The 144,179-nt window shown below is 41.9% G+C and overlaps 4 protein-coding genes, 13 non-coding genes and 1 pseudogene across 20 annotated transcripts in view; 12 read left to right on the forward strand and 6 right to left on the reverse strand.

The window, feature by feature from the left end:
- The first annotated feature begins 7,609 nt into the window (after positions 1-7,609).
- trnat-agu (transfer RNA threonine (anticodon AGU)) lies at positions 7,610-7,683 on the forward strand. Its single transcript has one exon. It is a non-coding gene; the product is annotated as a tRNA-Thr (tRNA).
- A 9,084-nt stretch (positions 7,684-16,767) lies between these two features.
- Positions 16,768-16,841, reverse strand: trnat-agu (transfer RNA threonine (anticodon AGU)). The gene has a single exon. It is a non-coding gene; the product is annotated as a tRNA-Thr (tRNA).
- A 6,537-nt stretch (positions 16,842-23,378) lies between these two features.
- Positions 23,379-23,452, reverse strand: trnat-agu (transfer RNA threonine (anticodon AGU)). The gene has a single exon. It is a non-coding gene; the product is annotated as a tRNA-Thr (tRNA).
- Positions 23,453-31,299: 7,847 nt separating this feature from the next.
- Positions 31,300-31,371, reverse strand: trnaq-uug (transfer RNA glutamine (anticodon UUG)). The gene has a single exon. It is a non-coding gene; the product is annotated as a tRNA-Gln (tRNA).
- Positions 31,372-35,548: 4,177 nt separating this feature from the next.
- trnat-agu (transfer RNA threonine (anticodon AGU)) lies at positions 35,549-35,622 on the reverse strand. The gene has a single exon. It is a non-coding gene; the product is annotated as a tRNA-Thr (tRNA).
- Positions 35,623-40,393: 4,771 nt separating this feature from the next.
- LOC133454818 (E3 ubiquitin-protein ligase TRIM39-like) lies at positions 40,394-42,320 on the forward strand. Its single transcript, XM_061733544.1, has one exon. It carries the CDS (start codon positions 40,398-40,400, stop codon positions 42,039-42,041), a length of 1,644 nt encoding a protein of 547 aa, XP_061589528.1. The 5' UTR covers positions 40,394-40,397; the 3' UTR covers positions 42,042-42,320.
- Positions 42,321-45,773: 3,453 nt separating this feature from the next.
- On the forward strand, positions 45,774-45,847 carry trnat-agu (transfer RNA threonine (anticodon AGU)). Its single transcript has one exon. It is a non-coding gene; the product is annotated as a tRNA-Thr (tRNA).
- A 1,139-nt stretch (positions 45,848-46,986) lies between these two features.
- Positions 46,987-47,060, forward strand: trnat-agu (transfer RNA threonine (anticodon AGU)). Its single transcript has one exon. It is a non-coding gene; the product is annotated as a tRNA-Thr (tRNA).
- A 7,491-nt stretch (positions 47,061-54,551) lies between these two features.
- On the forward strand, positions 54,552-54,625 carry trnat-agu (transfer RNA threonine (anticodon AGU)). The gene has a single exon. It is a non-coding gene; the product is annotated as a tRNA-Thr (tRNA).
- A 2,763-nt stretch (positions 54,626-57,388) lies between these two features.
- On the forward strand, positions 57,389-57,462 carry trnat-agu (transfer RNA threonine (anticodon AGU)). Its single transcript has one exon. It is a non-coding gene; the product is annotated as a tRNA-Thr (tRNA).
- Positions 57,463-58,580: 1,118 nt separating this feature from the next.
- Positions 58,581-58,654, forward strand: trnat-agu (transfer RNA threonine (anticodon AGU)). Its single transcript has one exon. It is a non-coding gene; the product is annotated as a tRNA-Thr (tRNA).
- A 10,234-nt stretch (positions 58,655-68,888) lies between these two features.
- On the forward strand, positions 68,889-68,962 carry trnat-agu (transfer RNA threonine (anticodon AGU)). Its single transcript has one exon. It is a non-coding gene; the product is annotated as a tRNA-Thr (tRNA).
- Positions 68,963-70,079: 1,117 nt separating this feature from the next.
- On the forward strand, positions 70,080-70,153 carry trnat-agu (transfer RNA threonine (anticodon AGU)). The gene has a single exon. It is a non-coding gene; the product is annotated as a tRNA-Thr (tRNA).
- Positions 70,154-72,918: 2,765 nt separating this feature from the next.
- On the forward strand, positions 72,919-72,992 carry trnat-agu (transfer RNA threonine (anticodon AGU)). Its single transcript has one exon. It is a non-coding gene; the product is annotated as a tRNA-Thr (tRNA).
- An 11,269-nt stretch (positions 72,993-84,261) lies between these two features.
- Positions 84,262-87,866, reverse strand: LOC133454485 (disks large-associated protein 5-like; annotated as a pseudogene).
- A 16,522-nt stretch (positions 87,867-104,388) lies between these two features.
- On the forward strand, positions 104,389-126,359 carry fer (fer (fps/fes related) tyrosine kinase). 2 transcript variants are annotated; one of them, XM_061734602.1, is made up of 20 exons: positions 104,389-104,525; positions 114,957-115,081; positions 115,182-115,313; positions 116,463-116,636; positions 116,719-116,818; positions 116,904-117,087; positions 117,306-117,443; positions 117,523-117,642; positions 118,443-118,565; positions 118,646-118,847; positions 119,048-119,146; positions 120,710-120,916; positions 121,042-121,164; positions 121,237-121,293; positions 121,391-121,509; positions 123,210-123,304; positions 123,394-123,517; positions 124,430-124,584; positions 124,720-124,842; positions 124,951-126,359. In XM_061734602.1, exons 2-20 carry the CDS (start codon positions 115,013-115,015, stop codon positions 125,085-125,087), a joined length of 2,481 nt encoding a protein of 826 aa, XP_061590586.1. In that variant the 5' UTR covers positions 104,389-104,525; positions 114,957-115,012; the 3' UTR covers positions 125,088-126,359. The 2 variants fall into 2 exon arrangements, with proteins under 2 accessions (XP_061590586.1, XP_061590587.1); XM_061734603.1 differs by having other exon boundaries at positions 120,713-120,916.
- Positions 126,360-129,474: 3,115 nt separating this feature from the next.
- Positions 129,475-136,464, reverse strand: cdc26 (cell division cycle 26 homolog). 3 transcript variants are annotated; one of them, XM_061734606.1, is made up of 3 exons: positions 136,360-136,464; positions 130,132-130,243; positions 129,475-129,695 (listed from the first exon to the last, which is right to left on the reverse strand). In XM_061734606.1, the coding sequence occupies exons 2-3, from the start codon at positions 130,210-130,212 to the stop codon at positions 129,501-129,503; spliced, it is 276 nt and encodes a 91-aa protein (XP_061590590.1). In that variant the 5' UTR covers positions 130,213-130,243; positions 136,360-136,464; the 3' UTR covers positions 129,475-129,500. The 3 variants fall into 3 exon arrangements, with proteins under 3 accessions (XP_061590590.1, XP_061590589.1, XP_061590588.1); XM_061734605.1 differs by lacking the exon at positions 136,360-136,464 and adding an exon at positions 133,062-133,186; XM_061734604.1 differs by lacking the exon at positions 136,360-136,464 and adding an exon at positions 132,752-132,873.
- Positions 136,421-144,179, forward strand: part of prpf4 (PRP4 pre-mRNA processing factor 4 homolog (yeast)) — a 21,783-nt gene continuing 14,024 nt past the window's right edge. Inside the window, exons 1-3 of the mRNA XM_061733545.1 lie at positions 136,421-136,549; positions 138,854-139,049; positions 142,819-143,005. Coding sequence (XP_061589529.1) covers positions 138,878-139,049; positions 142,819-143,005 — 359 coding nt within the window. The 5' untranslated portion in view covers positions 136,421-136,549; positions 138,854-138,877. The remainder of the gene's footprint in view (positions 136,550-138,853; positions 139,050-142,818; positions 143,006-144,179) is intronic.

Here is a 144,179-nt window from a genome sequence, read left to right on the forward strand (position 1 = left end):
CACTCGTGCCACAAGGTGGGGTACTCCTCCAATTCTTCTTGACCAAATGTGTATTTCTTTACGTGGTGTGTCTGACAGTCAGTTACTTTCCAAGTTTGACCTCACTTAAAAAGATCTCTACTTGGTTTGGGAGACTGTGCATGTAATTCAAGATGTTGTAAACCAGGCCTGGATCAAACATGCACATACGTACATACATACATACGAAAAAGAAACACTCACCATGAAGGCCGGTTAGCTCAGAACGTCAGATTCTGGTGCTAATAACACCAAGGTCATGGGGTCAGTCCCCATACTGGCCAAACTGTTTACCACTAAAACTCGGGTTATCGTTGAAAGTTTCAGATTATAAAAATTGTGTTTTGACCTGTCCAGGGATCTGTCTCTCACCTGAAAATTAGCTGGGATAGGCTCCAGCAGACCCCCGTGACCCTGCAAAGAATATAGCGGGTAAAGATAATGGATGGATGTACCATCAAGTACTTTCAGTACTAATCAGTTAGCTGGGCTAGAGCTGTGGTGGTTGAATGACACTCTCTGTATGCATGCTGTGAACTTGTCATCAGATTATTTATGATAAAATAATTTTGGATTGGATTAAAAACTATCTTTTCTAATAATTTGCTTAAGACAGGAAGTATGCTTATTGGACGGCTGTTAGCATCTGTGAAGTTAGATTTATTGTCCTTTGGTATTGGAATTATCTTAGACTCTTTCCAAATCCTTGGGCAAACCCCGCTAGTAAAACATCTATTAAAGATGTGACAAATGGGAGTTGATATGTAAGTGTTACCGGCCTCAGATCTAGGGGAACCTGGGCCAGTAGCAAGTTTGCTTCACAGTTCTGGATAACTGTGGAGCAGTGAAGAAGAACACACGTTTTCAGTTGTTCAGCTCAGTCGCCATTTTTATTATAACTATTCATGAAACGTGAACTGGACGTATTCATACAGAAACTGTGAGAAAAACGAAATGTACATGTTTCAGCATCGGGAAACAAAGAATAAAATAGTGTTTGTTTTAAACTACTGTAATAAACATGTAGTATCTGTATCTAAGGCATTGAATACACCAAAAAAATTAATAAAAGATCCCTAAAACCATATTAAAGGGTCTGGTCTAAGCCCCGGATGTTCTTCAATTAACTGGCATTGCCTTTGGTTTAATAAGCAAGGTGAAGGAGAAAAACTAATACATACAGTAAATCAATTAACCCTTCATTTGTCACACCCATCCAGCTGGATGGTTCATTAACCCCTTCTGAATGTGCCAACACAGTATTGGGTGGTTTTCACCAATTTTCACATACCTGTGGAGCAGTGAAGAAGAACACACGTTTTCAGTTGTTCAGCTCAGTCGCCATTTTTATTATGACGTAACCTGACCGATGCGGCTGAGCTGGGTCTTCCACACTGCACCAGGCATTATAGTGACACCTAGTGTCGCAAAAAAATCACAACATTCAAATTAAACGTAGACTGTTTATGTTGTAGCTTTGTTTTTAAAAAAATAAAATAATGGGGGGTGTCAACATTTACTCTGTTTTTAATTTAGGTTTTTAATTTAGGTCATTTTCCAACCCTTTACATAAGCTGCAGCAAGTCGTAGCAGTTTACCATCTAGGTTGTCTGTTCCAGCAGGTTTTTCAATTGGCAGAGATGGTAATAGTTTATTTATGTCAGGGACAGCAATCTGGACAAAGTCAAACTTAAGCCGGGCATACACTGTGCGATATTTTGAATCGTATGAGACAGCCCCATCTCACACTGCACGACTAGATCGCGGAGTTCAAAAGTTTAGAGCCCACGATTTATGTCCTCACACTATACGATCATTATCCTCCCGTCGGACCTCTGTGTACTGGAACTCGAGGCCGGTTTTGGGGCCAAACGTGCGTCCTGCCCACCCGATCAAAGGTTATGGGATCCTTTATTTTTTTATAATTTTATTTTTTTATATATATATATTTGAAAAATCCCAAAATATCTGTACCGTTTCTGATTGGGTGGGCACTGCGCATCATTTTTAGACATAACAATGAACGCATACCGCAAAAGTTGTGTCTCGCGGAGGAACCCGGCGTCCCAGCAAAATGAGAAGAGAAAAAAGAGTTGTTCCGAACAGTACAGCACAATGATAAAAACGAAATCACATTGTGAGCGATTTTTATTATTTCACTTTAGTTTATAATTCATAGATAGATAGATAGATGTACTTTATTAATCCCGAAGGAAATTTAAGAGTGGTCAACTGCTCACAGAATCAGTCACACACACAACTAGTATAATAAAACAAGTTAATAAATATCTAAAATAATAAAACTAATGACAGGAGGGAGAACCGACTTGGGGACAAAGGCAAGGACAGGAAAACCAACACACCGCAACGAAACAGCAACAATGAGGACAGAAGTGTTCCAGCACTTCTGCCTTGGAGAGATTCCCCCCACACCCACTTGACTCCTGCTACTCCTACTCCCCCTCCCGCCTCTTCCTCCCACACAGGGTGTTGTGCAGCCTGATGGCTCAGGGGACAAACGACTTTGTATGTCTCGTTGTTGAGGAGTTCAGTGATCGTAATCTGTTGCTGATGGTGCTCCTCTGCTGGTTGAACACATAGCTCAGTGGATGGTTGGCGTTGTTCATGATTGCCTTGAGTCTGGTGAGTGACCTCTGCTCCATTATCTCCTCAACAGAGTCCAGCTTCAGGCCCACCACTGAGCCTGCCTTCTTAATGAGCTTGTTCAGCCTCTGGATATTCCTTTTGCTGCCGCTGCCACCCCAGCAAGACACAGCATAAGACAGCACACTAGCCACTACAGAGATATAAAACATCTGTAGGAGCTTGGTGCAGATGTTAAATGATGCCAACCTCCGCAAGAAGTAAAGCCTGCTCTGGCCCTTCTTGTAGAGGTGATCAATGTTCTGAGTCCAGTCCAGTTTATTGTCCAGTATGAGTCCGAGGTATTTGTGGCAGGGCACTATCTCGACCTCCTCACCCTTGATGCAGACAGGGAGTGGGGCGGGGGGCTGGCGCCTGAAGTCCATCACAATCTCCTTAGTTTTGGAGGTGTTCAGGACCAGCTGGTTCTCCTGGCACCACCCCACAAAGTCGCTCACTAGCTCCCTGTATTCCCCCTCCTCGTTCTCCCTGATACATGCTACAACTGCTGTGTCGTCCGAGAACTTCTGAACTTCATCTTCATTGTGGCATCATATAACACTGTTTTAGTCATTTTTGTGCACTTTTCGGCTCATTATATTGTATTTTTCTACATATTTGGGAAGACGAGGTTGCGCCAACATTGTATGACGTCAGGTTTGTTTACATCAGGGGCCGCTGTTATTGGTCCAGCGAGATCACGTGACGCGTCCGAAGCGCTCCTCGACACAGGCGCCGCTGGAAATAGTCCCGCTATTAAAATAACGGTCTTGAAAATACTTCCCAAAAATCCGAGTTCAAACTTTTATCCTATGCTTAACATAAATAGCTCTTTTTTTTAAAGTGAAAAGAATTTACACGCAGGAGGTGGGAACGAGATGAAACGAAAAGGTGGGTGACCTGACGGCCTACAGCAGACAGCGCACACACTGAAGGCTGATTTATGGTTCCGCGTTACACCAACGCAGAGCCTATGGCGCAGGGTACGCGGCGACCCGCACCGTACGTGGATATGCTGTCTTTTTTTTGCTATTAAAACATGATTTGTAATGTGAATTTGCAACACTTAAACTGCAAATAATAGTTTTTGACGTGACATCAGAGATTGCGCATGCTCTCTGTGAAAGGATGAGGTAAATCGGGTCGTAGCTGCTTCAACTGTGCGATTCCTTCACGAGGAGCGACCAGGATTTCAAACATGCTTGATTTTCTTCCGACCTCACGATTCCTGATCGGGAGCTCGTCGTGAGGTGTTAATCTCTCGTCGTTACCCCACGTACACTGCACGAGGCACGAGCAACGATTGGGTCAAAATCGGGCCCGATCAAAAAAAAGTTGCACAAAATCGGCTCAAAACGAGCCGATAATCGCACAGTGTCTTCCCGGCTTTACAGTTCTTATGTGGTAACAGTGACCACTCAGATCCTACAGCTTTTTGCACGCGCTTAGGGCACTTCAACTCTAACAAATAAGCACTTTTACAGTATTGTCATCAACAAATCAATCGCTTGCATTCAACTCTCACGCACAACGTTCTATACCGATTCTACAAATTAAACCTTTTGCAATTTTTCCTTATTGTTTTTTAAATCCAGCAGGTGTGCCTGATGCGTTTTACTCCAACAAAGCCACCTTCCACGCCTGTGCTCCAGGAAGACTCTCACTGACACTGAGTCCAGTTGAATAAAGCTTTTGTTGCACATCATCAGCGGTTGTGCCAACGACAGTCCAGTCAGTGATCCAGTCAGAGTCAGACAGTATGCATCATCTTTTGCACTCAGTAGAATTACATGCAGCTCAACAAGCAGTATGCTAGTTATTGCATATTGGGCTGGCAGTGTGAACACAGCTATAGAGACCAATGCATGTGTTAAATCAATATCACTGAAAGTAATTGGAACTCATTCGTACAAGAAGAAAAGCTGGCGTTTGGTTTTTTTGGTGATGATAAAACTTTAAATACAGTGTCATCCACGACAACTTCTGTGTGCTAAAATGTAACGATTAGATAGCAAGATCATGTGTTATTGGATTGCTATTAGAGTCTTAAAATCAGTGGGAATAACTCATAAGAATGCTTGGTAAAATGTTTCTTCCTGAGCTGGAAGACATCTTCACATCAACTCAATGCATAATGTGTTGTTTTTGATAATACACAAGCTTGTTTTTTAACCTCTCATTCAGCACCCGGGTATTGTAGGTGTTGTTTTTTGAAGCTTTGCACATGTAAAATAAAGTGTTGAACGCAGCTCCCTGTCGGACCACTTTTTTTGGAACCACCATGAGTTGGAAATGTCTTCAAATTCCCTCACATGGTCTTTTTTGTTGTTAGATTGCCATTACAGTTATAATATTTTCATGGTCCTGTGGCAAAATAATTTCACTACTTCTGCTGTGCTTTTAAACAGCTGTGTGTGTCTGGTTTTCTGGTGTTTCTAATAACAAGAAAATAAATTCATCTTCACTCTAATGTGTGCTATTACGTGTGCTTCCTCTTCCACTATTCTTCGTGACGTCATCAAAGACATCACATTCTTTGATGACGTTCCAAGGCTCCATGAAAGAGCATTTGAACGCTACGCGTCTGAAGCTGGAGCTGATTTGCTGCAAACGAGGATGAATGTGCACATGTTCCCAAACGTAGCAACAGCGCCCTCTGCTGGTTCATGGCGGTATGGTCGTAAGCGGCAGCTGCGGCTTCACAACTGTCTTCTATACGCACTTACCGAGTGTACTGTCACGTTTGTGTTTGTTTCATCATAACTGAACAACACAAACATCCGTATGCTGTCCTTTGACGACCGAGTTACTCCTTCAAATAAATGGATGGCGCTCCTATAGTTTATTTCTTTAGTTCAGCCACTTATAGGCTCTGCAAAGCGATTTAGTCTTTTTCCTATTCACCCGTTCACAGCCTCTTATTTTAGACACTCACAATGTGACAACAACCCCCCGGTGAACATGTGGGAGTGAAGTGGGGCGTCTCTAATATGACGTAGGTTTGATATGACGTAGGTTGATATGGCGGTGGAATTCTTGCCTCCTTTGATCCTTTATGACGTCACCAGCAGTATATTTATCTGTAAATATTCCTCTGGACCGAGTCAGTTAGTTCTTCACCTTCAGCTTGGTATCTTCTCACTAAGGATGTGGTGGAAACAGTTCTCATTGATGTTGGTCGTGTTTCTTTTGGTTATTTGCTGGTATTTGGTGGTTTGTCCAGCGCAACATCAGTCCGTCTCCCTGTGTTTGAGTTTTATGTAAAAGTTCTGTCAAATTAGCTTTTTTTTTGGTTTCTTTTCTAGTTTTTTTGTCAATAGTCATTTAAAAAAGTACATGGCATAATTACTGCAACTGGTAGATTTAACAACAGCGGCTGGATATATATTTTTCCTTTTTTTATAAAGTCATTTAAAATATGATTTAAATTTTACATGAATTCAATCTTGTAATTATTATTTAGTATTGTTTCCCCCATAAGACCCACTTAAACACATGAATGGAAAACAGAATAAAAACATCTCACTGTACGACTTGGATCTGCTTCATTCTGGGTGAGATGTCAATAATGTTGTACACCTCATATATGACCTTATACTATATATACTATTATAATACCATATATACTTTTTTCTTTTCATTCATATCCATACATACTGTTTCATTTACCCATATCCACTACATATATAATACTGCTCTCCTGAGCTGGTGTGTTTTTATATTTAACTGCTAGAGTTAAGTCTGATTTCATTTACCCAAGCAAGTCTCTGTTTTACCTTTAATGGCTTTTTCTGGACTTGTTTTAAGGAAGCTTCACGAAGGGTTTTACAGGCATTTCCACAAATGTCAGCGTGGGTTTAGAAAGTGTATAAGAGCATAAAGCCCTGGCCTCTGAGCCAGAATAGAAACTGCTGAAGATCATCATTCCACTGTTAGCACATGATTGGACGTTTTCATCCTGCCATCATTGTCAGATGACTGTACACATCAATGATCAATACATGACTGTGACATCACTGTTGTCTGCGGCGGTTTCCAGACTTATCAGGTGAAATCACAGCTAAAAACCCTGTAAGATGTGTTTTATTACAGTCATCATTCTCTTATTCACTATTTTGTAATTTAAAGTAATTAAAAGTCTGCTTTCTTTATTTTCTATGACATCATCACTGTTATGAAGTAAAAACTAAACCAAAAAACCCAAATAATATGGTCATTAATTCCATTGAAGAATATATGATGTCATCAAGTTATGATGTCATTAATTCCATTGAAGCAAATGACATCATAGTCACCATAGACACCATTCAATTCATGGAATTGAATGGTTCAATTCCATTAACATTCCATTCCATCAACAAGCTTGTAACAGAGTTTATAAATAGAACTCCTTCTTACTAGTTCTCATCACATCTTTTGACAATGCCACGCAGACGCAGACAGAGCTCTCGCCCCGTCCGCAGGCGCCGGAGAGTCCGTAGGACCCGCGTCGCCCGCAGACGCAGGAGAGTTGTCCGACGCAGACGCTGAAGGTCAACAGATGATGGAGGGAATCCTGAATGAATGATTTAAAAAAGGAAACAAATACATAAAAATAAATAATGAAAAAAAAATAACGTAAAAAAAACAAACCCAAACCCTGATCTTAGTCCCATTATTGACCAACATGACCTTCCAGTACGTAAATATGTGTAGCAGGTATATAAGACGGTAGCTAAACTGAAGTGACCTGTAAAGAGTGAATGTGAGGTAGGACACTAGAACTTACTGTCTCAAGTCTCTTTAACCACAGAGGGACTAAAACTCTCAACCTTCTTATCCAAAGTCAGATCCTTGTCCTTTAGGACGTGTGGTCCACCAATGGCTTCTGTTTCTCATTCCAGCATGTCACACCTCTAAAGGTCTTACTGTTTTGATGTCTGAGACGAGGTAAGTGAGAGGTTGTGGAGGCCCTGTGGCTTAGTTGGTCAAAGCACCTGTCTAGTAAACAGGAGATCCTGGGTTCAAATCCCAGCAGAGCCTCTAGACTCATCTGTCTTTGGATGAGAAAAAGATGATAGATGTCTCATTCATTCATGATTCAGCCATGGTGGTGAAATGGAAAAATGACATGTAGCTTAAAAAAAAGAAAGGCACATTGAATGTTTCTTACCCAAAGTTAATTTGCACATTCAAGTTCTTCTAAGAGATGTGGACTGCTTGAGAGGGAGGTAATGTCTGGTTCTTCTCCTTTTAGTCACTTTAATGCTTTGCTGTTCTTCACTCGTGCCACAAGGTGGGGTACTCCTCCAATTCTTCTTGACCAAATGTGTATTTCTTTACGTGGTGTTTCTGACAGTCAGTTACTTTCCAAGTTTGACCTCACTTAAAAAGGTCTCTACTTGGTTTGGGAGACTGTGCATGTAATTCAAGATGTTGTAAACCAGGCCTGGATCAAACATGTACATACATACATACGTACATACGAAAAAGAAACACTCACCATGAAGGCCGGTTAGCTCAGAATGTCAGATTCTGGTGCTAATAACACCAAGGTCATGGGGTCAGTCCCCATACTGGCCAAACTGTTTACCACTAAAACTCGGGTTATCGTTGAAAGTTTCAGATTATAAAAATGGTGTTTTGACCTGTCCAGGGGTCTGTCTCTCACCTGAAAATGAGCTGGGATAGGCTCCAGCAGACCCCCGTGACCCTGCAAAGAATATAGCGGGTAAAGATAATGGATGGATATACCATCAAGTACTTTCAGTACTAATCAGTTAGCTGGGCTAGAGCTGTGGTGGTTGAATGACACTCTCTGTATGCATGCTGTGAACTTGTCATCAGATTATTTATGATCAAATAATTTTGGATTGGATTAAAAACTATCTTTTCTAATCATTTGCTTAAGACAGGAAGTATGCTTATTGGACGGCTGTTAGCATCTGTGAAGTTAGATTTATTGTCCTTTGGTATTGGAATTATCTTAGCCTCTTTCCAAATCCTTGATCAAACCCCGTTAGTAAAACATCTATTAAAGATGTGACAAATGGGAGTTGATATGTAAGCTGCAGCAAGTCGTAGCAGTTTACCATCTAGGTTGTCTGTTCCAGCAGGTTTTTCAATTGGCAGAGATAGTAATAGTTTATTTATGTCAGGGACAGCAATCTGGACAAAGTGAAACTTACAGTTCTTATGTGGTAACAGTGACCACTCAGATCCTACAGCTTTTTGCACGCCTTAGGGCACTTCAACTCTAACAAATAAGCGCTTTTACAGTATTGTCATCAACAAATCAATCACTTGCATTCAACTCTCACGCACAACGTTCTATACCGATTCTACAAATTAAACCCTTTGCAATTTTTCCTTATTGTTTTTTAAATCCAGCAGGTGTGCGTGATGCCTTTTACTCCAACAAAGCCACCTCCCACGCCTGTGCTCCAGGAAGACACTCACTGACACTGAGTCCAGTTGAATAAAGCTTTTGTTGCACATCATCAGCGGTTGTGCCAACGACAGTGCAGTCAGTGATCCAGTCAGATTTCACAGTTTCAAGCTTCCTCCTTCAGACCGGGATGCAATGAAGACGGCAGACATCTGAGAGCACCAGGGCAGATCTTGTAACAGACTCAGACAGTATGCATCATCTTTTGCACTCAGTAGAATTACATGCAGCTCAACAAGCAGTATGCTAGTTATTGCATATTGGGCTGGCAGTGTGAACACAGCTATAGAGACCAATGCATGTGTTAAATCAATATCACTGAAAGCAATTGGAACTCATTCGTACAAGAAGAAAAGCTGGCGTTTGTTTTTTTTGGTCATGACAAAACTTTAAATACAGTGTCATCCACGACAACTTCTGTGTGCTAAAATGTAACGATTAGATAGCAAGATCATGTGTTATTGGATTGGTATTAGAGTCTTAAAATCAATGGGAATAACTCATAAGAATGCTTGGTAAAATGTTTCTTCCTGAGCTGGAAGACATCTTCACATCAACTCAATGCATAATGTGTTGTTTTTGATAATACACAAGCTTGTTTTTTAACCTCTCATTCAGCACCCGGGTATTGTAGGTGGTGTTTTTTGAAGCTTTGCACATGTAAAATAAAGTGTTGAACGCAGCTCCCTGTCGGACCACTTTTTTTGGAACCAGCATGAGTTGGAAATGTCTTCAAATTCCCTCACATGGCCTTTTTTGTTGTTAGATTGCCATTACAGTTATAATATTTTCATGGTCCTGTGGCAAAATAATTTCACTACTTCTGCTGTGCTTTTAAACAGCTGTGTGTGTCTGGTTTTCTGGTGTTTATAATAACAAGAAAAGAAATACATCTTCACTCTAATGTGTGCTATTACGTGTGCTTCCTCTTCCACTATTCTTCGTGACGTCATCAAAGACATCACATTCTTTGATGACGTTCCAAGGCTCCATGAAAGAGCATTTGAACGCTACGCGTCTGAAGCTGGAGCTGATTTGCTGCAAACGAGGATGAATGTGCACATGTTCCCAAACGTAGCAACAGCGCCCTCTGCTGGTTCATGGCGGTATGGTCGTAAACGGCAGCTGCGGCTTCACAACTGTCTTCTATACGCACTTACCGAGTGTACTGTCACGTTTGTGTTTGTTTCATCATAACTGAACAACACAAACATCCGTATGCTGTCCTTTGACGACCGAGTTACTCCTTCAAATAAATGGATGGCGCTCCTATACTTTATTTCTTTAGTTCAGACACTTATAGGCTCTGCAAAGCGATTTAGTCTTTTTCCTATTCACCCGTTCACAGCCTCTTATTTTAGACACTCACAATGTGACAACAACCCCCCGGTGAACATGTGGGAGTGAAGTGTCTCATAAACACCGACACACGGCAGCTGCAGAGTTTCAGCTCCGCTAGAATCCACCAGCTCCACTTGTGAATGATCCACTGACTCTTGAACACACCGGTTTTACTCTCCGTCTCAGACATCGGGGATGTGGTTGAGAGAAGTGAACACTATATAAGAGCTATTTCAGGATTCAGCTTTCGCTAAAGTAGTCCGAAACGACAACTTAAAATAACGAAAATGAAACTTTATTACCTGTTTATTGGAGTGCCAGTAGAAAAACACTTTTTCAAAAATGCATTTGTTACTTATTTTCAAAAAAGAGACTTCATTATATCTGTTGCAATAGTAAATTGGATATATGACGTAGGTTTGATATGACGTAGGTTGATATGGCGGTGGAATTCTTGCCTCCTTTGATCCTTTATGACGTCACCAGCAGTATATTTATCTGTAAATATTCCTCTGGACCGAGTCAGTTAGTTATTCACCTTCAGCTTGGTATCTTCTCACTAAGGATGTGGTGGAAACAGTTCTCATTGAGGTTGCTCGTGTTTCTTTTGGTTATTTGCTGGTATTTGGTGGTTTGTCCAGCGCGACATCAGTCCGTCTCCCTGTGTTTGAGTTTTATGTAAAAGTCTGGTAAATTTAGCTTTTTTTTTCGTTTCTTTTTCTTCTTTATTGTCAATAATCATTTAAAAAAGTACATAGCATAATTACTGTAACTGGTCGATTTAACAACAGCGGCTGGATATATTTTTCCAGTTTTTCCTCCATCCAGTTTCATCTCATTTTTCCGAATATTCGTCAGTCCACGTCCTCCTCCGAGACGCCTCCGCACCAGGAACGGCGTGTCCAGGACCGCCGCGTTTTCCACTTCATCATCAATCGACGCTTCATTTTATTTTGCCTAATTTGTTGTCCAACCAAGCCTCATGTCATTTTTACACTTCACCATCAATCGACACTTCGTTTAATTTCGCCAATTTTCACAATGCAGGTTTTATATTACTTTTTCATTTCTGCGTCAATCCAGGTGTCCTCTCATTACTCATTTCCACTTCTCTTAATCCAGGCAGCAGTTGAATCCAGGTTTCATTTTGATTTTCAGATTCTTCATCAATTTACTTTTCATATTTTTCTTCCAGTTTCAGTTTGTCATCAATCCAGGTGTCGAATCCCGGTTTTATTTCATCTTTCCAGTTTGTAGTCAATTCAGGTCTTTTTTTCCAGATCTTCATTAATCCATGTTTCTTTTAATTTTCCCAGTTCTTCGTCAATCAATATTTCATCTATTTTTTCCAGTTTCTGGTCAATGTATGTTTCGTTTTGATTTTCCAATTATTTGTCAATAAGTTTTCCAGGCCTCACATCCATGTTTGTTTTCTTATTTTCAGATTCTTCGTCAATCCACGTTTTATCTTATCTTTCAAATTCTGTTTCATCATCAATCCAGGTATTGAATCCAGGTTTCGTCTTGTTTATTCGCTTCTCCATCAATGCAGGTTGATTCCTCATCAATTTTCTTGTGCTGGCCCCCCCCTTCTCCTCCCTTTTCTCTCTTTTGTCCATGTTGCAGCATCCTTTGCCGGACACCGGAACCTGCAGGTGGTCGTGGGTGGCTTGTAGCTTGCATTACGGAGCACAAGTCTTTCCCCGACCCTGCACCCCAACCTGGGACTTGCTGATTGGGCCGGAGCTTCGGGAGCTGCGTGCTGGCCTGCGGTCCCCACCCCTGGTCATCCCGTTGCTGCCCCCCCCTTCTCCTCCCCTTTCTCTCTTTTGTCCTGCAGGTGGCCATGGGTGGCTTGTAGCTTGCATTACGGAGCACAAGTCTTTTCCTGACCCTGCACCCCAACCTGGGACTTGCTGATTGGGCCGGAGCTTCGGGAGCTGTGTGCTGGCCTGCGGTCCCCACCCCCGGTCATCCCGTTGCTGCTTCCACCTGCCTGCTGTGCTGTTGCCGTCCCTGACCCACCAGTCTGGCCCTCGGCAGGAGGGTCCCCCCTGATGAGCCTGGTCCTGCTCAAGGTTTCTTCCCTCCTAAAGGGGAGTTTTTCCTTGCCACTGTTTGGCTTAAGGTTTTTCTCCCACTAGGGGAGTTTTTACCTGCCATTGTTTATGTAATAACTGCTCGGGGGTCATGTTCTGGGTATGGGTCTCTGTAAAGCGTCTAGAGACAACTCTGTTGTATTAGACGCTATATAAATAAAATTGAATTGAATTGAATTGAATCAATTTAAGTCCAGAAAAAGTCATTAAAGGTAAAACAGAGACTTGCTTGGGTAAATGAAATCAGACTTAACTCTAGCAGTTAAATATAAAAACTCACCAGCTCAGGAGAGCAGTATTATATATGTAGTGGATATGGGTAAATGAAACAGTATGTATGGATATGAATTAAAAGAAAATATATAGTATAAGGTCATATATGAGGTGTACAACATTATTGACATCTCACCCAGAATGAAGCAGATCCAAGTCGTACAGTGAGATGTTTTTTATTCTGTTTTCACTGTTTTGTACATTTTAACACAAGTTTGGACCATCATGCCCACATTTGTAGAAATCATAGAAATCATAGAAATCAACCAGCCGGTTGTAGGTGTTTCTTCAGCTTTAGCGACTTCCCTAGGCTCTTACTTGCCTCTAGACTGTTTTGATCCTATAGACCTCCCTGAGCTGACCTCACTCGTCAATAGAGCTAAGTCTACCACATGTATGTTAGACCCCATCCCGACTCGACTATTCAAACATATTTTTTCTCTTATTGGTACGACAATACTGGACCAAATTAACTTATCCCTACGTTTAGGATATGTACCACAGGTTTTCAAAGTCGCAGTAATTAAACCTTTACTTAAAAAACCTTCTCTTGACCCAGACACCTTAGCTAATTATAGACCAATTTCTAACCTTCCATTTGTGTCTAAAATTCTGGAAAAGGCAGTTTCAAGCCAGTTATGTGACTATTTGTATAGAAATGATCTGTTTGAAGTCTTTCAGTCAGGGTTCAGAATGCATCATAGCACAGAGACAGCACTGGTTCGAGTTACGAATGACCTCCTTATGGCCTCAGATAAGGGATTAGTGTCCATACTGGTTCTACTGGACCTCAGTGCTGCTTTTGACACTATAGATCATGGCATTTTACTGCACAGGTTAGAGCATGTTGTTGGGATTAAAGGGACAGCTCTATGTTGGTTTAAATCATACCTATCTGACAGTTTCCAGTTTGTTCATGTACATGAGGTTTCTTCAGAACAGTCAAGGGTCTGTTATGGTGTTCCGCAGGGTTCAGTGCTAGGGCCAATCTTGTTCAGTTTATACATGCAGCCGTTGGGAAGTATAATCCAGAATCACGGCATACAATTTCATTGTTATGCTGATGATACGCAGCTCTACTTGTCTATGAAGCCGGATGAAACAGAACCGTTAGTTAAACTTAAGGCATGTCTTAGGGACATCAAGGACTGGATGTCCAAAAATGTCCTGCTTCTAAATTCAGATAAAACAGAGGTTATCATTCTTGGTCCAGAGCATCTTAGGAAGGGATTAGATGGTGTTGTGATGGCTTCCAGTGCAACTGTGAGAAACCTTGGTGTTATTTTCGATCAGGATTTGTCGTTTAAACCATATGTCAATCAGGTTTGTAAAATAGCCTTTTTCCATCTCCGTAATATTGCAAAGATTAGGAAAATCCTCTCGCAGAGTGATGCAGAAAAACTAGTTCATGCGTTTGTATCTTCTAGACTAGATTACTGTAATGTGTTGTTAGCAGGATGTCCAAGGAATTTGCTGAATAGGCTCCAGCTGATCCAAAATGCAGCAGCACGAGTACTGACAGGAATTAGCAGGATAGACCACGTCTCTCCAGTGTTAGCGTCGCTCCATTGGTTACCCGTAAAATTCAGAATCCAATTTAAAATATTATTACTTGCGTATAAAGCCCAAAACGGCTTAGCTCCGCATTATTTGCAAGACCTGATAGTGCCTTATGTTCCTGTCAGAGCTCTCCGTTCTCAGAGTGCAGGTTTACTCGTAGTTCCTAGAGTATCTAAATGTAGATTTGGAGGGCGGGCGTTCTGCTATCAGGCACCACTACTATGGAACCAACTTCCAATCTGGGTTAAGGGGGCTGACACCACCTCCACCTTTAAAACTAAACTTAAAACATTTCTGTTTAGTAAAGCCTATAGTTAGTGTTTAGTAAACCTCTAGCTGGTGTTGGTAAATCTCTAGGTAGTGTAAACTGTAGTGTGTCAGAGTCGCTCCTGTAGTTTCTTGTGCTGGCCCCCCCTTCTCCTCCCTTTTCTCTCTTTTGTCCATGTTGCAGCATCCTTTGCCGGACACCGGAACCTGCAGGTGGTCGTGGATGGCTTGTAGCTTGCATTACGGAGCACAAGTCTTTCCCCGACCCTGCACCCCAACCTGGGACTTGCTGACTGGGCCGGAGCTTCGGGAGCTGCGTGCTGGCCTGCGGTCCCCACCCCTGGTCATCCCGTTGCTGCTTCCACCTGCCTGCTGTGCTGTTGCCGTCCCTGACCCACCAGTCTGGCCCTCGGCAGGAGGGTCCCCCCTTACGAGCCTGGTCCTGCTCAAGGTTTCTTCCCTCCTAAAGGGGAGTTTTTCCTTGCCACTGTTTGGCTTAAGGTTTTTCTCCCACTAGGGGAGTTTTTACCTGCCATTGTTTATGTAATAACTGCTCGGGGGTTCATTTTCTGGGTATGGGTCTCTGGAAAGCGTCTAGAGACAACTCTGTTGTATTAGACGCTATATAAATAAAATTGAATTGAATTGAATTAAGTTTCTTCTTAAGAAAAAACTTAAGAATAAATGGTATTCTTGAAATAAAAGTTCTCAAATTTGTTCTTGACTTTTTTCTTAACTTTAAGACAACCTTGACCTGTCTTAAATTTTCTTCTGTGAAAAGGTAAAACTCTAATATCACCTTTTTCAACACATTTTAGACAAGTTTAGACTAGTAGGTCATAGTTTGAGGATATACTTTATAATTAATTACACAAAGAGACTGTTTACTGTTTGTTAGCATGTTAGTTAGCGTGGTAGTTAATTATTAATTTTCCCCAATAGTATTTTTTCTCGCACATTAATCTCATCCATCATAACCTTGAGAAGTTCCTGCATCTCTTTTTCTCCTTCTCCATGTTTAGTGAGTGACTGACGGTTAAACTACCTGTATATATAATATTTGTATATGTATATATATATATATATATATATATATATATATATATATATATATATATATATATATATATATATATATATATATATATATATATATATATATATATATATATATGTTGTTTGTTGGCGCGTGCAATGCAATGACATATTTTAAGTTCTTAAGTAGGAAAAATAAGAAATTCATAAGAAATGACAGTTCTTAAGAAGGTTCTTAAGAAAATATTGAGGAATTGCACTTCAGAACTTTCTTATGAACTTCTTAATTTTAGAACTTAAAGGAGCTTGAGGCTCCTTTTAAGAAATGAGACTCTCTAGCGCCACCCTTCACCACGACGGCCGTCGGGGGTACTGCAGCCAACAGTGAAGCCGGCACGGGAGAACGGGGAGAACGTGCATGCAGCGTCATGTGACGTCACATCCGCAGCCCAGCGCGTGAAATTCGGGACCGGATTGCAGCGCATTTTGCAGCACACAGCCTGTTCAAGGCAACGGAGAGATACACTAGAGGAATCATTCTTTTGGGTTTGGAACGCTTCATCTGACATTATTACTAGAAAACTTAAAATGTATACAGATTTTTTTCATAAATCCTGCCACAATCCGGCCTCAAGCTCCTTTAAGACATTTCTTAAGATCGTTCTTGAGAACATATTGGTGAATCCGGCACCTGGGTTTACAACATCTTGAATAAAATGCACAGTCTCCCAAACCAAGTAGAGACCTTTTTAAGTGAGGTCAAACTTGGAAAGTAACTGACTGTCAGAAACACCACGTAAAGAAATACACATTTGGTCAAGAAGAATTGGAGGAGTACCCCACCTTGTGGCACGAGTGAAGAACAGCAAAGCATTAAAGTGACTAAAAGGAGAAGAACCAGACATTACCTCCCTCTCAAGCAGTCCACATCTCTTAGAAGAACTTTAAGACTGGAATGTGTGAATTAACTTTGGGTAAGAAACATTCAACATGCCTTTCTTTTTTTTAAGCTACATGTCATTTTTCCATTTCACCACCATGGCTGAATCATGAATGAATGAGACATCTATGATCTTTTTCTCATCCAAACACAGATGAGTCTAGAGGCTCTGCTGGGGTTTGAACCCAGGATCTCCTGTTTACTAGACAGGTGCTTTGACCAACTAAGCCACAGGGCCTCCACAACCTCTCACTTACCTCGTCTCAGACATCAAAACAGTAAGACCTTTAGAGGTGTGACATGCTGGAATGAGAAACAGAAGCCATTGGTGGACCACACGTCCTAAAGGACAAGGCATCTGACTTTGGATAAGAAGGTTGAGAGTTTTAGTCCCTCTGTGGTTAAAGAGACTTGAGACAGTAAGTTCTAGTGTCCTACCTCACATTCACTCTTTACAGGTCACTTCAGTTTAGCTACCGTCTTATATACCTGCTACACATATTTACGTACTGGAAGGTCATGTTAGTCAATAATGGGACTAAGATCAGGGTTTGGGCTTGTTTTTTGTTTTTTTTTACGTTATTTTTTTTTTCATGATTTATTTTTATGTATTTGTTTCCTTTTTTAAATCATTCATTCAGGATTCCCTCCATCATCTGTTGACCTTCAGCGTCTGCGTCGGACAACTCTCCTGCGTCTGCGGGCGACGCGGGTCCTACGGACTCTCCGGCGCCTGCGGACGGGGCGAGAGCTCTGTCTGCGTCTGCGTGGCATTGTCAAAAGATGTGATGAGAACTAGTAAGAAGGAGTTCTATTTATAAACTCTGTTACAAGCTTGTTGATGGAATGGAATGTTAATGGAATTGATGACATCATATCTTCTTCAATGGAATGAATGACATCATAACTTGATGACATCATATCTTCTTCAATGGAATTAATGACATCATAACTTGATGACATCATATCTTCTTCAATGGAATTAATGACATCATAACTTGATGACATCATATCTTCTTCAATGGAATTAATGACCATATTATTTGGGGTTTTTGGTTTAGTTTTTACTTCATAACAGTGATGATGTCATAGAAAAAAAAGAAAGCAGATTTTTAATTACTTTAAATTACAAAATAGTGAATAAGAGAATGATGACTGTAATAAAACACATCTTACAGGGTTTTTAGCTGTGATTTCACCTGATAAGTCTGGAAACCGCCGCAGACAACAGTGCTGTAAAACCCTTCGTGAAGCTTCCTTAAAACAAGTCCAGAAAAAGCCATTAAAGGTAAAACAGAGACTTGCTTGGGTAAATGAAATCAGACTTAACTCTAGCAGTTAAATATAAAAACACACCAGCTCAGGAGAGCAGTATTATATATGTAGTGGATATGGGTAAATGAAACAGTATGTATGGATATGAATGAAAAGAAAAAAGTATATATGGTATTATAATAGTATATATAGTATAAGGTCATATATGAGGTGTACAACATTATTGACATCTCACCCAGAATGAAGCAGATCCAAGTCGTACAGTGAGATGTTTTTATTCTGTTTTCCATTCATGTGTCCTCTGCCATTGTTGTAGGTTTTTAAAAATGATTATTGAAAATAACTGCAACAAAAAACAAACATAGTTATTAAAAATAAAAACATTAATGTACAGTATCCAGGGAGAAATGTCCAATTAAGATTATAACCAAAGCACAAAGGAGTTATAAATGAAGGTTTACTTTAGCCTCATGGATAGTGTTTGGCAGGGTATTATCTGTGGATCAGTGTGATGCAGGTGATACCCTCTGATTTTGAATTTAATTCTTAGATAAACTAGTTTCAACATCTGGGAGATAATTTGGGGTTCATGGTATTTGGCTGTGAATTATTCCTTGCTATTACAATGATCTCTTTTGTTATTTATTTAATTATTATTTTATTGTATATTATACATGTATTATTTTATGTTTATTCATATCATTCTGAATGGTACCTGGTCCTTTGGTATTTAGTTGTGATGTTACATTCATTCAATGGGATCCCTGGCCATTCACCTTTATTATCTCAGTGTCAAACATGCAATGCCCTTAGTCTTCCACTAGAGGGAAGCTCTTGATCCATTTTTGTTAAATTTGTTTCACTGGCCACCAGAGGGGCCCAGATCAATTCAAATGTAATGCTTTATTTCTCCTCCAGAGGTTAAAGTTAAAAAGTTAAAATAGAATGGAAAATCTGGACGAGAGGGAGGCAAAGCAAATTTCAATGCAGTAGTTTTATATCTGCACTAGAGAATCTAAGGTTTATCAGCTCAAGGTGAAACTGTGGGGAAATACATCCCAGGAGTCAGAGGAGGAATACGGGAGGCAGATTAGGTGGTTTTCTCAGGATGTTGTATCCAGAGATTGGATGCAGGAGAGAAGTGGAAGAGAGCCGAGAGGCCGGACCAAGTGGAGCTCCCAGCAAGGCAAGGCCAGGCAGGTTTACTGGTCAAGCCCATTTCAGTCAGTAAACGTTTGATGGAAAACATTGACATACAAGGTTTGTAACCCACTGAGATCAGGGTTTGGGTAGGAACTAAAATCAATGAAACCAAACATTTAAAGCATTGTTGTTTTTTTTGGGGTTTTTTCTTTTTTTTTACACAAAAATAGATCCTTAAAACTGAAAAATAAGGCCTGAAACATTGATACTTTGCTATTGATCCGTCCATCCTCATAACTTACTAGTAATTCTACAGGTAACTTTCAATATCAAGAAATGACATTAAGTTATAACACCAAGCTGGAACAAATCCAGAATAATATCACAGTCTGAAGATTCATGTGATTCTTCTACCTAACACTCCCAATTCATATCAATAATATATCTGGATATCAATATTTCCCCCAGGGTGCCAGAGTTTTTCAATCATAACTTCATGCCCCTACTTTAGAAAAAAACAAGATGATGTTACATGCTGGACTAACCTTTCACCCGCAACAATTAGACAAAGAACAACAGTTAAAATGCACAAACAAGACTGACTTTCCTGGGAAACTAATTCACAGCTGTCTACGTATGAATGCTGCAGAAGGTTATTATCACAGAGCAAAGACATTGCTAAGAAAACATTTAGAAATTCAGTAACTTATTGCAGTCACACTCATGAATAACGATCTATAATGACCCTCAATCAGAAGTGAAGATTATGAAAACTCTGATCTCTACTTTCAAGTGAGCCATAAAAAAAAGCACACAGCTAAAGGAGTTAAACAGAAAGACACATCTTCCTGTGATGCCTTGGGCAGTTATTAGCAGTAAATACTTCTGAACAAAAGCATGCAGGTGGCAAATATTCACGTCAAATAATGACATATATGTGCCAATTATGTAACAATGATATACACTACAAAGGTTTTAAGTCAGCGCTTCCAACCTGAAATCACCAAACTAATCTGTCCACAATAACACATTTCATCTTCCACCTGCAAACCACTGCAGCCGAAGCTAAACAAGTGGGTCTTATGGGGGAAACAATACTAAATAATAATTACAAGATTGAATTCATGTCAAATTTAAATCATATTTTAAATGACTTTATAAAAAAAGGAAAAAAATATATCCAGCCGCTGTTGTTAAATCTACCAGTTGCAGTAATTATACCATGTACTTTTTTAAATGACTATTGACAAAAAACAAGAAAAGAAACCAAAAAAAAAAGCTAATTTGACAGAACTTTTACATAAAACTCAAACACAGGGAGACGGACTGATGTTGCGCTGGACAAACCACCAAATACCAGCAAATAACCAAAAGAAACACGAGCAACCTCAATGAGAACTGTTTCCACCACATCCTTAGTGAGAAGATACCAAGCTGAAGGTGAATAACTAACTGACTCGGTCCAGAGGAATATTTACAGATAAATATACTGCTGGTGACGTCATAAAGGATCAGAGGAGGCAAGAATTCCACCGCCATATCAACCTACGTCATATCAAACCTACGTCATATCAGAGACGCCCCACTTCACTCCCACATGTTCACCGGGGGTTGTTGTCACATTGTGAGTGTCTAAAATAAGAGGCTGTGAACGGGTGAATAGGAAAAAGACTAAATCGCTTTGCAGAGCCTATAAGTGGCTGAACTAAAGAAATAAAGTATAGGAGCGCCATCCATTTATTTGAAGGAGTAACTCGGTCGTCAAAGGACAGCATACGGATGTTTGTGTTGTTCAGTTATGATGAAACAAACACAAACGTGACAGTACACTCGGTAAGTGCGTATAGAAGACAGTTGTGAAGCCGCAGCTGCCGCTTACGACCATACCGCCATGAACCAGCAGAGGGCGCTGTTGCTACGTTTGGGAACATGTGCACATTCATCCTCGTTTGCAGCAAATCAGCTCCAGCTTCAGACGCGTAGCGTTCAAATGCTCTTTCATGGAGCCTTGGAACGTCATCAAAGAATGTGATGTCTTTGATGACGTCACGAAGAATAGTGGAAGAGGAAGCACACGTAATAGCACACATTAGAGTGAAGCTGTTTAAAAGCACAGCAGAAGTAGTGGAATTATTTTGCCACAGGACCATGAAAATATTATAACTGTAATGGCAATCTAACAACAAAAAATGCCATGTGAGGGAATTTGAAGACATTTCCAACTCATGCTGGTTCCAAAAAAAGTGGTCCGACAGGGAGCTGCGTTCAACACTTTATTTTACATGTGCAAAGCTTCAAAAAACAACACCTACAATACCCGGGTGCTGAATGAGAGGTTAAAAAACAAGCTTGTGTATTATCAAAAACAACACATTATGCATTGAGTTGATGTGAAGATGTCTTCCAGCTCAGGAAGAAACATTTTACCAAGCATTCTTATGAGTTATTCCCACTGATTTTAAAACTCTAATACCAATCCAATAACACATGATCTTGCTATCTAATTGTTACATTTTAGCACACAGAAGTTGTCGTGGATGACACTGTATTTAAAGTTTTATCATCACCAAATAAAACCAAACGCCAGCTTTTCTTCTTGTACGAATGAGTTCCAATTGCTTTCAGTGATATTGATTTAACACATGCGTTGGTCTCTATAGCTGTGTTCACACTGCCCGCCCAATATGCAATAACTAGCATACTGCTTGTTGAGCTGCATGTAATTCTACTGAGTGTAAAAGATGATGCAGACTGTCTGACTCTGTTACAAGATCTGCCCTGGTGCTCTCAGATGTCTGCCGTCTTCATTGCATTCCGGTCTGAAGGAGGAAGCTTGAAACTGTGAAATCTGACTGGATCACTGACTGCACTGTCGTTGGCACAACAGCTGATGATGTGCAACAAAAGCTTTATTCAACTGGACTCAGTGTCAGTGAGTGTCTTCCTGGAGCACAGGCGTGGGAGGTGGCTTTGTTGGAGTAAAAGGCATCAGACACACCTGCTGGATTTAAAAAACAATAAGGAAAAATTGCAAAAGGTTTAATTTGTAGAATCGGTATAGAACGTTGTGCGTGAGAGTTGAATGCAAGCGATTGATTTGTTGATGACAATACTGTAAAAGCGCTTATTTGTTAGAGTTGAAGTGCCCTAAGCGCTTGCAAAAAGCTGTAGGATCTGAGTGGTCACTGTTACCACATAAGAACTGTAAGTTTGACTTTGTCCAGATTGCTGTCCCTGACATAAATAAACTATTACTATCTCTGCCAATTGAAAAACCTGCTGGAACAGACAACCTAGATGGTAAACTGCTACGACTTGCTGCAGCTTACATATCAACTCCCATTTGTCACATCTTTAATAGATGTTTTACTAACGGGGTTTGATCAAGGATTTGGAAAGAGGCTAAGATAATTCCAATACCAAAGGACAATAAATCTAACTTCACAGATGCTAACAGCCGTCCAATAAGCATACTTCCTGTCTTAAGCAATTATTAGAAAAGATAGTTTTTAATCCAATCCAAAATTATTTGATCATAAATAATCTGATCACAAGTTCACAGCATGCATACAGAGAGTGTCATTCAACCACCACAGCTCTAGCCCAGCTAACTGATTAGTACTGAAAGTACTTGATGGTATATCCATCCATTATCTTTACCCGCTATATTCTTTGCAGGGTCACGGGGGTCTGCTGGAGCCTATCCCAGCTCATTTTCAGGTGAGAGACAGACCCCTGGACAGGTCAAAATACAATTTTTATAATCTGAAACTTTCAACGATAACCCGAGTTTTAGTGGTAAACAGTTTGGCCAGTATGGGGACTGACCCCATGACCTTGGTGTTATTAGCACCAGAATCTGACGTTCTGAGCTAACCAGCCTTTGTGGTGAGTGTTTCTTTTTCGCATGTACGTCTGTACGTATGTACGTATGTATGTGCATGTTTGATCCAGGCCTGGTTTACAACATCTTGAGTTACATGCACAGTCTCCCAAACCAAGTAGAGATCTTTTTAAGTGAGGTCAAACTTGGAAAGTAACTGACTGTCAGAAACACGTAAAGAAATACACATTTGGTCAAGAAGAATTGGAGGAGTACCCCACCTTGTGGCACGAGTGAAGAACAGCAAAGCATTAAAGTGACTAAAAGGAGAAGAACCAGACATTACGTCCCTCTCAAGCAGTCCACATCTCTTAGAAGAACTTGAATGTGTGAATTAACTTTGGGTAAGAAACATTCAATGTGCCTTTCTTATTTTTAAGCTACATGTCATTTTTCCATTTCACCACCATGGCTGAATCATGAATGAATGAGACATCTATCATCTTTTTCTCATCCAAACACAGATGAGTCTAGAGGCTCTGCTGGGATGTGAACCCAGGATCTCCTGTTTACTAGACAGGTGCTTTGACCAACTAAGCCACAGGGCCTCCACAACCTCTCACTTACCTCGTCTCAGACATCAAAACAGTAAGACCTTTAGAGGTGTGACATGCTGGAATGAGAAACAGAAGCCATTGGTGGACCACACGTCCTAAAGGACAAGACATCTGACTTTGGATAAGAAGGTTGAGAGTTTTAGTCCCTCTGTGGTTAAAGAGACTTGAGACAGTAAGTTCTAGTGTCCTACCTCACATTCACTCTTTACAGGTCACTTCAGTTTAGCTACCGTCTTATATACCTGCTACACATATTTACGTACTGGAAGGTCATGTTAGTCAATAATGGGACTAAGATCAGGGTTTGGGTTTGTTTTTTTTGTTTTTTTACGTTATTTTTTTTTCATTATTTATTTTTATGTATTTTTTCCTTTTTTAAATCATCCATTCAGGATTCCCTCCATCATCTGTTGACCTTCAGCGTCTGCGTCGGACAACTCTCCTGCGTCTGCGGGCGACGCGGGTCCTACGGACTCTCCGGCGCCTGCGGACGGGGCGAGAGCTCTGTCTGCGTCTGCGTGGCATTGTCAAAAGATGTGATGAGAACTAGTAAGAAGGAGTTCTATTTATAAACTCTGTTACAAGCTTGTTGATGGAATGGAATGTTAATGGAATTGATGACATCATATCTTCTTCAATGGAATTAATGACATCATAACTTGATGACATCATATCTTCTTCAATGGAATTAATGACATCATAACTTGATGACATCATATATTCTTAAATGGAATTAATGACATCATAACTTGATGACATCATATCTTCTTCAATGGAATTAATGACCATATTATTTGGGGTTTTTTGGTTTAGTTTTGATGACTGATGAGAATGATGACTGTAATAAAACACATCTTACAGGGTTTTTAGCTGTGATTTCACCTGATAAGTCTGGAAACCGCCGCAGACAACAGTGATGTCACAGTCATGTATTGATCATTGATGTGTACAGTCACCTGACAATGATGGCAGGATGAAAACGTCCAATCATGTGCTAACAGTGGAATGATGATCTTCAGCAGTTTCTATTCTGGCTCAGAGGCCAGGGCTTTATGCTCTTATACACTTTCTAAACCCACGCTGACATTTGTGGAAATGCCTGTAAAACCCTTCGTGAAGCTTCCTTAAAACAAGTCCAGAAAAAGCCATTAAAGGTAAAACAGAGACTTGCTTGGGTAAATGAAATCAGACTTAACTCTAGCAGTTAAATATAAAAACACACCAGCTCAGGAGAGCAGTATTATATATGTAGTGGATATGGGTAAATGAAACAGTATGTATGGATATGAATTAAAAGAAAAAAGTATATATGGTATTATAATAGTATATATAGTATAAGGTCATATATGAGCTGTACAACATTATTGACATCTCACCCAGAATGAAGCAGATCCAAGTCGTACAGTGAGATGTTTTTTATTCTGTTTTCCATTCATGTGTCCTCTGCCATTGTTGTAGGTTTTTAAAAATGATTACTGAAAATAACTGCAACAAAAAACAAACATAGTTATTCAAAATAAAAACATTAATGTACAGTATCCAGGGAGAAATGTCCAATTAAGATTATAACCAAAGCACAAAGGAGTTATAAATGAAGGTGTGGAAGTCGTGAAAATAGACAAGCCGACAACTTCTCACGTTACGGACACAGAAGCGTGTGTCCCTTTATTAAATCCACCAGTTAACTGAAACTAAACGTTAAGAAGCTTGCACTTCCCATCACAGAACTAACTGACTCCAAAAACGTCACCGTACTTAGAGGGACCGTAACACATTAAACACATAGACCAAAACACTAGTAACAACATAACCTGAATAAACGCTGTATGGTAATGCTGTGACTAACATCTCTATGCAGGTGAATTATGTACACATCACTATGAATGATAAAGGCACTACACTTTGCTATTACAATTATCTCTTTTATTATTTATTTAATTATCATTTTATTGTATATTATACATTTATTATTTTATGTTTATTCATATCATTCTGAATGATACCTGGTCCTTTGGTATTTAGTTGTGATGTTACATTCATTCAATGGGATCCCTGGCCATTCACCTTTATTATCTCAGTGTCAAACATGCAATGCCCTTAGTCTTCCACTAGAGGGAAGCTCTTGATCAATTTTTGTTAAATTTGTTTCACTGGCCACCAGAGGGGCCCAGGTCAATTCAAATGTAATGCTTTATTTCTCCACCAGAGGTTAAAGTTAAAAGTTAAAATGTTAAAATAGAATGGAAAATCTCGCCGAGAGGGAGGCAAAGCAAATTTCAATGCAGTAGTTTTATATCTGCTCTAGAGAATCTAAGGTTTATCAGCTCAAGGTGAAACTGTGGGGAAATACATCCCAGGAGTCAGAGGAGGAATACGGGAGGCAAATTAGGTGGTTTTCTCAGGATGTTGTATCCAGAGATTGGATGCAGGAGAGAAGTGGAAGAGAGCCGAGAGGCCGGACCAACTGGAGCTCCCAGCAAGGCAAGGCCAGGCAGGTTTACTGGTCATGCCCATTTCAGTCAGTCTCTCCTAGTCAGTCTCTAGGCATCTAATGTTGAATGCATCAAGGCGCCTGACGTGGCGTCGGTAAACAGTCCAAGCTTCTGACCCATATAGCAGTGTAGACACACACACTGCCCTGTAGACAGCAACTTTCGTCTGTGTTCGTAGATGGTTATTTTCAAACACGCGAGAGCGCAGTCTGCCAAAGGAGTTGGAGGCTTGGTTGATGCGTGCTTGGATGTCATCATCTATTTGGCAGGAAGGGGTCAGCATGCTTCCGAGGTAGCAGAACTGCTGGACAGTCTTGAGGGGTGTGCCATAGATGTTAAATACGGGGGGTGGACGTCGGTCTTGTGTCATGATCTCTGTTTTGTGGATGTTAATCACAAGGCCAAGCGAGCCGTAAACAGAGGACATGGTGTCCAGGGCTTGTTGCATAGCAGCCGGGCTGTGGGCCAGGAGAGCACAATCGTCTGCATATTGAAGCTCATAGATGTTGCTAACCAGGGTCTTGGTCTTGGCCTGTAAGCGTCTCGTCTTACAACAGGCTACCATCAAGGCGGAACTTTTCACACCACCCTCTTCCTGGATGGATTTGTGGAAGAGGAGTGTGGCTGTCGTCAGGAAGAGATTGAAAATCACTGGGGCCAGCACACAGCCCTGCTTTACTCCAACGTTTACAGGGAAGGAGAGAGATTGCTGGCCGCCAACAAGCACAGATGCCTGCATGCCACTGTGGAACTGCTTCAGGATGCTGAGGAATTTGGGATGAAACCCAAACTTCTGCAGTATAGTCCAGAGGATCAAAGGCCTTAGTGAGGTCTATGAAGGTGATGTAGAGGTCCTTGTTCTGCTCCCTACATTTCTCCTGGACTTGACGTGCAGTTAAAATCATATCCAGTGTGCTTCGGTTCTTTCGGAAGCCACACTGGGTCTCCGGGAGGATGTCCTCTGTGATATGTGTTGTTAGGCGAAGCAGCATTAGTTTTGCAAGGATCTTGCCAGCAATAGAGAGCAAAGAGGTGCCAAGACTGTTACCACAGGATGACCTGTCTCCCTTCTTTTTATAAATGGTGATGATGTTGCTGTCTTTCCATTCCTGGGGAAGTGTCTCACTTTGCCAGATCTTGCAGATAAGATGGTAGAGCTGTCGCAGTAAGAGGTAACCTCCTTTCTTGAGGACCTTGTCGGGAAGTCCATCAGGGCCAGGGCTTTTCTTGTTTTTGAGACTCCTGACTGCGGAGAGAATCTCAGTGAACTTGGGTGGTTCATCAAGAGAGGGAACTGATGGAAGTTCTGGGAGAGCATTGAGGACAGAGGGATCCGAAGGATTTATTTTGTTCAGCAGGGAGTTGAAATGTTCGGCCCATCTTTCAAGGATCTGCTGTTTCTCCTTGAGCAGAACAGAACCGTCTGCGGATCTTACTGGCGCGATATTTTGCCTTTGTGGACCATACAGGGACTTAACAGCATCATAAAAAGCGAATGAGTTGTTATTGTCTGCATGCCTTTGGATTTCTGGGGCTTTTCTGAGCCACCACTCATTCTCCATGCTTCAAAGTTGTTTCTGAGTCTCACTGCGGATGGCTTTGTAGTGAGAGAGGAGAAATGGAGAGTGGGGGTTGGAGAGCAGTGCAGCATGGGCTTTACGCTTGGCTCCAAGAAGCTCCTGTATATCAGTGGAGCTATTGTCGAACCAGTCTTGATGTTGTTTTTGCGTGAAACCGATGGTCTCTGAGGCAGATTGATGTATTGCTGACTTCAGTTTTGCCCACTCGCTTTCAATATCAAGGACACTGTCATCCTCCTCCAGGGTGGCGAGCCTCTCTGCCAGCTTACTGCGGTAGCGGTCAACGCACTGTGAAGAGTCAAGAGCCCTGCAGTTGAGACGCTTCCGGGGCTGCTGTTTTTTGTGTGGTGGTCGAATTTTCAGCTTTAGACTGGATCTAATCAGCCAGTGATCAGTCCAGCATTCAGCCCCACGCATGGCCCGAGTTATACAGACATCATTCTGGTCCTGTTGCCGAGTGATGATGTAATCCAGTAAGTGCCAATGTTTTGACCGGGGGGGCATTCATGATGTGATGTACTTCTGTTTCAGCTGAAATATGGTGTTGGTTAGGATCAGCTGATGATCAGAGCACAGAGAAAGGAGTCGGAGACCATTGCTATTTATTTTCCCCGTCCCATGTCTTCCGATGACTTGTTTCCACAATTTGTCGTCAGTGCCTACACGGGCATTGAAATCGCCCATTAGGACAAGTTTGTCGGAGCCAGGGATTTTAGACAGTGTGGCATCAAAGGACTCATAGAAGGCATCTTTGGTGTTTTCGTCAGCATCCAATGTGGGGGCATAGGCACTGATTAAGGAAGCAAAGCAACCTTTCACCACGTCTCTCCAGTGTTAGCGTCGCTCCATTGGCTACCTGTAAAATTCAGAATTCAATTAAAAATTTTATTACTTGCATATAAAGCCCAAAACGGCTTAGCTCCGCAGTATTTACAAGATTTGATAGTGCCTTATGTTCCTGGCCGAGCTCTCCGCTCCCAGGGTGCAGGTTTACTCGTAGTTCCTAGAGTATCTAAATGTAGATTTGGAGGGCGGGCGTTCTGCTATCAGGCACCATTACTTTGGAACCAACTTCCAATCTGGGTTAAGGAGGCTGACACCACCTCCACCTTTAAAACTAAACTTAAAACCTTTCTGTTTAGTAAAGCCTATAGTTAGTGTTTAGTAAACCTCTAGCTGGTGTTGGTAAATCTCTAGGTAGTGTAAACTCTAGTGTGTTAGAGTCAGTAGTCATAGTCGCAGCTATAGAACAAAACTATAATAGTTAGTCTCAAATATAGCTTCGCGGTAGATATGCTGCTATAGGCTTATGCTGCAGGGGGGCACCGACATGATCCGCTGGGCGGTGCCTCTCACCCTTCTTCTCCTCTCCTTTTCCCTGCCTCTCTTCTCCATTACCATTTTTATTTATTATAAATATCTCATAGCTATCATTTTTGTCCATCGTTCCTGTAGTTTCTTGTGCCGGCCCCCCTTTTTTCTCTTTTGCGTATGTTTGCAGGCCGGAGCCTCGGGAGCTGCGTTCTGGCCTGTGTTCCCGGCCCTCCCCCCCCTCTGGTCATCCCATTGCTTCTTCCACCTGCCTACGTGGATGTCCGCTGTTGCTGCTTCCGCCTGCCTGCACCCCCCCCCTCTGGTCATCCCGCTGCTGCTTCCACATGACTGTTGTGTGCTGCTGACGCCCCCCCCCCCCTCTGGTCATCCCGCTGCTGCTTCCACCTGCCTGCTGTGTGCTGTCGACGTCCCTGACTCCCCCAGTCTGGCCTTCGGCAGGAGGGTCCCCCCTTATGAGCCTGGTCCTGCTCAAGGTTTCTTCCCTCCTAAAGGGGAGTTTTTCCTTGCCACTGTTTGGCTTAAGGCTTTTCTCCCACTATGGGAGTTTTTACCAGCCATTGTTTATATAATAATTGCTCGGGGGTTTATGTTTATGTTTATGTTTATGTTCATGTTCTGGATCTCTGGAAAGCGTCTAGAGACAACATCTGTTGTATTAGACGCTATATAAATAAAATTGAATTGAATTGAATTGAATAGGAGGATACGCCAAGTCATAAGCCGTTTGCTGATGCCTTGAGGGGACTCAGGGATGTTAGTGAGTAGCTTGCTTTTCACGGCAAAGCCAACTCTGCGGAGTCTACGTTCGCCCTCTGGGAGACCCTTCCAGAAGAAAGTGTAGCCTTCACCGACTTCTGTGAGTGAGTCTTCACCAGAAAACCGAGTGTCACTCAGTGCCGCAATGTCTATGTTATACCTCCTGAGTTCATGTGCAATGAGAGCAGTCCGTCTTCGAGGTCTCTCCGTCCCGTCCTGAGCATCAAGGAGGGTGCAGACATTCCAAGTAGCTCGAGACGACCTTCAGATGAGTGAGGTTGCAGGGCGCTGCCAGTTTCTCTGTTACCCAGAGTCTGCCTGTGTGCCCCCGAGCACAGTGGTTGGATCGCCCTTGGTCTGGAACCTCCCCTTCAACCATGGTTGGACCTACCAGGAGCCTGAGCTCCAGACGGCATCGCTCTCAGGTTCATTGGAACACGCAAGGTTCTCCACCATGACAAGGTGGCGATCCAAGGAGAACTATGGGGGGTGTATTACCATGCTGGGTAGAAAATACACAATGTACCACAAGGGAATCCAACTGATTACTTTAGAAAGACAGTACTGGATATGGTTAATAACTGAAGATTAGGCAGTCCTCTTGCACATTCAAACATTACTCGTTGTTGGCAGGATTCAAACCTGCGCGGGGAATCCCCAATGGATTTCAATTCAATTCAATTCAATTCAATTTTATTTATATAGCGTCTAATACAACAGAGTTGTCTCTAGACGCTTTCTAGTCCATCGCCTTAACCACTCGGCCACAACAACCTGCCAGCTGTGTGTGTGTGTGTGTGTGTGTGTGTGTGTGTGTGTGTGTGTGTGTGTGCGTGTGTGTGTGTGAATCTTCAGAACAAGACAATTTATTTGAAAATGGTTGGTTTTAATTTATCAGTTTGAGACATATTTTTTTCCTCATTTCTTAAAAACATTTTGATGCAATGCATTTTCATCAACAGTCAGTGCAGTATGTTCATAGTTCATACATCCACTTTCTTGTTTGCAAAAAGCTCTGGATAGATTTCAGTTAATCTCTCACAGGAATCTCATGTATGAGAGGAAGTCTTAAGTAGCAGAGGATGGTTTCCATCCATCGACCTCTGGGTTATGGGCCCAGCACGCTTCCGCTGCGCCACTCTGCTGTTTAACCAGGATGTGACTCCGCCACACAGTCCATGACTTTGGGGGACGGCGTCACTCCTTTCAAACCTTCTGACAGTGTCAAAAATCCTACAACTCTGTCAACTAACTAACCAGCTTAAATGACATCATGTGACCCAGCACAATTCTCTCAGATATGAATGAAGCAGATCTCTTCTAAGACTGATTTCTTTCTGATTATCTCTTAAAATCGATGAGATTTGTTTGGAACTGTGAAGGGAAACAACTGTTGTAAATGATCCTTCGTATTGATCAGTGACCATCATTAGCATCACTAGCTGAAAACAACTGTATAAACATCATTCAAGAACATACTCATGATATTAGATACATTCATCACATATTTAAGGGTTCTTAGGGACATTTTAGGGAAACTCCAGCCCCCTAAAGCAGGTCTAATGGTGTCCATGTTTCCATTTCCCCGTGTTGTTTTTTGAGGTGGAGCCTCGTGGATTGATACTACAACATCATGTGGGTAAAACCTTGATACCTGGTTGTGTGGAAGACTGACAGGTTCCACTGAGATTTGAACTCAGATTACTGGAGTCAAAGTCCAGAGTGCTAACCATTACACCATGGAACCCTGTTCAGCTTTTATTGTGGTTTTATTGTGGTCCTGAAACCAGAACATGAGTGAAAAGCAATATGCGCCTGAGCATCTGACAGAGTGCTGTCCATGGTGCTAGGAGTGTCTGGGTGTTTAGGGTACCAGGGCCCTGGTCCTCCAGGCCCAAGGGCTGGCTCTTTCACTCCAGTGGCCGGTCGGGGGGGAGGGGGGGGGGGGGGGGGGGGGCTTAAGAGCGGGTCCCCGGGTTTCGGACGGTGAGCCGGGTCTTTGGGTGGCTCCAGGTGAGCCGGGTTGTTGAGGTTGTTGAGTTGTTGTTGGGGTCTGGTGGTGGAAGCTCCTGAGGTGTGGTGCTGATGCTGCTGGGGTCTGGTGGTAATGCTGCTGGGGTCTGGTGGTGGAGCTAGTGACTGACATGTTTTGAAAACGGCGGGCAATACGAGAAAAATCCTGTAAAAAATCTTTCTAATATGTTTCTTTTTTTCCTGTAAAGTTGGACATTTTAAAGTGTAGGTAAATGGAGAATGACTGACTTTTGGTCAGTGGTGGAACTGCAATGAAATTCATTTCTGCATAAGACCCAATGCGAGAAAGAGATGGTCGACCTTCCTGTCCTGAGCACCAAGAAGAGGACTAGAGTGGTTTTCCAAGATCCAAATAATATTATTGCAAAGTCATACATGTTTCCGCCCAGTTTGGAACAGGGGACCTTTCGCGTGTTAGGCGAAAGTGATAACCACTACACTACGGAAACTTGCATGCTTTGAAAATGGCGGGCGTAATGAAAAAAAAAATCCTATCTTCCAATCATTCATGTAAGAAATAAATGTATGACTTCATATAAGTTGTCCTGTTGTGGTAAAATTAAAAATCATCCATGGGTATTGCCATGCTGATAGGCAATACCATGCCGACCCACAGAGACCCGGCCGGACCCCAGCCAGACTGGGGTTACCTAACCCTAACCCTAAGCGGGAGCTCCTGGACTGCACCCCGGCCACAGGGACCCCCATTACCTCCCAGCACCTCCAGGGACCCCACACACATCCCCGGGAAACACCACACCCATCCCCGCCAACCACCGCACTGCACCCCGGCCAGACCCCCACACCGGGAGCCTAAGCCCTCAACCCGGCGCTCCGGCCGAGCCCGGGGACCCGCACTTACGCACCCCTCCGACCGGCCACCCCTGAGTGATAGAGCCCAGCCCACGGGCCTGGAGGAGAGGCCCCTGGTACCCCCCGGGGACCTCGTGCCCGTGGTACCGCGGACAGCGCTCTGCAGCCCGTGTAGGGACTTAGAAACTTTTCCAACACATGCATCGTGTATGTGGTACCATGGACAGCACTCCGCAGCCCGAGAGGGACTTTGAATGCACCTCCTGCCCGTGGGCAGCACTCTGCAGCCCGCGGCCAGGGGACTCTCAACATTTTTCAAACATTTTTAAACACTTTTCATGCCCGTAGTGCCATGGACAGCGCCAGGACCAGCCGACAAAAGCTTGGATCGAGGGCTGACTTTCAATAGATCGCAGCGAGGTAGCTGCTCTGCTACGCACGAAACCCTGACCCAGAATCAGGTCGTCTGCAAGTGATTTAGCTCCACAAACATGCTTTGCGCAATGGGAGAGGGGCGACCATCCTTCGGGAAAAAGCTGTAGGATCTGAGTGGTCACTGTTACCACATAAGAACTGTAAGTTTGACTTTGTCCAGATTGCTGTCCCTGACATAAATAAACTATTACTATCTCTGCCAATTGAAAAACCTGCTGGAACAGACAAGCTAGATGGTAAACTGATACGACTTGCTGCAGCTTACATATCAACTCCGATTTGTCACATCTTTAATAGATGTTTTACTAACGGGGTTTGATCAAGAATTTGGAAAGAGGCTAAGATAATTCCAATACCAAAGGACAATAAATCTAACTTCACAGATGCTAACAGCCGTCCAATAAGCATACTTCCTGTCTTAAGCAAATTATTAGAAAAGATAGTTTTTAATCCAATCCAAAATTATTTGATCATAAACAGAGGTGTCAAGTAACGAAGTACAAATACTTGGTTACCTTACTTAAGTAGAAATTTTGGTTATCTATACTTCACAGGAGTAATTATTTTTCCGACGACTTTTTACTTTTACTCCTTACATTTTCACACAATTATCTGTACTTTTTACTTCTTACATTTTAAAAAAACAGCCTCGTTACTCTATTTCATTTCGGCCTTTAAATAAAAACTATCCAGTTAAATTGCTCCATCCGGATAGAGTGAATTTGGTTGTGGTTGTTTCAGATGTTCTTGTCCAGTTTTGTTCTTACATCCGTTCCCTCAGATTCCTGCAATTAAACTTGGATGTACATTCCAATAAAGGTTAGGATAAATGATAACATGAACATGAAGTTTGACTTTTTGCACCATTACAATACTTATAGGCAACTAGTCATCATATCTCCTGCTCTCTGAAACACATGTTAAAGGAGCCGTCTGTAAGAAATGGCCAAAACTGGTACTGCAGTCACTTTCAAAATATTGTTGAGCGGCGTGTACCCTCCCCCTCCTCCCCCCGACCAGAGGTTGCCAGGTAGGCTGCAGAATGCAGCAGGAACGTAGGCTGCCATGGCTGCGATAATTAGAGCCGAGCTGGCAACCCGGATGCCGAAACAATACTGACTTGGTGATTGGGAGAAAGGTGGAGGGTGGAGCTTCAGAAACAATACTGACTTGGTGATTGGGAGATAGGTGGAGGGTGGAGCTTCAGAAACAATACTGACTTGGTGATTGGGAAATAGGTGGAGGGTGGAGCTTCAGAAACAATACTGACTTGGTGATTGGGAGATAGGTGGAGGGTGGAGCTTCAGAAACAATACTGACTTGGTGATTGGGAGATAGGTGGAGGGTGGAGCTTCAGAAACAATACTGACTTGGTGATTGGGAGATAGGTGGAGGGTGGAGCTTCAGAAACAATACTGACTTGGTGATTGGGAGATAGGTGGAGGGTGGAGCTTCAGGCTAAAACAAAAAATGACAACATAAACATCAGTTGAGGGCTGCAACTCCTTTTTAAACTGGAATATCCTGGCTTGTGTGCTGTTGTCAGTGACATAAGTATTTGAAATTAACAGGATTTTTAAATGTCTGTTGACATATCGGGGTCATTTTATGATTCGTTTTATTATTGCTCTTACATACAGCTCCTTTAATGCTCAATAGTACACATATATGGTTCTTTAATATATTTGCATTATACTAAGATACATTCATTTTCAATGGCTTTTGTCCTTAATGGCTTTTTCCCCCTTACATTACTTTTACTTTTATACTTTAAGTAGTTTTGAAACCAGTACTTTTATACTTTTACTTGAGTAAAAAACTTGAGTTGATACTTCAACTTCTACAGGAGTATTTTTAAACTCTAGTATCTATACTTCTACCTGAGTAATGAATGTGAATACTTTTGACACCTCTGATCATAAATAATCTGATCACAAGTTCACAGCATGCATACAGAGAGTGTCATTCAACCACCACAGCTCTAGCCCAGCTAACTGATTAGTACTGAAAGTACTTGATGGTATATCCATCCATTATCTTTACCCGCTATATTCTTTGCAGGGTCACAGGGGTCTGCTGGAGCCTATCCCAGCTAATTTTCAGGTGAGAGACAGACCCCTGGACAGGTCAAAATACAATTTTTATAATCTGAAACTTTCAACGATAACCAGAGTTTTAGTGGTAAACAGTTTGGCCAGTATGGGGACTGACCCCATGACCTTGGGGTTATTAGCACCAGAATCTGACATTCTGAGCTAACCAGCCTTCATGGTGAGTGTTTCTTCTTCGTATGTTCGTATGTACGTATGTACGTATGTGCATGTTTGATCCAGGCCTGGTTTACAACATCTTGAATTACATGCACAGTCTCCCAAACCAAGTAGAGACCTTTTTAAGTGAGGTCAAGCTCGGAAAGTAACTGACTGTCAGAAACACGTAAAGAAATACACATTTGGTCAAGAAGAATTGGAGGAGTACCCCACCTTGTGGCACGAGTGAAGAACAGCAAAGCATTAAAGTGACTCAAAGGAGAAAAACCAGACATTACGTCCCTCTCAAGCAGTCCACATCTCTTAGAAGAACTTGAATGTGTGAATTAACTATCTATAATCTTTTTCTCATCCAAAGACAGATGAGTCTAGAGGCTCTGCTGGGATTTGAACCCAGGATCTCCTGTTTACTAGACAGGTGCTTTGACCAACTAAGCCACAGGGCCTCCACAACCTCTCACTTACCTCGTCTCAGACATCAAAACAGTAAGACCTTTAGAGGTGTGACATGCTGGAATGAGAAACAGAAGCCATTGGTGGACCACACGTCCTAAAGGACAAGGCATCTGACTTTGGATAAGAAGGTTGAGAGTTTTAGTCCCTCTGTGGTTAAAGAGACTTGAGACAGTAAGTTCTAGTGTCCTACCTCACATTCACTCTTTACAGGTCACTTCAGTTTAGCTACCGTCTTATATACCTGCTACACATATTTACGTACTGGAAGGTCATGTTAGTCAATAATGGGACTGAGATCAGGGTTTGTGTTTGTTTTTTGTTTGTTTTTTACGTTATTTTTTTTTCATTATTTATTTGTATGTATTTTTTTCCTTTTTTAAATGATTCATTCAGGATTCCCTCCATCATCTGTTGACCTTCAGCGTCTGCGTCGGACAACTCTCCTGCGTCTGCGGGCGATGCGGGTCCTACGGACTCTCCGGCGCCTGCGGACGGGGCGAGAGCTCTGTCTGCGTCTGCGTGGCATTGTCAAAAGATGTGATGAGAACTAGTAAGAAGGAGTTCTATTTATAAACTCTGTTACAAGCTTGTTGATGGAATGGAATGTTAATGGAATTGATGACATCATATATTCTTCAATGGAATTAATGACATCATAACTTGATGACATCATATATTCTTCAATGGAATGAATGACATCATAACTTGATGACATCATATATTCTTCAATGGAATGAATGACCATATTATTTGGGGTTTTTGGTTTAGTTTTTACTTCATAACAGTGATGATGTCATAGAAAAAAAAGAAAGCAGATTTTTAATTACTTTAAATTACAAAATAGTGAATAAGAGAATGATGACTGTAATAAAACACATCTTACAGGGTTTTTAGCTGTGATTTCACCTGATAAGTCTGGAAACCGCCGCAGACAACAGTGATGTCACAGTCATGTATTGATCATTGATGTGTACAGTCATCTGACAATGATGGCAGGATGAAAACGTCCAATCATGTGCTAACAGTGGAATGATGATCTTCAGCAGTTTCTATTCTGGCTCAGAGGCCAGGGCTTTATGCTCTTATACACTTTCTAAACCCACGCTGACATTTGTGGAAATGCCTGTAAAAGCCTTCGTGAAGCTTCCTTAAAACAAGTCCAGAAAAAGTCATTAAAGGTAAAACAGAGACTTGCTTGGGTAAATGAAATCAGACTTAACTCTAGCAGTTAAATATAAAAACACACCAGCTCAGGAGAGCAGTATTATATATGTAGTGGATATGGGTAAATGAAACAGTATGTATGGATATGAATGAAAAGAAAAAAGTATATATGGTATTATAATAGTATATATAGTATAAGGTCATATATGAGGTGTACAACATTATTGACATCTCACCCAGAATGAAGCAGATCCAAGTCGTACAGTGAGATGTTTTTTATTCTGTTTTCCATTCATGTGTCCTCTGCCATTGTTGTAGGTTTTTAAAAATGATTATTGAAAATAACTGCAACAAAAAACAAACATACTTATTAAAAATAAAAACATTAATGTACAGTATCCACGGAGAAATGTCCAATTAAGATTATAACCAAAGCACAAAGGAGTTATAAATGAAGGTTTACTTTAGCCTCATGGATAGTGTTTGGCAGGGTATTATCTGTGGATCAGTGTGATGCAGGTGATACCCTCTGATTTTGAATTTAATTCTTAGATAAACTAGTTTCAACATCTGGGAGATAATTTGGGGTTAATGGTATTTGGCTGTGAATTATTCCTTGCTATTCCAATTATCTATTTTATTATTTATTTAATTATTATTTTATTGTATATTATACATGTATTATTTTATGTTTATTAATATCATTCTGAATGGTACCTGGTCCTTTGGTATTTAGTTGTGATGTTACATTCATTCAATGGGATCCCTGGCCATTCACCTTTATTATCTCAGTGTCAAACATGCAATGCCCTTAGTCTTCCACTAGAGGGACGCAATAAATTCAGTTGGGCCACACCTTCAGCCCCCTCCACCTACCAGCCGTACGTTGTTGCTCCTGGCTCTGACCTCCAGGTCCTCACATTTAGCGGTCAGCAACATTTCAAAATCAACACGGATCACAGACAGCAGTTCACTGAGGTCATCAAAAAAGTCTGCAAAGTATTTGGGGGCCTTTAAACCTTCACAAACAGGACTCTGGATGAGGCCTGCAGCTGTACAGCCACGTATTCAAAAGACTGAAACCTTCAAGGTGTTAACTCTTGACATTGAAATGATGAATTGAATAAGTCTGCAACCCCTCAGGTCCCCCGGCCCTGCCTGTGATACGTCCTCCCTGTTTCAGGAGACAGGATTTACTCTTTGGTTTTGCACCGAGACAGTTCCAGGGAGGATTATCCCTCCATGATTTGTTATAATGCACAGACTTTGCTGTGTGTTCGCTTGCTCATAGTGTCCAGAAGCTATCGCAGGTAATCTCACATGGAAAGAAGGAAAAAATCAGGGGAAAATCAGCATAAAATCAATAACATAAGCAAATCAAGCAGAGAGCAAGCAGAGGAAGTGTCTGAACTGTAAAGCAGCAGGAATGAGGAGGAATATAGTTTTATTGTCCGTACCGCCCAGTCATGATCTGAACTTTGAACATGTTCCAGTTAATTTAAGATAAACAACATTGTAAAGGTGAATGTTTGAACAACGAGCTGCAGACGAAGCTTCACTTCGTCTTAGTCATCACATCAACTCTGCTGTTTGACAATAATCCTGTAAATCAGAGGAAGGAACCAGAACAGAGGGAGGAAGGAGGAAAGTTCAAGTGTGACGGAGCAGAAATCCAGTCCAGAAGATTCCTGTTCGTCTCTGAAAGAAGGTCCAAGCGAGTCCATCGGGTTTTCCTCCACAACACAGCGGAGTCTCTGAAACACTGGTGAGTCCAGAAGAAAACATTTACTGTGTTTCTGTCAGCGGGACGACAAAACTTCAACTCAGTTTAGTTTCAATGTTATTCTGGAAAACTCAATCTGACTTTGGTCAAAGAACAGGAACATTTAGAGGAAAATGATTCACATGAAATAGTTCATTATTCTGAAGTCGTGAGATTAATAATCTAATAATCTAAATTTGTGTTGAGGAAACGTTCCTCCTTTTACTGTCGGACGGGTGTTTTCTCTGAGGATTCATGACATTCTTTGTTCTGTTTCCTTCTCTCTCGTTGTTTTTCTCTTCTTCATTTCATTATTGCAGCTTTGATGTTTCACACTATGGGGTAAATCCACAAAAGGATTGCGCGGCTTTTGCAGCCACTAAACCGGTGCAGATGACACAAAAAGAGAGCGTGTAATTCACTAATTCACAAAGCACCCGCAAAGGGCGAATAGCACCACAAACTGCGCTGCCAAGCAAATAGTGGCAGTCTGCGCCGGTGCCATTTGCATGCATGTAAATTAGGTAATATTCATACATTCGGCGCAAAATTGCCCCCTTTCTATGCAAATAAGCCTCATTGCAAAAACCGTATACCGTCACAAAGGCCAGCGCTATTTGCCACACGCAAAAATAGTGGAGCAAATACCGTCTTTCAGAAGTGTATAAAACTGCGCGCAAACTCACTCCTCACTCCCCATCTCTCTGTTTCTCTCTCTCTCTTCAATATCATTCAAGCCTGTGTGATACTGAATGATATTAAGGGTGAAATCTACATTCAGACATGACTGTAGACAGTCAGATCAAGTGGGGTTGTGGACTTATCTCGGATTTAAAAATAAAAATAACAGGATCTCAGGATTCATCCATACAGTAAAAGGGCTGCTTTATTACAAACAATTCCACCATATAAACATATAAATCTAGAATGTGTGTGTTTAACAGCTTAATAATGTCATCACATATCACAACATATATCAGACTTATAATAAAATAGCGCTGATCGTGTCCCTGTGAAGCTCAGCGTCAGTCAGGACTCTCAGCTGCTGCTGCAGATGCAGCCGCGGTGAGTAGGCTTGCCACCCTTCCCTTGAAATACGGAATTGTTACGTAATTGGGAATTATAATTCATATAAAACAGTTTATTCCGTATTTCACAATCGTCCCATGCACGTCTGTCACATACGCACACACTAGTTAAGCCTAATTATGCCTAAATAATGGTCTGCGTTAAATCGACGCAGAGCCTACGCCGTAGGGTTACGGCGTAGGGTACGCGGCGACGCGCACTGTACAGTGCGCCAGCCGCGTAACCTACGCCGTATGCTCTGCGTCGATTTAACGCGGAACCATAAATCATCGTTGAGCAGCACGGAGGGAGGAGGGAGAAGGGGGAGCGGGCTCACGTCCCATCTTCGCACAGTGTCTTGATGATTTGTAATACAGGCTGAGCCTACCGTTAGTTCTTAAACTGTAAAAAAGCTGGGGGGGGGGGGGGGCAAAAGCATGAGTTTGAAAAGTGGGGAGGGACGTTTTATTTTCACTCGCTTTATTTTTTTATTTCTGCAGTTTTCATTAGGCACCAATGTGTGTGCTGAAATATGGAGAACCATGGAAACAGCTCCACTCACTTACTGAGACAAGGGCAAATTGCACTCAGCCGCAAAACTTTATGGGCGTGTTTGCCCTGGTATATCATTAGAGCAAAATCTTTTGTGAATAGGACCTTAAGGCGGGGCAAATTGCGGGCGCAAATGCGGCGCAATTCACAGCGCTATTTGCGGGCGCAAACTATTCTTTGTGGATTTACCCCTTTCACTTTTGTTTCCAGAGAACCAACATGTCTGCTGGCAGCAACCTGAGATCTGCAGATCAGTTCCTGTGCTCCATCTGTCTGGACGTGTTCACTGATCCAGTCAGCACACCATGTGGACACAACTTCTGTAAAACCTGCATCACTCATTTCTGGGATGATAATGTTCTCTACAAGTGTCCCATATGTCAGGAGATGTTCTACACCAGACCTCAGCTGAAAGTCAACACCTTATTCAGAGAGATGGTTTCTGAGTTCAGACGTGAAGCTCAACAGAAATCCAGCAGCAGCAGCTCAGAGCAACAAGCTGCAGAACCAGGAGAAGTTCCCTGTGACGTCTGCACTGGAACCAGACTGAAGGCCCTGAAGTCCTGCCTGGTGTGTCTGCTGTCCTACTGTGAGACTCACCTGGAGCCTCATCTGACAGCTCCACGTCTGAAAAGACATCAGCTGGTGGAGCCTGTGGAGAACCTGGAGGACAGGATTTGTACGAAGCACGATAAACCTCTGGAGCTGTTCTGTAAGACCGACCAGACATGTGTCTGCACGCTCTGCCCTGTTTTAGACCACAAGACTCATGAGTTTGTTCCTCTGAGAGAAGAATATGAAGGAAAGAAGGCAAAGCTGCAGAAGACAGAGGCTGAGATTCAGCAGATGATCCAGAAGAGACGACTGAAGATTCAGGAGATCAGAGCGTCTCTGAAGATCAGTAACGATGCTGCAGACAGAGAGAAAGCAGAAGGTGTTCAGGTCTTCACTGATCTGAAGGAGTCTGTTGAGAGACGTCTGAAGGAGTTCATGAAGGAGATGGAAGACAAACAGAAAACTACAGAGAAACAGGCTGAAGACTTCATCAAAGATCTGGAACAGGAAATCTGTGAGCTGAAGAAGAGGAGCTCTGAGGTGGAGCAGCTCTCACGCTCTGAAGATCACCTCCATCTCCTCCAAAGATTCTCATCCCTGGAAGATGCTCCACCCACCAAGAACTGGACAGAGGTCAGAGTTCATCCACCTTCATATGAGGGGACTGTGGTGAGAGCTGTGGAGCAGCTGGAGAAGAACCTCAGAGAGAAGATGAAGAAGCTGTTTGAAGCTGAGCTGAGGAGGATCCAGCAGTTTGAAGCTGATGTGACTCTTGATCCTGATACAGCACATCCTAGACTCATCCTGTCTGAAGATGGAAAACAAGTGTATCATGTTGATGTGAAGAAGAATCTCCCAGATAATCCAGAGAGATTCTCTACATGCATTAATGTTTTAGGAAAACAGAGATTCTCTTCAGGCAGATTTTACTTTGGGGTTCAGTTTAAAGGAAAGACTGAGTGGACTTTAGGAGTGGCCAGAGAGTCGGTCAACAGGAAGGGAAGCATCACACTGAGACCTCAGGATGGTTACTGGACTGTTTGTCTGAGAGATGTAAACGAGTACATTGCTGCTAATGATCCTTCAGTCCGTCTCCATCTCAGTTCTCCTCCTGAGAAGTTGGGGGTGTTTGTGGATTATGAGGAGGGTCTGGTCTCCTTTCATGATGTAGATGCTGCAGCACTTCTCTACTCCTTTACTGGCTGCTCCTTCAGGGAGAAACTACACCCGTTCTTCAGTCCTGGTCCTAATCATGGAGGTAAAAACTCTGCTCCTCTGATCATCTGTCCTGTCAATCAAACTGTCTGATCTTTGATGTAATGAATCTTCATCAACTCTGAATGTTCATTGTGTGTGTGTGTGTGTGTGTGTGTGTGTGTGTGTGTGTGTGTGTGTGTGTGTGTGTGTGTGTGTGTGTGTGTGTGTGTGTGTGTGTGTGTGTGTGGTTCAGGTAGGAGTGTATGATCACATGATGTGACTTCATTTCTCATTGCAACCAAATATTCAATTAGAATGATGTAATTTGGATCAATTTCTATCATTTATTGGATATAAATGATATCCAATATCAATATTTTATATAGATTATTATATTAATATTTAATAGAGCAGAGAGAGGACTTTATTTGTATCTTTATTATAATTGTTTATATTAATTTAAGGAGACAGAGAAGGATCTTACAGACCACAAATAAGATGCACCTACTTGTGTGGTTCAAGGGTCATCCACCATGAATTACACTTCAATTTGATCAAAAAAACGCTCTGGTCCAATTATTCTTTGATAATACGTTAATAAGTTTTGTTCTTGTAAGTTTCAGTTAAGTTGTATTTTTGTGTCTGTAATGTGTAATGTGGAGTTATTTCACCTTTTCTTTTAACATATTCTGAATAATACACTTGAATTTGGTTAAATATTGTTAAGTTACCATTTAAGATTTAGACAAATTATTCTTCAGGTTTAAACTGGAAAATAGAAAATGGGTCAATTTACCCCCCGATGCAGATCAACTTGCCCTAAACTGGGCAAGTTGAGCCACAAGACGACTTTTCCTTGAGAAGTCATATTTTCATTGCCCGTTGTCATGGAGACGTTATTATCATTTCCATTGACAGGATCCTGAAATTAAGGTAGATGTTTCTTTTTTTTGATGGTGATGATGATAAGCAATGTACAATGAAACGATAATAATTTGAAAAAAAAGTTTCTGTCTATCTCTCTCTGCTTTTCTTTCACAAATGTGGGAATGATGGTCGAAACTTGTGTTAAAATGTACAAAACAGTGAAGTTTATTTTGCCTCGCCGGCCAGCAAACTCTGATTGCTCAGCACGCCTAAAGCTCTGATCCTAGAACCAACCCTGGATCATATTATTACATTTGTATGTTGTACTTCTATCTTTTTCCTGTTTTTTGTTCCTCCTCTTTTTAAAGGAACGTTTGAGTTTTTCCAGTCAAATGTAACATCATGTGATCTAATTGTAACATCTGTCTAAAGTGTGAATGATCCTACAATATCTGATGATGGAACGAGTGAAAACTGCTGGATTGTTGAAGTTTTTCCTGAATAAAGCAGAACTCTGTAATCTGTGTTTGTCTCTGATGTTACAGTTTTGATTTTGAAAAGCTCCATTTAAAGTTGCTTTTAGAGTCAGCGAGTGTTGGTTTAATTTACCAAATGTAATCAGATTACAATGCTGATTCACTCTGTTAGATAGTTGGTCTTGCAGGGGTTAAAACTTGTATAAATATCAACTCTTTTGACCAGAAATTCATGTTAAATTAACAACTGTGATGGAAATTCTTAGCTGAGAGTAACCAGTCACCAGCAGAACATGTTTTTACTGATAAATCTTTATTCAGTATAAGAGCACACTGGGACTGGAGAAGTCACGATGTTGGACTTTTGTTTTCCGAGGCGACCTGAAGGCATCACTGAAGCTGCACCGTAATTACTGATCCCTGTCTGTGGAGCTAGAATAATGTCAATATTCACAAATGTACAGGACGTTTCACTGGTGCACAGTTTTCTGAATCCATTTATATCAATTTCTGCTGGTGTTAGATTATCATTTAAAGACTTTTAGTCAAATTTAACTGATCTTTTAGTGAAAAGTGTGATATAGATGAATAGATGAATTACTTTGATCATTTTTAAAGACTAGTAACTCAGAATGATTTGTAACAAGATACAATGGCAAACAATTGTAATTTAAAAATATGGATTATAAAGGAATGAATACAATAAAATAATAATTAAATAAATAATAAAAAAGATAATTGTAATAGCAAGGAATAATTCACAGCCAAATACCATGAACCCCAAATTAGCTCCCAGATGTTGAAACTAGTTTATCTAAGAATTAAATTCAAAATCAGAGGGTATCACCTGCATCACACTGATCCACAGATAATACCCTGCCAAACACTATCCATGAGGCTAAATTAAACCTTCATTTATAACTCCTTTGTGCTTTGGTTATAATCTTAATTGGACATTTCTCCCTGGATACTGTACATTAATGTTTTTATTTTTAATAACTATGTTTGTTTTTTGTTGCAGTTATTTTCAATAATCATTTTTAAAAACCTACAACAATGGCAGAGGACACATGAATGGAAAACAGAATAAAAAACATCTCACTGTACGACTTGGATCTGCTTCATTCTGGGTGAGATGTCAATAATGTTGTACACCTCATATATGACCTTATACTATATATACTATTATAATACCATATATACTTTTTTCTTTTCATTCATATCCATACATACTGTTTAATTGACCCATATCCACTACATATATAATACTGCTCTCCTGAGCTGGTGTGTTTTTATATTTAACTGCTAGAGTTAAGTCTGATTTCATTTACCCAAGCAAGTCTCTGTTTTACCTTTAATGGCTTTTTCTGGACTTGTTTTAAGGAAGCTTCACGAAGGGTTTTACAGGCATTTCCACAAATGTCAGCGTGGGTTTAGAAAGTGTATAAGAGCATAAAGCCCTGGCCTCTGAGCCAGAATAGAAACTGCTGAAGATCATCATTCCACTGTTAGCACATGATTGGACGTTTTCATCCTGCCATCATTGTCAGATGACTGTACACATCAATGATCAATACATGACTGTGACATCACTGTTGTCTGCGGCGGTTTCCAGACTTATCAGGTGAAATCACAGCTAAAAACCCTGTAAGATGTGTTTTATTACAGTCATCATTCTCGTATTCACTATTTTGTAATTTAAAGTAATTAAAAGTCTGCTTTCTTTTTTTCTATGACACCATCAGTTATGAAGTAAAAACTAAACCAAAAAACCCCAAATAATATGATCATTAATTCCATTGAAGAAGATATGATGTCATCAAGTTATGATGTCATTAATTCCATTGAAGAAGATATGATGTCATCAAGTTATGATGTCATTCATTCCATTTAAGAATATATGATGTCATCAATTCCATTAACATTCCATTCCATCAACAAGCTTGTAACAGAGTTTATAAATAGAACTCCTTCTTACTAGTTCTCATCACATCTTTTGACAATGCCACGCAGACGCAGACAGAGCTCTCGCCCCGTCCGCAGGCGCCGGAGAGTCCGTAGGACCCGCGTCGCCCGCAGACGCAGGAGAGTTGTCCGACGCAGACGCTGAAGGTCAACAGATGAAAAATACATAAAAATAAATCATGAAAAAAAAAAATAACGTAAAAAAAAACAAAAAAACAAACCCAAACCCTGATCTTAGTCCCATTATTGACTAACATGACCTTCCAGTACGTAAATATGTGTAGCAGGTATAAGACGGTAGCTAAACTGAAGTGACCTGTAAAGAGTGAATGTGAGGTAGGACACTAGAACTTACTGTCTCTAGTCTCTTTAACCACAGAGGGACTAAAACTCTCAACCTTCTTATCCAAAGTCAGATCCTTGTCCTTTAGGACGTGTGGTCCACCAATGGTTTCTGTTTCTCATTCCAGCATGTCACACCTCTAAAGGTCTTACTGTTTTGATGTCTGAGACGAGGTAAGTGAGAGGTTGTGGAGGCCCTGTGGCTTAGTTGGTCAAAGCACCTGTCTAGTAAACAGGAGATCCTGGGTTCAAATCCCAGCAGAGCCTCTAGACTCATCTGTCTTTGGATGAGAAAAAGATGATAGATGTTTCATTCATTCATGGTTCAACCATGGTGGTGAAATGAAAAAATGACATGTAGCTTAAACAAAATAAAGGCACATTGAATGTTTCTTACCCAAAGTTAATTCACACATTCAAGTTCTTCTAAGAGATGTGGACTGCTTGAGAGGGAGGTAATGTCTGGTTCTTCTCCTTTTAGTCACTTTAATGCTTTGCTGTTCTTCACTCGTGCCACAAGGTGGGGTACTCCTCCAATTCTTCTTGACCAAACGTGTATTTCTTTACGTGGTGTGTCCGACAGTCAGTTACTTTCCAAGTTTGACCTCGCTTAAAAAGGTCAAGGACAAGTTTCACAAATGCACAGAACAATTCACACGTGCGTAGGACAAGATATACAAATGTATTTTCTATGCGCACACAAATATAACCTGATTTACAAACGTTTTTTTGTCTGTGAGCTGCGCTGGATTTGCGTGGGACTTTTAAGACTTCCCTGACGTGATCAATCCAAAAATACGTTTTTTTTTAACACAGAAGGATCTGCAACCAATCAGATGTCTTCCTTTGTTTCAGCCAATCATAAGAGCGCACCCCACGTGGGGGTCGCAGAGCAGTGGATAAAACACGACTTACTCGTAAACCAATCAGATTAAAGGGGCGGATACACCTGCCGTTTGAACTGCGTTAGCGCCGTTCGGTTAGAAAAGTGATTCAATATATGGAGTTGGTGGAGTAAAGATAAATAAACAAGACAGCAAACAGGATGGAGAGGAGATCACTCTTCTGCTTTTCTTGTGATCTCGGTAAAGAAAACAGCGTGATCAGAGATGGTTTGTCGGGCCGTTCAACCAGAGCCGTCGGGAGAGCTCTTCGTTCTGCCGATGCAGCAACCGATGACAAAAATACATTTGTGTATCTTGTCCTATGCACGTGTGAATTGTCCTGTGCATTTGTGAAACGGTGTGTGCATTTGTGAAACGGTGTGTGCATTTGCGGATCGGTGTGTGCATTTGTGCATTTTGTCCTGTGCATTTGTGAAATGGTGTGTGCATTTGCGAATTATGAGACCGTTCTAGCTCCATACTGTTTTGATGTCTGAGACGAGGTAAGTGAGAGGTTGTGGAGGCCCTGTGGCTTAGTTGGTCAAAGCACCTGTCTAGTAAACAGGAGATCCTGGGTTCAAATCCCAGCAGAGCCTCTAGACTCATCTGTGTTTGGATGAGAAAAAGATGATAGACGTCTCATTCATCCATGGTGGTGAAATGGAAAAATGACATGTAGCTTCAAAATAAAGAAAGGCATATTGAAGGTTTCTTAACCAAAGTTAATTCACACATTCCAGTCTTAAAGTTCTTCTAAGAGAAGTGGACTGCTTGAGAGGGAGGTAATGTCTGGTTCTTCTCCTTTAAAGGGGACATATTATGGCATTTAATGTATATTTTAAATAGGCTTTGAATGTCTTAAAAACAATTTTAAGCTTGTTTTTTCTACATAAATCAGAAATTCAGCCTGTGGGCCGTGTCTATAGTTTTACCGCTTCTAACCCCTTTTTCTGTGCTCCATTCTAAGGGAAGGGGGGGGGTATGATAATGAGGCTCTGCGCTGATTGGCTGCTTGAATGACGTGTAGGAGGGGAGGAGACAAAGCGTTGCTCCGGGCAGCGGCTGCGTAGCAAAGCGTGTCCACGGTTCTGCGTTAAATCGACGTGTACCCTACGCCGTAGGCTCTGTGTTGGTGTAACGCGGAACCATAAATCAGCCTTTAGTTCCCTGAAGAGGGAACGGGTCACCTCGTCTTCACACTAATTCACACAGGAAGACTGAATTTAATTTTAAACCCCCTCTTTCCTGGTTTAAATCGTTGGACTCATATGTTTCAAAATTTCTGTGGAAAAATAAAACTCCACGTATTAGTTTAAAGACATTGCAAAAATCCAAAGAATATGGAGGTTTAGAGTTACCTAATTTTCAGTATTACTTCATAGCCAATAAATTACAGTATATTGTAAAATGGTCAAAAGATCATCCTTTAGATCAGGGGTCGGCAACCTTTTTGACATGGCGTGCCAGTGTGAAATTTTCTTGTCAATGAATGTGCCATAATCAACAGCAGGCTAAAACAAAGTTACATTAAGGTATGACACAAAATACAAAAACATTTCCAACACACCTGGAATTATATTCTATACAGGCCACATGCAAGCATATTTTACAAGCATCAGAACAGCTTGTCCTAAAAAAAGAGGAAAATTCTTGACGCGGACGAGTGAGAGCGCAACGCACCCAAACCCTCTAGGGGGGTCCGGGGGCATGCCCCCCCGGAAAATTTTGAAAAATAGACTCAAAATGGTGCATTCTGGTGGTCTCAAAGCTCCATAATCACATCTTTTATCAATGCAAGAATACACACAAAAAATCAGAATTTTTGCAAAGAATGATGCATTTTGATAACATAATAACACGTTCATCATCATGGGTAATTCTTCATGCATGAATAAATCTTGAAATCAAGATAATCATATCTTAAACTTCTACAATGGCCAGAATCCCCCTTTCACACCTAAATTAATTGACAAAACTACAAAAGACAAGCAGCTCCTTGTCTTTCAGAACTGTAGTGTGGAACTCTGAACAGGTCTGCTCAAAGTTCAGTGATGAGGAGCTCCACTGAACTATTTGTTATAATTTTGATTATTTAATTCTTTATTGATTTCATAAAATATTCAAATTTTTTGAGATTTTTTATTTGGGGTTTTCATTAGCTGTGGGCCATAATCATTAAAATTATAACAAATAAAGGCTTGAAATATCTCACTTTGCATGTAGTGGGAAATAATATATTTGTTTCACCTTTAGTTGAATTTATTGAAACTAATTAAGTTTAGCAATATATTCTAATTTTCCGACCTTCAGTTGTATATTATGACCAATAAATAAGAGCATAATAAATGTCCCGTATCACACCATATCAAGCTCAGGGGATGTTTCAGGTATGAGGAACTCTGCAACAGATGCCTGGCTCCTCTGAGACGTTATATTACGTTTGTGGAGGTTCCTGCAGCATGCTGCCTGACACACCTCTGGGAGACCTCTGTTTCCTCTTTAGGACCAGGTGGGGTGTCTGGAGCCTCTTTTAGGACGAGGTGGGGTGTCTGGAGCCTCTGGAGACATCTTGACTTGACTTTTTTTTTTGTTTAAAGCCGCGCGTGTCGGTGCAGTCAGCAGCAGTGAGAGGTAAAGGCTGATTTATGAGTCTGCGTCAGACCAACGCAGAACCTACGCCGTACGTTGCGGGTCGCCGCGTACTCTACGGCGTAGGCTCTGCGTCGATTTAACGCGGAACCATAAATGAGGCTTAACTAGGCAACGGAGCGCAAAGGGGTTCCGTATTGGTTCAATACGGAACGCAACTTTTAATTCCCAATTACGTAACAATTCCGTATTTCAAGGGGCGGGTGGCAAGCCCACACTCATCTCTGCACAGCCTACCTGCTGCAAAAAAGCAGTGCTGCTGCTTTTTTGTCCCGCTGCAAAAATGTGTTTTAAACTGAGCTGCCGCTCCTCTTCATTTCTGCTGCTGCCGCGTCCTGGCTGTCTGTCTGTGAAGGCTGATTTATGGTACTGCGTTAAATCGACGCAGAACCTACGCCGTAACCCTACTTTTTTATTTTTTTTTTCCCGTTCCGCGGAAACCGCGGACATTTTTTGCTGAGACCAACCGAGCGGGCCTTTTCCAGTGTGCCAATGATTATGCCGCCGCGTGCCAATCATGGCACGCGTGCCTGAGGTTGCCGACCCCTGCTTTAGATAGTCAATGGCTGGACTCAGAGCAAGTGTTTTGCAACGAACTAGAAATCTCAGAGTTACCATTCATTAGTCAAAGTATCAAACATCATCAATGTTTCAAAAGCATTAATATTAGCACAACTTTATCAGCTTGGTGGGAATTTCTTAAAGTAGCTAAAATTTCACTTTTTCCATGTGACCGTACACCCATATGGAACAACCCAGACATCGTGAAAAATGATAAAAAGATGGTTAACTTCGTTCAATGGAGAGATCAAGGAATACGGTATTTACAGCACGTAATTGTAGGAGGACAGTTTGTACCTTTCAATACACTTATTGTTCAATACGGAGTTAGCAGGAATACATTTTTAGAGTATCAACAACTTAAGGCCATAATAAATAAAACATACAAAATTAGCCAATTAGATTTACAACTTCCCCCTAAGATAACAGATTTATTGAATCTAAGCACTTTAAAGTTGTTATCAAAACTCTACAGGTTAGTGTCTAAACTGGACGATTCAGTCTCTCTCCCGATCTCCAAGTGGGAGGCGGATCTCTCTCTTAATACCGACCAGTTTTCTTGGTCACAAATATGCTTAAATACGTTTACTATGACTAAAAACCCAAACTTACAACTTATACAGTACAAAGTTCTTCATAGAATACATTATACTGGACAAAGGATGTTCCAGATGGGCTTTGTCACCTCTAATATCTGTTCACAGTGCACAGAGAACACCCCAGATAATTATATGCATGCTTTATGGTTCTGTACACCGGTACAGAGGTTCTGGAAGGAGATTTGTGAGGATTTATCCACATGGATCAACCACAGAATCCCAGTGTGCCCCACGGTATGTATATTAGGTCACCTGGGAGACACTCAAATAGATCCTAATTGGACACACCGGGTTCTCACTGCCTTATGTATTGCAAAGAAAACCATTCTAGTAAATTGGAAACAAAAATCCAGGTTATGTATCAACCATTTTAGGAATCTTTTATCAGATCATATTAGTAGTGAGATAATGTCTGCCTCCACTGAACAACATTCGGCTGAATTACACTCTCTGTGGTCCCCTATTATTGGCTTCGTTACCTAGTGGGGGCGGGGGGGGGGGTGATCTCGTAGCCCTTGGGGTTGGGGGTCGGCTTGGGGGGTCTGGGGCGCGGGCCTCCGGTGGCCCCTGCGGGGCGGTGGGGGGGGCCGCGGGGCCCTGTCCCTGGCCGGTGGGGGCCTTGGGGGCCTGTGGGGGGGGTTGCCTCATGGCGGTGGGGGGGGTGGCTGGGGGGACTCGGGCGGGGGGCTGTGGCTTGGGCGTCTCCGGGTCTCTTTCTTTTTTTTCTATGACATCATCACTGTTATGAAGTAAAAACTAAACCAAAACCCCCAAATAATATGGTCATCAATTCCATTGAAGAAGATATGATGTCATCAAGTTATGATGTCATTAATTCCATTTAAGAATATATGATGTCATCAAGTTATGATGTCATCAATTCCATTGAAGAAGATATGATGTCATCAATTCCATGAACCGTTCCATTCCATCAACAAGCTTGTAACAGAGTTTATAAATAGAACTCCTTCTTACTAGTTCTCATCACATCTTTTGACAATGCCACGCAGACGCAGACAGAGCTCTCGCCCCGTCCGCAGGCGCCGGAGAGTCCGTAGGACCCGCGTCGCCCGCAGACGCAGGAGAGCTGTCCAACGCAGACGCTGAAGGTCAACAGATGATGGAGGGAATCCTGAATGAATGATTTAAAAAAGGAAAAAAATACATAAAAATAAATCATGAAAAAAAAATAACGTAAAAAAAAACAAAAAACAAACACAAACCCTGATCTTAGTCACTTGAACCTGTTTTGTATTGGTTCAAGTGACCTGTAAAAAGTGAATGTGAGGTAGGACACTAGAACTCACTGTTCTAGAGGTTGTGGAGGCCCTGTGGCTTAGTTGGTCAAAGCACCTGTCTAGTAAACAGGAGGTCCTGGGTTCAGTTTATACATGTTCAGTTTATACATGCAGCCGTTGGGAAGTATAATCCAGAATCACGGCATACAATTTCATTGTTATGCTGATGATACGCAGCTCTATTTGTCTATGAAGCCGGATGAAACAGAACCGTTAGTTAAACTTCAGGCATGTCTTAGGGACATCAAGGACTGGATGTCCAGAAATTTCCTGCTTCTAAATTCAGATAAAACAGAGGTTATCATTCTTGGTCCAGAGCATCTTAGGAAGGGATTAGATGGTGTTGCGATGGCTTCCAGTGCAACTGTGAGAAATCTTGGTGTTATTTTCGATCAGGATTTGTCGTTTAAACCATATGTCAATCAGGTTTGTAAAATAGCCTTTTTCCATCTCCGTAATATTGCAAAGATTAGGAAAATCCTCTCACAGAGTGATGCAGAAAAACTAGTTCATGCGTTTGTATCTTCTAGACTAGATTACTGTAATGTGTTGTTAGCAGGATGTCCAAGTAATTTGCTGAATAGGCTCCAGCTGATCCAAAATGCAGCAGCACGAGTACTGACAGGAATTAGCAGGAGAGACCACGTCTCTCCAGTGTTAGCGTCGCTCCATTGGTTACCCGTAAAATTCAGAATCCAATTTAAAATTTTATTACTTGCGTATAAAGCCCAAAACGGCTTAGCTCCGCATTATTTGCAAGACCTGATAGTGCCTTATGTTCCTGTCAGAGCTCTCCGTTCTCAGAGTGCAGGTTTACTCGTAGTTCCTAGAGTATCTAAATGTAGATTTGGAGGGCGGGCGTTCTGCTATCAGGCGCCACTACTATGGAACCAACTTCCAATCTGGGTTAAGGGGGCTGACACCACCTCCACCTTTAAAACTAAACTTAAAACATTTCTGTTTAGTAAAGCCTATAGTTAGTGTTTAGTAAACCTCTAGCTGGTTTGGTAAATCTCTAGGTAGTGTAAACTTTAGTGTGTCAGAGTCGCTCCTGTGGTTTCTTGTGCTGGCCCCCCCTTCTCCTCCCTTTTCTCTCTTTTGTCCATGTTGCAGCATCCTTTGCCGGACACCGGAACCTGCAGTGTGGGAGTGAGGGGGGCAGGGTAACGGCCCCTTTTGGGCGGGGGAGAATGTTCGTCCCTCAAGACTCCTCTCCCTGGCCCTGCCCCTTCTCAACCTTTCCCCGACCCTGCACCCCAACCTGGGACTTGATGATTGGGCCGGAGCTTCGGGAGCTGCGTGCTGGCCTGCGGTCCCCACCCCTGGTCATCCCGTTGCTGGCCCCCCCTTCTCCTCCCTTTTCTCTCTTTTGTCCTGCAGGTGGCCGTGGGTGGCTTGTAGCTTGCATTACGGAGCACAAGTCTTTTCCTGACCCTGCACCCCAACCTGGGACTTGCTGATTGGGCCGGAGCTTCGGGAGCTGTGTGCTGGCCTGCGGTCCCCACCCCCGGTCATCCCGTTGCTGCTTCCACCTGCCTGCTGTGCTGTTGCCGTCCCTGACCCACCAGTCTGGCCCTCGGCAGGAGGGTCCCCCCTGATGAGCCTGGTCCTGCTCAAGGTTTCTTCCCTCCTAAAGGGGAGTTTTTCCTTGCCACTGTTTGGCTTAAGGTTTTTCTCCCACTAGGGGAGTTTTTACCTGCCATTGTTTATGTAATAACTGCTCGGGGGTCATGTTCTGGGTATGGGTCTCTGTAAAGCGTCTAGAGACAACTCTGTTGTATTAGACGCTATATAAATAAAATTGAATTGAAAATTGAATTGGGTTCAAATCCCAGCAGAGCTTCTAGACTCATCTGTGTATTGATGAGAAAAAGATTATAGATGTCTCATTCATTCATGGTTCAACCATATGGTGAAATGAAAAAATGACATGTAGCTTAAACAAAATAAAGGCACATTGAATGTTTCTTACCCAAAGTTAATTCGCACATTCAAGTTCTTCTAAGAGATGTGGCCTGCTTGAGAGGGAGGTAATGTCTGGTTCTTCTCCTTTTAGTCACTTTAATGCTTTGCTGTTCTTCACTCGTGCCACAAGGTGGGGTACTCCTTCAATTCTTCTTGACCAAATGTGTATTTCTTTACGTGGTGTTTCTGACAGTCAGTTACTTTCCAAGTTTGACCTCACTTAAAAAGGTCAAGGACAAGTTTCACAAATACACAGAACAATTCACACGTGCGTAGGACAAGATATACAAATGTATTTTCTATGCGCACACAAATATAACCTGATTTACAAACGTTTTTTTGTCTGTGAGCTGCGCTGGATTTGCGTGGGACTTTTAAGACTTCCCTGACGTGATCAATCCAAAAATACGTTTTTTTTTAACACAGAAGGATCTTCAACCAATCAGATGTCTTCCTTTGTTTCAGCCAATCATAAGAGCGCACCCCACGTGGGGGACACAGAGCAGTGGATAAAACACGACTTACTCTAAACCAATCAGATTAAAGGGGCTGATACACCTGCCGTTTGAACTGCGTTAGCGCCATTCGGTTAGAAAAGTGATTCAATATATGGAGTTGGTGGAGTAAAGATAAATAAACAAGACAGCAAACAGGATGGAGAGGAGATCACTCTTCTGCTTTTCTTGTGATCTCGGTAAAGAAAACAGCGCGATCAGAGATGGTTTGTCCGGCCGTTCAACCAGAGCCGTCGGGAGAGCTCTTCGTTCTGCCGATGCAGCAACCGATGACAAAAATACATTTGTGTATCTTGTCTTACGCACGTGTGAATTGTCCTGTGCATTTGTGAAACGGTGTGTGCATTTGTGAAACGGTGTGTGCATTTGCGGATCGGTGTGTGCATTTGTGCATTTTGTCCTGTGCATTTGTGAAATGGTGTGTGCATTTGCGAATTATGAGACCGTTCTAGCTCCATACTGTTTTGATGTCTGAGACGAGGTAAGTGAGAGGTTGTGGAGGCCCTGTGGCTTAGTTGGTCAAAGCACCTGTCTAGTAAACAGGAGATCCTGGGTTCAAATCCCAGCAGAGCCTCTAGACTCATCTGTGTTTGGATGAGAAAAAGATGATAGACGTCTCATTCATCCATGGTGGTGAAATGGAAAAATGACATGTAGCTTCAAAATAAAGAAAGGCATATTGAAGGTTTCTTAACCAAAGTTAATTCACACATTCCAGTCTTAAAGTTCTTCTAAGAGAAGTGGACTGCTTGAGAGGGAGGTAATGTCTGGTTCTTCTCCTTTAAAGGGGACATATTATGGCATTTAATGTATATTTTAAATAGGCTTTGAATGTCTTAAAAACAATTTTAAGCTTGTTTTTTCTACATAAATCAGAAATTCAGCCTGTGGGCCGTGTCTATAGTTTTACCGCTTCTAACCCCTTTTTCTGTGCTCCATTCTAAAGGAAGGGGGGGGTATGATAATGAGGCTCTGCGCTGATTGGCTGCTTGAATGACGTGTAGGAGGGGAGGAGACAAAGCGTTGCTCCGGGCAGCGGCTGCGTAGCAAAGCGTGTCCACGGTTCTGCGTTAAATCGACGTGTACCCTACGCCGTAGGCTCTGTGTTGGTGTAACGCGGAACCATAAATCAGCTTTTAGTTCCCTGAAGAGGGAACGGGTCACCTCGTCTTCACACTAATTCACACAGGAAGACTGAATTTAATTTTAAACCCCCTCTTTCCTGGTTTAAATCGTTGGACTCATATGTTTCAAAATTTCTGTGGAAAAATAAAACTCCACGTATTAGTTTAAAGACATTGCAAAAATCCAAAGAATATGGAGGTTTAGAGTTACCTAATTTTCAGTATTACTTCATAGCCAATAAATTACAGTATATTGTAAAATGGTCAAAAGATCATCCTTTAGATAGTCAATGGCTGGACTCAGAGCAAGTGTTTTGCAACGAACTAGAAATCTCAGAGTTACCATTCATTAGTCAAAGTATCAAACATCATCAATGTTTCAAAAGCATTAATATTAGCACAACTTTATCAGCTTGGTGGGAATTTCTTAAAGTAGCTAAAATTTCACTTTTTCCATGTGACCGTACACCCATATGGAACAACCCAGACATCGTGAAAAATGATAAAAAGATGGTTAACTTCGTTCAATGGAGAGATCAAGGAATACGGTATTTACAGCACGTAATTGTAGGAGGACAGTTTGTACCTTTCAATACACTTATTGTTCAATACGGAGTTAGCAGGAATACATTTTTAGAGTATCAACAACTTAAGGCCATAATAAATAAAACATACAAAATTAGCCAATTAGATTTACAACTTCCCCCTAAGATAACAGATTTATTGAATCTAAGCACTTTAAAGTTGTTATCAAAACTCTACAGGTTAGTGTCTAAACTGGACGATTCAGTCTCTCTCCCGATCTCCAAGTGGGAGGTGGATCTCTCTCTTAATACCGACCAGTTTTCTTGGTCACAAATATGCTTAAATACGTTTACTATGACTAAAAACCCAAACTTACAACTTATACAGTACAAAGTTCTTCATAGAATACATTATACTGGACAAAGGATGTTCCAGATGGGCTTTGTCACCTCTAATATCTGTTCACAGTGCACAGAGAACACCCCAGATAATTATATGCATGCTTTATGGTTCTGTACACCGGTACAGAGGTTCTGGAAGGAGATTTGTGAGGATTTATCCACATGGATCAACCACAGAATCCCAGTGTGCCCCACGGTATGTATATTAGGTCACCTGGGAGACACTCAAATAGAACCTAATTGGACACACCGGGTTCTCACTGCCTTATGTATTGCAAAGAAAACCATTCTAGTAAATTGGAAACAAAAATCCAGGTTATGTATCAACCATTTTAGGAATCTTTTATCAGATCATATTAGTAGTGAGATAATGTCTGCCTCCACTGAACAACATTCGGCTGAATTACACTCTCTGTGGTCCCCTATTATTGGCTTCGTTACCTAGTGGGGGCGGGGGGGTGGTGATCTCGTAGCCCTTGGGGTTGGGGGTCGGCTTGGGGGGTCTGGGGCGCGGGCCTCCGGTGGCCCCTGCGGGGCGGTGGGGGGGGCCGCGGGGCCCTGTCCCTGGCCGGTGGGGGCCTTGGGGGCCTGTGGGGGGGGTTGCCTCATGGCGGTGGGGGGGGTGGCTGGGGGGGCTCGGGCGGGGGGCTGTGGCTTGGGCGTCTCCGGGTCTCTTTCTTTTTTTTCTATGACATCATCACTGTTATGAAGTAAAAACTAAACCAAAAACCCCAAATAATATGGTCATTAATTCCATTGAAGAAGATATGATGTCATCAAGTTATGATGTCATTAATTCCATTTAAGAATATATGATGTCATCAAGTTATGATGTCATTAATTCCATTGAAGAAGAAATGATGTCATCAATTCCATGAACCATTCCATTCCATCAACAAGCTTGTAACAGAGTTTATAAATAGAACTACTTCTTACTAGTTCTCATCACATCTTTTGACAATGCCACGCAGACGCAGACAGAGCTCTCGCCCCGTCCGCAGGCGCCGGAGAGTCCGTAGGACCCGCGTCGCCCGCAGACGCAGGAGAGTTGTCCGACGCAGACGCTGAAGGTCAACAGATGATGGAGGGAATCCTGAATGAATGATTTAAAAAAGGAAAAAAATACATAAAAATAAATCATGAAAAAAAAAATAACGTAAAAAAAAACAAAAAACAAACACAAACCCTGATCTTAGTCACTTGAACCTGTTTTGTATTGGTTCAAGTGACCTGTAAAAAGTGAATGTGAGGTAGGACACTAGAACTCACTGTTCTAGAGGTTGTGGAGGCCCTGTGGCTTAGTTGGTCAAAGCACCTGTCTAGTAAACAGGAGATCCTGGGTTCAAATCCCAGCAGAGCCTCTAGACTCATCTGTGTATTGATGAGAAAAAGATTATAGATGTCTCATTCATTCATGGTTCAACCATATGGTGAAATGAAAAAATGACATGTAGCTTAAACAAAATAAAGGCACATTGAATGTTTCTTACCCAAAGTTAATTCGCACATTCAAGTTCTTCTAAGAGATGTGGACTGCTTGAGAGGGAGGTAATGTCTGGTTCTTCTCCTTTTAGTCACTTTAATGCTTTGCTGTTCTTCACTCGTGCCACAAGGTGGGGTACTCCTCCAATTCTTCTTGACCAAATGTGTATTTCTTTACGTGGTGTTTCTGACAGTCAGTTACTTTCCAAGTTTGACCTCACTTAAAAAGGTCAAGGACAAGTTTCACAAATACACAGAACAATTCACACGTGCGTAGGACAAGATATACAAATGTATTTTCTATGCGCACACAAATATAACCTGATTTACAAACGTTTTTTTGTCTGTGAGCTGCGCTGGATTTGCGTGGGACTTTTAAGACTTCCCTGACGTGATCAATCCAAAAATACGTTTTTTTTTAACACAGAAGGATCTTCAACCAATCAGATGTCTTCCTTTGTTTCAGCCAATCATAAGAGCGCACCCCACGTGGGGGACGCAGAGCAGTGGATAAAACACGACTTACTCGTAAACCAATCAGATTAAAGGGGCGGATACACCTGCCGTTTGAACTGCGTTAGCGCCGTTCGGTTAGAAAAGTGATTCAATATATGGAGTTGGTGGAGTAAAGATAAATAAACAAGACAGCAAACAGGATGGAGAGGAGATCACTCTTCTGCTTTTCTTGTGATCTCGGTAAAGGAAACAGCGCGATCAGAGATGGTTTGTCCGGCCGTTCAACCAGAGCCGTCGGGAGAGCTCTTCGTTCTGCCGATGCAGCAACCGATGACAAAAATACATTTGTGTATCTTGTCTTACGCACGTGTGAATTGTCCTGTGCATTTGTGAAACGGTGTGTGCATTTGCGGATCGGTGTGTGCATTTGTGCATTTTGTCCTGTGCATTTGTGAAATGGTGTGTGCATTTGCGAATTATGAGACCGTTCTAGCTCCATACTGTTTTGATGTCTGAGACGAGGTAAGTGAGAGGTTGTGGAGGCCCTGTGGCTTAGTTGGTCAAAGCACCTGTCTAGTAAACAGGAGATCCTGGGTTCAAATCCCAGCAGAGCCTCTAGACTCATCTGTGTTTGGATGAGAAAAAGATGATAGAAGTCTCATTCATCCATGGTGGTGAAATGGAAAAATGACATGTAGCTTCAAAATAAAGAAAGGCATATTGAAGGTTTCTTAACCAAAGTTAATTCACACATTCCAGTCTTAAAGTTCTTCTAAGAGAAGTGGACTGCTTGAGAGGGAGGTAATGTCTGGTTCTTCTCCTTTAAAGGGGACATATTATGGCATTTAATGTATATTTTAAATAGGCTTTGAATGTCTTAAAAACAATTTTAAGCTTGTTTTTTCTACATAAATCAGAAATTCAGCCTGTGGGCCGTGTCTATAGTTTTACCGCTTCTAACCCCTTTTTCTGTGCTCCATTCTAAGGGAAGGGGGGGGTATGATAATGAGGCTCTGCGCTGATTGGCTGCTTGAATGACGTGTAGGAGGGGAGGAGACAAAGCGTTGCTCCGGGCAGCGGCTGCGTAGCAAAGCGTGTCCACGGTTCTGCGTTAAATCGACGTGTACCCTACGCCGTAGGCTCTGTGTTGGTGTAACGCGGAACCATAAATCAGCCTTTAGTTCCCTGAAGAGGGAACGGGTCACCTCGTCTTCACACTAATTCACACAGGAAGACTGAATTTAATTTTAAACCCCCTCTTTCCTGGTTTAAATCGTTGGACTCATATGTTTCAAAATTTCTGTGGAAAAATAAAACTCCACGTATTAGTTTAAAGACATTGCAAAAATCCAAAGAATATGGAGGTTTAGAGTTACCTAATTTTCAGTATTACTTCATAGCCAATAAATTACAGTATATAATAATAATACATTTTATTTATATAGCGCTTTTCTGGGCACTCAAAGACGCTTTACATTAAAACAAAACACATAATACAAATTACAATTACACAGGACAGTACAAAAGGACACAACATGAGACAGGACATTAATCACACATTAAAAGCAGTTCTGTAAAGGTGAGTTTTGAGATGGGATTTGAATGCTGGGAGGTCTGTACAGTCACGGATGTTTTGGGGAGGGAGTTCCAGAGGGTGGGTGCAGCGATGGAGAAGGCCCTGTCGCCCCAGGTCCGGTGCTTGGTTCTGACTGGAAGGGACAGGAGGTTGGCGTCAGAGGAGCGGAGGCTGCGGGAGGGAGTGTAGCGGTGGAGCAGGTCGGTGAGGTAGCAGGGGGCCTGGTTGTGGAGGGCTTTGTGGGTGAGGAGAAGGATTTTGAAGTGGATCCGTTGAGGGATGGGGAGCCAGTGGAGCTTCTGGAGGACTGGGGTGATGTGGTCTCTGGAGCGGGTGTGGGTGAGCAGGCGGGCGGCAGAGTTTTGAATATATTGGAGTTTATTGAGGACCTTGGAAGTTGAACCGTAGAGGATGCTATTGCAGTAGTCGAGTCTTGAGGTGATGAAGGCGTGGATCAAGGTTTCAGCGGTAGAGAAGGAGAGTGATGGACGGAGACGGGCAATATTTTTCAGGTGGAAGAAAGCAGTCCTTGTGATGTGGTTGACATGGTGTTGGAAGGAGAGGTTACTGTCCAGGATAACTCCGAGGTTGCGGATGTGAGTGGAGGGAGACAGAATGGAGTTGTCCATGGTGAGGGTGAAGTTGTGAGCGGTTTTGGTGAGGGATTTTGGGCCGATGATGAGCATGTCCGATTTGTTGTAGTTGAGTTGGAGGAAGTTCGAGTGCATCCATGACTTGATTTCGGCGAGGCAGTTGGTCAGGGTAGAGTGGGTTGCAGAGGTGAGGGATTTGGTGGAGATGTACAGTTGGACGTCGTCGGCGTAGCAGTGGAAGTGGAGGCGGTGGCGGCGGATGATGTTGCCAAGGGGGAGCATGTAGAGGATGAAGAGTAGAGGACCAAGCACCGAACCCTGGGGGACGCCTTGTGACAGAGGGGCAGTGGAGGAGGAGCAGTTGTTGATGCTGATGAATTGATGTCTGTTGGTGAGATAGGATTTTAACCAGGAGAGGGCGGATCCGGTGATGTAGAGAGATGATTCCAGGCGGGAGAGGAGGATGGTGTGGCTGATGGTGTCGAAGGCTGCTGTGAGGTCCAGGAGAAGGAGAATGCTGAGGTTGCCGGAGTCGGAGGAGAGAAGGAGGTCATTGGTGACTTTGATGAGGGCTGTTTCTGTGCTGTGACGTGAGCGGAAACCAGATTGAAATGTTTCAAACAGATCATTGGAGGTGAGGTGGGTCTTGAGCTGAGTGGCGACGGCGCGTTCCAGAATTTTTGACAGGAAAGGGAGGTTGGAAATGGGCCGGAAGTTGTTCATGGTGTCAGGGTTGAGTCCAGGTTTTTTGAGGATGGGGGTGACAGCTGCCAGTTTGAGGGTGTCCGGGACTGATCCAGAGCTGAAGGAGGAGTTGACGATGTTGATGATGAGTGGGGAAATGGCTGGGAGACAGTTTTTTATAAATGTGGATGGGATGGGGTCCAGAGCACAGGAAGAGGTTTTCATGCCCATCATGACAGTGGAAAGAGACGCTGAAGACATGGGAGAGAAGTGAGACAGGGGCTGAGTGGTGGAGGGGGGGTAAACAGGTGGGGAGGTGGAGGGGGTGGAGGAGGTGGTCAGGTTACTGTAGATGGTCCGGATTTTGGATTGAAAAAATGAGAGGAAGTCGTTGCACTTAGAGACTGTGAAGGAGTTGGAGATGTTGTCACTGGGTTTGAGAAGTTTGTTGATTGTGGAGAAGAGAGCCTTTGGGTTGGAGGAGTCGGAATGGATGATGTTGGAGAAGTAGGTGGAGCGAGCTGAGTTGAGGGCATCCTTGTATTGGTGGAGATGATCAGTGTAGGCGAGTTGGTGAACAGTTAATCCAGATTTCTTGCAGAGTCGCTCGAGTTGACGTTTACGGGATTTCAGTTTGCGGAGTTCAGGGGTGTACCAGGGTGCTGAGCGTGCGAAAGAGACTGTTTTGGTTTTGATGGGAGCCAGTTGATCAAGACAGGAGGAGAGTGTATGATTGTAGTAATCCACGAGGTCCGAGGGGTTGTCGGGTGACGGGGGAGGGGAGGCGGACATCTGAGTGGCGAGAGAGGCTGAGAGGGCAGAGGGGGAGATGGATTTGATGTTGCGGAAGGATATTTTGCGTGCTTCTTTGGGAGTGGGGATGGGGATGTTGATGTCCATGATGATTGCCAGGTGATCAGACACGTGGAGGTTGAGGCTGGAGAGCTGATTTATTGTGAGGCCAGTGGAGCAGACGAGATCGAGGGTGTGGCCGCGGGCGTGAGTGGGGAAGTCGACGTGTTGAGTGAAGTTGAGGCAGTGTAGCAGGTCCAGGAATTCAGCAGCAGGTTTACAGTTAGGATCGTTGATGTGGAAGTTGAAATCACCCAGGAGGAGAACAGAGGGAGAGATGGAGCAGAGCTGGGTCAGAAAATCCGAGAGATCCGAGAGAAAGGAGGGGTTTGGTTTGGGGGGGCGATAAATGACGGCGGTGACAAGAGGAGTGGGGCCAGGTAGTTTGAAGGCAGTGTGTTCGAATGAAGGAATGACAGGAATGGGGATGGAGGTTGCTTTAATGTCCTTTCTGTATATTGCTGCAACACATTGTAAAATGGTCAAAAGATCATCCTTTAGATAGTCAATGGCTGGACTCAGAGCAAGTGTTTTGCAACGAACTAGAAATCTCAGAGTTACCATTCATTAGTCAAAGTATCAAACATCATCAATGTTTCAAAAGCATTAATATTAGCACAACTTTATCAGCTTGGTGGGAATTTCTTAAAGTAGCTAAAATTTCACTTTTTCCATGTGACCGTTGTTGTGGAATTTATCAAAAACCAGTTCAGAAGTCCGCTCGTGGTATAGAGAGGTTTTAATCAGTTCAGCCGGCGGTCGACATGACCATCACAGATCAAGTCTGTATTTGGTGTGTCGACCCAGATGGGTTCAGTCAAAGGGTTTTTATGCAAAAGTTACAGGAATAAACCAGCCCACTGAGAGCCAGTCAGATGTGAGGATCCTTTAGCTTTGGGACCACCCCTTGAGGGATCAGGAAATCCGTATATGGTCTTTGTCTCTGTGGGGGGCTGGAAGTCTCGGTACTCCCCTGGGACTCGAGTGACGTTGTAACCAGATAATACACAAATCAGGCGAGAGACAAAAAGTAATTTACAGTTGGATGTGACTCGGGCCAAATGTCATTATCAGACATTTGCCATGACTGTCACAGACCTCCAAATCACCCCATAGGGTGCTCTCGTGATTCAAATCTGTTTGAACCAACTTCCAAGGTGGGATCTTCTACATGGGGGTAGGAAGTTTGAAGCTAACACAAAGGTGTTGGGTCCTAGTTCAAAGCCCTGCAGGAGGTAGAACTGGGGCAACCTCCCCCTGCAGGGGGCCAAGCTGCTTCATCAATTCACAATTTTTTTTTTTTTTTTTTTTGTTGAATTACAGTGGAGTAGTGATACATATTTTGCAAGTGAACCTTAAACATGTGATCAGAAGTCAAATAACAACAAGCCAACAAAACAAATTCAAATATCAAGTAACCAACGTGTCCTAACTGTTCTTTAAAGCAATCAAAAAACTAGTTGCGACAGTTGTATGTAACGTTTTAGCAATGTCTTTCAAGTGATGCGTTATTTCTTGGACTGTGGCATTGCGGGTATAAATGTACAACATTCAGTTTTAATGACAGCACAAGTTCCCCTTGAGAAGCTAGTAAGTAGTCCAATGCAGCACGATTCCGCAAGGCCATCATCCCTAGAGCAGCCATCTCCCGTGAGAGCATCGGCATGCCCCCTGTTGCGGTTCTTGCCGAATCCTCAATGGAATCGGGCAGTGGTTTTTGGCTTGTTTTAGGCTTAACAAGCGGTTCTTCAGAAGGAGAGTATGTGGAGTCACATCTCGATGCTACACCATAATTGTCTCGCTTGTGGGGGTCCGCGGGGCCTGTGCTGCTCCTCTGCTCCTCCGCTCCTCCGCTCCTCCACCAGTCGTGGAGGTCCTGGGTGTTGGAGCTGGGCCCGCGTTGCCCGCGTTGCTCCCCTCAATGGCTCCGACGGGGTACCACAGAAAGAAGAAGGAATCGGCCGGTCTCCGGTGCATGGTCGAGGAGCTGTGCTCCCGCAGTGGGACGCGTGGAACCAGGCCAGCGCCCCCCACCCTTGAGTGTCGGTGGTGCAGGACGTGCTGAGCCCTGGACCACCGAGGCCCTCTCCGACACAAACCCAGTCTCCGGGTTGTGGCATGGTTTGCCACTAGGAGGAGACTGGACAGCTTTTACTTTTCTGTGGATTGACTGAACAACAGAAGTTTAGAGTACAACAGAATGATATCATGGATTCATCCATGGCATGGAAGTCCATCTTCTTCATATATACAGAACTGAATTGCTTGGTATGGTCATAGGTCTACCCATAATCCTTTCATGAGGCGTGAGTTTTGTGCTTCCTAATGGGTGTTAACAGGTGTCAACATTGTCCATTTAAGTCCAGTTTAAAATTCTCTGCACATACAAAAACATTTTCATACATGAACATTTTCATATCCCTCACATAATGTCTATTTGCAGAGCTTCAAAAAAAATCACGGTGGGGGGAAGGTGTTGATAATGTTTGCAATATTTTTATAGGATGCAAATCTTGGAGCTTATCAGTCTTTCAACACTATCTGACACATTCCCCCTTTTTCTCATCTGTGATTGCTAACTGTGATCAGCTATTACGGGTACAAGGATGTGGGTGCAACAACGCGGCCGTCGTTGCTGACCCATAATTATTTACATTTTTACAACCATGGGAATGCTACAATCCGTTTTTTTTTTTTTTCACCTCAGTAGTCTTCTTGTAGGAGGCCTACATCATTAGGAGAAACCAGGTCGTTAGCGGGTATAGAAGGGCAAAGTTTTACATAGACAGGTAAGCCAAATTTGGCAGTTTCTTTTGCTGCATGGTCAGCTGAAGCATTGCCTAGTGAAAACAGGGTTGGACTGGGTGTGGGCTTCACATTTAACAAAGCAATAGATGAAGGTAGTTGACAGGCTTGTAACAGTTCACCAATCAATTAACCACATTTATCTCCGAGGATGAGATAAATTCTTGGTTCGCCCACAATATATAAAATCTATAAAATACAATATACACAACCAAAAGCATATCTGGAATCTGTATAGATTGTAACAGTTTTACCTTTTGATCAGTATATATAGTTTCATCTACTTGGGTGGAGCTGGAGGAGGAGGGCGCTTTCAACAATTAAGAATTATCACAAATTGTATAACCTGCGTATGGTATTCCATTTTTATAAGCAGAGTCGTCAGTGAGGAAAACAGGAAAAGTCAGGACGAGTGTTAAAGACAGAGGTGTCCAAAGTATTCACATTCATTACTCAGGTAGAAGTATAGATATTAGAGTTCAAAAATACTCCTGTAGAAGTTGAAGTATCAACTCAAAATTTATTTATTTTATTTTATTTATTTTTTCTCAAGTAAAAGTATAAAGTACTGGTTTCAAAAGTACTTAAAGTATAAAAGTAAAAGTAATATAAGTGGGGAAAAACCATTAAGGCTAAAAGCCATTGAAAATGAATGCATCTTAGTATAATGCAAATATATTAAAGAACCATATATGTGCATTATTGAGCATTAACATGTGTTTCAGAGACCAGACACGTACAAACCAAATATGTTTATACTTCTCATCCAACCACAACCAAATTCACTCTATCCGGATGGCACAATTTAACTGGATAGTTTTTTAAAGGCCGAAATGAAATAGAGTAAGGCTGTTTTTAAAAACGTAAGGAGTAAAAAGTAAAGATAATTGCGTGAAAATGTAAGGAGTAAAAGTAAAAACCGTCTGAAAAATAATTACTCCAGTGAAGCATACACAACCAAAAGTTCTACTTAAGTAAGGTAATGAGGTATTTGTACTTCGTTACTTGACACCTCTAGTTAGAGATTAGTTTTACATGCATTCAGAGACGTTATAGTTGGGTCACAGACAGATTTCCATGCAATTAAATTATGAAGGTACCATAGGCAGGATAAGATTATGTAAATTGGGATGCTCTGATTTGCCTCACCACAATGGGAGATAAAGGTTTTGATTTTATCATTTAACTGGTTCTCTAATTTCATTTTTGTCTGCGTTGTGTTTTTAAATCCTTCTAGCCATCAGCTTTTTATTTTGATCAGTAAGCAAAGCTATTTGAGATTCTGCATTACGGCGTCTACCTTCATCCCTCCAAAAATCTGAGGGAGTTTGAAGTGCTTTTTAGTTATTTTAACAATATTTAATACTAACTAAGTAACAAACAAAACTAACAAATAAAACTATCGGTACCGTGATTACCATACATGTATTTAAAGAACTGAAAAACTTCCCAAAAACGTTTCAACTATCAGTCTACCTGAGCATATAAATCATTCCTGTTGATGCAAAGAAGAGCGAGTCGATTCTTGCAGAAATGAAATATACTCCTTGGGAGAGCGTGTCATCCCCACTTATAAAATAAAAGAAACAGTTCTTCTACATATATGTCAGTTTCCCACAAGTATCTCAGTGTTCCAAACACTTCTTTTTGGACCTCAAGTCCTGCATATGCTATAAGTCCCACTGGACTACTCAGACCAACATGGCATTCTGGCCATTATTTCCTTAATGTTACCAGAGATATTAAACCTTTTTAGAAGAGCGAGTCAGATTCTTAAGGCAGGAGAAGCAGAACATTCTCACAACACAATCAAATTCAAGTGTTATGAAATTGCCAGCGTTCCTAAAAACATCTCTACAATAACGTTCCCAATAACACAAAATAATAATAAAAAATATAACCTTCACAACCACACAGCGGACTTACCTAAATTTAAGGATAACGTCAACTTTCTCTGGCACTCCAGTTCACAGACTTTCGACAACAGCCCAGAAACAATAATTTGGGATTTAAATGGATCCCTTACCTTTGAAAATTTAGATAGAGTCGCTGGTTGTGCCGTTGGTCTGGAAAAGGAGTTTCCGTCGAAGGTTTATTGTCAATCCGGGTCACCTGCACCAAATTGTTGTGGAATTTATCAAAAACCAGTTCAGAAGTCCGCTCGTGGTATAGAGAGGTTTTAATCAGTTCAGCCGGCGGTCGACATGACCATCACAGATCAAGTCTGTATTTGGTGTGTCGACCCAGATGGGTTCAGTCAAAGGGTTTTTATGCAAAAGTTACAGGAATAAACCAGCCCACTGAGAGCCAGTCAGATGTGAGGATCCTTTAGCTTTGGGACCACCCCTTGAGGGATCAGGAAATCCGTATATGGTCTTTGTCTCTGTGGGGGGCTGGAAGTCTCGGTACTCCCCTGGGACTCGAGTGACGTTGTAACCAGATAATACACAAATCAGGCGAGAGACAAAAAGTAATTTACAGTTGGATGTGACTCGGGCCAAATGTCATTATCAGACATTTGCCATGACTGTCACAGACCTCCAAATCACCCCATAGGGTGCTCTCGTGATTCAAATCTGTTTGAACCAACTTCCAAGGTGTGATCTTCTACATGGGGGTAGGAAGTTTGAAGCTAACACAAAGGTGTTGGGTCCTAGTTCAAAGCCCTGCAGGAGGTAGAACTGGGGCAACCTCCCCCTGCAGGGGGCCAAGCTGCTTTATCACCGTACACCCATATGGAACAACCCAGACATCGTGAAAAATGATAAAAAGATGGTTAACTTCGTTCAATGGGGAGATCAAGGAATACGGTATTTACAGCACGTAATTGTAGGAGGACAGTTTGTACCTTTCAATACACTTATTGTTCAATACGGAGTTAGCAGGAATACATTTTTAGAGTATCAACAACTTAAGGCCATAATAAATAAAACATACAAAATTAGCCAATTAGATTTACAACTTCCCCCTAAGATAACAGATTTATTGAATCTAAGCACTTTAAAGTTGTTATCAAAACTCTACAGGTTAGTGTCTAAACTGGACGATTCAGTCTCTCTCCCGATCTCCAAGTGGGAGGCGGATCTCTCTCTTAATACCGACCAGTTTTCTTGGTCACAAATATGCTTAAATACGTTTACTATGACTAAAAACCCAAACTTACAACTTATACAGTACAAAGTTCTTCATAGAATACATTATACTGGACAAAGGATGTTCCAGATGGGCTTTGTCACCTCTAATATCTGTTCACAGAGAACACCCCAGATAATTATATGCATGCTTTATGGTTCTGTACACCGGTACAGAGGTTCTGGAAGGAGATTTGTGAGGATTTATCCACATGGATCAACCACAGAATCCCAGCGGCCCCACGGTATGTATATTAGGTCACCTGGGAGACACTCAAATAGAACCTAATTGGACACACCGGGTTCTCACTGCCTTATGTATTGCAAAGAAAACCATTCTAGTAAATTGGAAACAAAAATCCAGGTTATGTATCAACCATTTTAGGAATCTTTTATCAGATCATATTAGTAGTGAGATAATGTCTGCCTCCACTGAACAACATTCAGCTGAATTACACTCTCTGTGGTCCCCTATTATTGGCTTCGTTACCTAGTGGGGGCGAGGGGGTGGTGATCTCGTAGCCCTTGGGGTTGGGGGTCGGCTTGGGGGGTCTGGGGCGCGGGCCTCCGGTGGCCCCTGCGGGGCGGTGGGGGGGGCCGCGGGGCCCTGTCCCTGGCCGGTGGGGGCCTTGGGGGCCTGTGGGGGGGGTTGCCTCATGGCGGTGGGGGGGGGTGGCTGGGGGGGCTCGGGCGGGGGGCTGTGGCTTGGGCGTCTCCGGGTCTCTTTTTTTTTTTTTCTATGACATCATCACTGTTATGAAGTAAAAACTAAACCAAAAACCCCAAATAATATGGTCATTAATTCCATTGAAGAAGATATGATGTCATCCAGTTATGATGTCATTAATTCCATTTAAGAATATATGATGTCATCAACTTATGATGTCATTAATTCCATTGAAGAAGAAATGATGTCATCAATTCCATGAACCATTCCATTCCATCAACAAGCCCGCAGACGCAGGAGAGTTGTCCGACGCAGACGCTGAAGGTCAACAGATGATGGAGGGAATCCTGAATGAATGATTTAAAAAAGGAAAAAAATACATAAAAATAAATCATGAAAAAAAAAATAACGTAAAAAAAAACAAAAAACAAACACAAACCCTGATCTTAGTCACTTGAACCTGTTTTGTATTGGTTCAAGTGACCTGTAAAAAGTGAATGTGAGGTAGGACACTAGAACTCACTGTTCTAGAGGTTGTGGAGGCCCTGTGGCTTAGTTGGTCAAAGCACCTGTCTAGTAAACAGGAGATCCTGGGTTCAAATCCCAGCAGAGCCTCTAGACTCATCTGTGTATTGATGAGAAAAAGATTATAGATGTCTCATTCATTCATGATTCAACCATATGGTGAAATGAAAAAATGACATGTAGCTTAAACAAAATAAAGGCACATTGAATGTTTCTTACCCAAAGTTAATTCGCACATTCAAGTTCTTCTAGGAGATGTGGACTGCTTGAGAGGGAGGTAATGTCTGGTTCTTCTCCTTTTAGTCACTTTAATGCTTTGCTGTTCTTCACTCGTGCCACAAGGTGGGGTACTCCTCCAATTCTTCTTGACCAAATGTGTATTTCTTTACGTGGTGTTTCTGACAGTCAGTTACTTTCCAAGTTTGACCTCACTTAAAAAGGTCAAGGACAAGTTTCACAAATACACAGAACAATTCACACGTGCGTAGGACAAGATATACAAATGTATTTTCTATGCGCACACAAATATAACCTGATTTACAAACGTTTTTTTGTCTGTGAGCTGCGCTGGATTTGCGTGGGACTTTTAAGACTTCCCTGACGTGATCAATCCAAAAATACGTTTTTTTTTAACACAGAAGGATCTTCAACCAATCAGATGTCTTCCTTTGTTTCAGCCAATCATAAGAGCGCACCCCACGTGGGGGACGCAGAGCAGTGGATAAAACACGACTTACTCTAAACCAATCAGATTAAAGGGGCGGATACACCTGCCGTTTGAACTGCGTTAGCGCCGTTCGGTTAGAAAAGTGATTCAATATATGGAGTTGGTGGAGTAAAGATAAATAAACAAGACAGCAAACAGGATGGAGAGGAGATCACTCTTCTGCTTTTCTTGTGATCTCGGTAAAGAAAACAGCGCGATCAGAGATGGTTTGTCCGGCCGTTCAACCAGAGCCGTCGGGAGAGCTCTTCGTTCTGCCGATGCAGCAACCGATGACAAAAATACATTTGTGTATCTTGTCTTACGCACGTGTGAATTGTCCTGTGCATTTGTGAAACGGTGTGTGCATTTGCGGATCGGTGTGTGCATTTGTGCATTTTGTCCTGTGCATTTGTGAAATGGTGTGTGCATTTGCGAATTATGAGACCGTTCTAGCTCCATACTGTTTTGATGTCTGAGACGAGGTAAGTGAGAGGTTGTGGAGGCCCTGTGGCTTAGTTGGTCAAAGCACCTGTCTAGTAAACAGGAGATCCTGGGTTCAAATCCCAGCAGAGCCTCTAGACTCATCTGTGTTTGGATGAGAAAAAGATGATAGACGTCTCATTCATCCATGGTGGTGAAATGGAAAAATGACATGTAGCTTCAAAATAAAGAAAGGCATATTGAAGGTTTCTTAACCAAAGTTAATTCACACATTCCAGTCTTAAAGTTCTTCTAAGAGAAGTGGACTGCTTGAGAGGGAGGTAATGTCTGGTTCTTCTCCTTTAAAGGGGACATATTATGGCATTTAATGTATATTTTAAATAGGCTTTGAATGTCTTAAAAACAATTTTAAGCTTGTTTTTTCTACATAAATCAGAAATTCAGCCTGTGGGCCGTGTCTATAGTTTTACCGCTTCTAACCCCTTTGTCTGTGCTCCATTCTAAGGGAAGGGGGGGGGTATGATAATGAGGCTCTGCGCTGATTGGCTGCTTGAATGATGTGTAGGAGGGGAGGAGACAAAGCGTTGCTCCGGGCAGCGGCTGCGTAGCAAAGCGTGTCCACGGTTCTGCGTTAAATCGACGTGTACCCTACGCCGTAGGCTCTGTGTTGGTGTAACGCGGAACCATAAATCAGCCTTTAGTTCCCTGAAGAGGGAACGGGTCACCTCGTCTTCACACTAATTCACACAGGAAGACTGAATTTAATTTTAAACCCCCTCTTTCCTGGTTTAAATCGTTGGACTCATATGTTTCAAAATTTCTGTGGAAAAATAAAACTCCACGTATTAGTTTAAAGACATTGCAAAAATCCAAAGAATATGGAGGTTTAGAGTTACCTAATTTTCAGTATTACTTCATAGCCAATAAATTACAGTATATTGTAAAATGGTCAAAAGATCATCCTTTAGATAGTCAATGGCTGGACTCAGAGCAAGTGTTTTGCAACGAACTAGAAATCTCAGAGTTACCATTCATTAGTCAAAGTATCAAACATCATCAATGTTTCAAAAGCATTAATATTAGCACAACTTTATCAGCTTGGTGGGAATTTCTTAAAGTAGCTAAAATTTCACTTTTTCCATGTGACCGTACACCCATATGGAACAACCCAGACATCGTGAAAAATGATAAAAAAATGGTTAACTTTGTTCAATGGAGAGATCAAGGAATACGGTATTTACAGCACGTAATTGTAGGAGGACAGTTTGTACCTTTCAATACACTTATTGTTCAATACGGAGTTAGCAGGAATACATTTTTAGAGTATCAACAACTTAAGGCCATAATAAATAAAACATACAAAATTAGCCAATTAGATTTACAACTTCCCCCTAAGATAACAGATTTATTGAATCTAAGCACTTTAAAGTTGTTATCAAAACTCTACAGGTTAGTGTCTAAACTGGACGATTCAGTCTCTCTCCCGATCTCCAAGTGGGAGGCGGATCTCTCTCTTAATACCGACCAGTTTTCTTGGTCACAAATATGCTTAAATACGTTTACTATGACTAAAAACCCAAACTTACAACTTATACAGTACAAAGTTCTTCATAGAATACATTATACTGGACAAAGGATGTTCCAGATGGGCTTTGTCACCTCTAATATCTGTTCACAGTGCACAGAGAACACCCCAGATAATTATATGCATGCTTTATGGTTCTGTACACCGGTACAGAGGTTCTGGAAGGAGATTTGTGAGGATTTATCCACATGGATCAACCACAGAATCCCAGTGTGCCCCACGGTATGTATATTAGGTCACCTGGGAGACACTCAAATAGATCCTAATTGGACACACCGGGTTCTCACTGCCTTATGTATTGCAAAGAAAACCATTCTAGTAAATTGGAAACAAAAATCCAGGTTATGTATCAACCATTTTAGGAATCTTTTATCAGATCATATTAGTAGTGAGATAATGTCTGCCTCCACTGAACAACATTCGGCTGAATTACACTCTCTGTGGTCCCCTATTATTGGCTTCGTTACCTAGTGGGGGCGGGGGGGGTGGTGATCTCGTAGCCCTTGGGGTTGGGGGTCGCCTTGGGGGGTCTGGGGCGCGGGCCTCCGGTGGCCCCTGCGGGGCGGTGGGGGGGGCCGCGGGGCCCTGTCCCTGGCCGGTGGGGGCCTTGGGGGCCTGTGGGGGGGGTTGCCTCATGGCGGTGGGGGGGGTGGCTGGGGGGGCTCGGGCGGGGGGCTGTGGCTTGGGCGTCTCCGGGTCTCTTTCTTTTTTTTCTATGACATCATCACTGTTATGAAGTAAAAACTAAACCAAAAACCCCAAATAATATGGTCATTAATTCCATTGAAGAAGATATGATGTCATCAAGTTATGATGTCATTAATTCCATTTAAGAATATATGATGTCATCAAGTTATGATGTCATTAATTCCATTGAAGAAGAAATGATGTCATCAATTCCATGAACCATTCCATTCCATCAACAAGCTTGTAACAGAGTTTATAAATAGAACTACTTCTTACTAGTTCTCATCACATCTTTTGACAATGCCACGCAGACGCAGACAGAGCTCTCGCCCCGTCCGCAGGCGCCGGAGAGTCCGTAGGACCCGCGTCGCCCGCAGACGCAGGAGAGTTGTCCGACGCAGACGCTGAAGGTCAACAGATGATGGAGGGAATCCTGAATGAATGATTTAAAAAAGGAAAAAAATACATAAAAATAAATCATGAAAAAAAAAATAACGTAAAAAAAAACAAAAAACAAACACAAACCCTGATCTTAGTCACTTGAACCTGTTTTGTATTGGTTCAAGTGACCTGTAAAAAGTGAATGTGAGGTAGGACACTAGAACTCACTGTTCTAGAGGTTGTGGAGGCCCTGTGGCTTAGTTGGTCAAAGCACCTGTCTAGTAAACAGGAGATCCTGGGTTCAAATCCCAGCAGAGCCTCTAGACTCATCTGTGTATTGATGAGAAAAAGATTATAGATGTCTCATTCATTCATGGTTCAACCATATGGTGAAATGAAAAAATGACATGTAGCTTAAACAAAATAAAGGCACATTGAATGTTTCTTACCCAAAGTTAATTTGCACATTCAAGTTCTTCTAAGAGATGTGGACTGCTTGAGAGGGCGGTAATGTCTGGTTCTTCTCCTTTTAGTCACTTTAATGCTTTGCTGTTCTTCACTCGTGCCACAAGGTGGGGTACTCCTCCAATTCTTCTTGACCAAATGTGTATTTACGTGGTGTTTCTGACAGTCAGTTACTTTCCAAGTTTGACCTCACTTAAAAAGGTCTCTACTTGGTTTGGGAGACTGTGCATGTAATTCAAAATGTTATAAACCAGGCCTGGATCTATGGAGTAAGATAACTTCCAAAAAGATGTGTCCATGTTATAACTATTCGTATTCGTAATGATAAACATTTGTATGTAAATAAAAAAGTTGTACCCCAAATTCTGCTGTCACACACATGAGTCTGATAAATTATTAGGGTTAGGATTGTTTTTATGCGAGTATGAATCTAAAAGCTGTGAGTGAAGAGTCTTCACTGTGAACACGAATTCAAGTTTATGAGTACGAGTCGAAAAACTGTTAGGCACCAAATATAATATATTTAATTTTCTCAGATGGCAAAAATAAGAACTTTATTGATCCCACATAGGAGTAATTCATGTTGTATCAGCTATAGAGAACAAGGTAGCGCCGAAAAACAATAAATAGCCCCCATCACAAAAATAAGTATAATCTAAAAGTAATCTTAATAATCTAAAAAAAATAATAAAGTGCTTAGATACCAGCAAACAAAATAAACAAAAAGGAATAAAATCAAAACATAAAAGAGCTGGGATGACGGCGGAAGCAGCAATGCGATGATCAGAGGGGGGCGGCGTCAGTAGCACAAGGCGGGATGTAAAGCATAAATGCAAAATAAAAAAATAAATAAATAAATAAAATAAAATCCGCAGCATCCCTAGAGCTAGTATGAGTCACCTTGTCCACAAAAAACTTAAAGGGGACCTATTATGAAAAACAAGTTTTTTCTTGTTTTAACATATATAAAGTGGTCTCCCCTCACCCTGCCAACACAGAAAAGATGAAATGCCATGAAATTCTGCAGGGTCCGCACACCCCGCCCGGCTGAATCTTCCAGTGTCATGTGATTTCTACGAGCCATTCAGAATCTGCGCCTATCGTTACGTAACGATAGGCGCTGATTTCCATAGGTCGGCCTCTGCTGCTGAAACCAAGCCCACAACGACCTCCGCCGGCTGAAGCGTCCGCCATTGTTTAGAAGTGGTGAATCGTGTGGCTGTTTCCACAGCGAGGGACAGTTTTTGCATCGACACTTACCCTCATAAAAGGATCAGTACCAACAGTACGGACCCGGCAACTGCACACAAGTCAGCGGTAAGTGACGTTATTTTTTTATGTTATTTATATTTGTCTACAAGTATGATCTTTGCATGGGCTAAGTATTTAGCCTAGCTCCAGAGCACCGGAGCTGCTCACGGAGCTGCCGGAGATGCTCACCGTGGCCCCGGCGGCTCCAGTGTTCCCTAACGGAGCCACTCACTCGTTAGGTAACACCGGAGCTCTATTAATACATTGTTCTTCTGTTCATGGTTTCAGATCTTCCAAGCACCTGAAGCTGTTCAACGACACCTTCAGAAGAAACGCACGGTCCTTCCTTGAGCCAGCAATAGTGCATACATGTTATTTATATACAACTTATGTTCTTTTATTTTTTTAACAATAAATTTGCCATTTGTGAACATTCAGTGTTGTGATTTCTTTACAGTTAACATGATTCATTTGTCTTGAGAACTGTGTTGTACCTGTTTAGAATTCAATTAAATCTTCCTGTGTGAAAACGAGGTGACCCGGTCAGGTAACTAAAGGCTGATTTATGGTTCTGCGTTACACCAACACAGAGCCTACGGCGTAGGGTACGCGTCGATTTAACGCAGAACCGTAAATCAGGCTTTAAGATCCGTTTACACCGCGTAACTGAATGCGAGCGTCCGACTATCGCGTCGAGCTGCGTGACATCGGACGCTCTCTGTCCACACTGAAACTGTTAAACTCGCGGCCAGTTAGGACAGATACTATGACTTGATGATATACAAAAAAATAAAGCAATGGAATTTATTTTGTCGCAGAAGCTCGGGGGCACGCTTTGTGTAAGCAGCCGGCTCTTCAGCCCAGAGCGAGGCTTTGTTCCCTCCCCTGCTTCACGTCATCCAAGCAGCCAATCAGCACAGAGCCTCATTATCATAGCCTCCCCTCCCCTCAGAATCCCTCGCAGAAAAGAGGTTAGAAGCGGTAAAACTAGAGACATGGCCCACAGGCTGAATTTCTGTTTTATGTAGAAAAAACAAGCTTAAGATTGTTTTTAAGACATTCCACGCCTGTTTAAAATATACATTAAATGCCATAATAGGTCCCCTTTAAAGAGCATATTGCAGGTTGGAGACCCCTGTGAATCAATGTGTAGGAAAATAATGTAGGAACTGAATTTTCATTGAAATACGCATAAATATATAGCCTACTACAGTGACCTCCGGAGTTGTTTTTGTGAGAGTATTTTACTTCCGCATCTGAAAAAGCTGAACCGGAAGTGATGTAGCGGCAGGGAGTGCAGTGAATTTCATTATTTTTAGGCAAAATAATGGCTCTTAATGTTAGTTGTGACACCAAAGAGGTTGTGAATGTGTATTCACACCAATATGACGGGCCACAGCCTTATAATTACGAACCCGTTAGGCCCCCCACGTTCTTTTGATAAACAGCTGAAACTCGCTTTTTAAAAGGCTGATTTATGGGTCCGTGTTACACCAACGCAGACCCTACGGCGTAGGTTACGCGGCGACGCACAGAACGCTGCGTGAGCCGCGTAACCTACGCCGTAGGCTACACCGTCGATTTTACGCAGAACCATAAATCAGACTTTCGGAGTTTCTTTCAGGAGCGCCCGTGCGCTCCTGAAAGAAACTCCGAATATAACTCCTAAAAGATGGGTGAGTACTTGTAATCTGTCTACGTTTGTACTTTCTAAACAGAAAACAAGCTTATTATCTTCTCTTTTTTCTGATTAAATGCATCCGAAATAGCCGGGTATTTTTAAAACCGAATATTTCCCCCCCTTCGTTTATAAAATAATTTGTATCCACATTACATCGTTGTTAAAAAAAAAAACCTTCCACACATAACCGAAGATATGCGTTTTCGACCACATTCATAAGCATTCCAAACCTGTAGATCATCTGTAGATCATCTGTTCTTCCCCCCCAGGTGTCCCGCCACGGAGCTGCCGCGTTAATCGACGCAGCCCTAGGGCGTAGGGCTGTGCGTCGCCGCGTAACCTACGCCGTAGGCTCTGCGTCGGTGTAACGCAGTAAACGGTGGTCAAGAGCAGAGACCATTTATTTAATAAATAGCTTGGAGAACAAATGGTGGATCATCTGTAGTTCTGTAGTAAACAAAGGTCGCACGTTAGAGGTCAGAATCCGAGCAGATTTGTTGTTGTTTTGGAGCATAATGTGACGTTCGAAAACGCAAAACTCCGGTTGTCTCTGTCTACACTCATCTACATAAACGGAGTTTTCAAAAATCTTCACTTTGCCCGGAGTTTTTTTAAACATTCGTTTATTTGCGTTTTCATGTGGATGACAGGTCCAAACGTAGGAAAATATCTTCGGTTTAGCAGATACCCGGCTACGTGTGTACGGGGTCTGCGCAGTCAGATGGGGCAGAGCTGTGGAGACAGCGGGAGTCTCCCTCCCGCTGCGTCATATGACGCGGTGTTAGAAAAAAAAAAAAGCGTTTTTAGGAGCTTTGCTAAAATCAGCCACTTTTTCCTCTGAATACGTGCCCTTATGTCCTGTAAAACATATTAAATCCTACATTTACTTCTCACAGTCATTTTCACATAAGGTCAGGTATAATTTAAAAAAAAACCCTAACCTGCAATATGCTCTTTAAGCAATTAGGATGTTGTAAACTTTTACTTTTCTTTTAAAATTTCCCAATTTAGTAAGAACCCTCCCCTGGATTTTTGTTAATTGTTATTTCCAGCTTGGCATTTTAAAAACCTGCAATTTCATAAGGGGTGCAGACTCATGTCCACTACAGTTTAACAACCATTTCTTCCCACCATTTGAGCACCACCAGCTAGTGACCAGGGGCCTCATCTATAAAGCTTGCTTGCGCACAAAAAGAGCCTGAAAGATGCGCAAGCCACCTTCTACGCAAAGGCTGGGATCTAAAAAGGAAAAACTAACCGAAAAATCTGCGTATCCCTACGGCAACCCCGACCCTCCCGTAGCAACTTACTTAAGACTTGGGGAACTGGCGACGCAGGCTGTGAGGTGGTGAAATGAAGCCAGATTCATGTCTTACTCTTAATAATGTCATCACATATCACAACATATATCAGACTTATAATATAATAGCGCTGATCGTGTCCCTCTGTTTGAAGCTCAGCGTCAGTCAGTACGCTCAGCTGCTGCTGGAGCTGCAGCCGCGGTGAGTGGGCTCGCCACCCGTCCCTTGAAATACGGAATTGTTACGTAATTGGGAATTAAAATGTATATAAAAACAGTTTATTCCGTATTTCACAATCGTCCCATGCACGTCTGTCACACACGCACACACTAGTTAAAGCCTAATTATGCCTAAATAATGGTTCCGCGTTAAATCGACGCAGAGCCTACGCCGTAGGTTACGCAGCGGCCTGTACGGTGCGCGGGCCGCGTAACCTACGCCGTATGCCTGCGTCGATTTAACGCGGAACCATAAATCAGCCTTGAGCAGCATAGAGGGGAGGGGAGGAGGGGTAGCGGGGCTCCCGTCCCGTCTTCGCACAGTGTCTTGATGATTTGCAATTACAGGCTGAGCCTAGCGTTAGTTCTTAAACTGTAAAAAAACAAAAGGGGGGGGGGGGGGGGACAAAAGCATGAGTTTGAAAAGTGGGGGGGACATGTCTCCCCTGTTCCCAGTGGAAATTGCGCCCTTGCGCCTCAGTGTTTTATTTTCACTCGCTTTATTTTATACTTTTACTGTGACCACCAAATAATGTCGTTTTCCTGTCCTCCACCTCATCCTCAGAATTTCGATCTCAGTCTCCGTGAAATTCAATGGCACGGTGGCTGGACACGTCTCATTCATTCTGACGCCAAACAGGCTGCAGGAAGCCACTGCGCATGCTCAGCAGGCTCATTCATAGGCAAATACTACTTTGCATTGCCCTTTTAACGTATGAAGTGGGCGTGTAGAGGGCGGGATATGAGGCGGATTTAGCTGCGCAACCTTCCAGCTGGACTGTGATTTATAAAGCGAACATTGCGTGCAAGTGTGCGTGCACGCGGTTTTATAGATCCAGATTTTTTTTTTGCGCTCGCCATTTTCGGCTTTTGGGTGTACGTGCACTTTTAGTATGAATCCTACGCACTCCATTTTAAATGAGGCCCCTGAACAGTTGAGGAGAATCTACTCCAGGAGGACAAACGATGCAAAAAGACACAATGCCCTTAGACATTTAACTTTAAAATTTCTCTTCTATTAAAGCAAGCATTATCAGTGTATCATTAACAAGTGTTGGATTGCTTGTCAGATTTCAGAGGGAAAGATTTTAGCTTCCTCATAAGTACAATATTTCATAAGACAGTTATTTCTTGTATGATAGACTGGAAAGTAGCGCCATTTTGAGGTGATAAATATAAATCTATTGACTGAAAAACAAAAATTGTATCTCTATATTTCTATTAGTCTAAGATTGCATAACTTTGCAACAAGATACAAATATGAATGGCTTTCTGAAATTGTTAAATTTGGCATGAATAATGACACTAGTCAGTGCCAATACCTTTCCTTGTTCCAGTTTAACGTCATTAAGTTGAGTACAGCTAGATTGTTCTGTGGTAGGTGTCTCAAGAGGTAGATGAACGACACTACAGAGAAATGTGACAAACAAGCTCAAACCGGTTTTGTGTTTGAACCATCCATCCACACAGTCTACAAACATTCCTGTGAGGTCAGTGACAGGAGATACTCCTCTGCCGATTTGTGGCAGCACAAAAAAAGAAAAGTACCGAACATGTCCTGTTTGTAACTAAATCTTTAATTAACTTTTTTTTTTTCTAAAAGAAGACAGACTCGCGTATCCGAGTGTATCCGATAGAAGCATCTCAGACTCTGCACTCTGCACCTAAACATGACAAACGAAATAAGGTGACATTGAAAAAAGAAAACATATACAGTGCCCTCCATAATTATTGGAATCCCTGGTTAAGATGTGTTAAAAGCCTTAAAATAAAATTTTTATTGCAGAAGCATACTATCACACTGAAAATTGTAGAAAAATGTAACCTTCAACTCAAGTGAATTTTAACACTAAAAAAAAAATTCAGACTAAAAAATATATATTCTTCATAAAATCACCTGTTCTACAATTATTGGCACCCTTAACAATTCCTTTGAAATAAATTAATTAGAGTATTCCTGTCACTTCTATGGTAGTTTACAAAGAGACACAGAGCCCATTTCTCTTCAACATGGGAAAGACAAAAGGAACACACCATTCAAGTAAGGCAGATGTGTGTTGACCTTCACGAGTCAGGCAATGGCTACAAGAAAATAGCCACTCGTCTACACCTGTATGGAGCCAAATCAGGGCCAAAAGTTTTGCTAATTTGAAAATAAAATTTGAACCTGAAATTTTTTTTTTTTACAGTTTCAGTTTTATTTTTTTCAGTTTCACTTCTTTTTTTTTCAGTTTCACTTCTTTTTTTTTCAGTTTCACTTCTTTTTTTTTCAGTTTCACTTCTTTTTTTTTCAGTTTCACTTCTTTTTTTTTCAGTTTCACTTCTTTTTTTTTCAGTTTCACTTCTTTTTTTTTCAGTTTCACTTCTTTTTTTTTCAGTTTCACTTCTTTTTTTTTCAGTTTCACTTCTTTTTTTTTCAGTTTCACTTCTTTTTTTTTCAGTTTCACTTCTTTTTTTTTCAGTTTCACTTCTTTTTTTTTCAGTTTCAGACTTTTGGCCCGGATCTGGCGTGGGGGGCGTGGCATCAACTGAGATGGGCGTGGCATCATGAGTGACAGCAGAACAGAGAAGGTTGGGGACGTTCCTCACTCATGTTGCCTTCAGGAAACGTAGGTTGCAGAAGTTATCAGTAGAAGAATGAATCAACACTGTATATACACCGTATTCACGTGATTTGCAGTGGAAAAAACGGATACTAGTGACACATTTCTGTTTAAAAAGCTGTTGTAGACCGTACTTGGTAGTATGTAGAAGTGGGAAATGTCAAACTTTAAAGTGTGGCTGTTGAACTGTACAGTCTGGCATAGTTTATTGCTTTTATACTGCGATTGGTGCCAAGTACGGTCTAAAACGGCCTTTCAAACAGAAATGTGTCGCTAATATCAGTTTTTTCCACTGCCAATCACGTGAATATAGTGTATATACAGTGTTGATTCATACTTCTACTGATAACTTCTGCAACCTACGTTTCCTGAAGGCAACATGAGTGAGGAACGTCCCCAACCTTCTCTGTTCTGCTGTCACTCATGATGCCACGCCCCTCTCAGTTGATGCCACGCCCCCCACGCCAGATCCGGGCCAAAAGTCTGAACCTGAAAAAAAAATTTGTAACTGAAAAAAAAAGAAGTGAAACTGAAAAAAAAAGATTTGAAACTGAAAAAAAGATTTGAAACTGAAATAAAAAGATTTGAAACTGAAAAAAAGATCTGATACTGAAAAAAATAAAACTGAAACTGTAAAAAAAAGATTTCAGGTTCAAATTTTATTTTCAAATTAGCAAAACTTTTGGCCCTGATTTGGCTCCATACACCTGCCCATATCTACCGTCAGAGGAATTATTAAGAAGTTTAAAACAACTGGAACAGTGGTAAACCCAACCTGATCTCACAAAAATCCATGAAATGCCCACGACCTCTTACCACTATTTTCCGTGGTACCACCACGGAAAGTGGTATAATTCTGTGTGTGCACCACGGATATTGTACCATGCAAAGTCAATGGGATCCGTGGTCGTGATATATACACAGATTATGACATTAATATATTATTCTTTGTTATAGTGGCTAAATTATGCATTTTTGTCGCGCAAGGTACTGTTTTTTACTGTCAGTTTGTAAAAGCACATTAAACGCTGTTTTAAGAAGAGACAGGCGATATTTAAAGTTTCTCCCATTTCGTCAACCACAGGGGATTCCCTGGGCGTCCCCTCTACGTCATAGAGTGACGAGGGGGGATCCTGATCACGTGACGGATGCCCCCGAATTGATTTTTATGGCTAATAATTCAGTCTGAATACTAGTGCTCCAATGTCATCTGTTTTGAATGGATGATGACATCTTAACCCTAAACCGGAAGGAGGTTACCAGAACTTTAACTTTTTTTTTTTTTTAAGATATGTTTGCATAACTTAAACACACAGAAATGTATTAGCACTATGATATATTATAAATTTGATCATCCAGGATCATCCTGTCAGACTGGAGAAGCGGTTAAAGGGTCTATAAATAGCCATGTTAAGTTAATGGGAAAATTTCAAAAGGTGAAACAATCAGTATTTAAAGGGGAAAATAAACTCAGAACTGGTCCAAATTGAATAGTATGACTGTGTATAATACTATCATCAATATCTTAAAGAAATCTGGCCACAAAATACTCGTTAAAAGATTTTGACTGATTGTTTCCAGCTTGGCCCTTAAAGAGGTCTCTGAATACACAAGTCAAACATCTATGATGTGTACCAACAAGAAAATCAAACTTTGTCGTAGGACAACAGTGAAGGCATTGTTGGAAAGGTCTTGACCTCAGGAGCAACATATGTCAATATGAGATTTGTGGGCAATTCCTGTTCCCCAGGTGTGCCCTTTGAACCATGTACCTGTGACACTTTTGAAGGCCTGTAGTTCAACAAAAAAATATGCTAGAGACATGGGGTCAGTTTTGGAAAGCTCTGCACCCATAGGCGCCGGAACCGTGGGTGCTTCGGGGCCCGAGCACCCACGGAGATGGCCGAGCACCCACGGGGAGAGCAGAGTAGGCGAGCCCTCATGTCAACAATCACTGATTGGCTAAAGCGGTTTTCAAATAGAGGGCGCACATTCAAGTGTATGTGCTGCCGCTGCGCAAGAGCGCGCTCCTGACGCACGGCGGGTGCAACGCGGCTTTCACCTAGAACTCGGCGCAGAGCCTGCGCGCATAGGCTACACCTGTGTAGGCTACACATTTGTTGCAAGTTGCTTGGTGACCGAAAAAAAGTTTTTCCGGTCATGGCGCTGTTTTCCCACTCATTTGGACGTACAGTAGCTACAGCTCGGTTTGCAAAATGCATGTGTCCCTGATTCAAAGAAAAGCTCTGGCTTTAGTTCTTCTTCTGAGGAGGAGGAGACGAGCAGCAGCAGCAAGGAGGGGATGGGTCCATGAAATCCTCATGAGAACACAGGATTTGGGGGAATAAAGGCTCGTTCGGGAGCTACAGCTCCATGATGGCCAGGTCTACTTCAGGCTGAATCATATTTTATTAAAAAACCTTTCCGAAACTATTTTGTTGTTTTTTAGCTCATGTCAGTAATTTTAGCGGACCAGTAGTGCTTCAGTTTGCAAAAGTATTGACATGTGGTCTTTTCATAACCATATTGATCAATGATTCAATTGATCCCCAGATGAGGCATGGAAATGCTATATTTTAAATTGACATTTTATTGTTAAAAGAGCAAAAGAATATCACATTTCTACCACTTTTAAACAGGTGTCCAAATTCTGTGAGATTTCTCTCCACTTTTGTCCCTTTTTATTGATGTCCCGATAGGCCTGCAGTCTCATCCCACAGCTCCTCACAGACTCACAGCAAGATCATTCTTTCTTCCATGTTGATCGTCTCTGATCTACAAGCTGCAACTTTTTTTTCTCCCTCCACCTTCTCTCCTACACCGCCGAGATGCCGTCACAGGGCGCACGGTGAAATTAAAAAAAAAATAATTTCTACTGTTGTAGATTAGAAACGATCAAGAGGGAAGAAAGAATGATCTTGGTTATGAACTATAGAAATATAGCCTCCTTTTTCTCAGATGAACACCCGAATTTGTTAAGAATTTGATTATTATTTGTGTGTGTGTGTGTGTGTGTGTGTGCGTGCGGCGTTCATGTCCGTTACCGCTGTTGAATCTACGTTGCTGAATTGCTGAATCTTGTGCGAAACGACACTACATGACATTCAGCACCCACCAGAAAAAACATAATTCGGCGCCTATGTCTGCACCTCTACTATTATGCCCGACAGTAGTCCAATAGGGGGCGCCACTGAATAGGGTCAAAACCTATAAAAAACATGATTTCACCCTCTTACCAATACAAAAGTCAAAATCAGACCAGACAGGCGTGCTTCCCATCCTTAAAAACATATAATAAGCTTGCAAAGTTTGTGATCAGTTTTATAAGCGCTAATTCATTGGAACTACAAAAGCTATGACGTGGCACAATGCTGTGTATTGTAACTTGTAACGCAAACGCCTGGAGCTAAGCAACACTGGGGCTTCAACTGGTACCGTGTGCTTTGGTCAGATGAGACAAAGAGAGCTTTTTGGCAACAAACGCTCTACGTGGGTCTGGTGTAACACAAAAGATGAGTATGCAGAAAAGCACCTCATGCCCACTGTGAAGTATGGGGGAGGATCGGTGATGCTGTGGGCCTGTTTCTCTTCCAAAGGGCCTAGGAACCTTGTTAGAGTGCATGGCATCATGAATGCTTTAAAATACCAGGACATTCTAAATCAAAATCTGGTGGCCTCTGCCCGAAAGCTGAAGATGGGTCGTCACTGGGTCTTTCAAGATAATGACCCTAAACATATGACCAAATCTACACAGAAATGGCTCACCAGACACAGAATCAAGCTCCTCCCATGGCCATCTCAGTCCCCAGACCTCAACCCCATTGAGAACCTGTGGGGTGAGCTGAAGAGAGTGCAGAAGAGAGGACCCAGGTCGCTGGATGATTTAGCGAGACTGTGCAAAGAGGAATGGTCGAACATCCCGCTTTCTGTATTCTCCCATCTTGTGAAACAGTATAGACAGTTTTATGGGCCAAAACCTGGGCGCTGCCATTACTCTACACAAATGCACATCATTTCCGCCGGGAATGGTTTGGGCAGCGTCTACCGGTGTAAACACAGCGGAGTGGATACTAGCCTCTGCACTCAGCTTCTTTAAGAGCATCAAACTTCTTGTTGACATCTTCTACCTGAAAGCCACAGGTGAAGTTTTTCTTGTAGATGTTTAATATTAAACAACATTGTCTCTTTATTGTAAGGCAATTACCTGGTAATAAACCATGTCCCAGAATCCCTGCAGGTCTGTACAGGTGGTGGTCTTCTCCCCTCGGCCAAGTTTACAGTCATCCACCAGGCCACTGAACTGCTTGAAGCTCTCTATCAGCAACCTTGCCTGACCAACAGCTGTGCGCATGCGATCTCTCACTATCAGGCAAGAACAAAAATGACACTGAATCAATCAATTGATTTGACTATGAATTGCATTTATTACCCCAATTAAAAAGAACAGGACCAAAAAATGTGAAACCCCACATGTCAAGTGTCATGAAAAGATGCACTTACTTTCCTCTGGGATGGACTCATCCTCCACTTTAGACTCCCAGTGGAGACTAAGACTCGTCAGTTTGTCTGTCTCTTTAGCAATTTCCGACCTGAGACATTTAGGAAGAAAAATGACCACCAAGAAAAACCCCCTTTAAAGCACAATCCTTCAGGCAATCAAAGTCCTAACATGGAAAAAATAAAAATAGTAAACTACCTGAAGTATGGCACATCATGCTTTGATTCCAGGGGGCTGCCTGGAGTTGGCGGGGCTACTGTGAGGGATGTTCGTGGAAGAGATTGGTGAGGAGTTTTAGGGGGAGACTGTTCCCTCAGCTCAACTTGAGGCTCAAGAGTGAAAACTGGTGCAGGTGGAAGATTGAAGCTGGTGCTGGGTAGGAAGAATCAGAACATGGCATTTAGATGAGAATCCAACTCAAATTTTAACCATTCAGTGTGAAAAGTCTTCAATAAAAGCTGGAAATCAGTAAAAGGAAAAACAGACCTAGGTGTATGGAAGGCATCTGCTGAGCGGGAAGTGAGAGGCTCCAGCTTGAAGGATGACAAGCCAACAGGGGCCTGGAAGACAAAGCCTTCTGGAGCAAACGACTGTAAACCGGTATCCATATCAGGAGCAGATTCCTTTGGATCTTGATCCACGCACAGGTCTTCCTCCTTAGAACGGGCTGGTTGGTTGGAAGGACAAGACGCTTTCTCTGGTTCCTGCACCTCATTCAGCTCCGACTCCTGCACCAGGCGGTAACAGAAAACTAACATGTCAACAAAATCCTAAAACCTTACGCAGGCCCTTGGAAATACTGTGTGGAGGACCCAAAGAAGTGCTCACCTTGGGGATAGCAGGGTTCTCAGTGTTGCTCACAGGTGCTGTATGTTAAAGAAGAGGTACGCAAATGTGGTTTGAGGAAGAAAAGATAACTGCACAAAACTCTGTGGCTACTTTAAGATACCTTTACAGTTCCTTCCTCGACCAGATGGGGCACCACAGAGTTAACTGCTCTGGTCCTCGTGGTTCTTACATCTGAGGGCAGTGATATTTAGCATAGTTGGATTTTTTCTACAACATGAATTTAAATTTCTATTAAAAAAAATTACAAAACAAATTAAAGCTGCATCAGCGATGAACGGGCCCTCGCGCGTGCAATTTGCACCAATTAAGGTCAAGGACAAAACTAAGTCCAATGACACCACCCACAACTCTGTCAAACCATTCAAAAGTTATTGCAGAGAAAAGTTTTCTAGGGGGCGCTGTTGAGCCATCTTGCCACGCCCATTAATGCAAACCATGAAATATCAAATTTATCGCCAGGCCTGCCTTGTGTGCAAAGTTTGGAGAACCATCAAATTTGGACCAATCAGATGAAGGGTGGGCTTTTTGGCGTCAAGCGTCGCCACGGTAACACTTTTGAAAGAGAAAATTAATGAGTTGTCGCAGGTTGGAGACGCACATTTTGATGTATAACACACCTGGGTGCACGATACGGTTCTGGCTCTGAAGCGGCTGAAGAAATGGCATTAATTTCGCCAAAATGACACGATTAATTCAAAATGGCCAACTTCCTGTTCAGTTTCGGCCATGGCTCCAAGAGACTTTTCTTTAAGTTGCAACATGATACAGGTGTGTACCGATTTCCGTGCATGTACGTCAAACCGTATTGTGGGGCTTGAGGCACAAAGTTTTCCGGGGGGCGCTGTTGAGCCATTTTGCCACACCCATTAAATATCAAATTTTTCCACCAGGCCTGGCTTGCGTGCAAAATTTGGTGACTTTTGGGGCACGTTTAGGGGGGAAAAAAAGGCCCTCCTTTCGTCAGAAGAAAAGAAATAAAATTCCTACAGATACAATAGGGCCTTCGCACTGTAAGTGCTCGGGCCCTAATAATAGGGGGGAAAAAAAAAAAAAAAAAAAAAAACCTGCTCAAAAACAGGTCTGTGTTGCACATACCTGCCGGTTTTTCCTTCTCCACAGGATTTTTTGTTACAGTAGCCCTGCTTGCTGATCTGGTTGATAAAGCTCGTGTGGCAGGCCCTGCTACAGCGGGATGACCTGACACAGAAATATGTTGAACTTAAATTACTTAACATAAAATGAGGCAAAAAACAACATAAAAGCTGGCCTTCAACTTAAGTCCTCCGATTTGTCTACTTATTAATTACTTCCAGACTCTTTGGTCTTTGCACTCGGTGCAGGTTTGACAGAAGCTGGAGTGGCCCTGGTCGACCTTTCCATGACAGGTTTTCCTAAAGAGAGGAAAATCATATCTGAAACACACAATGCTGCTGAGTGTATTTTTTATTTTTAGTAAATGGAAATCAAACAAATTTACCTTTATTCGCCCCAGTCTTTAGATCCTACATTTTCAAAGGATGAGAAAATAAAGAAAACAATGCAACAAATTGTGCATTAGAATTGATTGAAAAACTGAGGTCAAATATGAATGAATGAGATCAATGCAAAGGAAAAGACAAGTACCTTTTGCAAGTCATGTTGCTGTTTCATTGAACGCGTGTCTCTGATGCTCTGGGATATGGCCATAGTCACGTTTTTCTGAAAGACGGGTATTAAATCTTGATCAATGGCCACAATCTTTATCAAAATGTAGACGTCGAATTTTTTGTTATCGCTATGCCACAACATTAGTTCAAATAAAAAGTGGGAAATGTGCGACATGGATGTCACAGTACATTGTCCTTCCTCACCTCCTTCAGTTTATTTGAAGACGCGGCAGTAAAAGTGTCCTTTGGATGATAGAGACCAGTCTTAAAGACTCTTTTACGCTCTCTTCTTTCCTTTTCCCTCTCAAGACTCTTACGTTCCTTCCAGCGCTCAAGCCGTTTCAGCCTTTCCGGTTGTGCACGACCTGTGAGGAAAAAGTTGTATTAAAGCAAAAATTTGATAAAAGTCAAAGCTGCTGTATGACACATGTATGTGAAAAGATGAATGCCATTTCTGAAGGTGCTTAACCGTTCATGTTGTCACTGTGATAGAGGCTAAAGCCTTACTTTGATTGGTATTGCTCCGTGTGGCCATCTCTGCAGGCTTTTCCAGCTGCCTGCGTGTATTAACTGCCTGTTCCCAATTCGCCTTTTGGGACTGAGACCTTCTGCGGGACATTTTCGCCCTCAGCATTGCCACACTGTTGTGCCCCTGCCTCAGGTGAGCAAATCTGGACTCCATCTTCAGGTTGCTGGAGTAAACAAAGATTATGCGTTAAGGTACCCATCTGAATAAAGAAAAAGACACGGGACAAAGTTGCTGAATGGCAAACATAATAATAAAAAAAAGGGGTATTGTGCCCAAAAGCTTTACACTTTAATATCACTTAAACAAGTTGGCAACTTGAAAATAGGCCATAAAACAGATTTGTTTCCAGGATATTTGCAAATTCAACAGCATTTGCAGTCACTCCTAAGTCAAATTCTGTCAAAGATGAAAAGAGTCACTATTATTGACTTTTATTAATCATTATTGTATTAGTCACTATTATTGATTATTATCATGGGAAGACATTTCATGGGCCAAGATTAAAAGAAAATTATTTGGCTCAGATGGAACCCACAACCTCATTTCCATCTTTAATGGTTAGAGACCACAGTAAAGCACAAGAGTGGGTGGATGAAGATATGAGGTTATATGATTAAGACGGAACAAATAGAGCTGGGTTTTCCAACATACTAACGCAATGACGTCTAATGCCGAGGAGCTTGACAGATTAGTATTTCCAGACCGCAATCCTAAAAAGCACAAAAGTGAACAAACCAATGGGATCTACCGCCTGTGAAGTTTGTGGCCAGACTGTATTGCAGTGAAAGAGCAAAATCAAGCAACACAACCCCTGTTTTGAAGAATCGACAAACATTTCAACTTCAAACAGCCAAACCGCATAGTATGTCAAAATACAAACAGGTATAAGCTCACCGACCAGCAGGAGGAAGAGTGGGAGAGTGTGTGGGTGGGTGCATGCATGGGCATATATACTGAGCAGCCAAGCACCAACAGGTGTGTTTCATTTGGTATAATTGCTCCTGATCCGAGGCTGTGGTCACATGGTTACAGGTTCACTTGCTGAATCCCAATCTCCACCCTAAACCCTCCAGCCCTGAACCCTCACATACTTTCAGTGACGTCAGCTGGAAGTGATCAAGTGTGAGAGGGTGTGAGGGCTCCAAATGGTAGAAATAGGAATGGGACAGCACTTAGCAGAAACTGGAAACACGTCAGATAAAAACGTTTGTTTTTTTTTATAAACTTTATTTAACATTTCAATTTACAAAATTCCTAGTCAGATCAAAATGTTACGTACCGGTATTATAAGTTTGGGAATGATCATCCTACGGATGTTTGAAAACAAAGTGGTAGCCTATATAAAGGAGCATAACATTCCACAAAGAACACAATTTAAATATGCTCACAGTACAATATGTATTTCCTTGTTAATGTAGTGTATTTCTTTCAATCTACCCATACCAGCGCTTCCAGTATGCCAGGCTCAATCGCCGAGTAATTTCATTTTCGTAAGAGAGCGTATAAATTGATGGTAACCTGAGCTACATATTTCAGTTATATTATCACTATTTACTGCAACGTTTTTGTTCAACTTGCTGAAATTGTTTAAATGTTGTGGTTATAAATAAATGAATAACCAAATTACTGCCTGACTTGTTTGTTTTGGATCTAAAACTATCTTGCTAGTATTTACATGTATGCATTTCTGTTAACATAGGAAATCTTAATTCAAACACTGTACTCAGTTTAAAGAAAAGCAAGTCTTGTTTATTCATCACCTGGGGCCTGTACTACGAAGCAAGTTCAACATACCCAGGATATCTTTTCCTTATCCAGATTCACTAACCCGGACAATTGCAATCACGCTAAGCGGTCACACAACGGTGGTTATCAACTCGGTATATCAACCCAGGTTTCTCCAATCTGGATATGAGCGCGTGCACATAAAAGGGGCGGTGTTTTCAGCGCATGACCAATCGCAAGCATGGAGAAGTCCGCTGTCAGAGCCGCTTATTTCAGTAGCGAAGAGCAAAGGATAAATTACACTGTGATTTAACTTAATATTTAGACTTGAAATTAAAAGTTCATGTCGTGTTCAAATTAAACGAAGTCTGACATTTTATCCTCTCTCAAATGACTCATACCTTGTTTCTACAGTATATTTACAGTTTATAAAGGTTTATTTGCAAAAGTAGTTTTCTTAGAAAGACGGAGTGAGGGTATCTACAGCAAAGACAAACGTACTCGCATACCTCTCTGTCAGGAGAAAAGAAATGATAAAGTGTTGATACTTGGGTATGAAAGTATGGAGCCAAATCAAGGCCAAAAGTTTTACTAATTTGAAAATAAAATTTGAACCTGAAAATTCTTTTTTACAGTTTCAATTTTATTTTTTTCAGTATCAGATCTTTTTTTCAGTTTCAAATCTTTTTATTTCAGTTTCAAATCTTTTTATTTCAGTTTCAAATCTTTTTTTTTCAGTTTCACGTCTTTTTTTTCAAGTTTCACTTCTTTTTTTTTCAGTTTCAAATTTTTTTTTCAGGTTCAGACTTTTGGCCCCGATCTGGCGTGGGGGGCGTGGCATCAACTGAGAGGGGCGTGGCATCATGAGTGACAGCAGAACAGAGAAGGCGGGGGACGTTCCTCAGTCATGTTGCCTTCAGGAAACGTAGGTTGCAGAAGTTATCAGTACAAGTATGATTCAACATTATACACCATGTTCACGTGATTGGTAGTGGAAAAAACTGATATTAGTGACACATTTCTGTTTAAAAAACTGTTTTAGACCGTACTTGGCACCAATCGCAGTATAAAAGCAAAAAACTATGCCTGACTGTGCAGTTCAACAGCCACACTTTAAAGTTTGACATTTCCCACTTCCACATACTACCAAGTACGGTCTAAAACAGCTTTTTAAACAGAAATGTGTCACTAATATCATTTTTTTCCACTGCCAATCACGTGAATATGGTGTATATAGTGTTGAATCATACTTCTACTGATAACTTCTGCAACCTACGTTTCCTGAAGGCAACATGACTGAGGAACGTCCCCCGCCTTCTCTGTTCTGCTGTCACTCATGATGCCACGCCCCCCACGCCAGATCGGGGCCAAAAGTCTGAACCTGAAAAAAAAATTTGAAACTGAAAAAAAAAGAAGTGAAACTGAAAAAAAAAGACGTGAAACTGAAAAAAAAAGATTTGAAACTGAAATAAAAAGATTTGAAACTGAAAAAAATAAAATTGAAATTGTAAAAAAGAATTTTCAGGTTCAAATTTTATTTTCAAATTAGCAAAACTTTTGGCCTTGATTTGGCTCCATACCTCTTAAAGCTAAATTTTATGTAGCGTGAGTGTGATGAGTTTTGGTGGCATAATTAAGTGTTTTATACGGAGTTTAAAAGAGCGCGAGTGTAGAGCTGTGCATGACGTCACCACTAGAAAAAAATGTTGCGCTGTGTGTGAGGAGCACTAAGTGTGTATATTGTTTTGTTATATTTTGGTTGCTAGGGCCCTGAACACCTGACAGATCTTTGGTTTAGTGTTATTTCAGTTTGTAAGATGTTTATAAGACCCGTAGATGTTCTCATTTGATGAGAAATTGGTTAAAGTTTAAACAGTAACTTCTCAGCCTGGTGGAATTGGATCAAGAGAGAGGTTGATACTGTATTTTGAGTTCATAAGCATTCCCTATGTGATGTGTTAAGTGTTTTGGGATGAGAACAGTCATCTATCAGTCATTTAAACAGTTAGCCTCACACTGATGGACTTATTTTGATGATTATTTGCAGATCTCTCCCAGTCCAGAGCAGCAGGTCCAACACAGCCTCATCTGAAGGTATTTCCTCGGACCCTGCAAGATAACAGGAACAGGTGCTTCCAGAGAGTCTGGTACCAACAGTATCCATGGCTTGAATATTCCCAAAGCCAAGACACATCAACTGTGCAGTGCAATACAAAAGCAAGTGCTTATTGGGAACCTCTTACTGTTCTTGACTTTAAAAGTTTATAGAAGAGTGTGTTGTTGTACATAGTGTATTTTTATCATATTGTGTTTGAAATATTTGGACACCTTTAATAATTGTTACACTCTGACCCCTTCGCGCAGAAAACGCGCTTTTCATAAGGTAGCTATAAAACATATTATACATTAATATTATATTCCACTTTAATTGAGCTAATTTCTTTCACCAATATCTGACCTAAGTGTTGATATCAAATATTCATGATTTTTTAAAGATTTAACCCTTTAAATGCCAGGTTTTTGTCACGATGCCACCATGTTTTTAGATGAAAAAAACAGAAAAATTGAATTATTTTCAATATACTACATGCAAAGTAGATTTTTTTGTTTTGGGTTATTACAGCCTGGGATATTTCAATGATGAGTAGCAACATTGATTTTCATGCATTATTATTTTTTGTGCAGTGTCAAATAGTTACACTTTGACCCCTTCGCGCAAAAAACGCGCTTTTCATAAGGTAGCTATAAAACATATTATACATTAATATTATATTCTACTTTAATTGAGCTAATTTCTTTCACCAATATCTGACCTAAGTATTGATATCAAATATTCATGATTTTTTAAAGATTTAACCCTTTAAATGCCAGGTTTTTGTCACGATGCCACCATGTTTTTAGATAAAAAAAACAGAAGAATTGAATTATTTTCAATATACTACATGCAAAGTAGATTTTTTTGTTTTGGGTTATTACAGCCTGGGATATGTCAATGATGAGTAGCAACATTGATTTTCATACATTATTATTTTTTGTGCAGTGTCAAATAGTTACACTTTGACCCCTTCGCGCAAAAAACGCGCTTTTCATAAGGTAGCTATAAAACATATTATACATTAATATTATATTCTACTTTAATTGAGCTAATTTCTTTCACCAATATCTGACCTAAGTATTGATATCTAATATTCATGATTTTTTAAAGATTTAACCCTTTAAATGCCAGGTTTTTGTCACGATGCCACCATGTTTTTAGATGAAAAAAACAGAAAAATTGAATTATTTTCAATATACTACATGCAAAGTAGATTTTTTTGTTTTGGGTTATTACAGCCTGGGATATGTCAATGATGAGTAGCAACATTGATTTTCATGCATTATTATTTTTTGTGCAGTGTCAAATAGTTACACTTTGACCCCTTCGCGCAAAAAACGCGCTTTTCATAAGGTAGCTATAAAACATATTATACATTAATATTATATTCTACTTTAATTGAGCTAATTTCTTTCACCAATATCTGACCTAAGTATTGATATCAAATATTCATGATTTTTTAAAGATTTAACCCTTTAAATGCCAGGTTTTTGTCACGATGCCACCATGTTTTTAGATGAAAAAAAACAGAAAAATTGAATTATTTTCAATATACTACATGCAAAGTAGATTTTTTTGTTTTGGGTTATTACAGCCTGGGATATGTCAATGATGAGTAGCAACATTGATTTTCATGCATTATTATTTTTTGTGCAGTGTCAAATAGTTACACTTTGACCCCTTCGCACAAAAAACGCGCTTTTCATAAGGTAGCCAAAAAACATATTATACATTAATATTATATTCTACTTTAATTGAGCTAATTTCTTTCACCAATATCTGACCTAAGTATTGATATCAAATATTCATGATTTTTTAAAGATTTAACCCTTTAAATGCCAGGTTTTTGTCACGATGCCACCATGTTTTTAGATGAAAAAAAACAGAAAAATTGAATTATTTTCAATATACTACATGCAAAGTAGATTTTTTTGTTTTGGGTTATTACAGCCTGGGATATGTCAATGATGAGTAGCAACATTGATTTTCATGCATTATTATTTTTTGTGCAGTGTCAAATAGTTACACTTTGACCCCTTCGCACAAAAAACGCGCTTTTCATAAGGTAGCTATAAAACATATTATACATTAATATTATATTCTACTTTAATTGAGCTAATTTCTTTCACCAATATCTGACCTAAGTATTGATATCAAATATTCATGATTTTTTAAAGATTTAACCCTTTAAATGCCAGGTTTTTGTCACGATGCCACCATGTTTTTAGATGAAAAAAACAGAAAAATTGAATTATTTTCAATATACTACATGCAAAGTAGATTTTTTTGTTTTGGGTTATTACAGCCTGGGATATGTCAATGATGAGTAGCAATATTGATTTTCATGCATTATTATTTTTTGTGCAGTGTCAAATACTCACACTTTGACCCCTTAGCGCAAAAAACGCGCTTTTCATAAGGTAGCTATAAAACATATTATACATTAATATTATATTCCACTTTTATTGAGCTAATTTGTTTCACCAATATCTGACCTAAGTATTAATATCAAATATTCATTATTTTTTAAAGATTTAACCCTTTAAATGCCAGGTTTTTGTCACGATGCCACCATGTTTTTAGATGAAAAAAAACAGAAAAATTGAATTATTTTCAATATACTACATGCAAAGTAGATTTTTTTGTTTTGGGTTATTACAGCCTGTGATATGTCAATGATGAGTAGCAACATTGATTTTCATGCATTATTATTTTTTGTGCAGTGTCAAATCGTTACACTTTGACCCCTTCGCGCAAAAAACGCGCTTTTCATAAGGTAGCTATAAAACATATTATACATTAATATTATATTCTACTTTAATTGAGCTAATTTCTTTCACCAATATCTGACCTACGTATTGATATCAAATATTCATGATTTTTTAAAGATTTAACCCTTTAAATGCCAGGTTTTTGTCACGATGCCACCATGTTTTTAGATGAAAAAAACAGAAAAATTGAATTATTTTCAATATACTACATGCAAAGTAGATTTTTTTGTTTTGGGTTATTACAGCCTGGGATATGTCAATGATGAGTAGCAACATTGATTTTCATGCATTATTATTTTTTGTGCAGTGTCAAATAGTTACACTTTGACCCCTTCGCGCAAAAAATGCGCTTTTCATAAGGTAGCTATAAAACATATTATACATTAATATTATATTCTACTTTAATTGAGCTAATTTCTTTCACCAATATCTGACCTAAGTATTGATATCAAATATTCATGATTTTTTAAAGATTTAACCCTTTAAATGCCAGGTTTTTGTCACGATGCCACCATGTTTTTAGATGAAAAAAACAGGAAAATTGAATTATTTTCAATATACTACATGCAAAGTAGATTTTTTTGTTTTGGGTTATTACAGCCTGGGATATGTCAATGATGAGTAGCAACATTGATTTTCATGCATTATTATTTTTTGTGCAGTGTCAAATAGTTACACTTTGACCCCTTCGCGCAAAAAACGCGCTTTTCATAAGGTAGCTATAAAACATATTATACATTAATATTATATTCTACTTTAATTGAGCTAATTTCTTTCACCAATATCTGACCTAAGTATTGATATCAAATATTCATGATTTTTTAAAGATTTAACCCTTTAAATGCCAGGTTTTTGTCACGATGCCACCATGTTTTTAGATGAAAAAAACAGAAAAATTGAATTATTTTCAATATACTACATGCAAAGTAGATTTTTTTGTTTTGGGTTATTACAGCCTGGGATATGTCAATGATGAGTAGCAATATTGATTTTCATGCATTATTATTTTTTGTGCAGTGTCAAATACTCACACTTTGACCCCTTAGCGCAAAAAACGCGCTTTTCATAAGGTAGCTATAAAACATATTATACAATAATATTATATTCCACTTTTATTGAGCTAATTTGTTTCACCAATATCTGACCTAAGTATTAATATCAAATATTCATTATTTTTTAAAGATTTAACCCTTTAAATGCCAGGTTTTTGTCATGATGCCATGTTTTTAGATGAACAACACAGGGAACACAGAGCAGCAACATTGATCTTCATGCATTATTATTTTTTATGCATTTCAAAAGGTAGCTATAACACATACTTTTTTACCCAGAAGTGAAACAATGAACAATGAACCAGGAACAGTGAGCCAGGAACATCAAAACTGACTAAATAACATTCAATAACATTCAATAACAGCAACAAAATTGTGACAGAGAGAAAGAGACTGTGTGTGTGTGTGTGTGTGTGCGTGTGCGTGTGCGTGTGCGCGTGTGTGTGTGTGCGTGTGCGCGTGTGTGTGTGTGTGTGTGTGTGTGTGCGTCTGTGTGTGTGTGTGTGTGTGTGTGTGTGAGTGTGTGTGTGTGAGTCAGTTCAGGTGAGGCAGGAGCTGCAAACAATTTGGTAGTGCTCCTTGCAGATGGGACTGTCGCACTTTCTGCAGGTGGAGTACACGTAGGAGTTTGTTGCTGGTGCTCAAAACACACTGCCTCCTCCTCTGGGTGGTGTCTGGGGATGGGCTTGCACTTGAGCTTAGACTTGGGTCTCCTTTGAGTTCAGCACCAACACCAAGGCCGCAGTAGCTGGTGTGCGGGGAGGTGGCGTCTCCTTGCCATTTGTGGAGCTACAAGAGTCTTCCCGAGCTCCTCAATGAACAGCCTCCTCCGCTAACTTTTCCCCCGTTGCCATGAGGGATCCACGGTGGTGATGAAAGCAAATTTCACTGCCACTGAATTTCCCCACTTCTGGAAGTCTCATCTTCCTCACTGTCAGAGGACACATCCAAGCTCTCAGAAGACGATTCAGACACCGGTTCCTCGTCTGTAGTATCTGTGTTCTCTGTGTCAGATTCCTATTGCACGCGATCAGAATCAGACTCCATCGCTATGTCCAAAGCGTTGTGCACTCAATAGGCTCTCTCCATCTTGCCAAATAAGAAATGACTAGTTCCACAGGTTGCATTTTTATAAACTTTGGCTGCAGTCGCAGCTGTGTAAACGACTCAACAAAAAGCATGATTCTCTCTATGGCTGCACCTTTCATGTGATTCAAAATGCCCCATGTTTGGATTTATTTGTGTTTATGGACCTCTTGTGTAGGTGTGTGTGGTGTGCATTTATACAAAATAATCTTAGAGGGGCTTTAAACTTCTGCACAAAAACGATGTGAATGAATGAAAACAGTGGCACTTGAAAGCCTTTGCTCATAATGTCATAAGGTCACACACACACACACACACACACACACACACACACACACACACACACACACACACACACACACACACACACACACACACACACACACCACACACACACAAACACACACACACACACACACACACACACACACACACACACACACACACACACACACACACACACACACCCATATACTAACTGTACATGCACACATACACACACACACACACACATTAAGGGAGGGGGAGGGGTGAATTGTGACGGTGCCATCTAGTGGAAATAGCATGTTTTTTCTCCATATGCCAAATATGGTAAAAATGAGGTAATCTGGTTCAGAGTAGTAAATATGATCAATTCCATGGCAAAATACCAGATTGACACCTAGATATAATAAAATGCATTTATTATGCTTTAATGGAAGCGAGATCAAAAATTGAAGTTTGAATGGGTTTCAATGGCGCGTTTTTTGCGCTAAGGGGTCAGAGTGTAACAATTGTTGTTTAAAGAGTGTATTTTAGACTTACTGTAGGAGCTGAGCTGGAAATTAAAAGATCATATAAAAATACACAATCTCACCAAAATTCATGCCATATGGATGAACTCAGCCAAAATTATCCAAAAATGAAAAGTGAAAAGCGCGTAAAATGCGCCTAGGTGTCCCGGAGGGTTAAATAAATATTCAAAGGAATCATTACTTTTGACCTGTATCATATTTTAATGATTATACATTATACCGGATATTATTGGCAGATTGATTTTGTTGAGGACTTTAATGTTTTTAAATTAGATAATCAGTATTTACAAGACCTGATAGTGCCTTATGTTCCTGGCAGAGCTCTCCGCTCTCAGAGTGCAGGTTCACTCGTAGTTCCTAGAGTATCTAAATGTAGATTTGGAGGGCGGGCGTTCTGCTATCAGGCACCATTACTATGGAATCAACTTCCAATCTGGGTTAAGGAGGCTGACACCACCTCCACCTTTAAAACTAAACTTAAAACCTTTCTGTTTAGTAAAGCCTATAGTTAGTGTTTAGTAAACCTCTAGCTGGTGTTGGTAAATCTCTAGGTAGTGTAAACTCTAGTGTGTTAGAGTCAGTAGTCATAGTTGCAGCTATAGAACAAGACTATAATAGTTAGTCTAGATATGCTGCTATAGGCCTATGCTGCAGGGGGGCACCGACATGATCCGCTGGGCGGTGCCTCTCACCCTTCTTCTCCTCTCCCTTTCCCTTCCTCTCTTCTCCATTTCCATTTTTATAAATGTCTCATAGCTATCGTTTTGTCCATCGCTCCTGTAGTTTCTTGTGCTGGCCCCCCCCTTTTCTCTTTTTTGTGCATGTTTGCAGGCCGGAGCCTCGGGAACTGCGTTCTGGCCTGCGGTCCCGGCCCCCCCCCCCATCCCCGGTCATCCTGTTGCTGCTTCCACCTGCCTACGTGGATGTCTGCTGTGTGCTGCTGACGTGTCCCCCCCCTGGATCTCTGGAAAGCGTCTAGAGACAACATCTGTTGTATTAGACGCTATATAAATATAATTGAAAAAAATTGAATGTTCTACAATGAGAATGGCTTTGAAAATGTGTAACTACCATAATAGGTTGAAATGGAAGAGGAATAGAAAACTGTCAAATGTCAAAACAACAGTCTGACAATTCAATGAATGCTAACATGAGTTCTAGAATTCAGTTATTATACATATGTGTAGATTATGATGCAAAGCAATGCGATATTTACACATTTTGATCACATGCCATTCATAAAGTTTCTCCCGGTATGGCAACCCCAGTCTGGCTCTGCGTCCCAGCTTGGCCACCCCAGTAAAAATGTCCTGGATACGCCACTGTCGTGCACTGATTCGCTACCTGAACAGCCAATCACAGTGAGCTGTTTAACCGACCCAACGACGCCGATTCAACATGTCAAATCGGCTGAAAAGGTCCCGACGGGCGCTCGACCTGTGGCGACGTGCGGGACACACCGGGGAAACTAGCCCGACGGACGCGCACCGACGCTCACTGACGGCCCGACGGCCGATTATCGGCTTGGTGTGTCAGGGCCTTAACAGCCATAGACATATATGTCTATGCTAACAGCAGGTCCTGAGTCTATTGAGTCCTATGGGAAAAGTGAACGTGAGCACAGATTATTACCAATTCCTTCGCCCCATAGTAACCTAAGTAAATATGGGACCCATTTTTCAAAAGCCACATACTTTATGAACATTCTGACACCAAAATGGCAATTTTCAGACCGACAAATTAGGAGAAAAAGAACTTTGTTTGAGACATGTTTCTGTCTGAGCAACAAACTCTCGCGAGATTTGGCTCTCATAGCTCTCCTCAGAGTCGTCGGCATGGATGTATTAGGTCGTCGGTCACTGCAGAACTGCCAAAGTCGTTTTCCCATCGGATAAAATGAAGTTTAAAACTAAAATAAAACTTGCTTCTTTGCTTAATAATACTGTTATTGGCCGGGTTTCCCAGATCAGTTAAGTAGTTCTTAACAGCGAAAGACTTCTTTCAAACCTTCTTAAGGAGCCTGTGAAAGAAAATCGCGTTTCCCAGAGTTGCTCTTAGCTTAAGTATCTCTTTCATTAAGAAGGAAATGAAAGATGCTGCTGACCCAGTCTTTACAACCATCTTAGTGAACAAAGACTCACAGATCCAGCCGCGTCAGGCAAATCAATATCACACCAAGCAATGAGATATTAAAACAATGCACCCCGCACAAATTGTGATCTATTTTATACTTTAGATTTATATTGTTTAGCATTTATTGGTGACAGCAAAGGGGGAAAAAAAAGAAAAATAAGGAATAACAAGTGTGTTCCTGTATATGCTTTATGCATTACGCACAAATAAAACGATCATCATGAATATCATTTATTTGATAATTTGGCTGCTATACAGCATGTTCTCGCTGCAAATCAACCGCGTCACCGTGCGCGAAGCAGAACTGTTTTTATGAACGCATTCGTGCGTCAGACTCAGCACTTCAGTCCCCTGGACGTGCTGTCGGACCGGGCTGTCCAGGCAGCCGGGACACCGATCCGCCTGCCCGAGCCCGAGCCCGAGCACCTACATGTGTGATGACAGGGAAGCAGCAGCTGAAGAACAGGAGCCTTTGATGAATCGTTCATTACAGTCTCAAATATAATCAATGGTGTCGGTTTATATTAAAGAATCTTTTTGCCCAGAAGAAAAAAGAGCGAAGACAACGACCCATAACTATTTTCTTCTCTTGAAAAAACCCACCTGCACCGCGGGGTTTAGGATAAAAAGACGCTACAGAGTCGGGATTCAGCGGCTCAGAAAAAGAGCAGTGGAATACGTGCGAGGCGGGGCTGATCTCCGCAATTAGAAGCACTCTATAATTGTAAAAAGAATTTCACTTATCACGGGTTCTTTTTGGAACATAACCCCTGCGAAAAACCAGGGATTGCTGTAATTCCACGTTGCGATTTGCGAAACTCGCTTTCTCTTGGCTCATGTTTTTGAACGCACACACACGCCCACCACGTTTCCTCCCGGTCTCTGTGTGTGAGAAAAAAAAGCCTCACTGTAGCCAGAAATAACGGAGTAACGCACCGTTTGGATGAAAAAGGGTCATTGAATTATATTTATCATCTTAATTTTTCATTATAACGCACAGGCAGCAGGGAATTAGTGCGTTAGGTAGCAGTGCTGCGTGTGAAAATGCGCTGATAGTGATCGGTGATCGATTTGCCTGGCATCGATTGATTTGGTTTCAGAACCGGACAGCTGCTCCAAAGAGCGTCTGAAAGAGCGAAACTAAAGGACGGTGTTAAGAAGTCATCTGGGAAACACCCGTATCTTAGGGTTCTCTCTTAAGTGAAACCTTCTTTGAACCTCTCTTAAGTCCTTAAGAGAGGTCGGATCTGGGAAACCCGGCCATTGTTATTATTGAAGTCTTTTTGGAAGGGAAAAAAAATATTAGACTGATCCGATTCCAAAAACACAAGATGAGATGTGGATTTCCTGTGCGAGCACATGCAAATAGACTTGTCGGTGAATGGTGGATGTAGTCTAGAAGGAGATTATCAGGAAGAATTGAAATTGTGGGACGCATCATCAGTAGTGTTCCTCTGGGTCATGGGGTGTTTCGGCCCTTTACACTATACACCCTCCCCAGAGGCGGCCAGCTGTAGGATGATCAGACCTCAGCTTGCGTCCCGAGCCCAATTAGCCGTGAGAGTCACCTATTGTCTAGTGGCGGACATCTCAGGGGACTATGCGTGGCAGGGCCGTCCTATTCCCTGAGTCAAGCCTAGGCTGACCGCATACCTCCTGGCACATTACTTTGGGGCCCAGCTGGGGTCCTTTCTCTTCAGCCAGAGACACTGGCTGCTTCTTTCTGCTGCCTCTGATGCAGCTTTGACGGCTCTGTGCTGGTTCTGGCCCTTAACCCCCAAGTCCCTCAGCAGTTTTGTGGTGGATGTTCCCACAAACCCCCGGCACCCAACCTCCACTGGGCGGACTTCCGCGTTCCAGCCACGGTGTTTTGCCTCTGCGGCTAAGTCGGCATACCGCAGATGCTTCCGCTCATATGCCTCCTCCATGGAATCTTCCCAGGGTACGGTGAGTTCAATGATGTATACCTTCTTTAGGGCGGGGGACCAGAGCACCAGGTCAGGCCTCAAGGTGGTGGTGGCCATCTCTGAGGGGAAAACCAGCTGTTTTCCAATGTCTGCCAGCATCTTCCAATCACGTGCTAGGCACAGCTGGCTTCTCTCCGATGGTGTGGAGTTGCTCCTGGTAGCTGTAGTCCCTTGATGGACAAAGGCCGTTGCCCATGGTGTTGTTGAGGTGGTAGTTGTTGGCAGAGATAGGGTGTTGATGCTGGATCGTTTTTCCTCCAGTGTGGCAGCAAGGCTCTTCAAGACTTGGTTGTGGCGTTTCTCCAGGCCGGGCGGCTGGTTGTTAGTCCAAGGCGTCCTCTTCCTTGCTGAACATTCCCCACGATGTCAGCATGTTTAAGAGCTGCTGTTGCCTCCTCACTGCTCTTGCTGGTCTCCACTTGCGCCCAGTAGCCAAGGTCGGTGCATTTTCTCTGACCATCTTTGGATTCGTTCAAGGTCATCTGCAGTCGTGTTTTGGCACACTTGAACTCCTCCGTAAGGCTGGTGAGGGGCAGCTTGAGGACACTGTCTCCGTACAGGCCTATGGTGGTGAGGCAGCGAGGGACTCCGAGCCACTTCTTGACGTGGACTGTGACTCTTCTCTCCAGCTTCTCTACTGTTGAGATGGGCACCTCATACACTGACAGGGGCCACAACACCCGGGGTAGTAGACCAAACTGAAAGCACCAGGTCTTTAACTTCCCAGGGAGTTGGGTGTTGTCAATCGCCTTTTGGCCTGCACTGATGTCATTGCGCAGTTGCTCCACCTGGTCTTTGTCTTTCAGGTACGCATCGTAGAGCCTTCCAAGGCTTTTGACTAGCTGCTCAGAAACAGTGGGGATTGGGTCATCACCGATGAAGAACTGCACGTCCATAAGCACTCCCTTGACCACTGAGATGCTGCGTGACTTAGATGGTTTGATCTTCATATGGGCCCAGCTGATGTTCTCCTCAAGCTTTCTGAGTAGCCTCCTGGTGCATGGGACGGTGGTAGTCAGTGTGGTGATGTCGTCCATGAAGGCTCTGAGGGGAGGGAGGCGCCGGCAAGAGCCGAGTCTTTGTCCGCCTACAACCCATTTCGAGGCTCGAATGATAACCTCCATCGCCATGGTGAAAGCCAGGGGAGAAAAGGTGCATCCAGCCATGTTGCCTACCTCCAGGCACTGCCATGAGGTGGTAAATTCAGGCGTGGAGAAGCTGAATTGCAGATCCTGAAAGTAGTCTTTGACCATGGTTGTGATGGTATCCGGGATGTTATAGAACTCAAAGGTGGTCCATAGGAGCTCATGGGGCACAGAACCGAAGGCGTTTGCAAGATCCAGGAAGACCGTGTGGAGATCCCTTTTCTCCAGTTTTGCCATTTGGATCTGGTGCCAGATCATGCTGGAATGTTGTAGGCACCCAGAGAAGCCCGATATCCCTGCCTTTTGTACAGATGTATCGACATACTCATTTTTGTGCAGGTACTCGGCCATCCTTTGTGCAATGACTCCAAAGAAGATCTTGCCCTCCACGTTAAGCAAGGCGATGGGGCGGAACTGGCTGATGTTTGTTGCGTCCTTCTCCTTCTCCAAGGCGTGCCCTACGCCACGCCTTGGGTATGGTCTTCTTCTGCCATACTGTCCTCATGAGGCTCCAGAGATACCTACAGACATCTGGTGCGTTCTTGTACACTTTGTATGGGACTCCGTTTGGCCCAGGAGCTGATGCTGTTCGCGACCGATAGACGAACTTCTCCACCTCTTTCCACGTTGGAGGACCGGTCTTGAATTGATCTTCTGGGGGGTCGATTGGTGGGATGTCTGTAGTGTAGTGTATCTACTGTAGAGTAGTGCTCCTCTTGCAAAAAAAAAAACAAAAAAAATATGAAAAGAAAAGAAAATCAAAAATCAAAAATGGGGATTTTTTTTAAACAAAACTTTATTGAAAATATACAAATTCTCAAAGAGGATAATGGACAAATATCAATTTAAAGAATTGATATTTATTAAACTATCCAGTTTAATAAAATTCTAATCCCCTGATATCAGAGCCACCAGAAGTGCGACTAAAAAAGATTGCTCAATTCCATTCAGGAAAACCACATTCAGCCAGGCTGTGTTCTCATTCAGAGCATCACACCAATGGAATACAGTACCACAATCAATCAGAGAATCTCCATCATATCACTCTTTTAAAGTTCATGCAAAGGACTGGCTTGTTGACTCACAAAGATGTGAGCACTAGTAATCCTACTACTACTAGTGGTAGTGCTAGTAGTGGCTCTCTTTAATACAAGCTATTTAAGATGATTGTAGGCTACTGTACTTTTATTCATTTGTTTTATTCTATTCTATGTTTGCACTGTATATGTCTTTGTCTTGATATGTCATGCATGCTGTATTCGTGTTTATGTCTATTGTGCATTTTTTATTTTATTTTTCAAAAAAGTCTATTAACATCTGGCGAAGGGACTGCCGATGAAAATTAGCCTTTCGGCTAACTCGGGTACATTTACTTTCTGCAAGGAAACGTTGATCAATGTACAGTGTCCCTTTTTAAAAATAAAGAATTATGAATTATGAAGAAGAAAAAAATAAATAAATAAATAAAAAATTCCATTTGCCCTAGGAAGTCGGAATTTCCGAGTTCCGAGTCGGAATTTTCAACTGGAACGCCCCTCGAAGTGGGATTTCCTACTCGGAAAGTCGGGGAATCTTCACCAACCCCGAGTTAACATTCCAAGATGGCTGTCCCGGCTGTAAACAGTAAGTAGAAGAGAGCTGTGCTGCTCCTTTCTGTTTCCTCTTCATCCACCGTGATTGAAAGTTGCAGATGCACCGCATATTTGTCCAGAAGTTGCTTGTATTCGGACAAGGCAAGCGCTAGAACAGCTTTCGTTTTCCGACTTTGCAACTGGAACGCTTATAACTCGGCTGTGACGCCATTCCCAGTTCCAAATTCCGACTTCCGAGGTAAATGGAACGCAGCAGTGTTGCTCGTCACGTGACACGACCCCCCCTCCTTCCCGCGTTTCCGCTTCCGGCGGAAGCCCCTCCCTGAAGCCGCGGGCCCGCAGCCTGGACGACGGCAGCAGGAAAACACCGGGACGGGGAGGACATGAGTCCGCGGACGGACATGAGAGGACCGCGGTGACCGGATAGAGAGCGAGTCTGCAGCAGCGTCTAGGTACAACACGACCCGGAGCCGAGGCGGCAGAACCACGAACATGTCCGTTATTTCAAACCAAGAGCTGCTGCGAGGCCAGCGTTAAGCCTGATTTATGGTCCCGCGTTACATAGTCGCAGACCTTACGGCGTAGGGTACGCGTCGACGCGCACCGTACTCTGCGTCGGTGTAACGCGGAACCATAAATCAGGCTTCATTAGCCCCACTGCTAACCCCAGTCTGCTGCTGGTGTTTCCTGCAGGGCGAGGCTCACGCCAGCTCCGTGAAACCCTTTGTTCTTGTTTTATTTGTCATGTTTACAAGGTTGCTGAAGTGTAACTTTAAGTGTTGTGTTATTCCCGTGAGGGTGAATCCAGCTTCAGTTTGTGTCATTTCCTCACGTTAGCCTATGTGCTAACGTAGCTTCACTCCAGTTGTTGTTTCCTGTGACAGCCAGACTAATGTTGGAAACACTCCCAACTTTAGCTTTAATTTGGTGTTTCTTTCAAACGTGGATGATACTACCTAAAATTGGCGACTAACGAGTGTAACTTGAGTGATAATAAGTGTAATAACAAAGTGATTAATGCTGCCTGGAAATCAATAGTATTTTATGATTATAATCGAGGATTTAAACCTCAAGAGAATGAGAAAATAACTGTTTCTATGTTGATAAAAGCTCATTCTAAATATATTAGATGGCCCATTTCCCCAAAGATTTAGGAAACTCACTTTAAAATATTGTATAAAGTGTACCCGGTTGCAGAATTCCTTAAAAAAAGATTCAAGTTCGAAGTTGATCAATGTGTTTTCTGTAAAGTAGCAGATGAAACTTTAGAACATATGTTTTTCCTGTGTCCAGAAACCTCTGGTTAGAATTAAGAAACTGGTTACTACTTAGAATAGAGGACATACCAGTCTTTATTATCTCTCATATTTTTTTCTTTATAACTTGAAGTCGAATGTATCTGACATAATGAATATAGTTAGTAACTTTAGTGCTGTGTTATTCCCGTGAGGGTGAATCCAGCTTCAGTTTGTGTCATTTCCTAGAGAGCAAAGGCTCACGTTAGCCTCTGTGCTAACCGTAGCTTCACTTCAGTTGTTGTTTCCTGTGACAGCCAGACTAATGTTGGAAACAGTCCCAATTTTAGCTTTATTTTGTGTTTCTGACGCTAAAGTTAGCCTCAGTGCTGAATGTAGGTTTAGTTTTGTTATTTCCTGTGAGGGCGAGGCTAACATTAAGTCTCTTTACTAACTTTAGCAGTAGTTTTGTGTTATTTCAGTATTTTCAGCCTCATTGTTAAGCTCGATTTTCCGTTTTTTTCCTGTGAGTATGAGACTATGGTTAGTTTCAGTGCTGGCTTCCTGTGTCTGTTTGTCTGTTTACAACATTGCACCGTGCATTACCACACGACCCTTCAGAAACCTACAGGTGACATTTGGGATCATCTTTCCAATTACGTTTAAGTCTATGATCAATAATAAGTAAGGTTGACCTGCCGACTGGATGCTGCTCATTAATTACCCTTCCTAGGCCAGTCAGGAAAGCCCTGTTTTCACTGATCCGCTTGGTTTGGGCTGGTACAGTTTGTATGTTTCCAATATAAAAGGGTCCCATACAACCAAACCGCACCATTTCTGGGACCCCTTAAGTTGTCGGCTGAGAGGAAAATGGTGCGGTAAGGACAGGGCTACAGGTGTCACATGATACAAACTGCAGATTTGTTGGACAGCAAAACGTCACTGCCCACAACAGCAGCGAGTTCAGTCGACCCTAGAAGTTTTCTTCTGTTTCTTCGAAGGTATTTCTGTTCGCTGCCTGCATCCTTCTCTAATACAATGCAGCATGATTCGTTCATACAAAGAACCAAAGGCCAAGCAGAACAAAGTTGACCTGCCAGATGAACTCCTATGTTGTTGTTTGTAGAGTCACATTTGTTGTTGTCACACTCGTATAACGCCACGCTAGGCATTTGGACTAAACCAGTTTTTCTCAACCCGGGTCCTTGGGGCACACCATCCTGCATGTTTTAGATGTTTCCCTGCTTCAGCACTAGGGGCTGTGTACTGAACTTCGGTTCTTTTATGGCAGTTTGCCAACCCTGGTCCTCGAGGCCGACTGTCCTGCATGTTTTAGATGTTTCCCTGCTTCAGCACACAAGTGGCTGTGTCATCAAAAGAATTGCGCAGACCTTGATGACCTAGCTAATTAGGACTATTAATTAGAATCAGGTGTGATGATGAAGGGAAACATCTAAAACATGCAGGACAGTGGGCCTTGAGGACCAGGGTTGGGAAACACTGTTTTATGGCACCGATTGAAATCCGTCTGTATCACCTGGTATCGAAAGATGGCCTGGTCTTTCGGTTCCTATTTTCAGTAACTAACTGTTTTTATTTATTTTGTAACGGTATTCTTTGCTGTCAGTGTAACTGTTTGTTTTTTTTTACTGCGTAACAAAATTCAACATAGCTATCAATAGAGTTGTCCCGATCCGATCACGTGATCGGAAATTGGGGCCGATCACGTGATTGCAGACTCGATCCGGACTCGGGCGTTATGAGCCGATCAGGAATCGGATATATATATCAGGGTTTCCGTTGTCCGGTAAAATATGCCAAAGTCCGGTATTTTATAATCTCTCCGGTCAAAATGTCCGGTGAAAATACTCACTGGGGCTGCGGGACTAGAGACGCGCCGAGCCCCGGTGCTGGGAGCCGAGAGGAAGCGGAGCTGCGGCGCAGACATCCACGTGTGCGTTGATTTATGGTCCCGCGTCGCACCGACGCAGAGTCTACAGCGTAGGGTTCCCGGCGACGCGCACCCTACGCCACACCCTACGTTGAAGGCTCTGCGTTGGTGTAACGCGGGACCATAAATCAACGCACACGTGGAGTAGTGGGCTCGGAGCGCAGAGCACGCCTGTTTGTTTTGAAGCTGAAGCAGCCCTATGCTATCATGTCTGTTGTGTGGAATTACTTCAGAGTGAACGAGGATTTTTTTATACTGACTTAAGAATGTTCAAGCTGCCTACCTCCTATGTGCTCAGTTTACAGTACACATGTTAAAATATAATAAAAGGGTCATCCTGCATAATTTTCTTTTCTCTTCTTCATTTTTTATTGTTTTATAAAAGTATCGGATCGGGACTCGGTATCGGCAAGTCCTCAAAATCAAAGGACTCGGACTCGGACTCGGGGGCAAAAAAACCTGATCAGGACATCCCTAGCTATCAATACACTTTTCAAAAAAACACTCTCTGTGCAATACGTCTTTTTAAAATATGAACAGCTCCCCATCAAGCAATCTCCGTCAAAAACCTGTCCATTTCGCTAGCGGTGTCCAAGCATGTACCCCCCCCCCCATTTTTACACCTTTCAGGGCTCCAGACTGCGACCAAATGCTCGCATTTTGCGACCAAAATTTGAGTATGTGCGACTGAATTTCATGTCCACTCGCACACGTGCGACCAGTAAATTTGCCAGTGTTTTTTTTTTTTTTTTTTTTTTACAAGTTAAACGTGGAAGGAGTGCCTCAATGAACCCCCATATTTGCAGGCCAATGAGTGTGAAAGGGAATGAGTTGGGGGATCTATTTATTCATTTATTTATTTTTTTTTTTCGTTTAATTTCACCAGCTCAAAGCAGGTATTACGCCCGGACGACATTTAATGCGACACAACTCGCTGCCGCCGCGGTGCGCACATAAAGTTAGAAGAAAGAGGCGGCGGGTATGTTTGGTTTTAGTAACATCTTGCTCAGGCCATGAGTCTGCAATGGCCCAGACGGGAGACACATGTAGCTCAGTGCTTAACTTTTATTTTTAATCCACTCTATATTCTTCTGGTTGTTCTCCGATATGTCCCCCCTCTAAAGCCTGAATTATGGTTCTGCCTTAAATCGACGCAGAGCCTACGCCGTAGCCTACGGCGTAGGCTCTGCGTTGATGTAACGCGGAACCATAAATCAGCCTTCACCCGGTACATACATAGGTTTCTCTAAACATCTGTCCCCGCTACAGTTTTAACTAAAGGAAGATGTGCTCCAATACAGCAGGTCTCATAATTTTATTTTGAACACTGCTTAAAATTAGCTTGACACAAATGAAAGTTAAATTTTAACACGTGGGAAAAACACCTAACCTTTTAAGTGATGTGTGTTGTCAGGTGTAATGGCATTTTTAGGTTAGACATAAGAATATTTCTTGGTAAGATCCTTAGTTATTAGAGTGAAGGCAGTGAATTTGGTCAACTGGTGTAGGTTCAGGGTTTTAGTAAAGACACAAGTAGGGAAATGTTATTGGCCAGTACCCCCAATATTTGTACATTTGTTAAGTACTGTGTTTAACAGTTACATTCATGGCTGAAAGGTTACTAAGCACTTTGTTACCAAGCACTTTTTTTATCATGTGAATGTATGTTTTTTTTATATATAATGACAGCAATGGTGCTGTCAGTTTACTTTATGTTGCGGCATCTTTAAAAATGCACAATAAAATGTAACACTGCATTTGAAACAGCACATTGTGGTAATTCATTAATCTATTATGAAATACGTATTACTAATACACTGAAATGTAGTAGAAATGTAAACATTTGGTTAGCGTGTCGATAAACGATGTGCGCTCCTAAAATTTCTGATTGTGCCCCTAAAAATTTTCAGTTAGGGGCTACTGTGCTCCTAGTGAAAAAAGTTAGTCTGGAGCCCTGCCTTTGCAATGGCTCTGCGCCCCTCGCCCACTTGGGGAACCACCGAGTTATAGAGAGTTCACTGGTGTTATTGTAGTGGCAGTTTACATCCCACCATCAGCTGGTACAGACGCTGCATGTGACATCAGCTCTACTGTTGCTAAGTTACAGACTCAATTACCCATCGCGTTTGTAGCAGTCACTGGTGATTTCAACTACGTCTCTCTCTCTGACACATTTCTGATGCTTTAACAATTTTTCAAATGTTCCACCAGAGAAAACAAAGGGTTTGATTTGTTTCACGCAATCGTCAGAGATGCATACAGCTAGTGCTGGGCGGTATACCGGTTCATACCGAATATGATATGATCTTATGATATGAATTTTTCATATACCGTAATACCGGTGAGTAGCGCACACAACGTTGGGAGCGCCGCGCAGCGCGGCGGAACGCAGCGCCGCTGGACCCTGTTTGTGAGGGGACTGTTTAGCCAGTGAACAGTGAGCAGAGCCGGCAGGGAAAAGTCAACAGTGCCGCGTGTCCGCGTGTAACTTAAAATCTACCATGGCCTCAGCGTTAGGGCTCGGCCAAGTGAGACTTTATAAATATATGGGCTTTATAAATGTATTAAATATATGAGCGCGGAGTCGGCGAGGAGCTGCGCACGGCGCCGAGCACGGGCCGGGCGCACAGTGAGTCACGCTGTGAAGCCTGATTTATGGTTCCACGTTAAATCGACGCGGAGCTTTCGCCGCTGGGATTTTTGAGTTATTTATGAAGAAGTTCTGAGTTCCCTCTGAGCAGTACTCGAGTTGAGGGGGGATGTGATGGCACCCTCCCCCCTGAAATAAAAACGGTCCAAATCATCCCCCCCTGAAAAAAAACGGTCCAAATCATCCCCAGAGTAAAACTGCCATCCCTCCTTTCCATCCCTTATGTCATTTCATCAATGAATGTGGTTTTACTGCTATTTCAACATTTAGAGTCATCACCAGAAAAATAACACCAGAAAAATAACTTATTTGACCATTTTCACATTGAAATTTCACTTGAAATAAGTAGGAAAATCTGCCAGTGGGACAAGATTTATCTTCTTATTACAAGCAAAAAAATCTTGTTCCACTGGCAGATTTTTCTACTTATTTCAAGTGAAAATCTACTTGAAAACAGACTGATTTATTGCTTGTGTAGTTGAAAAAATACATGAGAAAAGGACCTTGAAAAAAATAATCGCATTGTAAACGGCATCATTTTGCATCATTTTATCATATTTTTGCAAATCTGTATTTATACTACTGTGGACATTAATGTTTTTCTACAATGTTTCGTCCTCATTACAGTAAAATAGGCCATTCTAAGTCAATTTACTGCAGCAATTCCTTTCCAAATCATTAGAAAATGTGGTTAACACCCAGTTGTGCATGAAAAAAAAAATACAGTGATATACCGTGAAACCGATATAATTTTGAAAAATACCGTGATATAAATTTTTGGTCATACCGCCCAGCACTACATACAGCTCCTCTCCACAACCTGCTCTCGGCAAGGTGGATCATAAGCAGGTCTTTCTCTCCTCCACCAACAAACCCATCATCCAGAGGCCATCATCCTGTGACCTAAATGACTGTAAGGAAGTGGTCACATGAAGCTGAAGAAACACGGCATGGGTGTTTTTCAGGTGCTTATAGGCTACAGGCTGGGATGCACTCTGTGAACCACATGGAGATGAGATCAATTCCATGACTGAGAGTGTGACTGACTATACCAACGTCTGTGTGGACATCATCATCTGCACCAGAGGACAAACACCAGTGACCTGAAAGAGCTCCTCAACAAGAAAAAAAAAGTTTTCAGAGAGGGAGACAGAATTATTGAAGTCAAAAGAAAAACAACTGAAATTACAGATCAGAGACAACAAGGAGGTATGCAAGAGGAAGTTGGAGAGCAAGCTCCAGCAGAACAACGTAAGAGATGTGAGGTCAGGGATGAAGATAACAGGCTTCAACCAGGAGGACCAGGACAGAAGCAATGAGCTGAACACAAACTTCAACAGGTTCAGTTCAGAAACAGTCCCAGCATCCTCCTCTCCTGCCCCCAACCAGAGATCTCCCATCCTCCCTTGACCCACAGCTTCCCTGTCACACCTCAGCAGTCTCATCTTCCTCTTCAATCATGGATACATGTGCTGTTCCATTGTTGTCTCCAACCTATACACCCCCGACCCCCGTCCAGTCTGTCCGTGTCAGGCGAAGAGGCAACTGGAGAGACTGAATAGGAACATGGTTGCAGGTCCGGATAGTGTCGGCTCCAGAGTCCCGGGATTCTGCAGCACCTTTATAACATCAGCCTGAGCCAGGAGAAGGTTCCTGTGCTGTGGAAGTAGGCCTGTGTTGAAAAAATTGATTTTCCAATTCTAAATCGATTCTCATATTAATTTCTAAAGATCAAAAAAATTTAGCTTAATTACAACTTTTGATATTTTTTTGTTTATGCTCAAAAAAGGAATGTTTTGTTGGACACGAGAATAACGTGTGCCATGTTTTTGCCTTTAAATATGTTTAAAGGTATGAAAACATCAAAGTTTTCAGTTATAAGTAGATAAATTGTCTATATTTAATTACTTCATATACTGTCTTATAGAGCTGGGTATCGATTCAAATGTCAAGAATCGATTCCGATTCTTAAGATTCAGAATCGATTATCACCATTTGATTCGATCCGATCCAATTCGATATTGATTTGGGTTAGCGTTGCCTGGATTAAATGACTGTAAAATAACTATTGAAATAATAATTTCACAATAATTATTGTGAAATAACTAAGAAATAAATAACTCAAATAGGCATTTCAATATCCATTTAAAGTGCAAAAAAAGAAAGAAATTGCAACAGCTCAAGCAGTAAACAAATTATTTTAGCTTGTCTGATTTATTCTGTCACCAGACACACAGCTTGCCATGAAGCACCTGGCATTTTTCAGGTATTTCATGACAGACCGTGTCCGATAACAGAGAAACCAAACAAGCTCTAGTAAATATAGATAATATGAACTTCATTGAACTAATATAACATTTAGAAATTTAAGCTGAAATGTCCAGCATTTTCTCTAACGAAAAAGAGTTTTCAAAACTAGTGGGACTACTGGGATTAAAGTTCACCAGGCAAAAATGTAATGATGAAAAAAAAAATGTTTTAATTAAAAAAATAAAATAAAAAATCGATCTTTAGACATACAAATCGATTTTTAGGAATTAATATGAAAATCGATTTTTTTCAGCACAGGCCTACTGTCTTAGGGTTACATTCCCATAAAATGCTAAAAACCAAATTCAAAAAAATTAAAGACAGAAAATGGAAAAAATAAAAATGGAATGTGGTAAAAAACAAAACCAATTTCATAGGACCTCTGTTTGCTGCCCTGGATCTGTTTGATAATTTTACCCCACACAATGTTTCTGAAAGCAATATCGGCATTCTGGGAGGTGATTGGTCCTTACAGCATCATTAGTTGCCAATACTTGCTGTTGAATCTAAACATAATACTAGTATTAATATGTTGCATAATTACACATTCATATATTTCATGCAACAGCTAAAAAAACAGTTTAAATAACACTAACCCAAATCAATATCGGAATCGAATCAAATCTTGATATTTGAATCGATCCCCAGCCCTGTGTGAAAGACATCCTGCCTTGTTCCAGTCCCAAAATGAGCTGATCCATTGTCTCCTAATGATTATAGACCTATGGTCCTAAAATCTCACATCAAGAAAGTCCTGGAGAGACTTTTATTGGCCAGCCTGAGTAAGCAAACAAGCACCTTACAGGAGCCATTGCAGTTTGTTTATCGTTGTGTGGTTGGAGTTGAAGATGCCGTCATACACCTGCTTCAACAAACCCAGAGTCATCTGGACAAAAGCAGCAGCACTGTGAGGATCATGTTCTTTGATCTCTCCAGTACATTTAACACCATCCAGCCTGCATTACTGTGTCAGAAACTCCAGAAGACACAGGTGGACGTCTGCTTAATCACCTGGATTACTGATGACCTGACAGTCAGACCACAGTTTGTGAGACTGAATGATCCAGGTGATCAGCACCACAGGAGCACCACAGGGAACTGGACTCTCACCACTCCTTTTCACGCCCTACACGGAGTCGGAGTCCTGTCATCTGTATAAATGCTCAGATGACTCTGCAGTTGTGGGGTGTATGAGTGATGGACGAGAGACTTAAAGGGGACCTATTATGAAAAACACGTTTTCTCTTGCTTTAACATATATAAAGTGGTCTCCCCTCAGCCTGCCAACTCAGAGAAGGACGAAAGCAACCACATTCTGCAGTGTCCGTCCAGCCGCCCAGATGAGCCGTCCAGTGTGATGTAGATCTACGAGCCAATAAGATTCTGCTCCCGTCGTTACGTAACGACAGGAGAGATTTACATAGTTTTGCCTCCGATGCGCGAAACCACGCCCACAACCAGCTCCACCGGCCGGAGCGTCCGCCATTTTTTCGTAGCGGAGTATCGTGATGGCGTCTGTTCGAGCTAGACATGCAAATTGCTCTGTTGTATCTCTGTATCTCTGTATCTCTGTTGTAAAAACTTGCTTTGTTCCCTCCCCTGCTACGCGTCATTCAGGCAGCCAATCAGCACAGAGCCTCATTATCACAGCCTCCCCGCCCACTCAGAATCCCGCATAGAGAATGAGGTTAGAGACTGGGATGATAAAGACATTCCTCAGAGGCTGAATTTCTAATTTATTTTGCAGAAAACAATCAAAAGCTTGTTTTTAAGACATTCAAGACCTATTTAAAATAGGTATTGGATGCCATAATAGGTCCCCTTTAAGTACAGAGGAATGGTGAACCATTTTGTTGCATGGTGTGAGAACAATCCGCACTGTCTGAAGTTGAAGACAAAGGAAATGACACCAACTTAGGCTATTTGCTTAGGTTCTTCAGCGTTTGCAGCACGATGATGAATATTTTCTATAAGTCAGTTGTGGAGAGGTCAATCACATCTGCAGTCATTTGTTTGGGGAGCAGCATCAGAACCAGTAACTTAAAGAAAACTTACAGCTGATAAAGGAGGCTGATTCTGTTCTGATGACTGTTTCTGGAGCCTCTTGAGCTGATTGAGCGAAGGAGGATACTTTATAAAATGAAGATGGTCAAGGACAACCCTGAGCATCCACTTCACAACACAGTGATTCAGCAACAGTGTCTTTAGTCAGAGGCTTCTTCAGATCCACTGAAATACAGAGGATGATCCTTCAGACCGCCCACAGCAATAAACCGCTACAATGAATCTCTGAAAAGACTGAAAGCACAAAAGACTACCGCAACAATTACTTTCTATTTGAGGAATAATGAAGTATTCTTTCATATGAATTCAGTTGGACTTCTCTGTCCTATGTAATCTACCACGTTCTGCAAGAGAGTGGATTGGGACTGCATGTCACAAAACATATTGTCCAACACCGACATTTGTTCAGCCAGTCTGTTGTAATTGTGATCTGCTATTGTTACTGTCATGAGCATCATTAAAAAAAAAAAATAACCCCATGGTGGGTTTCACCCTGTTATTCCATTTACATTTGGCCTAAGCTGCAATTAATTGTACCGTCAGGGGCTTATTAGCTTGACTTTTAAACTCGAGTCAGTTAATCCAAAAAGGACCACAGTAGGGCCACAGTAGTTTGGGGTATTAAACACAGGGTATCCACTAATTTAAAAGGGTCATACCTCTCTCTTCACAGAGGACCATGCAATCATCCCTCTCTTGGCCACACTGATAGAAAAAGACTGATCCAGGATGGGTTTCGGTCGGGATCTGAGAAACTCCCATGAAGGATTACTGAAGCTGCAGGACTGGGAGTTAAAGGTACATATAAACTTCTAGCTTCTGGAGAGGATCATGTTCTTCATTAATAAATTCCACTTTGGAGGTGACGTACTAAAATTGTGTGTGTGTCACGCTCTAGCTGCTGGAGACAGTGAAGCGCTTCATGACACTGCGGGTCAAAAGTGATAAAGAGTACGCTGCCCTGCTGCTCAGCATGACGCAGCAGACGGAGAAACAGGAAAGTGCTGATTACATCAGCACTGTTAGCAAGGTGAGACACCCACCTCCTCTGTCAATCCACATGTAAGCACTAGGGGTGTAACGATACACTAATCTCACGATACGGTACGATACACCATATTGAGGTCATGATAACGATACGATATTATAGCAGTATTTTTTTTAACAACCTTGAATGAGGAACATATGACTGTAAAAAATTGTCTTTTATTTGAAAGACACAAAATACAAAACAATACTATACGTTTGCCCTATTGTTACAGTTTGTAATGCTTTATAACTGTTTAAGTTTTAAAGAGAAAGCCAGGCCAACCATTTTCCACAAACTGAACTAAAAGTAAATGTCAGGTTTACATTATGATCTTCAGTTTCATACAAGTACAAATATTTGGCCACAAACTGAATAGTTTCTCTCATGTATGATTTGACTTTTTTCTTTTCCAGAAATTTAACTAAAATTAAATGAATAAATAAAAGTAAATAAATACATACAATTTTACATCATAAAACAGATTGATTCATTCTCACCTTATAAGTGTAAGAGGAGATTTATTTTTGTTAAGAAGGTTATTTTGGTAATTCAGGGTTCATTATTTTATAAATATATTCTTTATATTCTGATGTAAATCAGGGACTATAATGACTCTAGTCAGTTTATCTGTAGTGATTAGTCTGTTTTAGATTGGGCGGAGTGATACGCCACAGTATGGCACTAGGTGCTGTGTTGATGTTCTAAAATCCTACACTGTTGAGGGACATTGAAGTACACTGGAACTCAGCAGAAGTTTCCCCGTGTTTATCCTACTCACCACCCCAAAAAGGTTTAATTTAATAAGGTAAGGCTTAACTCTACACCAGCCTTACATCAGTAAAAGTTCAGAGCTCAAAACCCTGCAAGAGTCCTGTGATCAGGACCAAAATGGGACTAGTTTCTTCTGAGCGGAGGAAGATTTTGGTCCGCGGATTGAGGCGCGGTCGGCACGTGTGGTCGGATGCGCGTTACTAGTCAACACAATGGATTAATATTAATAACCCAATATCGCGATACAGTTTGTCACCTCCACGTCACGTATCGTGACGTTTTTGTATCGCAAAATTTCGTGGCACGATATATTGTTACACCCCTAGTAAGCACTCTGCAGGTAAATGATGTGTGTGTGTGTGTGTATGTATGTGTCAGTCATGGTCACAAGTAGTCCGGCATACTGAGGCATTGGGGCGGGTCATGAGGAGTCATGCAGATGACCTGAACTCTGGTCCCCTGCACCGCCTGGCCACGCTGATCCGAGACAAGCAGCAGGTGAAGAAGAGCTACCAGAGTCTTCATCTGCAGCTGGAGAGCTACAACTACAAGGTGTGGTGGGGAGCATGGGGCGGGCTCTGCTCTTGTCCCTGAAAGTCGGCTCAGACTCGCCTTTTCGCCCTGTTGCTGTTAGGTGACCAGAACAGACCTTGAAAAACTGAAAGTGACGTATCGTCAGCTGAGCCGTGACGCCAACAACGCCAAAGAGAAATACCGAGAGGCTCTGGCCAAAGGTGGGTGCTGGTTGGCTTATTTACCTCATCTTGGAGGTCAGGCAATCCTGAATCCTCCCCGTCCATCTGTCTCACCCAATAACAGGCCGGGAGGCAGATCGAGCCCGCGAGCGCTACGACAAATCGATGACGAAGCTCCATAATCTTCACAATCAATATGTTCTGGCTGTTTGTGGTGCTCAAACGCAGCAGGAGGAGCATCGCCACCATGCCGCGCCGGGACTGCTGGACTCGCTGCAAAGGATGCAGGAGGATATGACTCTGGCACTGTGAGTCACATCACACACATCACAGCAACATACAATACACGACCCTCCCACACAGCCTAGAGGACCACACCCCTGAAACACAGCCCTGGCCACTCACACATGACCACACACTGGCTGCAAGACCTCACACACACTGTAATTCTGCCTTGTTAGAGTAGTAAAAGTACTTTTTAGGGGGGAGGACAAGAGATCAGCCGTATTTGTGTCTACTTCTGTAGTAAAAGTATTCTGGAGGAGTACTGTGAGATCAGCAGTCTTCTGACGGAGGAGATTGTGAAGGTCCATCAGGAGATCTCGGCTGCCATCAAGCAGATCGATCCCCTCGCCGAGTACCAGCACTTCATTGATGCTTACAGGTCAGTTAGGCCCCACCTGACAGTTGCTGTCGCTGTTTTTTTGGTTGACGTGGTAACAACTTGCCGGGATGTGACTCAGGTCTCCGGAGACACCGGAGGCGAGCATTGAGTTTGACGTATCTCTACTGGAGGAGACTGACAGTATTCCGGCCAATGAGATCCTGTGGAACACGCTGACGGCTGACAGCCTGCAGGCCACGTGAGTTCCTGCTCAGTAATTCTGCACTTTCAGGTTGTTTTGCACCTACAGATCCTTTATCTGCAAAAATTATAGATTACTAAGGGTACCTTCTGTCACAAAAAGCATAATAACACATACAGGACCGTCTCAGAAAATTAGAATATTGTGATAAAGTCCTTTATTTTCTGTAATGCAAAAATGTCAAACATTCTGGATTCATTACAAATCAACTGAAATATTGCAAACCTTTTATTATTTTAATATTGCTGATCATGGCTTACAGCTTAAGAAAACTCAAATATCCTATCTCAAAAAATTTGAATATTCTGGGAATCTTAATCTTAAACTGTAAGCCATAATCAGCAATATTAAAATAATAAAAGGCTTGCAATATTTCAGTTGATTTGTAATGAATCCAGAATGTATGACATTTTTGTTTTTTAATTGCATTACAGAAAATAAAGAACTTTATCACAATATTCTAATTTTCTGAGACAGTCTTGTACACCTTTAGCACACCAGATGAACAGGTTTCTGAGGTGGATCAGGCTCATTGTTCATCTCTTGGTACCAGTGGAAGCTCGCTGAAAAAGGAATACAGGGGTCAATCATCTGAATCTGTGTGGTGTTCCTGCGATATGGCCTGCTTTCTGCTCAAACATTCAGAGTTTTTGACTTGTCAGTTTGGGTGGAGCCGGTTCTTACCAACATGTCACGCAGTAAAAATAAGTTTTAAAATCACTCGTAATAAACCTGTGGATGTTCAATTCACTTATACAGTTCACAGTTGTGAAGAGCTTACTTTTTTTTTCCTGCAGGTTGTCATCAACGACGGAGGACCTGGCTCTAACTCAGCAGAATCTGCGGACGAAAGAAGCACTTGCCAACGACCTTGATGCCAAAATCCAGACGAGTCAGCAGAGCACTGAGAGGAAGAGCGAGTGAGTTTCAGGAGGCAGCACCAGACCCACTCTCTCTCCGTCTGCATCCTCATTGTCTGTCTGTCTCTCTTGCCCCTCAGCTGTGTCCTGCTGCTCAGTCAGAAACTCTCTCTTCTTGAACTTCGCCAAACCGTCCAATCACTGCGCAGCTCCGAGGCACGCCTCGCCTCTCAGAAATCCCTGTTGGACACCAAGATGGCTGCGGCAGTTGCCTCCCCTCCGCCACCGCCGGCCCCCCCTGCGCTGCAGTATGAGGATGACACCCGCTCTGTCGGATCCACTGTAAACTTCTTATCACTTCTCACGTGCTGGTGACTAGTGTGCAAAACAGACGGGAAGAGCTTCCCATTCAGAATAAATGCACTATTTGTTTTAGATTATCAGAGTTAAATGGAGAGCTTTTATTCTGAAATGTAGGCTTTTGTTTCTTACAGAGAATACGCTCCTCCCTGCCCCCCCCTCAGTAACTGTGTGTGTTTCAGGACAAAGTGAAGGAGAAGAGCTCTCGCTTTGATACCCTCCGTCAGTCTTTGGCTGGGATGATCCGACCTACTAAAGCCATGCTGGGCTCCTCCTCCTCAGTAAGCTTCACCTCATCACCTGGAAAACAGCTCCTACTGTGTTATTCCCTAACCCCACCCACACTGTCCTCTTTTACCCCCTCAACCTCTATAATGACTACGTTTACATGCAGTCAAAATTTGGGTTATTGTTAATATTCCGGTTACTGAAACATTGGGAATATTCCGTTTCCATGGTAATTAATCATTCGGAATATCTGGATCAAACCAGCGACGCACGGAGAACGTGATGGCGCAATTCCTGTCATTTCCGCTTCTTCTTCCTGTATCCAAATTCAAAACAAATGCTGCTTCACACAACTTTTCGCTCACCTTCTTTTAAATCTTCTATCCCGGTACTTTCTACCGTCTACAAATGCAGAAATGTTCATATCCTTCATTACATTTATGAAGTGATTAGTCTCCTCCTGGTCTTGGTTTCTCCGTGTTTATAAGAACTTCCTGGAATCAAAAGACCAGGATTCCTTGTGAACAGAGCATGTGCAGAAAACAAATTCATGTTCTGTTTGATGGGGATATTCTGTTTGGTGTTTACATGACCCAATATTCAGGTTTTAAAAGGAGTAACCCAGGGGTCATATTGGGGTTTTTAAAAACCCGAATATGAGCAAATTCGGGTTATTCAAAGGGGTTATTGGTGTTTACATGGCCCTGCAAATTTGGGTTTATTGCTAATATTCGGGTTTCAAAAGGGTTATTGAGTGCATGTAAACGCAGTCACTGTCATGTTTCACCTCTTCAGGTATTGCCGTGTGAAGGGATGAATTTAAAAAAAAAAAAAAAAAAAGTCACTCACCATCTGTGGTCTCAAATAACTGACTAAAGGGCTGGGTTAGATTCAAGGTGACCAGTTAGACTAATATCAGCGTTGCCGACCATGGTCCCAATCTGTAGGTGATGGATTGATGCTTTTTTGCTTGTCAAATTGATCCTAAATTAGTACTTTTCTACATTTAATTCAATGCAGTAACTAACTTAGGCCCTGTTTACACGGAGCAAAAACGGAGGCGTTTTCATGCGTTTTGGCCGTTCGTTTACACGAAAACGGAGCTCAAAGTCTCCAAAAACGATAATTTCTGAAAACTCCGGCCAAAGTGGAGATTTTCAAAAACTCAGTTTTCACGTTTGCGTCTAAACAGAGGAAAACGGAGATTTAGGCTTCAGAACGTCACATTATGCAACAGAAAACGATCTCGTGTAAACAATGGAATTTTTCAAAACGTAGAGGGGGAAATATCCGTTTTTGTAAATACCCGGCTATGTGTAAGCGGGGCCTTAAACTCTGAACCTAAATTGGTGGCAGTCATCAACAAGAAAATGTATGTGGAGAGGACAGGGGTAAATCTTCACAAGCATCTGTTTCTTAATCCCTGCTTGTATATGCTAATTTTTCACTCACTTGACATTTGCACTGTGTACGTGTGTGAACGGAGGTACCTCAGTATAACTTTTAGTGCCAAACCAAAATTTTTTTTTTGTGCACTTCAGCGATAAAGATGACTTAAAAACCAGTTGAGACCTGCTTTTAACTCCAGATTTTTCCTCTTGTGTTCCTCCCGACAGCAGTTTTTTGATGTGATCCCCACATCGGAGCGTCCCCTGGCAGAGCAAGAATGGTACCATGGAGCCATCCCTCGCACTGAGGCTCAGGAGTTACTACGGCAACAGGGAGACTTCCTGGTCAGAGAGAGTCATGGGAAACCTGGGGAGTACGTCCTGTCTGTGTTTTCTGATGATCAGAGAAGACACTTCATCATTCAGTACGCCGACGTAAGTATTCACGCACCTGGGACACACCTGAGATGCAATCAATATGTTATAATGATTCCAGGAGGAGGAGAGCCACAAATAAAGATCCTTCTGCCTCTCTCTGTCTCTCTCGCTCTCTCTGGTAGAGTCAGTACCGTTTTGAAGGCACGGGTTTCTCCACCATCCCCCAGCTAATCGAGCACCACTTCTCTACCAAACAAGTCATCACCAAGAAGTCTGGAGTGGTGTTGCTCAACCCTGTCGTCAAGGTAACCAGCTCTGCAGCATCGCGTCAACGTGTGCTCCTCAGCGTGAACCTGACAGTCTGACTTTCTGTGCAGGACAAGAAGTGGATCTTGAACCACGAGGACGTGGCGCTGGGAGAGCTGCTGGGAAAGGTGATGTCACTTCCTGTTTCCTCCTGTCATAAGTTTCATGTCTTCACTTTTTTTTTTTAAATGTTCCCATCATTTCCTGCTGGCCCTCTGTTGCCAGGGTAACTTTGGGGAGGTTTTCAAAGGAACGCTGCAGCGTGACAAAATGGCCGTCGCTGTCAAAACTTGTAAAGAAGATTTGCCTCCAGAGCTGAAGATCCGCTTCTTGTCTGAGGCCAGGTATGCATACAGAGGTAACCTGCAGTAACCATGGTAACGGATGGCTGTGCAGGTATAAGAAGACCATCCAAACTCTGTAGCCAAGTTCAGACCAGGAGAAACACCAGGGAGGTCCAGATAAAATGGATTCTGCTCAGCTTTGAAGTTGTAGTTTTATAATAGTTTAGAATAGTTTGTGTTAAACATTAAAGAACAGAAAGCAAACTTGTTGTTTATTAGCACAAAGAAGCAGTTGAGACAAAGGCCCAATCCCAATACTCCCCCTACTTTCTTCCACTAGCCCTACTTTCTATCACTACCCCTAAAAAAGAAGGGACAGATTTTAGGGCACTTGAAATCTTCCCAGGGGTCTGTCCCAATACTCCCACTACTCCTACTTTCAGCACCACCCCTAAATCAGGAAGCTGAGAGCCAAAAGCTGTTTTAATTTCAGCTGTATTAAGTTTTAATATTTTTTCAGGTGTAAAAATAACCGTTAAGATCCCCAACCTGGGCTCAGTTTATCCAAATAACGCCTGTTAAGAAATTTGATCTGATGTTTTCGGCGATGATGAAGAGCAGCCGGTCCGGAGCGCAGCAACAGCAGCAGCCGGAGTACAGACGTGATCGCGCTGCGCCATCGTCCCGGGGGAGAAACCTGCAGCTCTGTGGAGAATTACCGCTGGCTGAAATAAATCATTTAGGAAGATAAATGTTGGTTTAATAGATGAAATCTAACAGTTGTAGCTATGCCTGTTAAGAAATTTGCTCCGAAGATTTCGAGATTTCTGCCTGCCGGCTCCGGAGCTGATTTATGGTTCTGCGTTAAATCGACGCAGAGCCTACGGCGTAGGGTACGTAACCTGCGCCGTAGGCTCTGCGTTGGTGTAACGCGGAACCATAAATCAGCCTTTATTCTAAAAGATCTACTGATACAGAGTTTTCTTTGAGGAAGCTAGTGGAGAAGTTTAGGGTCTAAGGAGCTTTTCTGTCAATGTAGGTCTGGAGGAAATAGAGCTGACATGAAGATGTTAAGGTGGTCTGTAGGAGTGATGAAGAGGATTAACTAAATGTATTGTAGATAAAGTAAGAAAGTCTGATTGAGAAAGTGTTGGCTAAAGGTGCGGGTATGGTTCTGCGTCACACACACGCAGAGCACACGGCGCACCCGTGACGTCGTCACGAATCCTTCGGACTTCTCCGTCTCTCCATTTGGTCGCGGTGCAGTACCCCCCGCGGCCACTAGTTAGCGATCTTTTTCTGAATGGTTTATCCGACTTTTTCCGGTCACAGTAAATCAAAGAGATAAGGACAACTATTGTGCAAAAAACAAAAACAAAAAAAATCACATATAAACGAAGAAAAGAGCCCTGGAAGTTCACTACTGATTCAAACCGGAAACCGGAAATGCTTCACTTTCAAACGAACCAATCACAGCCCTCTCGGTCTGCGTGTGGTCGGCGTCTCCTCGACGCGTAGTTACAATTTTCAGGAGGTGCACGTCAGTGACGGCGCATGTGACGGCGTGTCCTCTGCGTGTACAAAAACCACACGCCGTAGACACGGCGTCGTTTTGACGCAGAACCATAATTCAGCCTTAAGAGGTCAGACGCCCCGTTTCCAACCCCCCGGTAGCTCCTGCTGCTGGTGAGGGTATTGACTGATTGACTGCCTGGAAGACAACACAGGTGTGATGATTGGCTGTGTGTGATTGGTTGCAGGATCCTGAAGCAGTATGACCATCCCAACATTGTGAAGCTGATCGGCGTTTGTACGCAGCGACAGCCCATCTATATCGTCATGGAGCTAGTTCCTGGTGGGTGGAGCTTAACTTGACTCTGTGTGACGTCTTATTGGTCCGTTTCTAACTGGTGAGTTTGTGTGGCTCCTTACTGCACCTGCCAGGGGGAGACTTCCTATCATTCCTGAGGAAGAAGAAGGATGAGCTGAAGACGAAGCAGCTGGTTCGCTTCTCGGTCGACGCTGCTGCTGGCATGGCCTATCTGGAGAGTAAAAACTGCATTCACAGGTAACTGGAGCTCCTACAGGTGACCCCTGAACATTGAAACAACTAATAGTCAAAGACTTAGGTGTTATGTTAGATGCTGATCTTAACTTCCAGAAACACATAGCTAATGTCTCCAGGAACTGCCTTCTATCACCTCAGAAATATATCTAAAGTAAGATGCTTTTTAAAAAAAACAGCAGCAACTACTAAACAAATAATCAAAATTTCAACAATTGCTCTGCAAAAATGTCAGCTTTAATCCCCACACTTTTTCAGTGAGTGGGGTGAGCTTGTTCATGTTCCAGATCCTCTCAAACCGGTTGCAGGTGAGAGATTACCACATGTATCTTCCTCAGTAGCACCGGGTAGTTGTGGGACCTGAAGCAGCAGGTCCCCGGTTAGATTCCCGCCGGCCAGACCATTACTTCATGTCATTCCCCTTCTATCTTTCCCCTATCTCTCTCACTGCACATATGTATTGAAGGCAAAATCTTAAAGGAATAAAAAATCTTGAAAAAAAAAAAATCTTTTTTTTTTTTTTTTTTTTTTTTAATTAATCTACCTTCCAACCTCGCCCCCCCTGCAATAGCGCCGCTATTCCGGTTCCCAGTTTGGGAACCGCTGCCTTAGATCATCCAATAAGAGTCTTCTCATCATACCTAGAATCCACACTAGATCTGCTCATGGTGCTTCAGTCTCTACTACACTATCTGGAACTCCTTACCGCAGGAACTAAGTTCTGCTCCAACAGCCCTCTTTCAAAAGCAGACTAAAAACGTACCTTTTTGCACAGGCGTTTGACTAAACTCTATATGGTTGGCTGAGTGATTGCACTTTTGTTCAAATTGAATTATTGTTGTTATTGTGGTGAAATGTGCTTCATAAATAAATTTTCCGTGCCTTGATAGTATGTTTGTTTCCCCTGTGTGTCAGGGACCTGGCGGCGAGGAACTGTCTGGTTGGAGACGGCAGTGTGTTGAAGATCAGTGACTTTGGGATGAGTCGTCAGGAAGATGATGGCGTCTATTCTTCATCTGGACTCAAACAGATTCCTATTAAATGGACCGCACCTGAGGCCCTAAACTATGGTAACACCTGTCCCTGTCCAACACCCATGAGGGTTATTTTGTTTAACAATCTGACTGGGGGGGGGAAAAAAGCAGCTTTTTCCTGCTCTGTGATTGGCTGCTGACGGTCTCCTGCTCTGTGATTGGCCGTCTCAGGTCGTTACACCTCAGAAAGTGATGTGTGGAGTTATGGGATCCTGCTGTGGGAAACATTCAGTCTGGGCGTGTGTCCTTATCCAGGAATGACCAACCAGCAGGCCCGAGAACAGGTGGAGAAAGGTAACCACACCCAGAGGTGGAGCCAAGTGTAGGGACTAAATCAGCAGTGTGACGTTAAGATTCATGAGCACCAACCAGGTAAACTGCTGCTCTGTTCCACTCTTCCAGGTTACAGGATGGCGTGCCCTCAGCGTTGCCCTGACGACGTGTACCAGGTGATGCAGCGCTGCTGGCAGTACAACCCAGAGGACCGGCCCAGGTTCTCAGAGCTGCAGCGAGACCTCGCCGCCATCAAGAAGAAGTGACGACAGCTGCCACGCCCTCACAGCTTCACTTCCTGTTTGTCCGTGCACGGAGTGGGCGTGGCCTCAGTCCACAGACTGTAAAATGCTGCATTGCATTGTGGGACACGATGGAGGGGAGCTGATGTTTCTATGACACCCGTAGCTTTAAGGACACAACTTCCTGTTGGGTCCTCATGTCTAAACCGGTGACCGTTTCTCACCTGGAACACGTCAGAGGTCGTTATGAACGTGAGATCTGGGCAGTCGGTCAGAGTCTGGCTTTACAACCGTATTTAAGTCTGATGCACAGCTCCCCCTGAGATTCTCCAACCACGTACAAACCAGCGCATCAGACCACTCTGGACGACCAGCAAACGTTCAACAAACGTCCATCGGTGTCACCTGACTCGAACACAGACGTCGTCTCTGAAACTACTGCTGCCGCAGGTGACCAGCAGGGGGCGACCTCAACTATTAATGGCATCATGGCTCCTCCCACAGCTAACGTTTACCTTCCTTTTCAAAGATAAGCTTCCTTACTGCTTACACGTTCCTTATGCCGAACACACTGACAAGAGAAAGAGCAAACAAACCATTCAAATAAAGTAAAACACTAAACAAATGCTAAAGTAAAAAAAAAGCAAAACACTAAAGTAAACCAATGTTAAAGTAAACATTAAAGTAATCAAACTGTAAAAATGTTTGAAGCTGCTAAAAACAGTTTTATATTTGTTTTTTCTTCGTTTACTCAGTTTTATTTATTGTTAAAAAAAAATCTGTGAATCCTCACAAAAATCTTTTTTCATTAAGATGACATTAAGCCCCTCCCCCCCGCACTGTAGCCATGGTAACATAGGGATGTTTCCCCCGAGGACCAATCAGCCCTCAGGAAATTTTATTTTGTTTGATTAACTTTTATTTATTGTTTTAATTCACTTTCATTTTTGCATTCATATTTTCTCCTCAGGCCACGCCCACTCCATTTTCAACTACTGGGAGATTTTCTGAGATTTCCTCCAGACTTTTCTTAAATGTAAATAAGACTTGTTGTCATGGTAACTGAACCAGTTATATTTCATGTACATTATTTACAAGTGACAGCAGTTATTCCTGATTGGTCAGTTCATTTCCTAGACTGTGAGGGCGGAGCTTGGTGATGTTAAAGCTCATGGCGCCACCTACTGTCTGTTTGTGTAAATGAACTTGTTTTTTTCACACTAACCGTCTTTTATATTGTAAAACTTGATATAAGAATATTATCATTTATTACCAAAATAAATCATATGAACACATTGATGTGGTCAGAGCTATTGATTGGTCAGAATTCCCCTTTGATAACATTTAATCTGATGCGGTACATAACCCCCACATACATGTCATGGAAGAGAAATCTAACTATGGAAAACAAAACTGTTTTTTGTACCAGACTGTAAAGTAGGACATTTTTAACAGATTTGAAACCAGATCCTAGTGGTCTGTAGAGGAACCGCAGTTCTTCTAACACTGAATTTGTTCCTTAGGGGGGGGGGGAAACCAAAACCCTCAAACAATCTGACTGTACAAAAAACATCCACAGAGTCCTTAAAGGAGCTTGAGGCCGGATTTATGAAAAAAATTCATATATGTTTTAAGTTTTCTAATAATAATGTCAGATGAAGCGTTCCAAACCCAAAAGAATGAGCCCTCTAGTGTATCTCTCCTTTGCCTTGAACAGGCTGTGTGCTGCAAAATGTGCTGCAATTCGGGCCCAAATTTCCCGCGCTGGGCTGTGGATGTGACGTCACATGACGCTGCATGCACGTTCTCCCTGTTCTCCCGTGCCGGCTTCACTGTTGGCTGCAGTACCCCCGGCGGCCGTCGTGGCGAAGGGTGGCGCTAGAGAGTCTCTTAAAAGGAGCCTCAAGCTCCTTTAACCTTAGGTTTACTGGTGAATTAATGGTGAATGAATTGCTCAGCTGACCTGACAACCTTCCCCTCTGAGGGAATTACCCGTCCTTTTTTTTTTTTAGCATCAGTAAGTGGTAGTTCTGACGAAATGACAAGGCCATCAATGTGTGTTGGAGGATAACTATGGTCCAACACAGGGACGCTGACCAAAGGGGATGCCAGACCCTCCACTCCTTGTGCAGACATCTCCACAGTTTCCTGCTGCGTTGGACCATGATGTGGTGGAAAATGACCGGCTGTTATTCCACTGCTGTAAAAATACATCAACAAAACACCACACACACAGTAAAAAGTGAACTGGTTTTAACCTGATGCTCTGACTGAGCTGAAGCGCTCCAAATGATCTCTGATGTCTCATCACTGTTAGGGTGTCAATCTTGATGATCCTATGAAATTATGAAAACTAAATTTCTAGGACTTCCTAAACCTCTGATTGATGAAGGGGTCTGCCATCCTACATCCTCAAGTCAATAAGCAGGTCCTGACCTGTAACATGAAGTCTACTCTGTCTCGCCACGGTCCCTCTGTGTTCTGAGAGCTACTGAGCGTCTGTGCAGCCAAGGACACTTTCAGCCACTGAGTTTTGTAGTTGACACGCTGGTCTGTGAGTTATTTGGAGGCATGAAACATTTGTTTCCTTGAATATCATTTAGATCAGTGCTTCCCAACCTTTTTTCCTTGTTTCCCCCCCTACTTGTGTCTAAGACCAGCCAGGCCCCCCCGACCCGTACGTACTAGCACCAAAATAGTCTTTAATTGAAAAAATGAACAGTAATTGTGTTTTTTTGATACATTTCTCTTTGGTTTACTCTGTATACATGTGAGTTTGTTTTTCTCCAATGTCACCAATGTATAAAATACACATAAAAGGACATAAAAATATTTCTGAAAAATGTCTCTTTTAATATGAGACCAACATATTTTTACATTTTTCCTTTGACAACCTGTCGGAGTAGATTAAATGTTGAGTAATGATATAATGATAAGGAATGAAGTAATTTCCTGTTTGTCACCAGTGTATAAAAAACACACAAAATATTCAAGACATTCATAAATTATTCCTAAGAATGTCTTATGAATGACTCATTTGCAAATATAATTTTTACAACTGCATAATTTCAAAGTTTCCTGCCCCCCAGGTTGGGAGACACTGATTTAGATTGTCGATCTGGCCGGTTGTACTTTCACACGTGGCAGGAATCCATTGAGAGCTTCACGCTCAACCCAAAAGCCTGCGCAAATGTGAGTCCTGGTATTTGAGTCTTGTCTTCATGCAGCATCTGCCACGGCGAGACGCCGTCCCTGGAGAGGCACTCGTTACATCTCCACATCCTTTCCGTAACCATGGCACTTTCAGATCATTCTTAATGTCACAACATAGTGATAGATATAAGCTCATATTAGTCAATTTTTCTTTAACTGATCAATTTTTTAAACATAAGTTTAGAGATTTATCAAAGTTGTCACTTCTGTAATCCAGCCGAATATTTTAATGTCTACATTTAAGGATATTTAGGTAATTAATGCTTATTTATCCTTCTTCGTTATTATTCCACTTCTCTTTAGTTTTCCGTCCTATAACCGTTTAAACTATTACAAATATCCATTAATTTGCAGATTTTAATATTAATGCAGGCTTTTAATAAAGTTTACACCTCAGAGTTGGTTTTTCATAATAGATTAGTAAAATCCCTTCTGTGATAATGTATGACTTCAGATAATAGATTAATGATTTCAGAGGTGGTTCCCACTTCAAAAAGGGAGAGAGTTCAAATTAATTGTCATAATTATTCAGATTCCTCGGAAAGCTACAGTTTATTATTATGGCCTTGGGAAGCATTATTAATTATTTACATTCATAAATATGTGGTGATGCTACACATCTGCTGCTTTGGACTCCTCCTCCTCCCCCTCTTCTGTACAACATTTCAGGTAACAGTTTTCATGTTTAGACCCCGAAAAAAAAATATTTTTGTTAAACTTTATTCAAATTAAAAATTTAAAAATTAACGGAGCACGGTGGCGCAGCTGGTAGTAATATCCTCACAGCAAGAATGTCCTGGGTTTGATTCCCGCCGGGGACACTGTGGGCTCTGAAGTGCATGTTAGCATGTGCATGTGTGGAGTTTGCATGTTCTCCCCGTGTTCCCTCACAAAAACATGCATCAGTCCTGGGCTATACATCCCCCCTCTGGCCAGCCGGGGTTCCAGATGGGGTGGGGAGGATCCGGCCGGAATAACGTGATCCTTCCACGCGCTACGTCCGGCCGGAGAAACCCCACCCTGTCTGGTGAAAAGAAGCTGCTGCTCACTGCTCAGGTTAAGGAGATCTGAGCTCAGTGCAGGAACTCCCGGGGTTGGTAGAGGGAGCAATGCCCAGGACTGACTTAGGGAGGAGCACTGGGTGATGTAAATGGGTGATGTAAATGGGAAGAAAAAAATCGGGGATAAAAAAATATAATAAAAAAAAACAAAACTTTATTAAAATTACAAATTTCCAAACAGGGTTGGCAGTGTTTGGGGTGCGGGGTGGGGCTTGTACCCAATACGCTCATTGATAATCTCTGCCCTGGTTAGCGGTGTGGAAGAGCACATTGATGCTCCGGCCCCAATCATGTCAGAACTGAGGATAGAGCTCCCACCCGCTCCTGATTCAGACTCCTCTCGCTGACGCTTCCTGGCCTAAAAAGAGGAAAAGAAGAAAGTATTGTTAAGTTTGACAAATCTTTTTTTTCCCTCACAGTAAACTTATGTAGATACTATCAATGAAACAGCTTCACAGATCACGTGACTGCTGAAAAAAGGTCTTGCAATGAATTTTGAGGTGTACAACCCAAACCCTTTACTCTCTGATCACATTCAGACTAGGGCTGTCGGTTTAGCACGTTAATTAGATTAATTAATTACACTGCTAATTTTTAAATTTGGCCCATTGAGGGACCCGTAGGCCACTTAGCAGTGGCAGGTCACATCACAGCTGCGTTGCTAGTCAAACAAAGCAGGGTGACAGACGTGGACGCGACTCAGGGGAGCGAGGCGAGAAAATATGTTACATCCATACATATTCATCGGTTCATGCCTTCATGTGATCAAGCAAAAAAAAAAAGCTGATAAAAACCTCAAGCTCCTTCTTGATGCTCTCAAACTCCTCTGTGTCATCGATCTTCAGCTCCAAGCGGGTTGGTTTCCTCCTCAACATCTTTCAATCGATCAGTTATTCCAGATGTCACCTGAGAAAAACCACAGCCACCAGGTTAATGATCAATCAACAGCAACCACAGCGATAACCAGGTTTTTGTTCAAAATAACCACCACAACCATGGTGATGATTATCGATACATAAATCCAAGTATCGATTTAAAAAAAAAAAAAAAAAAAAAAAAAAAAAAATTACATTTTTTTTAACCCGATTTTTTCCCCCCATTTTATCACCCAGTGCTCCTACCTAAGTCAGTCCTGGGAATTGCTCCATCTACCAACCCCGGGAGGCCCTGCACTGAGCTCAAGTCTCCTCCTTACTTGAGGAGTGAGCAGGCTGCTTCTTTTCACCAGGCAGGGTGGGGTTTCTCTGGCCGGACGTGGCGCGTGGAAGGATCATGTTATTCCCTTATTGTAACCAGAATATCGATATCGTATTGAATCGTATCGTAAATCGTATCGTCTTGGGACCTAGTGTATCGGAATCGTATCGGGAGGTCAGTGATGATACCCAGCTCTAGTGTGAATGGAGGACTGTTTGTAGCATGTCCTGCTCCACACTGGGGGCTCTGGCAGCGTGGCAACATGTGTTTGAATTATGAAATTCTATATCTGTTCATGTTGCATTAAGCTGCTGCTCATGCCATTCAGAATGTTGCACTAAGGTTAACCCAAAAAGTATTTTAATTTTCTTGTGTTTGTGAGTTGGACTGGGTGTCATTCAACTACCTCTTTTGAAGTTACATTTATTTTTGTTATTGCACTATTCTGCACTTTTTGTTTTAGTTTACAATTTCATGTTTTTACATTTTGTGGTACCAGAGCTGATAAGCTTTGTTGAAATATATGTCCATGTTGTTCTCCAAGGGACAATAAAATGGACAATTTTTTATTTTTATTTTTTTTTTTAAATTCATCGCCAAAAAGTATCTGATCGGGAAAAAGTATCGTAATTGTATGGGGAGCCAAAAAAAGTCATCAGATCAGGAAAAATCGGGATCAGCAGATACTCAAACTCAAGTGATCGGGATCTGATTGGGAGCTAAAAAATCCTGATCGGGACAAACCCCAGTTACAGTTTAGGTAAAACCTTGTTTTCACTTTGCACACACACCGTTACACGGACACACACACCTGCTCACTCACCTACATATTCACCCCACAGTTTTGGGGGACAGATAACCGCAGTAGCCTAGTCTTGATTCAGACCTGAAATGGTTGCTGTTTGTATCTCCGCCTGTTCTCGTGTCTGTTTATTTTCTCTCTTACAGATTTCAAAGGCTTGTGTGCCCGTTGTGTGTTTTCCTGTGTTTCTCTCATTTCAGACTAGCAGTGGAAGACACGCCCTTGTGTTGAGTAAAGATCCTCATCTCAAGCTTGACGGTCATTCATGATGTACAGCCAGTACTGGAGTTGAGGGGGGATGAGGGGGGATGAGGGGGGATGGTATCCCCCCTGAAATAAAAACGGTCCAAATCATCCCCCCTTTCCATCCCTTATGTCATTTCATCAATGAATGTGGTTTTACTGCTATTTCAACATTTAGAGTCATCACCAGAAAAATAACACCAGAAAAATGTGACAATTTTCACCTGTTTCAAGTAGATTTTCAGTTGAAATAAGTAGGAAAATCTGCCAGTGGAACAAGATTTATCTTCTTATTACAAGCAATAAAATCTTGTTCCACTGGCAGATTTTTGTACTTATTTCAAGTGAAAATCTACTTGAAATAGGTGAAAATTGTTGTTTTTTCCAGTGGTGAGTCTTGTTTTAAGTGTAATGAGATTTTGTTTTACTAAAATGAGACATTTTAACTAGAAATAAGACAAATATTCTTGTTAAGATTTTGAGTTTTTGCAGTGATCCATTTTACTTATCCTGTGAAGGACAGAGTCATATTGATAAGTTCAGAAAAGTGTTTTTTATTGTTGTGTTTTGATGTATTAGATGTAAGCCCAGTGGATATTTAAAGCTTACAGAAGGCTGCATTTAACTGCTGCTATGTCATTCCTGCAGGTGTTTTGGTCACTGCTATTATTTGTAATATATTATATTATTTGTAACCAACACAAATTATCTGTCCCCATATGATAAAATCCACCATCTCCCCTGATTTTTTTTTACAACTCGAGTACTTAGCAGGTCGAACTGTCGTTGTACGGCCCAGGGTGCAAACAGGTAAAGCAAAAGTAGGCAAAAAATAAGATAGAACTAACTAGCCAATAATGAAATAAACCTGCTAGACAGGCAACCAAAAAAGGAAACCCTAAAGATGACAATTAAATCCTATTAAACAGTTCATAAAAAGTTAAAAACACATGGTTAACCGGAACGGGGATTGTATTTAATGGCAGATGTATTCACGTAAACATGTAGTTGCGCAGATGTGTCATTTTAAATGAGTTAAATTACTAACGTGATAAACAGCAGCGGGTTTCTCCCGTTTCTCCACATTTATGTTGCTGAAAAGCAACGATTACAGCAGAGACTTTGCTCTTTCTGAGCAGAAAATGTCCCTAAAGCAGGACAGGTGAGTTTACCTGGTTCAGGGTCTCCGCAGCTCCAGCAGACACTAGTCCAGGTGAAGCTCACCTGGCTGCTCGAGCTTCTCTTTCTGAGCTTTTATGCGCGACAGAACAAGAGAGTCCGACGCGGAAACAGGTCCGACTGAACTTCCGGGTTGCTGCTTTGTTCCGTTTTTTTTTAAATTATTATTAATAATAATAATAATTTGTAGCATTCCCGACTGCTGACGGTGGACTCTCTAACTGATGGTTCACAGATGTTTTTATTCTTTCGATGTAAACCAAACTCAATATATACGGTATAAAATTTACAAAGAAAACAAACCTTGTGCCCCTTATCAGCCAGGTGCTTTTTTGTGTCGGTTTATGCACACTTTAGCACTCCCGACACTAGTTTAGTCTTGCAGAAAACGTTTATAGATAATAGACCGGAGCGCTGAAGTTTACAAGTTCTCGGCGAGACGCCTTCAAAATAAAAGCACTAAATATTGGTCTTAATATATAACAAAATAAAAGCCTGGCTCCAAACAACGCCAATAAGAAAACAAACACAAAAATAAATTTAGAGAAATAATCATATTAAAAGGTCATTTACACATTTTTTTTTTAAATTATTTTTAACATTTATTTATTTATTTTTCCTCTCCAGTAAGTTGATCAAATAATGCTAAAATAACCCTCAAATAAGAATAACATGAACATTAAATACACATCACTGGACGCTACAGCTACAGCAGGTGATGTCCTCAACCCATATAATAGGACAGGAACAACCGACTTAACATCGGCAAATAGAGAGTTTTCTTTGTCAATTGATGATCAAAATTGTAACGTGTGATAACTCTAAAGCCTGAATTAAGGTTCTGCGTCAAACCAACGCAGAGCACACGCCGTCACCGTGACGCCGTCGTGAACCTTCGGACTTCTCCGTCACTCCATTTCTCCGCGGTGCAGTACCCCCCGCGACCGCTAGTTAGCGATCTTTTCCTGAATGGTTTAACCGACTTTTTCCGGTCACAGTAAATCAAAGAGATAAGGACAACTATTGTGCAAAAAACAAAAAAAAAAAAATCACACATGCACGAAGAAAAGAGCGCTGAAAGTTCACAACTGCTTCAAACCGGAAACCGGAAATGCGTTGCTACCAAGCGAACCAATCACAGCTCTCTCGTCTGCGTGTGGTCTGCGTCGCCTCGACGCGTAGTTACAATTTTCGGGAGGTGCACGTCAGTGACGGCGTCAGTGACGGTGTCAGTGACGGCGTCAGTGACGGCGTGTGGTCTGCGTCGACACGTACCACACGCCGTAGGCACGGCGTTGTTTTGAAGCAGAACCATAACTCAAGCTTAAGTCTAACCTAACCGTCAACTATCCCGTAACTAACCCCCAACTAACCCTTAACTAATCTAATCCTCAACTAACCCGTTACTAACCCCCAACTAACCTAACCATCAACTAACCCTTAACTAATCAAACCTTTACCTAACCCTTAACTAATCTAACCATTAACTAACCTAACCCTCAACTAACCGTTAACTAATCTAACCCGTAACTATCCCGTAACTAACCTTAATCTAACCCCCAACTAACCATTAACTAACCCTAATTTAACCCGTAAGTATCCCGTAACTAACCCCCAACTAACCATCAACTAACCCTAATCTAACCCCGAATTTACCCTTAACTAACCCTAATTTAACCCGTAAGTATCCCGTAACTAACCCCCAACTAACCATCAACTAACCCTAATCTAACCCCGAACTTACCCTTAACTAACCCTAATTTAACCCGTAAGTATCCCCATAGGCGCCGGAAGTGGGGGTGCGGCAGGGGCTGCAGCACCCCCTGGTGCATGGCGAAAGTTGAAAAATTTTAATGACAATAAAAGACTATAAATATATAAATATTTGTGGTTGCTGTTTCTGTTCCACAACATTGTAAACCACATTTGAGATGAAGGCTGAATATAGGTGTAATTTTAATAAAAAAAAAAAAAAAAAAGAAAAGTAGCCAGTCACACCCCCCTGGTCTGCGGATCGCTCAGGTGATCAGAACCGCAATGTTGTTGTAAACATCCACATTTTTGCCCGCCAATTACAAATGCACAGCCAGCAGCGCTCCTTTCAAAACACAACACAAAGCTCCAAGTCAAGACCGAGATGGATATACGTTCATTTTTTAAACCAAAAGAGAAACAGACACAAAACATTGCCGAAGCTGCTGCCAATGTGACAGTGAGTCGGAGGAGAGCAACTGCACCTGCAGCCACCGCGTCAGCGACCCCCCCAGTGTCTAACACCGGCTCACCTGATGGTGCAGCCGGCCATATGAGCAGCGATGACCCGGGAGGAGGAGGAGACTGCACTGCCGGTAATCCTGCTATTATATTGGTCAAATTATGCTCAAATCAGTTACGCAACTGTTTTGGGTGAAAAAAAAACTCAAAATTTTCGCGGATTTTCAAGGATTCCTCCCTGTCTTCACCAAATATTTCAGTCACCCGCCGCCTATGTGACTATGATAATAATTATATTCATGTTCCTTTTTTACTGTAGATGGTTGGTTCGCTATGTTTTGGTAAAGCTTGTGCGCACTGTTAGCTGTTCTTCATGCAGGGGAGGGGCAAGTGATTTCTTAAGGGAGAACCCCCGCACCCCCTGGCAAAAACGTCTTCCTGCGCGCCTGAGTATCCCGTAACTAACCCCCAACTAACCATCAACTAACCCTAATCTAACCCCGAACTAACCCTTAACTAACCCTAATTTAACCCGTAAGTATCCCGTAACTAACCCCCAACTAACCATCAACTAACTCTAATCTAACCCTAATCTAACCCGTAACTATCCCGTAATTTACCCCCAACTAACCATCAACTAACCCTTAACTAATCTAATCCTCAACTAACCCGTAACTAACCCCCAACTAATCTAACCCTCAACTAACCCTTAAAGGAGCATGAGGCTCCTTTTAAGAAATAAGACTCTCTAGCACCACCCTTCACCACGACGGCCGTCGGGGGTACTGCAGCCAACAGTGAAGCCGGCACGGGAGAACAGGGAGAACGCACATGCAGCGTCATGTGACGTCACATCCGTAGGACAGCGCGGGAAATTCGGGACCGAATTGCAGCACATTTTGCAGCACACAACCTGTTCAAGGCAACGGAGAGATACACTAGAAGGCTCATTCTTTTTGGTTTGGAACGCTTCATCTGACAATATTACTAGAAAAATTAAAACGTATACGAATTTATTTCATAAATCCTGCCTCAAGCTCCTTTAAGTCACTTTTAAAAAGTCACTATTTTAGACTTGCGTTTAACTGACTGTATTATTTGTCTGTTTTTATTATCTCTCAATTGTGTCTTTTCTTAATATTGTACTAATTGTTTGTTTTCTGTTTTTAATTGCATGTAAAACACTTTGTAAGCGCTTTATAAATAAAGGTATTAGTATTGTATGCTCTACAGAATTTTGTTCAATAAAGTTTGAAAAAAAAACGTGATAAACATCAGCGGGTTTCTCCCGTTTCTCCACATTTATTTTGCTGAAAAGCAACGATTACAGCAGAGACTTGCTCTTTCTGAGCAGAAAATGTCCCTGAAGCAGGACAGGTGAGTTTACCTGGTTCAGGGTCTCCGCAGCTCCAGCAGACACTAGTCCAGGTGAAGCCATGGATGTATTATATAATGTGAAGCTCACCTGGCTGCTCGAGTGCGCGGCTTTTATGCGCAGGAGAATCCGACCCGGAAGCAGACCCGACTGAACTTCCGGGTCACCGCGTGAGGATCGACGCTGCTTCGTTTCCTCTGCGGTAAGTTGATCCAATAATGCTGAAATAACCCTCAAATAGGAACCACATGAACATTAAATACACATCACTGGACGCTACAGTAGGTGATGTCAACCTACTCAACCCGCAGGACACGAACAACCACCTTAACATCTGCAAATACACACTTTTATTTGTCAATTGATCACAATTGTAACGTGTGATAACTAGGGTCCCCACCCGCTCCTTGAAGTTCTTTATAGATACCTTGAAGACGAATGTATCTGACATAATAAATATAGTTATTCTCATGGGTAAATATCATATTCATTGTAGTAAGTGGAGGAATAGCAAACCTTCCTTTGATTCGTTTTTAAATTATTTTAAATTATTCTTTTTATCCCTAAGAAAAATAGAATCCAACAAAATGGCTAAAAAGATTTGTGACGATATATCTTGTTTTCTGCTTTTTTGATGCCTCAGTCCTTGCTCCTTTTTTTGGCACTTTTCACGTTTGCCTGATTTTAAATACTGTGATACTTTTATAGTTTGCACTTAATAAAAACACCCTGTTTGACTTATTTCAATATATAGTTGTTTTTCTATATAGCTCTATATTTGACAGCATCTCATATTATGTCTACTAAGTATACTATCATCCTTACGAGAAGATGTTTAATTACTGTTCTATGTTGTTTTATTGTGTTCAATAAAGAAGGAAAAAAAAAGGTCCCTTGAAATACGGAATTGTTACGTAATTGGGAATTAAAAGTTGAGTTCCGTATTGAACCAATACGGACATATATTATACTCTTATTTATTGATGTCATAATATACAGGTGAAGGTCGGAAAATTTGAATATTTGGCAAAACTTAATTAGTTTCAGTAAATTCAACTAAAGGTGAAACAAATACTATATTATTTCCCACTACATTCAAAGTGAGATATTTCAAGCCTTTATTTGTTATAATTTTGGTGATTATGGCTCACAGTTTATGAAAACCCCAAATAAAAAATCTCCAAAAATTTGAATATTTTATGAAATCAATAAACAATTCAATCATCAAAATTATAACTGATAAATGCTTAACATATCTTGCTTTGCATTTAATAAGACTAGGTAATATATTAGTTTCACCTTTTTAAGTTGAATTATTGAAATAAATTAACTTTTACACCATATTCTTCACCTGTAGGTTATATTCTACATCTTGGCTGATGGACATACATATCATAGGAGGATATTTCAGTTGCTAGTATGGTTATCTGTCTGTACAGTCATGCAAGTGCAATGCTGTTAAAGCACTTTAAACTTTAAATCAAAGCGTTTAGTTTTTTCATATAAAATAAACACATTTCTATGCAGTTTAGAAGTTTTGGGAATGTTTTTTTGGCGCATGCGTTGCTGAAATCAGGGCGTCCCTTATTTCTATTTCTGAAAGGTGGCAACCCTAGTGATAACTCTAACCTAACCCTCAACTAACCCTAAACTACTCTAACCCTTAACTAATCTAATCCTCAACTAATTGAATCTAACCCTAAACCAATCTAAAGTGCTGATTCAAATTTGACCAGATTATGATTGAAAGTCAGTGCTCTTATAAGCCTGAATGAAAATGAAATTTTAATCAATTACACGTTAACAATACCCCGTCTAACTTTTACTTATGGACTTAATGACACAAGTAGGACTGTACAAAATAGTGACTTAAATCGTTTTTAGTGTGCTGAAATAATATGTATTGTCTCAAAATGATACCAGAATAACAATTATAATAATAATAATGATAATATATATTTCTTCTGATACGCGTGATAACTCATCTCAAGATCATATTTGATCCCAAAATTAACAGAAATATAGAAGAAGTGAACCAGGTTTTTGGCAACAGAAATGTTTGAGTAGGCTGCCATGCTCAAATGTAAGTAAAGTAAAGTAACATTTCCCCCCTTATGAACAGAAAACAGTACTTCAACAAGTACGAATGCCTGTACTTGTTCTCGTGTACTTGTGTTCATGAGAACTGGAACAGAACTTCGGCTGCAGACGATGACGTTTCATAAGTCTGGTCCAAGCACCAACCATCTAACCTCCAGGCTGATGCTCATGTGGAACTAAGATTCGTTGCAGTTCCTCGACTGACTGATACAAGCTGGCCCCTAAAGGCTTCTCCAGCAACAAAGAAAAACGCGCTTCATAAAACACATGTAGCCCAGGGAACCAGACGGAACCAGAACAGTCCTGTTCTGAGGAAATGGGACATTTCTTCACAGGGCCTTTATGTGTTTCCATCATGTTTCCATGGTTAATGTTTGATTTCTTTTTTGTGTTTTTTTTTTTCTAGAATCATAAGAAGAAGTGTTTAAAAATGTCTGACGAGGACGATGTCGGTCCTGCTGTGAAGAGGAGTCGAGTCTTCTATGGCAGCCTGGAGGAAAAGGAACGAGCACGTCTGAGCTCAGAGATGGTGAACAGCATCTTAATAAGAAGTGATGGAGTCAAGGCGGGTATCAAGGCTGGAAACATCAATATCTCTTCAGGTGGGTCGGGGCTGCAGCATGTGTCCGATGGGTTTATGACGTTTTCGGCAGATGTTATGACAATCCACGCATCAGAGAAAGCCATACCCTTTAGACAAACCCACTTTCATCCAACAAAACCACTCCTATCTGACAAAAGCCATTCACAGCTGAAGACAAATGCAGGTCCATCTACCTGATGAACATGCTCCTGACTTTACAGATCAGGTCTTTGGGAGCACTTGAAACAGATGTTTACGTCGTAATCCAATTCATAAACCAACATATATGACTTTTAGATGTTTACTTGAATGAACCTTCATCCCATCGGTGGTATTTTTACAAAAGTGTCTAATATTACAGACTTCTTTACAAGCAAGTTTCAGGGAGAACTGACAACAGGTGACAAAGAGAGAAGTTGATCTAATATGGAGGAATGTTTAGTCAAATTACGTGGAAATATGGTTAATTGTTGCTTGAAATCTAAAGAAAGTTCCTGGTTTTATTCCATGCAGGGTTCTCTCTGTTTCCATGTTCTCCTGGTTCTTGTGGGGGTTTTCTCCAGGTACTCAGACTCCCTCCCATCAGAAACATGTATGTCAGCCTAAATGATTAATCAGTCGTGGAAGAGAGTGTTTGAATGTGACCGCATGACCAGGTGAAATATGTGTAATTCAGAAGTCTTCATTTTCTCACCGGTCCATGCTTTACTTCTAAAAGTCATCCAGGGTTGTTCAGTATCCAGGTTAATGTCTCGAAAGGATAAGATAATAACATTTCACTGATCCATTGGGTTGCACTTGGTCTTTCAGTTCTTTTTCAGAGTAAAGCGATTACCTTTTTAGCGTGCAAAAGACCCACATCCATCAGCAGCCTTTCATTTTTTTACATACTTGTGTGCCCATTTTGATAAAAAGCTGCGGTCTTTTGTGATTTCTGTAGAAATAAGTAAGGGTGGATGGATCGTATTTGATACAGGAAGTTCTGCGACCTCTGTACTAACCCATTAAAAAAAAAAAGTTTTATGTGATTTAAAAAAAAAAAAAAAAAAACCTACCCAATGAATTCATAATCAAAAGATATTTAGAAACTTTTAAAGACAACATTGAGGGTGTTTTAATTTAAATATATAATAAACACTTAAAGGTTTTTCTGTGTATTATTTTTGCCATGAATTAAAGGTTTAACTTCCCAGTAAGTTTTAATTTACTTGCACTTCCCAATGCAATGATAAAATGTTCCCTTCTCTGCATTACACTTTGTACATATGCCTGGTCAATTATCGTTAAATTTATGTAATTGTACATATGTTCGTATGAACCAATCCTGTAATGGCACTTTTCCACTAGTCCTTACTCGGCCCGACTCGGCTCGTCACACCTCTACCCGTGTGTTTTTCCACAGCCAGGGGAGAAGTGGGCAGGTTGGGGTGAAGCTGCTGTGACGTACTCGATTGCGCAACCGCTTTGTTCGTGTCGGCGCTGATGAGAAATCAGCTGGAGCCGCGAGCGGCTGAGAGTAAAACAGCTCGTCTACATCCCTTTTTTAATTCTCTCCTCAGCACCAGGTTTATGAACATCTGCACCTCAGAGTTGGATCACCAAACAGACGTTTTGCGCTTTATAATAAAATCGCTGCGAGTCGCTCTCGCGCTGACTCCCGCTTCCTGATTCAAACGTTTGACGGCCCCGCCCCCCGACCAATCAGAGGCGCTGAGGGTGATGACGTCAGAAATAGTCCCGGCTCAGCCCGGTTAGAACCTCGCCAGAATGGTTACAGAAAAAGTATCTGCTTGGAGCGCCTTGGCCCGTAGTGGAAAAGCGCAAGACGGGGGCGTGGCGGGTAGTAGCGAGCTGAGGCGGGACTAGTGGAAAAGGGCCATAAGAGTCTCACCCAGGTGTTATCTGATGGGCTTCAGTGCAGATTAACTCACTCTTCTCGACTGATGAATCTGTGTTGAGCTGCATTCAGTGTGTATTTTGAGTTTTCAGGCATGTTGGACATCAATAATTTGTAAAGTTCAGAGATGCAACCTTTGCTTGAGTTGCCCTTGGTGAATACTTTCAATGTTGTATTGTATGTGGGTATTTTATTCCCTTTAATCAAGAGCATACTGTTTAGATTTGAGAGCATTAGTCTGTGTTTTCACTTTCAGATATTGTACTGCTCTCTCTCAAAACTCAAACAAAATGTCCCTGGTTGTGTGCAGGAATATTACGGCACTTTTACACTAGTACCTATTTAGCCCGACTCGACTCGCCTTGCCCTCGTTTATTTTCGATACCCAGATGAGAATTAGTCGGGTTGGAGTGAAGCTGCTGTGACGTATTTGATCGTGTGATCTAAACGAAGAAGACAACACTAAAGATGTAGAACCTGGAGGAGATGATAGATGTGCTGCTGGGTCTCAGGCTTGTGTTCAAGTTAAAAAATGAGAGTGAAAAAACCTTCAAGCGGCAACACTTTGTTTGTTTGTCTCGGCGCTGCTGAAAAGTCAGAGCCAGAGTAGATCTGGTCATTCCTTATCGCCCGTCTAGATCCCTTTCTAATTCTATCCTCAGCCACCAGGTTTATGAACATCTGCACCTCAGAGTTGGATCATGAAACAGACTTTTGTGCTGCCATTGCTGGTCGAATAAAATGAACAAGAATCCGCAAGTCGCTCTTTCACTGATGTCACATCCTGACTCTGACGGCCCCCCGACCAATCGTTGACGTGTATTGTCAGATCCAGGGCCGACTCAGCACGCTTAGAACCTGGGCAGAATAGATACAGAAAAGGTATCTACTCGGCACGCCTGCACCCCCCTCCACCCCTAGTGAAGAAGCTCAAAACCGAGGCGAGGAGAATCGAGTCGGGCTGAGTAGGTACTAGTTAGGGCTGGGCGATATGGACCAAAAGTCATATCTCGATATTTTCTAGCTGAATGGCGATACTCGATATATATCTCGATATTTTTTCTGTGCCATAATTGGGGTTTCCCCCAAAGCGTTATAGCATAGCATCTCTGTTAGCTTCATTTTTTTCTGAGGCAAACCCTTAAAAAAACAGTCAGTTTTAATACAAAGCCTTGTGCCAAATGTCACACAGGTTCCTTTATTAACAGAGGTCTAAACAATATCAAAATGTATAAAACAAATGAAATAAAAATAAACTGCCTGCATATATAGAATAAAAATGCTTCTTGAATAAAATAAAACAAATATCCCTTTCCTGCATAACAATTAAATTAAAATACACTGTAATTAATACAATGTAGACAGTAACAGGCAGACTTTTCCACTGAGGTTGACAGTTGTGCAAATAACAAAACATTTGTGCAAATCTCAAATAAAACATTCAAGTCAATTTGTCACAAAATAAGCTATATCAAAATCATATATTTTTTTTTTTTTTTTTTTTAATATTTTCGATATAAACGATATTGTCTCGTACCATATCGCGTTTGAAAATATATCGATATATATTAAAATCTCGATATATCGCCCAGCCCTAGTACTAGTGTAAAAGTGCCATTAGTTTTGTCCTCAGAACTGTCGTTCTACTCTCACATCCATGACTGCTCTCACTCAGCCATCAGCTCTTATACCTCCTCTTGGACCCTTAACCCAAACTTAACCAAACATGGGCACCCAACCTGCACCCACAAACACGAGCAATAGACGGCTGAATCATTACACACTCAGAATTCATGTGATGGACTTGTGGGGTTTCTGTGACAGTTTGTGAATTGGTGTTTTGGTGTTACATGAGGAGAGTTATGACTCAGTTTCCCATGATTCCTCACAGGGGAGACTATGGAGCTGGAGGAGCGGGGCAGCGAGCGGCAGCAGGAAGCCCTTGCTGAATTCGAGCGGCGCCGGCGAGCAAGACAGATCACTGTCTCCACCGACGACGCAGAGGTGAAGGCCGGCCTTCGAGCACTGGGGGAGCCAATCACGCTGTTCGGAGAAGGACCAGCTGACCGCCGGGAGAGGTGGGAACATGACACCTGTGTCATTCCAGGTTTCATATACATATGTGTGTGTGTCTGTGTATGTATATACAGGACTGTCTCAGAAAATTAGAATATTGTGATAAAGTTCTTTATTTTCTGTAATGCAAAAAAAAAAAAAAAAAAAAAAAGTCATACATTCTGGATTCATTACAAATCAACTGAAATATTGCAAGCCTTTTATTATTTTAATATTGCTGATTATGGTTTACAGTTTAACATTAAGATTCCCAGAATATTCAAATTTTTTGAGATAGGATATTTGAGTTTTCTTAAACTGTAAACCATGATCAGCAATATTAAAATAATAAAAGGCTTGCAATATTTCAGTTGATTTGTAATGAATCCAGAATGTATGACGTTTTTGTAATTGCATTACAGAAAATCACAATATTAGGGCTGTCCAACGATTCATATTTTTAATCACATGTTGTCCATAGTTAACTCGCGCCATTTTTTGCTGTTCTAAATTACGTTCAGGTATTTTTTAAATGTTTTTAATACTGTTAACAAAACGAGAAAGGGCAAATATGCTTGCTTTATACAAATGTTTATTTAATTTTCCACAAAAAAAGCTTTTGACCTGAATGTAACATTCCTTCATAAATACAAACACAATGTAGTCCCCAACTTTACACTTGTAAAGACTAACTTAAGATTCCTTGTTTTTTTAAGTAGCTCAATGTAAAACAATGAACCATATGCATCACAAACATTGAACAATAAGTGCATTGGTCAGTTAAATTTTCCATGTGATTATGTCTAACGTCATATGGAGGAAAATAAAAGGCCCAGAAAATATCCCCTTCTCCTAAGTGGGATCAAACAGGGTGACAAAAAATATATCACAAACAAATAAAGTGCACATGTAACAACAGGGAGTAACTCAACCTGTAAAGTGCAGTTAGGCTATAATAAGCTAATACTTTAGATTCTTTGCTCATCTAATGTATTGAGGTGAGGAACCTCCTTCCCTCACATCTATCCAGCGTTGTCTGCTTTTGACGGGGGGGGGGGGCACGCTCTCTGGTATTTGAGACTCGACGTACTTCAATGGTAATTCATTTCAAATCGGCAGTACATGCAAATAACTTTAGTCTTGTCCAGCGAACCATCTGCATCTTTTTGAAAGTGAACTAGCCGTTCAAAAGTCCCT

The sequence above is a fragment of the Cololabis saira genome, chromosome 11, assembly GCF_033807715.1.
Source record: "Cololabis saira isolate AMF1-May2022 chromosome 11, fColSai1.1, whole genome shotgun sequence".
Classification (NCBI taxonomy): Eukaryota; Metazoa; Chordata; class Actinopteri; order Beloniformes; family Belonidae; genus Cololabis; species Cololabis saira.

Bases quoted from the DNA above. Each gene is read 5' to 3' on its own strand.
- LOC133454818 (XM_061733544.1), top strand. From the start codon at position 40,398: ATGTCTGCTGGCAGCAACCTGAGATCTGCAGATCAGTTCCTGTGCTCC.
- fer (XM_061734602.1), top strand. From the start codon at position 115,013: ATGGGTTTCGGTCGGGATCTGAGAAACTCCCATGAAGGATTACTGAAG. The intron at 117,088-117,305 runs GTGAGTCACATC...CTACTTCTGTAG, and splicing joins GAGGATATGACTCTGGCACT to TAAAAGTATTCTGGAGGAGT. The intron at 119,147-120,709 runs GTAAGCTTCACC...TCCTCCCGACAG, and splicing joins TGCTGGGCTCCTCCTCCTCA to CAGTTTTTTGATGTGATCCC.
- cdc26 (XM_061734606.1), bottom strand. From the start codon at position 130,212: ATGTTGAGGAGGAAACCAACCCGCTTGGAGCTGAAGATCGATGACACA. The intron at 129,696-130,131 runs GTTTTTATCAGC...TCCTCTTTTTAG, and splicing joins GCATCAAGAAGGAGCTTGAG to GCCAGGAAGCGTCAGCGAGA.